Here is a 144,179-nt window from a genome sequence, read left to right on the forward strand (position 1 = left end):
TGAAGATAAATGAATCAACCATTTGCTGATTTGAATATTGGCAGAACCAGGACAAATGTATTTGTTTAAAATGTAAAGGGATAACTGATATATTTAAAACAACTGTTTTCTTTGAAGGTAATAAAACTGGCTTCAGTTTAGGAGATACATATCTCCATAGTACCCTACTTCCAAGTTTCCTCTTTATTGTACATTTGTTAAGCTCTTTCTGATATTCCAGCCATCAAAGACATATCTGGCTGCAGTGGTGCAATTCTGTAGCAGATGTTGTATGGAACTGTGAGAAATTCAAAATGGCACTGTACAGATTTGCAACTTCAATTGATCCCCAAATTTTGGTTGTAAGTAATTCTGTCTGTAAATTGAGTCACCACATGACCAGATTCAATGTTAGGACTGCTTTTACAAAGGTCGTTAAGCAGCTCACCGTTATTGTTAAGCAAATGACATGGTCATAAATCTGAATCCAGATTATCCAATGGGCATTTTTTGCAGTAAAACAACAAAATACTGCAATCAGTTGCAAATGTAAGCTGTTTGTCAAGAACTCAAAATGCAATTGTGTGACTGTGGGAGTGGTGCAGCAGTCATAACTTTGAGGACAGGTTGCATGTAACCTTTTCAAGGCCATCATAACTTCGAACAGTTGGTAAGTGATTGGTGGTAAGTCAAGGGCTACCTGTAGTAGCTACTACAGTAGCCTCTCACTGGCCAGTACACTCCCATAGAGAGGGGCTCCTCAGGGTGCCGTCGGTCAAACAGTGTCAACTGGCGGCCCCCAGGGGGAGAGCCTTCTCTGTGGGGGCACCTGCCATTTGGAATGAGCTCCCCCCGGAGATACGGAGGATCCCGGATTTACGTACTTTCCACCGTGCCCTCCAGACCTTTTTATTTCAACAGGCTGGCCTGGCCTAACTTCTTTTAATTGTTAATTTTAAATTTGTTTTAAAACAATAGGGGTGTTTTAATCTGTTTTAATCTGTATGGGCCAAATTATTTAATGTGCTTTTACATTGTTTTTTAAATTTTGTATTATGTGTGTTTTATCTTTTGGCTGTTCACCACCCTGAGTCCTTCGGGAGTAGGGCGGTATATAAATCCAAAATAAAGTAAAGTAAAGTAAAGTACTAGCAAGTGCCATCAAATGGCTTTGGCAAAGCACCTGGAGCTCCAGAAGTTGTCTAAAGTTATTGTAGTGTTGTAGTTGTTTCTGAAACTGGATTCCATTATGGTATGTGAAGATAAACGCATAAGTTAAGGCCAAAGTGGTCCCATTATTGTTAGGAGCACCTGGGACTCTGGTTCCTAAACTGGGAGAGTGATTCCAACAGATCCCAGGAAAAACATCAGAGCTCTCTCCCAAAGGTGCTTTTTCAAGAGGCAACTTCCTTCCAGCTGAGAAGAAACTTCTTGAATGAGAAGCGAAACATCTTTAAAGATAAACCAGAAAGTCCAGTTGCCTCTTGAAAAGCACCTTTGGGACACCCATGATGACTGAGAATCTCCATAGACAACAATCTCTGTCCATAAAAGTGCAGCGCTAGGAATAGCTAAGAACCTACGCAGAACCTCAAAATCCCAGGCCTCTGGTATAAGACCCGAGATTGAGATTGAGGAAGACACGTGCCATTCATAAGGGTGAGAAAGAATTTTTTTGGTACATCCTTCCATTCTTTTGGAAATTATAGAATATTTTCAAATATTTTTTCATATAGCACAATCACACTTTCTATTCTTACAGTTATCCACCTTCGCCTTGACTACTGCAACGCTCTCTACATGGGGCTCCCCTTGAGGAGCACCCGGAGGCTCCAGCTGGTCCAGAACGCAGCAGCGCGGGTAGTGACGGGAGCAGCATGGCGCTCCCATGTAACACCGCTCCTGCGCGAGCTGCACTGGCTCCCAGTTGTCTTCCGGGTGCGCTTCAAGGTGTTGGTTATCACCTTTAAAGCGCTCCATGGCATAGGGCCTAGCTATCTTCGAGACCGCCTGCTGCTACCGACGACCTCCCAGCGACCCGTGCGCTCCCACAGAGAGGGCCTCCTCGGGGTGCCATCAGCCAAACAATGCAGGCTGGTGACCCCCAGGGGGAGGGCCTTCTCTGTGGGGGCACCTACCCTCTGGAATCAGCTCCCCCCAGAGATAAGGAGAATCCAAGACCTCAGTGCCTTCCGTCGCGCCCTTAAAACCCATTTATTTAAACAAGCCGGGCTGGCTTAAGATGAAATTTTTAACTGTTTTTAAATGTTTTAAACGTTTTTAATTGGTAAATGAGTTTTAATTGGGCCAAATTTATATATCTTTTAATTGTTTTTAATATTTGTTCTGCATGTTTTTTTAATCTGGCTGTACACCGCCCTGAGTCCTTAGGGAGAAGGGCGGTATAGAAATCCAATATAAAATAAAATAAAATAAATTTTCCCTCTTCATTTATCCTTCATTTTCATATCTATTTTTCCCCAAGAATCACTGTTGGCATTATTAAAAAAATCACAACCTCATTCAGAAACTTTGAGTATCCCTCACTAATTCTTTTAATCTTTCATCGTAAGTAATCAAATCAATCAGGCTGTAAGGTTTATATTAATTATTTTGCCATGTGTATATATGAATAGGCTTCTGTTTAAACCAGAAACCAACAGTATTTCTTCTAACCAGATACTCATGAAATATTCATAACTCTCATTCATTATTGACTCTCTGAATGGCTCAATCAATTTGAGAAGGAAATCCTGTACCCTCTTGTTTCCACATATCCACCCATCCATTCATGTCATGTATCAGACTTATTTTTTCCTTTGACATTCATTCAAAATGTTGCACAATTTTCAGCAAACTAGTTGCTATTTTTTTTTCATTATTATCATTCATTGGTATGTAATGTCCTTTTATATAGTCCTTTTATTATTTTTTAATCACCACTTGATAAAATTAGTTTCATAATTTTACAAAATAGAGGATTAATATTAGAAACATGAAGGCCAAACCTGAAATTTAGTCAATATTGGATTAAAACAATTATCAATACTAGGGGCTCAAAGTCTTTTCAGAGATTGATGAGAACATGGGCACAACAATGTAATTTTTAGGGTTAGCAATTTATATGTGGAGCATATAAGAAAAACCTGCTTCCTTTTTAGAGAAATGGAGAGATTCACTGTGGGCTCAGTGCTGGGTTTCCTGTTCAAATCTGAGTATTTTCCAAAAATTTTGAAATTAACATAAAATGGCTATAAAGTCATAATGTAATATGGAATCAATCAACCAATAATGCTTTTTGAGTAATGAAACTTCATAGACGTTTTGTTTCAGCAGTAGCTTTAAATGCTAAATAGATTGAAAAGCTGTATAAACAGTACTAATCTATTTCCACTTTTAGCTCTTTCTTAAGCAGTTTTAGAGAAGCTGGAGAATTTTGGCAACTTGTTATAAAGTTGGATCCAGACTTTGGTGGTTTAAATTTCTGTGTGTGCTCTGTGTCTTGTAGGAACATATGTTGGCAGTTATTTTGCAAAATGGGGAAACTGTCACCAGAAAATGAAGACTTTACTTTAAAATAAACATGAGAAATATATTACTAAAAAATAAGTAATCAGAAAGAAGAGTTGGGCAGTAACTATCCATAGTCTTTATAGCAGTGCCATGGTCAGCAGGCTTTAAAACGGAAGTTTCTTCACCTTGATTTTGGATGACAGTTCTCTTAAATATATTCTGATCACGAGCCAGCTTTGACGGGCAGAAAATGTACTACAATAGTAGGTCTAGTAACAAGTCCTCATTAGCAGAATGGGTAGGTCAGACAAATATGCACTTAATGAATATGAAATAAAATGTCAAAGAAGATTGGTTTTCTTGCCAAAGAATTACTGCATTAGCCAGGAGGAGGAGGAGGAAGGTAAGTAAAATGATCCTAAGAGGTCACTAAGGGGCGTGCATAAGTGCACCAACGTGCCTACCGTCCCTATCCTACTGTCCCCATTTGTCCCCATTTCCTGTATTCATAATCATGTTTATACTTATATCTGTTATCTTATACATGCTTGACCAGTGGTGAAATGTAAAATTTGTTACTACCGTTTCTGTGGGCGTGGTTTGGTGGAAGGGGGGCTAATGTGACTGGATTCAGGCGAATAGGTTGTAAAAAAAATGCTTTTAAAAGTAAAAAAAAAAGGCTCTGACAATCACAGCTGTGGCGCATGATTGTCAGAGCCTTTTTTTAACCTTTTAAAAGCATTTTTTAACAACCTATTCACCCGAATAGGTTGTAAAAATGCTTTTAAAAGTAAAAAAAGAGGCTCTGATGATAACAGCTGTGGCACACGATTGTCAGAGCCTTTTTTTAACCTTTTAAAAGCATTTTTTAACAACCTATTCACCCGAATAGGTTGTAAAAATGCTTTTAAAAGTAAAAAAAGAGGCTCTGACGATAACAGCTGTGGCGCACGATTGTCAGAGCCCTTTTTTTAACCTTTTAAAAGCAGGAAGTAATGATACCCAGGCGGGTGAGTGGAGCCTCGTGCCGCCATCGCTACCGGTTCAATTGTGGTACCACGTGCCACAATTGCTACTGGATCATCATTTCACTCCTGTGCTTGACAAAATAAATCAATAAAATAAAATAAAACTACCTGCCAATGCCTTCTTTTGGGATTCTATCTCACCTCCTGGGTTTAACCCACAGCCCTGTAATTTTCAGGTAATGTCTCATCCAAGCACTAATCAGGGGCAACTGTGGGGTGTTTTTTTTAAAGGTTATTTAGGTTTAGATGTACATTATGACAGAGAACTTATTAATTGTCAGGCTGACCACTTGATGAAAAGACTCAAAAGATATAATGGTTCTAATGGAAGCAAGATGTCTCAAGTTTAGCAGTTGGTTAAATTGTACAGAGACATTTTCAATCTTTTGCGGTAGGTGGGCCAAAAAATGTATAGCCTCTGAGACTTGCAAAGGGACATGGCCAGTCATCACAGTGGTTAAGCCTGGTTTTTTTCCAGCTTTTTTTTTGTGTGTGCTTTGCTTTGTGGGAGATTGAAAGTGTGGTGAGGTTAAACGACAAAATAGATGGCATCTAGATGATGCCCAAACTTTTGATTTGGCCCATGTCAGTGTCTTGGAGAAATCCTATTTTGTAAATTATTGAATTAATCAGTCCTCTTTTCTATCTTCTACAAAAGGAAAACTAAACAGCATAGAGAAATCTAGGGTTTCGTGCAAGGCCACCCATTTAGCCTTGGCCTCAATATCGTATTTTTAAGCTACATGACTTGACCACATCAACTTCGGTTCAGCATTATAAAATATGATACAATATATTTTATAACTTCACTGCTGTTATTTTTCCATAGCAGGCAAATGAAATGATCTCGGTTTCAATAAAAAATTAAATGAGAAACTAGTACATGTTAAGATAAACCATCGCAGGGTCTGGAAGAAGCAGAAGGGCAAAAGAAATGCAGCTCTGTGTTGAAAACCATGGGACTTTTGCCACTAACTCCAATGGAGCCAGGATTTTATTCCAGGAATACATACGAAAAGTCTGTCTCCAAATCCTCATGAACCACAATAGACTTTAAAACTTGTCTCGTGGTTCAAGTCCACCAGGATGCAAAAATAGCAGAGGCTGAAAATCTCTGGAACAAATCTTTCCTTGATTTATTAATATCTATGACAATCTCTCTTGTCTAGTATGTAAGAAAGTTTGTATCTATAAAGTAATAAGAATTTGTTTGGATTGTACCAATGATCATATTGATCTTGCATTTTATTTCCAAGGCTGCCAAAATGAGATACCCATAGGACTGGATAAGCAGGGAAGGCTTAAATTTTCATGTAATTAAAAATATTAATATGTTAAAGGTAAAGCCTTTCTCTGTTCAGTCATGTCCAACTCTAGATGCTCAACTCGGTTTCTTAGGTAAGGGAACTAGTGGTGTCTGAAGATATTTCTGTGGTCATATGGCCAGTATGATTATAAGCTGAGATGCCTGGAACACTGTTACCTTCCCACTGAAGTGGTACCTATTTATCTACTCACATTTGCATGCTTTTGAACTGCTAGGTGGGCAGGAGCTGGGACAAGGAATGGGAGCTCACTCTGTTGTGCGGCACTCGGGTCTTGAACCTGGGCTGTCAGTTTTCCATCCAGCTCAGTGTCTTTAACTGCTAAACCATTTATTGACTTAAAACCATGACTTCTACTTTTAAACACATAATCTTGGGAAATTTCATTGCCGAAGTCATTACAATTATTACTATTATTCCCAATCAATTCACTAAGAGATGAAGACTCTTCACTGATATTTATGGGATGTAATCTACAATACTGGCTGAATGTAGCTTGTAGATATAAGTAGCCCTTGGTTATTGCCGTGGAAGCACAGTGGTTAGAATGCAGTATTATAGGCGAATTTAGCTCACTGCCAGAAGTTCATTCTTCATCGACTCAAGATTGACTCAGCCTTCCATCCTTCTGAAGTCCATATAATAAAGATCTAGATTGTTGGGGCAATATGCTGACTCTGTAATCCACTTAGAGAGTGCTGTACAGCTCTACAAAGTTGTATATAAGTCTAAGTGCTATTGCTATTGCTACTGACTGCCTTGTTTAGTGACTTAAGTTACTACAGTTGCAAAAAAACCCAAAAAAATTCCCAATCCCTGGTCACTAAGTGAATTCAGTCTACATCTGAGAGAGAGAGTGATTGACTCATAGTTACCTAACTAGTTCCATACCTAAAGGAACACTAGAACCTGGGTCTAACTACTACTAGTTTAGCACCTAGATTATACTATACCGGCTCTCTACAAAACACACAATAAAAGAAAAGCATCTGAAGGGATCTCTAATCTTGTGTGTGAAATTTTTGGGACCTCTGATGGTGCTGTTGGTGAGGATCAAATTGATGTTTGTTACATCAGCATTCAAAACAAGGTCAAAGTAAGATTAGGATATTTCAACATCTCAAGACCTTCTACTGCAAACTTTTCATTTTAGAAAAATGGAATTTTAACAGTATAATTGAGAGACAGATTGTTGTACATTAAAAGGTTTCAGGCAATCTCAGAAAGTCTCAACAAGCACAATAATTTTTAATACATTATAATTGTGAATAGAATAGAATAGAATAGAATTTTTTACTGGCCGTGTGATTGGACATACAAGGAATTTGTCGGTGCATATGCTCTCAGTGTGCATAAAAGAAAAGATACGTTCATCAAGAATCATAAGGTACAACCCTTAATGATAGTCATAGGGTACAAATAAGCAATCAGGAAACAATATCAATATAAATCGTAAGGATACAAGCAACAAAATTACAGTCATACAGTCATAAGTGGAAGGAGATGGGTGATGGGAATGATGAGAAGATTAATAGTAGTGCAGACTTAGTAAATAGTTTGACAGTGTTGAGGGAATTATTTGTTTAGCAGAATGATGACATTTGGGAAAAAACTGTTCTTGTGTCTAGTTGTTCTGGTGTGCAGTGCTCTATAGCGTCGTTTTGAGGGTAGGAGTTGAAACAGTTTATGTCCAGGATGCGAGGGGTCTGTAAATGTTTTCACAGCCCTCTTTTTGACTCGTGCAGTATACAGGTCCTCAATGGAAGGCAGGTTGGTAGCAATTGTTTTTCCTGCAGTTCTAATTATCCTCTGAAGTCTGTGTCTGTCTTGTTGGGTTGCAGAGCCAAACCAGACAGTTATAGAGGTGCAGATGACAGACTCAATAATTTCTCTGTATCCGCAGCTCCTTGGGCAGTTTGAGCTTTCTGAATTGGCGCAGAAAGAACATTCTTTGTTGTGCTTTTTTGATGACGTTTTTGATGTTAGCTGTCCATTTTAGATCTTCCGATATGATAGAACCTAGAAATTTGAAGGTCTCTACTGTTGATACTGTGTTGTGTAGTATTGTGAGAGGTGGAAGTATGGAAAGTATGGAAATTATACACAATATAACATCTATGAGTCTTCTTGCTGCGTCCCAGTTTAGCCACTCTGTGCCTCTGATGAACTGAGTTGATAAAAATTGAAATCTTTTAATAAAAATTGTTAGTCAGAAAAATCTGCTACTTGATATTTCCTCCTACATTCTATAATGCTTTCCTATCATTAAATGACAATTACCTTCAAAGCCGTACTTTAGGAGGAAAAGGCCACTAGATGGCAATGCTACATTGATATTCAGATCCACCTGGCCCTGACAGGAAAGGCCAAGTTAATTTGAAAGTTAAATATGTAACTGCATTTTGCAAAGCTGATTTTCTTTTCCCCAAGGGCAAAGCTAGGTAGCACATTAAATAAGCATCTGAATTGAATATTCACAGTTTTAAAAAACAGAAATAGTTGTTACAAGTGATTGGTGGTAAGGGGGAACCATTGACAAGGTTTCTATACCTGGCATAGCGAGGCAAAATGGGAGGCTCCTGTATGTTGGCAGGTTCACTAAAAATGACCTAACTGAATCCATTGGCTGAGCAAATGAATAAGTTTTTCTTTTAATTTCAGTATCTTTGAGTTTGTAATATTACGTGAATGCTTCCACATGTTATTGTACCACTTATCGTACCCAAAATAAATCTGCAAAGTAGATTTATTTTTCCTGTAAAAAATTAATAATTTGTGTGTAGCATTGTCTCAAACTGAAGACAAAAGGATCACAGAATTACATCAAATGTATCTATGCCGGTGCATGTAAACATAAATGCTAAGAAATGTCAGAAGAATTAGTACTATTTAAATGGAAACGTGTAGAGAAAAACCTTGAATTGGTGATCTGTTCAGCTCAGGTTGCTTGTCTATCACAGGTAATGGTCAACATCAGCCTTATTATGACTTGATATATTGAAGCTGAATTTGAAATGATGAGCTTGTGGGTGGAGGATGCTTACAAATACAGTACTATCATCTGATTATCACTCAGATAGAAGAATGTTCTCTGTAAATTGCAGATTAAGATTACCGTGTTTATATTAAATAATTCTAAGATTAGGAAGCTCAATATTGCATACACTACATTGTCTCCTATATTTAGTTATACGTAGCGATTTATTTAAAACCTCTTTACTCTTTATTTTCTCATACTGAATCTAAGATGCATGCATGTTATTGCACGCCTGCATCTGGAATACGCATGAATATTGAAATGGATATTCTGTCTTGAGGCCTTTCAGAGTCATAAAAAGGCCTGGTTATTCCTTTAAATAGTGTGTAATTAAAAGGTGGAATGTATTATATAAAAGATAATGAGATGATGCTGACTTGGACAGCTATAAAATGGAATTATATAAAGTCCTAGAAAATAAGAATATAAAAGGTCACTGTTCAGGATGGCTATACATTTAGGAGAATAGCCAGAGATGAGATACCTGTTGATAATTCTCAGAATTACCTATCGTCTGCCTGCCTGCCTGCCTGCCTGTCATCTAACTATCCATCCATCTATTGATACATTGTCCTCCAGATATTTAAATATCACTTTGGATGGGAGACAGAAAGCACATTTATCCTTGGGAGAAATTAATATGTTAAAGTAAATGTTATAGATTCTCTACTAGACATTACCTCAGCACAATAACATATGATTAAAATTGATGCTAACAGTTTAAAAAATGACAAATGGCCTGTAGTTGATCTTTGCTTCCCACAACTTGTTCAGCCATTTACCTTGTCGCCTGACCATTTCACTATGAAGTTCCTATCATTAGTTTCCAAGACAAGAGAAGAGGGAAATTTACTTCTTCTAATATAGTTAGACCACAGTTCCCTCTTATCAAAGACATTAGGCTATGCTAGAAATGGTTGATGGGAGCTAGACTCTATCAACATCTGGAAGCTCACAGGTTCCCACTGTTACTATATAACTTTGGCCTGACAGTCTGCCCATCACATAACAAGCACATGGCTGACAGCCATCCACCTTTTTCATATTATGATGGAAGCCTGAAATTGCCCATAAATCAGGAAGAAAGCCATTATTTAATCGATCAAAATTGTGTCAAATTGCTGAAATTTGTCTCCAGAATAAACAAATAAAATGTTCTTTTTTTTACTCTGAGAAAATTTGGTTAAATTACTCGTAGGTCAGGCTGTCTGAAATAACATAAGAAGTAAACCAGCAGTCCAACACATTAAAAATAATTGCTGAATTACATTGAATCACTTCTTTGTATAGTGTGCATGGCCCTTTATTTGTATAATGGGAGAAAATAGGTAGTTACTTCTTTTTAAATTCAACACTTGTTGAGTGAGCATGTCCACATGGACTAACAGTGTGTATTTATTATTATAAATACCCTCATATTAAATGTCAAATGGAACCAAATCTTTTGGATATGTAAAGTGGGAGGAGGCCCTATTAGCGTCTCCATCACTCAATCATTTCCTATATAAATAAGGATAGTTTAATGAGGGAATTCACTTTTGGTTTAATAAGGCAGCTGGTCTTAACATCTATTTTTATGTTCTAGAGGGTCTTGATGGCCATTGAAAAGAAACCTGGCAACAAATAGGAGCATACCATCATTCATCAGCCAAAAATCTAGGCAGTAATTTTTGAGATATCTCTTGGCTACTATCCTATTTAAATAAAAGCTCTTGTAAGCATTGGCTAACCATACACTGACAGATATTTGCATCAACCTCCAAGATATCAGAATACTTATTAAACCATAGTTAGAATAACAATGTGATATGCTTGCCCAGTTAAGTCTTAATCTTTATTGCTGAGATGGATTGTACTTTTGTTTCTGGTTGGGCAAGTAACAATTACTGCTAATACAAGTGAGGTAGAGTCTTCTGTGTTCTCACCAATTTCTATTGTTCTTCTTATACTAGCTTGGTTTCATTGATAAAATGGCACTTGAGCGGCAAAATTAAGGTATTATAATGCTACAAATAAGGAAATAGTCCTGATAATTCACCTATTTGCAGGTACATATTCTGAATATAGTGATTTATATGTCTCTAAATTTACATGTCTCTAAATGGAACTAAAAGCTATAATGCAGAAAATTTTTGAATAAGTATACACGTGGCTTCATTGGGCTTTCAGACTAATAGAGCCCTAACTTACTTTTATACTGTTTGCACCCTTTTCTGCTTGTGTTGCAACCATGTGCTTGATTCTAAGAGAACATTTTCTGACATGCTTTAATGCACAGAATTTAGCTTGCTCCAACTATACTGTCCAAACTATACTATCCAAACAAACTATACAATCCAACAGAGTTGGTTTACATTTGATTGATACCTAGATAATGATAAATTTCAATTCATGATTCAAAAAGGAATTCCTCATGATAACCGTCCTCAATCACAAGTATTTTTTCAAGGGAATTTTTTTGTTGCATTAAAGATCCGTCTTAGTGCTCAGATAGGCTTGAATTTCACCCTGGAGTGAAAAATGATCAGAAAAGATGTAGGAGGGAAACTCGGCAGAGAATATGATTAGGTTCAGCCAGTATAATGAATGAATCCCAGGGACAATATCTCTCATCAGTCACAGAAAAGCTATGATTATTTGTAGAAGCGCAGTTCCTAATACTTCCAGTGGCTTGGGAATTTTTCTCTGAGGGAGCTTGTTTGCTGGCAACCTTTAACAAATAAATATAGTTCAGTGTGGGAGAGAAAGAGCTATCTCTGTTTGTGTTACTACAGCCTTTCTCTCTCTCCCAAGGCTGCAATTCTGGGGGAAGGTAAGGAAAATGAAATAGTAGATTTGTCACTCAAGATCTGGAACAGAGTTGTTGACAAATTCCTCTCCCTTGTGGCACTATGTTCCTATGCCTCTGTCACACAGCATAAAGCTTCTCTCTATTTGACATCTGCCAATGATATGTAGTCAATATATTATAAGAGAAAGAGTCTTTAGCTCAGGATCAAGGAGCAACAACTTCAGTGTTGGTGCTGTAGCATATATTTTCAACTCATTCCCAATTTAAAAAACAGAACTGGGAACATCAGATTTCTGCTTTTCTATTATTTATCATGGGAAAACTATATGGTCTTACCAATAGAAGTTGATGTTGATAATGAAATGTCTGCAAGAAAACAACCAAGCTCAGAGAACACCAGGGACCACATAAAACATGGTAGTGTATTTTATTGTTCTCTAATATAAATTATTGTCATCTTCGTCCTCCTCCCCATCCTATCTTTCCTCCTAGAACATAAGATGGCTTAAATGAGGAGCGCCCTTCATTCACTGAGAAAGGATGACTACCCCAAAGTTGCCCAGTGGGTTAGGTTGAATTTGGATTTAATTAGGAAAGTTCTTATTATAGACTAACATTAAGCATTATAGCATACTGGTCTCAATAATTGCAAATCTTTTTTTTAAATAGAGGACTAGTACCAAAATAATTCTTCTGACATTCAAACTTTGCATAACTGAGTATATTTACATTTACATGGGTAGGCACTATCTCCTTTGAAGTCTTCATCTGCTCTCCAAAACAGCAAAGTGGATTCCAAGTGGATTGTCTCCATATGTAGACAATAACTTTAAAAAGTTCTTCATTCGTAGAACTCTGAAGGAAACACCACATAATAGTTCCTTCAACTAGCAATTCCTATTATCATGATGAGTATCTCAGAACAGATAGTAGAATGAATAGACAGAAAACAGTGAGATGGATTAATATTCATACTGACAACAAGGGGGAGACAACATAATTTCTGTTTTCACTTTTAGAAGAACACCTGCAAATTTAATGAATCTATTCTGTTTCCTTTCCCTTTTTTTCTTTAAAGATCTGGAAATGAGAAATGTGCAAATCTGCCTGGTGAAAAGTTCACAAGGGAGAGTGTTGTTGGCAGCTGTAGAGAATGTTAATGCATTCTTTCTTGTCCCCAGAGAAAATAAGGAGGAGGTCTGCCAAAACTATGATGAAGCCTTTAGATCTCTCCACACAATTAGGTTCCTCACTTTGAGCCCACCCACTTGAGGGCTCATGTCAAAGTCAACGTATTTCTGCATACAAAGGACTGGGCAGGACTCCCTTCCGAGCCTGTCAGCACCTCTCCTGCAGTTGCTCTAGAGGGAAATATTTGAGTGACAAGAAACACTCTGCTTGACCTAAGGGCTTGGTCACTTGTATCATTTATCATTTGCCCAAGCACTGCAAATGTGCATTAATGATTTGGACTCATATATTTTGAGAGGCTCTTCCAAAGGCATTCATTTTCTTTGTATCCTCCGGATTTTAACCTTAATCTGCTTTTGATATTATAAGAAGTTCCCTGTCAGATCAATGACCTAAAATATGTTAAGGGCTGCTTCATGCAAGATGATTCTAGATGCTTCCTTCAGCAATGGAAGGTCAGTCAGTGGATCAGTGTGATGGTGAGATGCAAGTCTGAGGTGAAATTTTTGAGCAATGTAATGATCTTTGTGCAGTAAGATAGCTCATTGGGGCTTGCCTTAGAACATATAGCACCTGAAAAAGATATGCTTTTCCTAATGTGGCTGAGATTATGTAATCAAAGCTCAGAATGCTTGCAAGAATGTAAGTGGCTACTATCCTCTCTACTATACATGGAGGCAAACCCCATTTCTTCCCTACCCATGTTTTTATATATTTAACAGGCACATATGGTTCATAAGTAAATGGATATAAAACCATCCATGACTAACCTTCCTTTTTTCTCAACTTTAATTTGTATTCACTTCTTTTTTAGAATCATTCCAATATGGTGAATGCATTAGTTGCTCTCTCTGTGCATGCATGTATATGTTTGAAGGAATCTAGTTCTCAGAAATTTTAAACATTAAATTATATTCTAATTTACTGCCACACGGCATGAATAAATTGATTAGGTAGCCATGCAGTGGCTTTTATAAATTCTTTATAAATTGCACATGTTTTGATATTGCTTGGATAATTTACTGGAAGTAGATTTCCAAGTAGATATTTGACAGTGTTTCCAAGTAGATGTCAACTGGATCAAATGAGATTTATCATTGAATAGCATTTTAGGGATTTAAATTGATAGGCTGCATATATCTTTTGTAGGTACATCCTGCGAGCAGTGAGAGGGAGGTTTGTGCTACGCCGGACAATTATTTTGTCTTCTTACCATCCTCACCATTTTTTCATACTTTCCAAAAATAGGACTGGTTCTTTTCTCACAATGCACTCTGTATTTTCTGTGGATTAGTCTGGCATCATTTCTTCAGACCCGGAACTGAAGATATTTTCACACAACTTCTTCACCACAAGAGTGAAGAAGATCATAAAATGCTAACTCAGTGGAAGAAATATCATCACCTGGGCAATTCCAAACATGAGATATACAGCTTCAAAAGTAACTGGACTCAAGAGAACTAAGAGGCCTGGATAAAAAGACCAGGAAAATGATAATGAATCATGCCCATCATCTTGGTAAGTAGAGTCAACAGACTCTACTTACCAAGGAAAATAGGCAGGCATGGAATGTTGAAAAAGAAAAAAGGATATTGGAAGAATATCTGCAAGACACTGAAGAAGATGCACCGAAACTAATATAACATGAAACTGAATACTGGAGAGACAAAACTGGCCTACAAAAGTCCAAATGAAGAATAGAAAAGAGTTATAGCAAGGCAAAGTATTACATGGCCAAATACATAAAATCCCTAGCAGGCAAAGCAGATAACCAGACCTGGCAATGGCTAAGAGCAGAAAAGTTGAAGAAAGAGACAGAAGGGTTAATTATGGCTGCAGAAGACCAAGTATTAAGAACAAATAAACACAAAACCAGAATTGAGGAGTTAGCCACTGATAGCAAATGCTGCCTCTTCAGAGAAGCTGAAGAAACAGTGGACCACCTACTTAAGGTGGCAAGGAGGTCACACCAGCTGACTACAAACAATGGCATGACAAATTAGCAACAATGGTGCATGGGATGTTCTGCCAAAAATATCATTTGCCTGCAAGTAAGAACTGGTGGGAATCACAAAATAGACAAAGTAGTAGAAAATGAAGAAACTAAAGTGTTCTAGGACTTTAAAATTCAAATGGACAAACACCTGCCACATAACATCGCAGATTTAACAATTGTTGATAAGAAAGACAAAAAAGTATGGATACTGGATGTTGTAGTACCTGGAGACAGAAGTATAGAAGAGAAAGAACTTGAGAAAATTACAAAATACAAAGTCCTGCAAATAAAAGTAGAATGATTATGGCAAAAGAAAGCAAGGATAGTACCAATAGTGATAGGTGGCTTTGGTGCAATCTCAAAACTTTGAATGCCATCTGCATTAACAAAATCATCATCAGTCAATTGCAAAAAGCAGCTTTATTGGAACAGCTTATTTCCAGCAACAATAACTTTATCATTATAAAACAACCAATGTCTATGGAGATTCTCAGCCATCCAGTCATGGTTATCCTAAAGATGCTTTTTCAAGAGGCAACTGGACTTTCTGGTTTTTCTTTGAAGATGTTTCACTTCTCACCCAAGAAGCTTCTTCAGCTGAAGAAACTTCTTGGGTGAGAAGTGAAACATCTTCAAAGAAAAACCAGAAAGTTCAGTTACCTCTTGAAAAAGCATCTTTGGGACTATCAAACAATGACAACTACCTATCCCAGGTCCTTGGGAAGGACTTGATAGGTGGAGAGAAATACAAAATCCAGTCTAAACATCTGGCTGACTGTGGGCAAGTATAATAATAATAGCTGCTCCAGACATTATAGCTTTGTTCAAGATTCGTCTGGGAGGTATTGCCATGAATGGCGTGAACGAGTTTTTAATGTTCTTAATGTTTTTAATTTTTAAATGTTTTTTATAATGATTTTTGAAAATGTATTGTGAGCCACCCTGAGTCTTCGGAGAGGGGCGGCATATAAATTGAATTAATTAAATTAAATTAAATTAATTAAATTAAATGATTATGTGCCAATTGCTTTATACTCCTCAGCAAATGGCAACCATAGTTGATGGCCACTGGTCCATCAGATATTGTCTTGTCTTTCAGTGCTATTATCTGTTTATGGATATGGGTATTATCATTAATTACCCATCAAAATCTACCTACAGCCTTTAATGAATAAAGAATGAAAAGTATATGTAGAAAGATGTTAAAGCAGCAATTCAGTAGAGAGTTGTCTGGTCATTTACATGGAAGTACTCAGAACTTATTTCTGAGCAGACATGAACGTGATGTCTACTGATTGTGCTGTCAGAATTTTGAATATTTTATTTATTTATATCTTGCTTTTTTACAAATAACTCAATGCGGAGAACATGAATCCTCCTTTCTCTTCTTATTTTCCTGACAACCACAAACGTGTGAAGTGAGTTGGGCTGAGAAAGAGTGATTGGCCCAAGGTCATCTAGCTAGCTTTCATGGCTAAGGCAGGATTTGAACTCATGGTCTCTTGTTTTCTAGCCTGGTACCTTGGAGATTGGTTACAGCTTTAGGCTTCAGAACCAAATGAATGAATTCATGACATTGAATGACAGTTTGCATAGGCCTTTTGTAAACTGGATTGAAGTTTATAGAATTTTGGGGAGTACCTAATTATTTTTGGAGTAAAACGGATGATGAAACATAAAAGTGATGCCTTCTATGTATGAAAAAGAAAGCATAAGATTGGGAGGTAGGGGAAGGGATGCTTAATAAACTTAGAAAGAAAAAGTCATTTGGAATAACTTTTGGTGACCTTCAAAAGAACATTCAAGTTTTGTTAAATTTAATTCCTGCAATGTCTGCTATATTGTCTCATGGGAACTGGATGTTTGACGTATCGGCGGCTTTCTCACATATAAAATGTTTCATCAGAGTATTGAGGACTGTAGGAAAATTAGTTCTGCCAGCCCTTCTGCTGCCTTTTGAGTTTCATGAAGATGCTAAAGTTCACCAGTTTCAATAATTTGAAAGAAAGTAAAATAAAAATAAACTTTTTATCCCCTTCTCTCTCTCAGCCTTGCCCCACAGAAGCCTCCCCTATCCTATCCCCTAGTTGCTGCTGTGAAAGTTAAACTGAAACTGAAACTCCTCTCCTCTGCTTGTGTTTTGCATTTGGAACAGATTTCTTTTCAGGTGGGGAGGGGAGTAGATCTCCTTAGCATCAGAGTATGGAACAGATTTCTTTTCAGGTGGGGAGGGGGAGTAAAACTCCTTAACATCAGAGGGCTGTTTGGAAAGTGAAACATTATTTGCTGTGTGAATAAAAAGGAGACAGGAAAGAGCCTGGCCGTGGCTTAACTAAAGTGTTCTGTATTAAAGCTGCTTCCTGCTGTGAAAGTAAAACTGAAAGTGAAACTCCTCTCCTCTGCATGTGTTTTTGCATTTGGAACAGATTTCTTTTCAGGTGGGGAGAAGGGAGAAGATCTCCTTAGCATCAGAGCCAGGGGTGGGTTCTACTTACCTTTACTACCGGTTCGTAATGGGGCCATGTGGGTGCTCTCGCTTTGCTCGCTCGCCCGCACGCTCTTCTGCGCAAGTGCAGAAGCATTTTGATGATGTTGGGGTCGGTGGACAACCCACCACTGATCAGAACATGTTAATAATAATATAGGAAATACTAATGCTCTGATGGTCATTTTGAAAAATCCTTTCTTAGTGAGCACCTAGAAGCCAAGAGGAACATAGGTGGCAAATTTCAAGTTCGTAGGCTTTACGGTTCTGGAGATTTTGTGATTACAGCGTGAGTGGTTTTTGCTTTTATATATATAGATTATAGTATTTGGCAAACAAAGTGGGAAAGAGAACCTAGTTCTACATCCTTATTGGTGATACAGTGAAGGCTATGCATAGTTAGGCTGTGCACAGATATTTGGTACTGAGATCCAAACCAAATTTTTGGAACATCTTTTATATAGTGCTTCACAAAGCTTTTGGGAAGAGCATGGAATTTCTTCCTTTGTTATTGTTATAATAATAACTTATTGTAGAATAAAATATTATCCCTATTCATCATTTTGGGGTAATTTCACTCTCTCTTATTGAAGAAATCTTCTTCACATATTTTCTAAAGGATTTCCAGTATATCAAGAGCTGCAATGGCACAGTGGTTAGAATGCAGTACTGCAGGCTATTTCTGCTGACTGCCGGCTGCCTTCAATTTGGCAGTTCAAATCTGACCAGACTCAAGGTTGACTCAGTCTTCCATCCTTCCGAGGTGGGTAAAATGAGGACCCAGATTGTTGGGGGCAATATGCTGACTCTGTAAACCACTTAGACAGGTCTGTAAAAGCACTGTGAAGCCATATATAAGCCTTAAGTGCTATTGCTATTGCTATTGCTATATCTTCACAATCATATCATTGACTGGATAAATCACTGGCTCTTTCCCTCTCTGCATCCAGAATAATTGGGATGCTACAAGACAGCAAAACAAGATTTGGTTTATTTGTATAAGTAGGTCTTTATTGTTTTAATTTAATAAATAAATAAATAATAAATAATAATTTTATTTCTATACCGCCCTTCTTCCGAAGGACTGAGGGCGGTGTACAGCCTATTTAAAAACACAGACAAAACAGCAATTAAAATTTAAAATAATTAAATAAATTTGGCTCAGATTTAAAACCCCAAAAAATTTAAATACCCCAATTTAAAACTATTATGTTGATAGTCTGGCCTGGCGGAACAACAGGGTCTTCAGTGCGCAGCGAAAGACCCAGAGGTCGGCGATCTTACATATTTCTGGGGGCAGTTCATTCCACAGGGCTGGGGCTCCCAAAGAGAAGGCCCTCCCCCTGGGTGTCGCCAGCTGACATAACTTGGCCGATGGCACCCGGAGGAGACCCTCTCTGTGGGAGCGAACTGGTCGGTGGGAGGCTATTGGTGGCAGAAGACGGTCTCGGAGGTACCTGGGTCCTATGCCATGGAGCGCTTTAAAGGTGGTAACCAACACCTTGAATCGCACCCGGAAGACCACTGGGAGCCAGTGCAGCTCGCGCAGGAGGGGTGTCACATGGGCGCAACGAGTTGCGCCCATAACCACCCGCGCGGCTGCATTCTGGACCAGTTGGAGCCTCCGAGTGCTCTTCAAGGGGAGCCCCATGTAGAGAGCATTACAATAGTCCAACCGGGATGTAACAAGGGCGTGAGTGACCGTGCGCAGGGTGTCCCGGTCCAGAAAGGGCTGCAACTGGCGAATCAGGCGAACCTGATAGAAGGCCCCCCTGGCCACGGCCGTCATATGCTCTTCTAAAGACAGCCGCGCATCCAGGAGGACATCCAGATTGTGATCCCTCTCCGTGGGGGGCAAAGATTCACCCCCAATAGTCAGCGATGGCACCTGCTGACTATATCGGGGCACCGGAAGCCACAGCCACTCGGTCTTGGAGGGTTTGAGTCTGAGCCTGTTCCTCCCCATCCAGACCCGCACGGCCTCCAGGCAGTGAGACATCAAATAAAGGGCATCGTTGGGGTGGTCTGGGGTGGAGATGTACAACTGAGTATCATCAGCGTACAGATGGCACTTCACCCCAAAACCACGGATGATCTCACCTAGCGGCTTCACATAAATGTTGAACAGGAGGGGCGAGAGGACCGACCCATGTGGCACTCCCCATGCGAGACGCCTCGAGGTCGACCTCTGTCCCCCTGCCAACACGAACTGCGAGCGGTCGGAGAGGAAGGAGGAGAACCACCGCAAAACGGTGCCCCCTATTCCTAACCCCCTCAATCGCTGCAGCATGATACCATGGTCGATGGTATCAAAAGCTGCTGAGAGATCTAATAGGAGTAGGACAGAGGAGCAACCCCTGTCCCGAGCCCTCCAGAGATCATCCACCACCGCGACCAATGCCGTTTCTGTGCTGTACCCCTGCCTGAAGCCCGACTGGTACGGGTCTAGATAGATAGCTTCATCCAGGTGCCGGGGAAGTTGTTGTGCCACCATGCTCTCAACAACCTTCGCCACAAAACAAAGGTTGGAGACTGGACAATAGTTGGCTAATTCAGCCGGGTCCAGGGAAGGCTTCTTGAGGAGGGGCCTCACTACCGCCTCTTTCAAGGCGGCAGGAATTTGGCCGAATTCCTTTTCTTTCCAGATATTGAAAGATGAGATAAGGATATCAGATCCAAATGAAAAACAACATTGTTTTGAATAGTGATAAAAGAATAACATATCTCTTTTACAAAGTTCTGATTTATTAAAACCTGATACTTTCCCACAATCGTTGGACCTGGAACATTTCAACATTTCAAGGAAATTATTGATCTCAGATTGACAACTTCTCAGGAGCTTTAACCAGCAAAGTAATGTAAGTTTGCCATTTTAATGGGACTATCCCATGAAACTATTTGCCCATATATACCACCCTTGTTCCTTTCCATTCAAAGTTGGTGAGTTCCTTTTTTTTTACTTACATGTCAGAAGTGATCTTATATCAACAGGAGATCATGGTGATCTGGTTTTGATATAACTTCAAATTTTAATGAAGACAAAAAAACAAAACAAAACATAAAAGCATGGTGTGAGCAAGGTGTGCAGTTTGAATGTTCAACGGACAAATCTTCATGTTTTATTAAGGCGCCCAATTTTTTCAGCTGATGTTTGGAAATGTTTACCAGGAGCTAAACTTCAACCAAAGGAATATTATATTTGTTTTTGTGCCATAAGGTCAGCATCAACTGTACTACCCACTCCTGTTTGTAATCTGCATGCCAATTTGGATATCCATATACCATATCTACTTCAGTTAATAAAGGAGGCCATTCAATGGAATTTGAATTGCTTTAGTGTTTGGCCATCTAAAGATTCCTCATTATTTTTGCTGGTGCAGATGTACAGTAGGCCAAAAATGGTTAGACATATGTCATCTCAATGAAATTCAATAAAGGCATAATGCATGGTTTAAAAATTACCACTGATGTAATATGGGATCATGGGGTGTTCTGGTTCAGTCAAAAGATTTATATTCCTCATTTGTACATTTCTTTCTGGATTCCACCAGAGATCAGTAGACTGAAGGCTATATATAAAATAGTTTTTTATATTTTGGGTTAGGGACTAGTAAAGATTCTGCACTTAATTTGAAGGCCTGGTGCACAGGGTATTTGGATAGATTCATACTGATCCATTGCCAATATGCTGTCATGAAATAAATACCTTTGCTGTAGGGGATACCCATATAACTTTTTCACATGTTCTGTATTGCCGGTCCATTGTTACCAGAGGGAACAATTAATTGTACTGGGAAAAGAAAAAAAAGAAAGAAAGATTAAACCCCCCTACAAAACTGAAGAAATACTTCATAGGTTTGAGCACAAAGTATACAATAGTGAGGAATTTTGTGGTATTACTGAGCATTCTTCAACAACATCTGGAGGGTGTCAGGTTATCAATCCTTGTTTTGCCAGAATGACTTCCCGATTGGGTGAACATGGGCCCTTTACCTGTAGTTTAACTTTGTTAGACTTCAATGTTTATTCTGTAATGTTTCAGTATTTTAAAAATAATACCCTCACTGCCAGTGCAGAAAGAAAACATGGCAAGTGGTTGGAATGGTGTGTGGTAACAACCTTGGGAGACAGGAAAAAGTCTTAGTTAGGAGAACAGTTGGACAAGAGATAGCTTAACCCAAAGTTATTTGCCACACCCACATTTCTTTTGTGGGCTAAGATGGTTCTTGTCTCCTGGTTGGCAATCTTTTCCCTGTCTCCCAAAATCATTCCCACATGCCAAAGATAGAGCATACCTTATGATACTAAAAGCTACCAAGAGGTTGAAACTACCAAGAGGATCAGGACAGGACTATCCCTATTCAGGTTCTGGCACAGGTCAACAATGAAAGCATTAGTACATCCAAATATTATTAACACGGGAAATATTAGATATAAAGATATTTTATCAGAAAAGGGGGAACTGAAAACGAAACAAAAATTAGAAGAACAAGGGATTGATATGGAGTGGTACACACAATTGCAAATACAATCGAGATATGAAAAAGATGCAAAGTTATACTGTTTTTATTTGGAAATGACAGAATTGGATGAGATACAGGAACAGATGAGAGAATGATTAAAAAATGGTATTGTTACTTACTTTCTATTAAATTAGAAGAACAAGTAAAAGAAACAATGATAGCATAGGCAAAAAACTTTGGATACACAATAGAGTTAGATAAATGGCAGCATTTTTATTATTATTTTATTTTGTTTTTATTATTGTGAGCCGCCCTGAGTCCATTGGGAGATAGGGCGGCATATAAGCCAAATAAAATAAATAAATAAATAAATAAATAAATAAATAAATAAATAAATAAATAAATAAATAAATAAATAAATAAATAAAACTATGGGAAAGAAACTATAAGTTAACAATGGCAACAGCATACAAAGAGAATTTGTATAAAATGTTTTATAGATGGCATATGTTTTATAGATGGCAAATGTTATATAGATGGCAGATTGAAAGATTGGCAAAAATGTTTAAAGATAAATCAACTAAATGTTGGAAATGTCACCAGACACCGGGATCGTATTACCATATGTGCTGGACATGTACAGAAGCGAGAAATTATTGGGCAAAAATTCAGATTTGGTTAGAGAAAATGACTCAGCAACATATTGATTTAAAACCAGAGCTATTTCTGTTGGGTATATTACGTGAGAAAATTACTAAAGAAAATGTATATTTGATTATTCATGTAATAACTGCAGCGAGAATTGTATTTGCACAAAATTGGAAAGCGGAAAAAATCCCTACAGAGGGAGAGGTAATTAAGAAAATATTAGAATGTGCAGAAATTAATAGATTAACATTAGCAATTAAAGGGAAGGAAGAATTGGAATATTACAACATGGGGATAATTTTCTTATTGGATAGAAAATGAATATGGACAAAAAGCGGTGCAAAATTAAATAAAACCGGAAGAAAAATGCTTTAACGGGAGATATATTAAATTGAAATGTAAAAGCAAAGAAATATAAATATTATGATGACACAAAATTTGTACCCAGATGACACACTGAATGATAAATTATGTAATGTTTGTTTTAAAAAAGTAGAAAACTTTTTATAAAAAAAAATAATCTCAAGAAGGTGACTCTTGCCAAAAAGGGTATTGGCCACCTGGAAAAGTATTGCTGATGCAATGAGGAAGGAAAAGTAAGAATATTTGCTTTTTCTTATTACTGCAGAGTAGAATTGAAAAGTATGCTTGTACCCATGCTTGGTCAAAATCAGTCTCACTTGCAGCATGTCCATGTGTCAATCCTACTATGCAGGGGTGGGTTCTACTTACCTTTACTACCGGTTTGCAGCGGGGCTGCATGCTCTCTCTTCTGCGCATGCGCAGAAGCGTTTTGATGACATTGGGGTCAGTGGGCGGAGCCTCCAGCCAGTTTTACTACCGGTTCTATAGAACCGGTGCGAACCGGGGGCAACCCACCACTGTTACCGTGTCATCTCTCAGAGACCTTCAGAGAACCAGGATTAGGATTGGCATAAAAATATTGCTCAGAGTGATTCTGTCAAGGCCTCAAGATACTACTTCTTCCTAGAGAAGTTCTCATCTGTTTTCTTCTCAAGATTGTTATGGGGATTCCTAAGTACACACTACAAACTATCTGGATCCATAACACATCTAGGGTGGACCATCTGTGATGTGCTATATAAGAAATGATTGGCAGTCAGGTACATCTTGATCAGGAACTGATCTGACCACAACAAAGAGCAGATTGTAATTTCCCATGCATCCAAATCAAGCAGCTAGTGGTTGTACACAAACATAAGACCTAATGTGTAGCTCATCCACCCACACTTGTAGCTGAAAAGGTCTATGATTATCATAGAGCTTTGAATGCCTGACCCATGTCCACTAGAGACTGAAATTGCCCAGTATTAACAGTCAAGGCGTTTGCGCTATCAGGCCATCATCAGATCCAAGCACTCAGAAAAAGATCCTAAGGAGCAATAGGAAAGCTGATACATCCAAGGACCTCTGTCTTGTTCCTTTGGTTTATCTGAACACAGCAGTACTCATATCTAACCACAACCAGAACAATGACTCTGGCTATTGATGAAGTGTCACAATAAATCGATTCCAACCTTCTTCCTTGGTCCTAGTGTTAGGGTTGGTGCAGGATTCAAAATGTGGCTAGGCAAATTTCAATAATACATGCCAGTTCTGCCCAGTCATCCACCATAAAATTGTAGATAGAGATATTGTCTTATTACAGATAGATCTAGCATTGACTTTCATCATCCTGTTCTCTTTCTCTCAGCTCACTTCAAGTTCCTATCTATCAATTAATGTTATATAGGTCTATGTCCCTACCATGGATGCACTGAGGAATTTTATGGCAAATTATGTTAGGAGTTAAATTTAATGTTTAGAACATATGTAATCTTACTAATGGAAAACTGGGATATAAAGTTGGATAAGTGGAAGCATCTTGAATCACAGGAAGCTTTGGATTGGGTAGAAACAATAATGTAGGTGATAAGTTAACAGAGTTTTGCAAAGATAATTCTTTGCTCATTGATAGTATTTATTTGAAGCATCATAAATACATACTTTGCACAGACATTTCTGGATGGACAACATCAGAATCAGATCAACTACATATTATGAAACAGATGATGGAGAAATGTAATCAATCAATCAATCAATCAATCAATCAAGATACTTCTAGTTAGATTGTGTAACAGACTATGAATTACTACTGTCAAATATACAGATTATGTTTAGATAATTAAAGAGAACTGCCCTGGTGAGCTCTGACATGGAGGCATATAATTAAAACAGAAAAGCATGTTCAATACACTTGATTTATGTAAAAGAGAACTGAGATGCTATGGGAGACAGTAAGACATTATGAAACAGATCAGGGGTGGGTTCTACTTACCTTTACTATTGGTTCGGAATGGGATCGTGCTCACGCGCTCGCTTCGAAGCTTCTGCACATGCGCAGATTGCTGATGATGACATGCAGAGCAGTGGGCGGGGCCTCCCGCCGGTTTTACTACCGGTTCTTGCGAACTGGTCCGAACTGGGGGCAACCCACCACTGAAAAGTTGCAGAAAAACACATTCTCAAGATTTCAAAGAAGAGATCCCAGTGACTTTCAGAACAATCTAATGATATCTAGAGAGATATCTGTCTGTCTCCTGTACTAACAGTATATTGAAGTAAGTGGCTATATGGAAGACTGAGTGTAATCCCCAATTATCACTTATGTAAGAAGTTGGGTATTTGTTAACATTTGTTAACACTTAATTTCAAAATCAACCATTTCTCTTTCACTGAAATGTATAATTCCTGTACATTGCTGTATGATGTATAAAGTATGATCATTAAAGTAACCTAGTGTAGATTTACACATACAGCTGAAGACTATAGTTACTTTGTTGTAACTTACTTTTGCAAGACACTTGGAATGCATCCTACTTCTGTCATTTTAGGATAGATGGGAGAAAGAGATAAATGGCGGGTAGAATGTTTTAAAAGAGAAAGTAGTAGGTGAAGAAATCTGATTAAAGAATGCATCTGTTTCTTATTCATTTTTTCACAAAAAATATATGCCCATGTGTTTTTATTTTAAATTTGTATGCATGTTTTTATCCTTGTGTCAACTATTAAGTAAATAGAAGCATTGCAAATCCATTTTCCAGTGAAGTTTGGTTAGGAATATTTGTATACATTGTGTGGGAGATAATTTGACAGCTAATTGGATCTTTGAAAAGAGTCAACTCCCTGCAGAACTTGTAATTTGAAATACCTGCTTCTTCTGTACTGCTCTTTGCCATATGCCAATAATTGTTTTGGATATGAAGTTACACTACCCTTCAAAGTGCATTTTTGACATGCTTTGCCACAGCTTTGTATAACGCAAAACAGTGTGACATAATGGGTTCCAGCGCAACAAACACAACTGGAACAAGGACTTAAATTTAAAGTAAAACCAAATGCGATTTCTCTTATTTTCTATATCCTATTTCTGAAGTTAGCACTACTTCCGAACTGTGTGTGGACATGATGTTAAGGCACTTACTGATGTTCACTAGATTTAGCTTGGGGCTTAGATGAAAGTTGTACTGAAGATGTGTTTGGGAAATGTGTGTTTTGCCAAAACTAGCCAGCTTTAATGTCTAAGAACTCTAAAGTCTGTCATTAATGGTAACATCCCCTTTCATTAATTGGATGTTTGTATTGGCCAACCACTTTAAGTTGCCGGAGATTGTAGAAAGAGAGACAGAGAAAAGTCATGTGTTTGCCAGAAAATGTTCAATGTTTGCATTCATAGTAAGGATTGTTTAAGCTAGCCAATAGTGTTCTATCCCAGAAGATGTTGCAATTCCCAAGAGCATCCTCTGCAGTTTGTACTGGTATCATCTTCTTCAAACATATATGCAGCATGATCATTTTACATTCTGCATAGTGACATGATGTGAAAACAAGTTTCCTTCTGGGCACAAAAGGTGCACATATGGATCTAGTTAAGTCCATATGGATATAATAGGTGCTTTGTTTGGTATCTGCCTCTCATCAAAGACCAATGTTAGTAGTACAGAACTGGAATGTCTAAGGCCACTTTTATAACACCAACAATACCCATATGACTCTAGTCCAGGGCAAAAATTCATGTCCTCTGAATCCAATAGCTTATTGGTGGTCAGTTAGTAAATGGGATTGGATGATTTTGTTTTAAAAGAATTACTTCCTTCTCTTTAGTGTTTCTCACATTTACTAGTCAAAACAAATAGTGATCTGTCCTTCACATGCGCACTACTAATTTAGCCCTTTGGGAAACCTGGTGCCATGCACAGGGTAGGTGATAATGCTGGTTGGAAATTCTGGAAGATGTCCTTCCAACAAATCTCCAGAGCATGAATTTGGAAGGTTGCTTGCAATTACAAAATGTATATAATGACTTTGATTCTGAAGAAGACACTGATTGTTTCATTCAATTATCAGTTTGTTTAGAGAGGGTTAGAAAATTGTTTCCTGACTACTAAAATGCTACTGCCACATCTATGACACTCTAACGGTGAATTTAGATGTAATATCTGAGAACTTGTATCATTTGTTGGTTTACAGGCTCTGGGGACAAACTGTTGTGGCCCGTCAGCGGCCTGTGCAGCTAGTAGCTGATTCCAACAGCAAGGAGGCTGGTGTGGTGCTGCACCAGCAGCCTTGCAGCTGGCACTCGAGTCAGACAATGAGGAGGCTGGAGAAGATGTGGTGCCAGAGGTGGGGATTCAGCCAGGGCCTTCAGAACCTCCAGAAGCTCCTATAAGTGAAGGAAGAAGAAGAGGAGAGCCTCTTCTCGATGCATGGGTGCGCAGAGTTGCCAAAAGGCAGGAGTGGCTCCTCAGGAGGATGTCTCCTCGAGAGTAAGGCTTGGGGCTAATTGGCCACTCCCTTAGCCTATTTAAGGAAGGACGACGACTGAGGCAATTTGCAGGGAACAACTTCATTCACTCTCCTTCATCTTGATCTTAGTTCTTTTATCAGTTTCCTGCAAATTGTTTCTGGGCTTTCTGCCAATCATAGTAAGATTACGATTATTTATTCTTTGGATTCTTGTAGGCTGTTAAGAAAGTTAATTAACAGCCTTTGTTTGAAAAAGACTGATTTAATTTAGTAAACTAAGGTTTGTACAGACTTTGTGTGTGCTGCATTCTTTGGGATCCGTAGCTGGGGCAGAACACAAACAGACACTTTTTCTTTCAGTTTCATCCTATTAAGTTTCCGATTGAATTCAATTTCAATTCAATTTGAATCAATTTTTTTAAAAGTGAAAATTTAGACTAAGAGACTAAAGAGAAAAGAGAGTGAAAACTCCAAGTTAGATCACCCCGGTCATACCACAGGAGATTTTTTTTCATACAAATAACTAGACTGGAAAGCAAGTTTCCAATTACTGTTTCACTTCATACTAATTAATTTTCTGAAGTTATAATTGAAGTTATAATTATGTCGAACAAAAATGCCATTGCAGTTACCGAACTGCGTGTTTAACTGATTAAAGACGGCTCAAGAGTCCTGAGTGAAGACAGAGAGTAGAGCTCAATTATCTTAGGTAGATCTTGAGCCAGAATGTTTCTAATATTATTTTCCACAGGCAAGCACACTGCTCCTGTATCTACTAACAACTGAAAAACCATTCTTAGACAATATATTCATGTTTTACTTGATTCTGTGAGAGTAAATTTCCCACAATGCCTTCCTGAGTTCTTCAGTGGCACATAAGAAGCTATTAGCGTCATGGGAAAAGTGGTCTAGGAAAGAAAGAAAAAGAATCGGTAGATAGATCATATAACATATTGCGGTGCTTCAGAATGTCCTCATTCTGCCACTGTCCTAGCAATTAAATAAAATAAAAATGACTGAACAAACCCAAATGTTTAACCTTGATTGAAGACAGTGAAAGAACGTTTTTGAGTAAAAACTTTTTGTTCCATGAAATGACTTTACTTGGAATTTCCTGTGGGATAGAAATGTTACATTTTTGAGTAGCTCTCTTATTTAGGGAAAAGAGAACAACCAGAATGGTAAAGCTATTACATTTTTGTGAGTGTACTTACTTTTGGACTCCACTGACTGGTAATATAGAAACCTTGGAAGCACTTGAAATCCAAGTCCTTCAGAAAATATCAAGATATTTCATCCATTATTTTATGTTAAGACCAGAAGTCATAATTTTTATGATTGGATCAAGCTTTAAATTAAATTTGTAAAACATAAATATTTTATTTATTTACTTATTAATCAAATTTATACTACTGCCCATCTCACTAAAGGTTTGTCTGGATGGCACACAAACAAAGAAACAAATTTGAGGCATTGATCTGATATATTTCTGATAATGTCGTAAATATACATGCTTTATTTTTATTACTATCTATCAGCACTATCATATTTTGTTTCTTTGAAACTCTATAAGCCAAATAGTATGGGAAATGCTTGTATTCGTTATTAGAGCTTCTGTTTAAGAGGTATTTCATTTTAGTCTTTTATAAAAATGCATTTGTGACCACTAGTTACTTTCATTGTTCATATGTACCTGAGTTTGCCCACATGACATATGCATAGATATGTTTCCAGTTAATTGTTAACATGTATGGTATAATGGTGACTCTAACACTTATCCTTATGCTGTGCCATGAATAGTCTCCTTTCATTTAAGTTTGGGTTTTACTGACATGATGGCTAAGTATGAAGAAGAATTTTGTTTGGCCCCATTTATGAGTGAACTGATTCACACTTCCTGACTCATGCATAGCCCCAGATCCAATTATTCTTTGGACTCTACACTTCTCCAAATCTCAGGGCCTGTTAGGGAGACACGTACCGTATGTTTCAGAGTATAAGATGCTTTCCCCCACCTAAAAGAGGATAAAAATTTGGATGCGTCTTATACACTGAATGTAGCCCCACCCACCCGCTGGCAGGGATTGGCTGCGGTGAATGGGCTGTGGCGAATGGGCCGTCCAGATGAATACCGGATGGATGCTGGAAGGCAAAGGCAGATTTTTTTTCTTGTTTTCCTCCCCACAAAAGGTAGGTGCGTTTTATAGTCCGGAGTGTCTTATACTCTGAAAAATACGGTAATCATAACATCTGGGATTTGGGTCCAAATCCCAGAGTGTCCAACTGTCAATTACATTTCATCCTGAAACCAGGGCTGGAATAGGAAGTAAATATAACTTTAGAGAAAGAAGCACTAAATAAAACTTTGAATCTGTGGTCGGAAGAGTACTGGGTACCATGCTGCCATACAGGGAAAACCTAAGTGCAGATCATCTGATTCTGTGCTTTTGCCACAGCTTGAGATTACAAAAGGAGAGCAGGTGATAAAGTTTGCCAAGTGTCTACCAAGCCACTACTTTACTTGATGAGTTGCATTTGGCACTGTGGCTCAGAGGTTATATAGGCTTCCTTCCTTTAAATTATGAAGAGCTATAGCCTTAATTCTGCTCAGATGGCAAAGCTGCTGTTGAAGGCCGCTTTCAACCTTCCTTGAAAAAATTTTTGGGCCTGGCAATGGGACTTTAATTTCCCATAAGGCTTCAAACCAATTCCATCAGGACCACTGCAGGAAACAAGTGGCAATTCTTATATCTGCCATTATGGTCTACTGCCATAAGGAAAACATATTAAGCCCTGTTAGATCTCATACCAACATTATACTGGCTGCCTGTTGTTTCTGGAGAAAATCGAAAAGATGGTTTAAGATTTAAGGTAGAACTATTTTAAGATCATTTGGATTGATGTCTAAAATTACCTAATTCCTCAATGTATTTGTTTATTTGCATTTTCCCCATCCTTTGCATAATGGCTTAGCCAAGGGAAACTTCACCTTCCTACCAACATTCTTGCATTAACATTCTCCAATTTTGCAAGATACATCCCCACATGATTTTATATTGGTTTTGATTCATTATAATCCATGCAAACTATCTCACAACAGAAGTTTTCTCTTGCTAGTGATGAAAAACTCCTGCAGAGGGCAGGGCAGATGGAGTGGTGAGGGCCAGCATGCTGCCTGACTTATAAAGCTCTCATTCTTTTTGGTCAGGGCCTGACCATCTGTGGGTGGAAAAGGACCGTTATTGCACAGCAGGAGTCTTGTTGAGCTTGGCCTGAGTCTCTTTGTCTTCGCCCCTCCTGATCTTGAATGAGGAGGGTATGTATACTGAGAAAGAGAGAGGAGAGAGAAGAAACCCTAGTGAGAATTTTGCAAGGAAATGGAGGTGGTGGAGTGGTGGCAGTAGAACGGTTGAAATTCTAAAAGTTTTTTTTTTTTTAAAAAATGACTGATGGTGGGAAGAGTACCGTAAAGTCAATGAATAATTCACTGTCCTGCTTGAGTATCTTGGGAATGTGCCATGTAAAACAATAATATCTTCCAAGTAAGCAGGAAGGAGACTGAGAGAGAGTGGCAGGGGGAGAGGGAGAGAAAGTACTTGGATCTTTGCATTGAGTTCCTGCCAGATTTGGATACGCCACTTTTTATAAATTTTGCACATTTCTTTTATTAAATATTTGATGGGGAGTTCTGCTTCAGACTATAAATTAGTATTGATTGTGTACAGGAGATTTGACAAATAGTATTTGTGACCAATCTCATTGGCTCCGAGTTTTCTTATGTTACATTGATTATTGCTCTTTTGGAATCATCAAAATCCTGACACTTTCACAACTTAAACCTTTCTTTACTGAGAAAATTCTTCTATCTGCTGCAAGACATTTAGCTAATATTGACTTTCCAATTCCCCTTTTGTGCATACGTACAGCTGTGCTCCAACTATCAGAATACCTGTTACCATTGTATGGATCAGGGACTGAAAATTGTAAGGTAGTTGAAGGCATCACTTTATTTATTTACTTACTTATTTTTTTTTAATGTACATTTCATTTTTCTTAATCACCCATCTCCCTCAGAGATGTTGGTGGTTGTTTTGAAAGCTGTGTTGTGAAACTGATGTAAAAAAAGGGGGACGAGCTTTGATCACATGGTCACACGCTCCATCTTGATTTTGTTTTAATCCTTCCCTCTAAAAGACTGGCTGTTTCCTTTGGATAAAATAAAGATGTAGAAATTGGTAACGTTGCTTTCAGTTGGCTTATTCAGAGACAGTTGGCAAATATTCATGTGGAAAAAACACCCATTTTTGTCAGGAAGGCATAAACACATCTGGGCTGAAAACTACTTTAGTCCTTTGAATAGCAAGCCATGGGTCAATTGAAGAAATGGTCTGTCCCAAGGCAAAGAATTACAATGAGATCAAAATGGTAAGATGGCTCTTGAGTATTCAACATTTTTCTTCTTCTATTACAAAATGTTTACAATTTAGTATCAACTTTTGAAAGGACTCAAGGGCAGCTGTTAAAGCCTGCATGCAGCTGAGGGGGACTCACTTATCAGAAACCCAGATTTGTCAATGACAGTGGGCTGCACCAGATCAAAGATGTTAGTTATTGGCAGCAAATCTAAATATACAGTCAGCAATGCTAATGAATGTAGGCCTTCAGTTATTTCAATATTTCTAATTCTCCATTTATTTTCTGTAAAAAGCCTAGATTGTCTAATGCATACTTTCCTGCTCTGCCAAGGACAATTATATTAATTACCCAGAATTCTCTGCATATTAAAAAGCTGCTTTTTACAATAACATAATTTAGGAGGCCCTATGGAGTTTGTCTTTAATTTTATGAGATATGTTTCAAAGGCTTACATATTCCTTAGTGCACTAGTCTCAAACTTAAATTACCTCACGTACAGCTTCTTTTTTAGATTTCACAACATGCTTTCATCTTATTGTGGGACAGAGGTATTTGGAAAATATTAAAACACAATAAAGGCAGGCTCTCAACTTCTGCATATTACATTCCATGCCTTTAACATAAAAAACAACATGAATTGTAAGTATGAACACTGCTTTAACACTTAGGGAATGATTACCTGTAGACAATCTATATATATAAAAGCCAAATACCACTTATTCATCACAAAATCTCCAGAACGATAAAGCCTACAAACTTGAAATTTGGCACATATGTTCCTCTTGGCTTCTAGGTGCTCATTAAGAAAGGATTTTTTGAAATGACCATCAGATCATTAGTATTTCATATATAGTGTTATATTCGCATGCTCTGATGCTAAGGAGCTAGATGTTCTACTCCCCCTCCCCACCGGAAAATAACTCTGTTCCAACTGCCAGTTGCCTTATATTAACACACTCTGATGCTACCCCTTTGCTAAACTGGGTGTGGGCGTGGCCGTGGCCAGCGTATGACTCATCTGGCCTGTGGGCTAGGACATTCTACTCCCCCTTCCCCTCTGTTCCAACTGCTAGTTGCCTTATATTAATATGCTCTGATGCTATGGAGTTACACATTCTACATTAAGTTTCAGGCTTTAAGTGTCAATTTATCACGCCTGATCACATAGTTTCATAGCGAAGCATGGGCGTCTGGCTAGTAAATCTATAAACCTGTGTGATCATTAGTGGAACTGACCACCATAAAAATCCACAATAAACATTTTCAGATTCTGCAAGACAATTTTCTGCCAAAATATCCTTTGGCTGTGAGAATATTTGAAATCACAATGGTAAAAGAATGCCCACTTTCTGAACTGTAAAGACATACAAATGTAAACCTTGGCCTTGGTCAGTCAGCAAGCATAACAGGCAGTCAAATTAAATCTAATTTAGGATGCAGAAGGAAATTTAAAGGAAAAACTTCCATTTTTTCTGGTGGCAGCAACCCTTATGCTTGTGGAAATAATTGTTGAACAGTATTTTGTGGGAGGGAGAAAGACCAGCCGCTGTCATACAATTTACTTGTTAGAAAGTATACTCCAGTTTTCCAGTTGTAGAGGGCGTTCAGTAGTGGAACGTGCAATTCCATTTCCCCTTATAAACTCTACCAGTTCAGCAACTTAGTCTAAAATGTTTGTGCATAATTATAAATAAAGTGAAAGGAAAATGTAAATCTAAATGTTCTAACTATAAACAAAGTCTATATTAGGAACCAAAGAAAGACAAATTCTCTATACTTATTTATTTGCTACGTGAATTAATTTTTCCCAAAACTTACTGCCATAAATCAGGGAGGATTTGTCTCCCTCTAATTTCTGGTTCCAGAATGTTTTTCAGCCTTGGCAACTTTAAGATGTGTGGACTACAACTCCCAGTTGCTAAGGTTGAGAAACAGTGATGTAGACTATGGTCATTTATGAGCACAGAACAGAACTTACGTACTGGAAAAATATTAGCATTGTGTTGGTTTGCAAATTAGAAAAACTGTAAGAAGAATGGCTGCTGCTTAACCTGTTTGTTAACACTTGTAGTTCTACCAGGCAATTTGCATCTATTTATATAATACTGGTCTTCTCAGGTAAAACCAGTTTATGTATTCTGGGATTCTACAACTACTGTCCCAATCGTTGTCAAGAATTTACCTGTGTAATTTGAAGAAGAGTTGGACCATTATCAGTAGAATGTCTTTCTTGTCAGTGAATGAGAGAGCAGTTATGTATTTTGAATTCTTTCCCTGGTCACAAGCAATCTGGAATGAATGAGAACGGGGAGGATGTCTGGATGAAACTATCCCATAGAGACATATTAAAGTCAGTAAGAGGTGAACTATGATCTTTCAGACCTCAATCCAAGTATTGTAGACTATACTTCTCCAGACAAATCATTTGAAATATGAATATGGTATGCCTGGCCTTTATTTAAGATGTCATGGGGAATAGCTACCAGAAGGATGGAAGCCTCTCATGAGACCTTTTTAGGTGTGAGTCAAAATGTAAGATTCCTCCTCCCCCCTCATTGAAAATCTCAGTATGCTGCAGAATGATTTGATTCTGAGCAAACCTAACTAAACCCACAACTTGGAGATTTCCCTACGCACTGCAGTCAGCCTACATTTTATTTTCCTGTTTCAGACTAAGACTATATATCATGAATAGAGATTTTTATACGGTTACGGTCAGACAAGTTTTAGTTGAAACATTGTCTAGAGCTAAAAGTACCCAAAGTGCTAGAATTACAGGAAAAACCCTTCCTTATGTATTTTATAATTTTCTTTGAGAGAAAGCAATATTATCAACCTAGAGCAAGACCTGGGAACTGGGGAGAGGAACAGATGGGAATTCAGAGATCTGGAGGTCTGCATTTCTTTTGTGGGACAAAGAATAATTATGCTTGCTTTAAAGATGTGCAACTTTCAGCTTCTGGATAGCCTGTTCTTTTAACCATTGCAACCAATTCTACGTGGGACAAACATCACATCGATTAAAAACCAGGATCCATGAACACCGACTGGCGGTCAAACACCACATTCCCAAATCCTTAATTTCTACTCACAACTGACACCAAACAGCACCAGTTCAATTGGAGCAACACAAAAATCATCAGCCACGCTAACACTTGCCACGCTCATGAATTCATCGAAGCCTGGCACTCCACAAGCAATCCATCAATAGACACACTGACCTACCAAAGCCTACGAACTCCTCAGAGTCCAAATCAACTGCACAGCCAGTCAGAGACAGCACTGACCCTCAACCAACCCACGCAACCCCCCCACCAGCAGTTCACCTGACTCTGACCTGATGTAATCTCCTTGTCACAAGACCCATCACAAAACCCTCACTTGACCCACCCACACCTGAAGCCCATATAAACAGAAGAACCTTGACACTGACATCCCCTAAACTCCGCTGAAGATGTTACCTAGCCTGGTAACAAAACATTTGGAAACCAACCCATAAGCTTGGAGAATGAACCTTCACGCTCATTAAGTGAGTTTCGAATATGTAACTTGGAAGTATTTTCTAAAGAATCTCTTGCAAATCTGGCCAAAAAGCTTTATATGCAAGATTTACGTAGGGTAATTCCTGAACCTTTCTGAATGGTTGTTATTTGATTGTTTTGTTTATTCCCCAACATATTACTGTATTCATTTCTGAATCATTTTATTATGCTTTTAACCTATTCTATCCTACCTTGACATGGTTTGATTAGGTAGCTTTATAAATTGAAATGATGATGATGATGATGAGTTCCTATATGACATTGACAGTAGATGTACTTACCTGTGGATCCAAAGAGCTTGTTGTTTAAAAGCTAGCTCCCCCATAACACACAACTTCTGGAAGTGAGGGAATTCATGCCCCTAAAGACATGTCCACATCTTTTGAACTTCTGTCTATCTATCATCTATCCACCCATCTACTTGAGCTCTTATCTACTGTGAGCTTTTCTGATGGCTAACTCTTCCCATTTCACCACTGATCACACCAATTGAGCTCTACATAATATTCCATTGGTGTAATATACTTTTTTTTTAAAAAAAAATCCCAGTTCTAGCTATAAAGTGTTAAAGTATGGTTAACTCTTTGTTCCTTCCGCACTTCCAATCCCTTCCTCCAAAATATAATGCAATTCAAAGAAACACTACAATTAAGCACTTTTAAAAAAGTTTCAGTTGGTAGAAATGATATATGTGATGTGGTGAGAGGTAGGGGAGAAGACCGTTTCCTGGATGGGAAGATCTTGTGGGCTCATTCAAATTCTAAACCTGTAATTTCCTGAATCCAGACATTGGTTACAATATTATAACTTTCATGGTACAAGTCTGTTCTCTCATTTACATAGTACTCATATTGCTGTCTTATAACATCAGTTTTACACAGCAGCTTCGTCATGTTTTTCCATTTGGGAAGTCAGAATATAGCATTATTTTGGCAATGAAGATATACTAAATATTTTAATTCTCCTATTATCCTGGTAGGATTCTTTAGTTATTGCAATTTGAAATCATTGTTTCTTATAAGATCTTCTCTCTTTGAAAGATATAATGATCTTTGTTTTGCTGATTGAATTGGTATTCTACTTTCTTTCTGTTTGTGTGTTGGATATTGTTTATGAAGATGTTACTTTATATCTTAATGCAAGACTCCAATGAGCAGAGTTTGTCTATCATTGACATGGTCTATTGACTATGTATCTAGTAACAATAACTGTCTTTCATTTTCATAATATTTCTATTTTATATGAATCTTGTTTAACGATACTTATTACTTAAATTAATTCATATGCTTTTAACATATTACCAATGGCCGAAATAAATTTCAAGATCAAATTCTATCTTAGAAACATATTTAAATCTAACAGGGGAGTTTTTAAATTAATTTTTATTGAAGAAGATTTGTACAAAGAGAAAACAATACAAATTAAAAGAAAAGAAAATTTAAAATAGAAAAATAGTGATAAGTAAATAAGGAAACAAAGAAAAAAGATATAAAGGAGTGGCTTCTGATCTTTACAACAGTTATAAATGCATTATATTTTATCCTCTCTCTTTAAGGCAACTTCATGGCTCCTTCTTTTCATATTCTATCTTTTGTAATCATTAATCTCATAAATCACAAATTCATTTTTCCTATTTTCAACAACAAAAAAAATCATAACAGATTTCCAGTCCCCAACAAATATAATTATTGTCTTTTCCCTAATCAAACAAACTGATATTGTCATCTGAGTACAATCAGGAGGATTTCTGATGAGTTATAGTTTAATAATGAGGTAAAAGGAGTTTTCCTCTTATCTGTCTATCTATTCTCTTTCCCTGTTCAAACAGGAGGGATAAATTATATAGACAAGATGGAATACTTCCAAGCATGCTTAAAGTAAGAGTAGGAGCCTGTCATGAACACATAAAATGATGGCATTCATTGTTTTAAATAAAACGTTGAGCAGCAACAACAACAACAATAATAATAATATATCTAATCTAATAATAACGATCACCACTTCTAATTGTCATTGCACTGTTTCCTCTGTCAACAATACTGAATAACTTAGGCCATGGCTATCAAACATCAAAAACATCTGCCAGACTATCCCACTTCTTTTACATAGATGATCTGAAGCTGTATGGAAAAACACCATCTGAAATAGAATAGCTGCTCAACACTGTTCATATATATAGCCAAGATATTGCAATGAAGTTTGGATTGGACAAATGTGCCACATTCACTATCAAACAAGGAAAAATAGTGAAAACTGAAGGAATCAAGATGCCCCAAGAAAATAACATTAAGAGTCTGGATGAAGATGATTACTACAAATACCTGGGTATCTTTCAAGCTGACAACATCAAGCACACTAAAGTCAAGAAAAAGATTAGAGGTGAATACATCAAGAGAGTGAAAAAGATCTTAAAGTCCAAACTCAATGGAGGAAATACTATCAAGGCAATAAACACCTGGGCAATACCAGTCATTAGATACACAGCTGGAATAGTGAACTGGTCTCAAACAGAATTAAAAGCAATGGATAGGAAGACCAGAAAAATAATGACGATGAATCATGGCCTTCATCCTCTCAGCGACATTGACAGACTCTACCTACCAAGGCAAATAGGTGGGCATGGAATGTTGCAAGTACATCAGATAGTTGAAGAAGAAAAAAAAGGCTTTGGAAGAATATCTGAAGGACAATGAAGAAGATGCACTGAAGTTAGTATGCCAGGAAGGAGAGACCAAATTGGCCTACAAGTGAGAGACCAAATAAAGAACAGAAATGGAAGACAAAGCATAGCTGAAGAAACAGTGGACCACTGTAAGCTGCTGCAAAAAGATTACACAAACTGATTACAAGCAGTGGCATGACAAAGTAGCAACAATGGTGCATTGGAAGATCTGCAAGAAAGATCATTTGCCTCTAAACAAGAACTGGTGGGACCATAAAATAGAAAAAGTCATAGAAAATGAAGAAGTTAAATTGTTCTGAGACTTCAGAATCCAGACAGACAGGCACCTGCCATATAACACTCCGGACTTAATAGTTGTTGATAAGAAAGACAAAAAAGTCTGGATAGTGGATGTGGCAGAGCCTGGAGACAGCAGAATAGAAGAGAAAGAATTGGAGAAGATAACAAAATACAAAGACCTACCCTGTTCCCCCCAAAATAAGACATCCCCTGATAATAAGCCCAATTGGGCTTTTGAGTGCATGGCAATAAGGCCAAGCACTTATTTCAGGATTCAAACAAATATAAGACAGGGTTTTATTTTCGGGGAAACACAGTACAAATAGAAATAGAATGACTATAGCAAAGGCAAGCAAGGGTAGTACCAATAGTAACAGGCACCTTGGATGCAGTCCCAAAACAACTGGAACACCACTTGAACACCATAGGCGTTGACAAATTTGCCATCAGTCACTTGCAGAACATGGCTTTACTTGAAACTGCTTCCATCCTGCGACAATATCTGTAACACCGTCAAACATCCAGATTTGCCTATGTCAGGTCCTTGGTAAGGACTCGATAGGTAGACAAAAATGCCAAACCCAGTTTGAACATCTGGCTGACTATGCAATGAACAACAACAACAACAACAATAACAACATGTAACAGTGATACCCATCGTCATTAGGGGACTTGGTACCATGTCCAAGAATTTTACAAAACACATCAAGAAATTGCAGCTTCCTGCAATAACACCAGCGGAACTGCAAAAAACTGTGCTAATCGGAACATCATATATTTTAAGAAGATACTTGGTTGATACCTAGGATGCTGGCCGCAACCAGTATCAACCATTAGCACCAGTCAATGGTATTTGTGACACATTTTTAAATGTTCAGTTGACTGAGTTTCATGTTTAATAATTAAAAGCATAAAATAGGTATTTTTGTCCATCCTCCTCCTATGGGTTTGCATCCATAAATCTTTTAAAAGTAACTTGCTGCATGGATTGTAATCAGCAACAAAATAAAATGGTGGGAAAGGGTGGTTCCTTCCCTCATTCTGCCAGTGTTAGCTAAAAGAGAAGTTTCTGACACCAGATTTGAAGTACGAAGACTTTCCTGAAGTTACATCTGAAATCTCATTGTAGTTTTGATCTTCCTGAAATGTCTTCCTAACGATGCTCTGAAAGAACCTCTCTGCAAAACAAAACAAAACAAAACAAAACAAAACAAAACAAAACAAAACAAAACAAAACAAAACAAAACAAAACAAAACAAAACTTTTAGGCATGATTTAGAGACCCATTGAAAATAGAGTTTATGAATGTGTATCAAATGAACAGGGAAATAGTCCATCAACAGTAGTAAGGGGGGCATTGTGAGGATGAAAACAAAGCTTCCTTGAAGTTCTTGGGAAATAAGGATTTTCACTTGGTGTTCAAAGCACCATGCATTATAGAGATGGCAGGCAGGACACTCAACATAAAGAATCAGATGCTGCTAAGAAAAATATATCCTTGTAATTACCTATTTGGTCTGCTTTTGTATATAATGCTATTTACATAGGAGATCTTTCATTAGGTGTTTCTCCTCAATGTCTGGCAAGGAATGGGAAAAGAGTGTAAGCCTGCCAACCTTCAGATTCACCTAATGCTACCATGTCACTGTCTTTTTTTGGGTAATTGGAATTATAACATGTGGGAGGTAGATAGGACTCATAACTTGGCCAACAGAGCACTGAGGTCAGGCTTATCCTCGAACCAGGAAATGAGTAAGTTTAGGGCAATTATTTTTTCTATTGATCTCTGTTATAGAAACCTTAGGCCAACCTCACTCCAGGGATGAGCCGGATTGAAATTGCCTCATTGTGTTTATGGCTGGGAAAAACCAGAGGAAAAGATTTATTTTCCTTTTTCATTTCAGGAGAAACATGAAGCTCTTGTGGACTCAGGAACACAAGAGGCCCCTAAGGAAACATTCACCTTGTGGATTTTGCTGTGTTGAGTGTTTATTTTGTCATAGACCTGAATCTGCTTAATCCACACCGTTAACTAGAATGAAATAAATCTGCAGATTGCATTTGCTTTTTGTAGCTCATTTCATGTGGAAATGAAAGACACTTGGCTCACACTCTTACTGTGTTTATTTGTTAGTTTATTGTACGTGGCCTTTGTTTCACCCTCCCTCTGGGCTTTTTTTTTCTTTTTAAATTAAAAAAAAGTTGATTAGCCTGATTGTGAACATTTGCTATATGAACTAGTTCCTCTGTTTGGTATGAATAAGGGTGGCAATTTGCCATCCTCTAGAAAACTGATTATTGTAAGAAATGAAGGATGTGGATGTGTGTGTGAGAGAGAATTTGGATATTAACTTATATGGAGAAATTCTACACAGCTCTATCCTGATAGTAAGAAAGGGTCCGGTACTAAGAAGACTGTGTCATTTCAGCTCTTCTATACTTCTTACAAGGGTCCTTGTGTGGTCTTTAAGAAATCACATGACTGGGGAACAGTCATCTGAGTGGTTTGAGTGGGTAGGATAAGGAAGAGTGTACTTTTTGTATTTTGAATGTTGTGCTTTAAATCCAAATAAATAAAAAAAAACCATAAACAGCCACACCCATAGACTAAAGTTGTGTTAACACAATAAAATCCTCTATTGCACTACTTTCTTTACCGTTGTTTGAGGGCACTATTTTCAAGGACCACACAGAGAGTGAGAACTTTGAAATTGAAAGTGACTATACTATTCCAGAGCTGAACCATCTTGGCTTTCTGTAAAGTGCGGTAAGACAATTTCTATAATCCATAAAGATTCATAGCTAAACATGTGTGAGACAATGAAACGGATAAATACAATATTTCTGATTGTTCAGTTCACAATCCTGCAGAATTCCCAACCACATCTGTTCACTTTCACATGAGTTTAGTTCTTCAGTTTTCTTTAATATTAATTTCTTTTTAAATGTATGCATTTTGCTTTTTTAAAAAAACCCAGAAAAAGAGACAAAGCATCTTTTTGGTAAATATGAATTCTGTTTGGAAAAATAATACATTATTTAATCCATGTTTTTTCCCCTCTTTTTCTTCTACATAAAATAGTAGATGGGCATCTAATCATCTGTGACCATAAATATTTCAGTTCATCTTTTACGTTATTTTTTCTTTTATTTTTAATCTTATTTTTATATGATGCATAAGCAATAATTCAATCTTGAATATATGTCTTACATGCTTCATATCCAAAAATTTGGAAACTTGCTGTTTCTAAATTAAAATTAAAGTATAAGTTCTATTGAATAAATTCTTTATCATTCAAATTTTTAGATACCTTAACAAATTTCTAAACCTTCTACAGATATGTATCACAATTGTCAAATGATGGCGCTTCTACAGAACATTGCTTCACCTTTTCTGTCTCATGTGGGCTTCCGCCATCCCAAAGCCAGTCCTTTCATTAAAAAAGAATGATCCAATGACCTGTGCTTGATGGGTGGGTGGGTGGGGGAACATGGAAGGGGAGAACTATTTCTTTATTTAAAAGATTCTGTTTATATTTTTACTATTGTGGAGAGTGAAGTGGTCACGGGGTTTTGTCTTCTTTTTATTTCAGGTGCCAAAATAATTGGTTGCTTTTGGGTATTAAGTATGTTGACTTTGGTGCAAGAGGCTTCATCAATTTCTTATCTGTCCAGAAATATAACATTTTTTGAAAAGTTGAAACTATAGAAAAATGGAATTTTTAGCAATAATACATCATTTTGTTAATATTAAAACGTAGTATGGTTGTTCATTAAAGTACATTTGGTATATAAATCTGAAAACTATAGTGGATAAAGAAATGTAAAGGAACTGAAGCAGTGGTGAAATCCTCCACTGGTCGCCACCGTTTCGCTGCCTGTGCATGCGTGGTGTGCGCCAGACATGTGCTGTGCATGCACATGCACAGCGCATGCCAGATGCATGCTGTGCGTGCATGCACAGTGCACACCAGACACATGCTGTGCACACATGTGCACTGTCCACAATAAATGCGCGCTTTTGGATTTCCTGCTTTTTTTTTTCCATTTTAAAGCATTTTTTAACTACCGGTTCAGGTGAACCGGCCTGAACCGGTAGCATTTCACCCCTGAATTGAATTTTTTGGTTATGCATGGAGCTTTAAAGCTTGACGTTTAAAACTTCAAGGTCCCTAGCTCTGGTATATCCCCATTTATGTCTAATTATGTCTAATTAAGAGAAGCTGGGTGGCAACAAATTAAAACAGAAAACCATCAACAGTCGCCAATTATGTTATATATTCTATACAGAAATAACTAATTTTCAGAAAAAAATGCAGAAAAATGTCAACAGTTTTTGTGTTATTGCTTTGGAATTTACCTGGCCATAAAGGCCCTTCTCCTGCCTTTTCCTGAAAGAACAATGATTATCTTGTACAATAGTCCATTGATTCTATAGACAGGTCTGATTCAGTGGTGGGTTACTCCCAGTTCGGTCAGGTTCATGTGAACCAGTAGTAAAAGTGGCGGGAGGCTCTGCCCACCTGCCTGGATGTCATCATGGGTGATCTGCGCATGTGCAGAAGCTTCTGCGCATGCGCAGAAGCGCGCATGTTCTCCCGTTGCAAACAGGAGGTAAGTGGAACCCACCCTGATCTGATTGCTTTCATAATTATATTATCTTCACAATATGAATTTGGAGTTCATTTAATTCTATCACAAGTACTAATAATTATGATAAATGATATTGACTAGCTTGCAATTGTCTATGAGAGCAGATCAACGCTCACTCACATCTCTTATCTGACATATCAGGTGTTGGATAACTTTGAGGTGCTCATAGTTCACTAGCTTCTATTGACCAGGAAGATGGAAATTGTTGCTCATGGGAACGAGGATGATCTAGTTCCACTAAGTTATATCACTAGCTTCTGGGGTTAATCAGATTTAATTCAAGTTGGCAGGCCCTTCATAACACTCTTCCTTAATACACAGCAACAGATAACAAACAGTTGAAGTAATAGAAGCTATTGCATTTAACCTTATTTAGATTCCCTAAAACAACTGAAAAGAAATTTAAGTAATTAAAATTATTAATCTGTTACTTTCAATGGAATTAAATGTAATATTCCTACACATTTTCCTTGTTGTCGTTTAACTATTCTGCTAGTAAAAATAATGCGTGCGTATGTTTTTCTACTAAGGATTTATGAAAATAATCAAAACCTGGTTATTTCGACAACCCAATGGGTCGAATGGAGTGAGAATCCTCCTATATAGAAATATAAGATTATGAGGATTTTCATGGGGTTTTTGGGCATGAGAATATTTTATTAAGTAATGTCTATTTTATCTGATTATTTCTTAATTGTTTTAATCCTTTTGTCTGTGATATGATTGTAAGGCCTCAGAATTGGTAAATAAATACTTAAAATCCCTTTTTACTTGATAAAATACTTTTAAATAAGATGAAGAACCTTTATAGTTAAGTTTATGGATTCAGTCAATCAGTGGTGTTGGGCGAACTGGTAGCGGCAGTGGCGGGAGGATCCGCCCACCCGCATGGACATCGTGTGTGCCTGCGCGCATGAGCGAACCATTAGCAAACTAAATTGAAACTCACTACTGCACTCAATGTATGGTAATGATGTAGTTCACAGCACTACAAAGGTACAGTGTATGCACATCCAGATGGTAAAGTCTTTGAAAAGTTTTAAAAAAGAAATTGAAAAAAGGTAAACATTATAATACTTTTCCTGAATAACTATTCATTTTAATGGCACCCCAAGAGTTCATCCAAAGGTCTCTAGCTCAAATGGGAGCAGGTTTCCATTGATTTTGGCTCTGCATTCTTTGATTTCCTACAAAGAACTAATTCTTCCAATTGTTGAAATAAGCTGATATATATGGATTGACAAATTATATTTAAAGGGTAATTATAGAAATTGATGGCAAAGCCTGCTGTGATTTTAAGAGTTGAAATATTTTTAATTTAAATAGATAAAGGGCCATCCTAGATTAGAAGATAGGAGAGGCTACTGAATGTGAATTTTGACTTAAGCAATGAATAATCCCTTTCATTCTTTTATTGTTCCTCTGTTTCTGCCATTTTATCTCTCATCTGACTCCCCCCCCAATCAGAATTAATATGCTCTCCAGAATTAGAATCTACCTTGTTTACTTTATCTTTAAATTTCCTTAGTTCATTTTGAATCTTTTACCCCATCAATATTGTAATAACAAAATGCTGTACATTAGATTTTGAAGTATGATCCTAACATCCACCACTTAGGCTAAGTTCAGATTTCAAACATTATGCAACCTTGCACATACCTTGCTCCAGATAATGCATTCATCATTGAATCTGGGTAGCATCCATTCCAGTTAGGTCTCCAAAGTGCACTGATTGCACTATTACTTATTGCAATATTACAGCTACCATCCTGTATGCATCTTCCTGCATAGAGATCCAGGAAGGCCCAGATCTAACAATGATAGGATTATTGCAGACTGTTATTTAAACCCAATGCTGTATGCTTTTGTCATATCAGTTAAGGGCACTTTACAGAGGCTTTTATGAAGTTCAAGCCTATAGTCACATACCGTATATATTATATTATAGATTATAGATAATAATAATAATAATAATAATAATTTTATTTCTATACCGCCCTTCTCCCGAAGGACTCAGGGCGGTGTACAGCCTATTTAAAAACACAAACAAAACAATGATATAAAATTTAAAATAATTAAATAAGTGGCTCAAATTTAAAACCCCAATAAATTTAAATACCCCAATTTAAAACTATTGTATTGATAGTCCGGCCTGGCGGAACAACAGGGTCTTCAATGCGCAGCGAAACACCCGGAGGTCGGAGATCTTACGAATTTCCGGGGGCAGTTCATTCCACAGGGCTGGGGCTCCCACAGAGAAGGCCCTCCCCCTGGGTGTCACCAGCCGACATAACTTGGCCGATGGCACCCTGAGGAGGCCCTCTCTGTGGGAACGAACTGGTCGGTGGGAGGCTATTGGTGGCAGAAGACGGTCTCGGAGGTACCCAGGTCCTATGCCATGGAGCGCTTTAAAGGTGGTAACCAACACCTTGAATCGCACTCGGAAGACCACCGGGAGCCAGTGCAGCTCGCGCAGGAGGGGTGTCACATGGGCATAACGGGTTGCGCCCATAACCACCCGCGCGGCCGCATTCTGGACCAGCTGGAGCCTCCGAGTGCTCTTCAAGGGGAGCCCCATGTAGAGAGCATTACAATAGTCCAACCGGGAGGTGACAAGGGCATGAGTGACCGTGCGCAAGGCGTCCCGGTCCAGAAAGGGCTGCAACTGGCGAATCAGGCGAACCTGATAAAAGGCCCCCCTGGCCACGGCCGTCATGTGCTCCTCTAAAGACAGCCGTGCGTCCAGGAGGACACCCAGATTGCGAGCCCTCTCTGTGGGGGGCAAAGATTCACCCCCAATAGTCAGCGATGGCACCTGCTGACTATATCGGGGCGCCGGAAGCCACAGCCACTCGGTCTTGGAGGGGTTGAGTCTGAGCCTGTTCCTCCCCATCCAGACCCGCATGGCCTCCAGGCAGCGGGACATCACATCAAGGGCATCGTTGGGGTGGTCTGGGGTGGAGATGTACAGCTGAGTATCGTCAGCGTACAGATGACACTTCACCCCAAAACCACGGATGATCTCACCCAGCGGCTTCACATAAATGTTGAACAGGAGGGGCGAGAGGACCGACCCTTGCGGCACTCCCCATGCGAGACGCCTCGAGGTCGACCTCTGCCCCCCTGCCAACACGAACTGCGAGCGGTCGGAGAGGAGGAGGAGAACCACCGCAAAACGGTGCCCCCTATTCCTAACCCCCTCAACCGCTGCAGCATGATACCATGGTCGATGGTATCAAAAGCCGCTGAGAGGTCTAATAGGACCAGGACAGAGGAACAACCCCTGTCCCGAGCCCTCCAGAGATCATCCACCAACGCGACCAATGCCGTTTCTGTGCTGTACCCCCGCCTGAAGCCCGACTGGTACGGGTCTAGATAGATAGCTTCATCCAGGTGCCGGGGAAGTTGTCGTATTATATTATATTATAGATTATAGATAATCATATCTATATGATTAAGAGCCCTGGTGGTGCAGTGGTTAAAGTGTAGTATTGCAAGCAAATTTTGCCCACAGTCTGGAGTTTGATCCTAATGAGGCTCAAAGTTGACTCAGCCTTCCATCCTTTCGAGGTTGGTAAATGAGGATCCAGATTGTTGGGGGCAATATCTGAAGAATTTTCTACATTGTAAACCTTGTGCTATAAAGAGAGTGCTGTAAAGAGAGTGATGTATATAAGCCCAGATGCTAGTGCTATTCCTATTATAATAGATACATATAAACAGAGTCACTGGGAGGTGACTGACATATAAATGAAATGAAAAATGAAATGAATGAATGAATCACTAAATTATCTTTCCATGAACACTTTGAAAATAAGATTTCTTTTCTTCCTTCTGAATTATATTTCCCTTTGCCTTTATTTCCTATTTACCACATCTCCTTGTTATACCCTTCAGATGGCTAATCCACTGTCACCAAAATTGTTCTAGAAGACTTCCTGCTTATGGTTCTATAACCACAACTTAGGTCTTAGTTTATCTTGCTTTATCAAATTATTAGGTCAAGTTTGTGTGGCCTCTTAGTGACTACATACATTTTCCCCAGGACAATCTGTTCCCAATGTGGACCTTCAGTTGTTGGGCCAACAGTTTGCCAACTGCTGCTCTCATTGAATCCATCCACCTTGCTGCTGCTCATCCTTTTTCTTTCCCCCCAACGTATTTATTGTTGGATATCACAGGAATAAATAGCCATACTCCAGGGCTAAGACTAGTTTCATAATCATTTCTTCCCTGCAAGTACTGAGGATAACACAAAATATATAGAACCAGAGAAGCTTAGAATGCATGGGCTGGAATATAGTTAGAGGATCATCTAGTCCAATTTCCTCTCTTTTACAGGAACTCATTGTTACAGCATCCCTGAAAAATGGCCACATTACCACTGATTAAATACCTCCAAGAACAAGAGACTCATTTCCTGAGGCAGTCTGTTCCATTATTAAATAGCTTGTATCATTGGGAATTGTTTCCTGATGTCCATTCAAAATTTCCTTCCTTGTCATTTTAATTAATTGTTTCTTCTCCCATGTTTTGAGTGATTTTTGCCCCTTATGTTTTATTTCTGAGTAAAGGGTTAAAATCAGTGGTGGGATTCAGCTGGTGTAACAACCGATTTGCTGGGCGCTCACTTCACTTGTCCATGTGCCAAATGCGCACTCCGTGCGCGGGCGGTTCATTTCCAAACTGGTCTAAAACTTACCTTCGATTGCAGCCCTGTGAGTAAAACAGATGAAGCGCTGCAATTCCCTCTGTCACGCCTATCAGCTGGGCTTCAAAAAAACAAAATAAAGGTCAGTATAGTGCAGGGGCGGGCAGGCGGGCCCACATGATCGTCGGAGTGAACCAGTTCGCTCTCAGCTAATCGTCAGAGCAACCGGTTCGCCCGAATCGGTCCAAATAGGCTGAATCCCACCACTGGTTAATGTATAGAAAGTATTCTTTATCATTTAGTTCCACTTCCTTAGAGTCTTGCGAAAAAATAGAGTGGAACAACAACTGATGATTACCTATTACCGGTCCACAATAGAAAGCATTCTCACTCATTGTGGTATGGTATGCCAGCTTGACAGCCGCGGATAGAAAGAATAGAATAGAATAGAATAGAATAGAATAGAATAGAATAGAATAGAATAGAATAGAATAGAATAGAATAGAATAGAATAGAATAGAATAGAATAGAATAACAGAGTTGGAAGGGACCTTGTAGGTCTTCTAGTCCAACCCACTGCTCAGGCAAGAAACCCTACACCCCTTCAGACAAATAGTTATCCAATATCTTCTTTCAAATTTCCAGTATTGGAGCATTCACAACTTCTGCAGGCAAGTTGTTCCACTTATTAATTGTTCTAACTGTCAGGAAATTTCTCTTTAGTTCTAAGTTGCTTCTCTCCTTGATTAGTTTCCACTCATTGCTTCTTGTTCTACCCTCAGGTGCTTTGGAGAATAGTTTGACTCCCTCTTGTTTGTGGCAACTCCTGAGATATTGGAACACTGCTATCATGTCTCCCCTAGTCCTTCTTTTTTTTTTTAATTGAAAAAGTTTTTCAAATACAAAATTGCCCCCCCTTTTTCCCCCCTCCTCCCTAACCCCCCTCCCCCTCCCCTCCCCCTGTGACTTCTTCATAATAAAACCCAAATTCATAACAGATTATATAATACTTTACCATCCCCTTACTCCATCCCCATATACTGACCCTTTATTTCTAATAAAATTATCATATCTCCCTTATACTATACATTTCAAAATGACATTCTACTATAACATTATATAATAACTCCTAATTTAGCATAATAATAAATCAAATCTTTTATGTATATTAATCTAACATTTCAAAACAACCTTCCGCTATAAAACTATATAATAAATCCTAATTTAACATTTATTCAGTTCATAGTCTACCCATTTCCTTCACCCTCATCGTTATATCTCTTAACTCAAATCTTTTACATATATTCATATCTAAACATAATATCCTTTTTCTAGTCCTTATCATTAAACTAGATATACCCAGTTCCTGCAACCCTTCTTCATATGTTTTAGCCTCCAGTCCCCTAATCATCTTTGTTGCTCTTCTCTGCACTCTTTCTAGAGTCTCAACATCTTTTTTACATCGTGGCAACCAAAACTGAATGCAATATTCCAAGTGTGGCCTTACCAAGGCATTATAAAGTGGTATTAACACTTCACATGATCTTGATTCTATCCCTCTGTTTATGCAACGCAGAACTGTGCTGGCTTTTTTGGCAGCTGCTGCACACTGCTAGCTCATATCTAAATGGTTGTCCACTAGGACTCCAAGATCCGTCTCACAGTTACTACTATTGAGCAAAGTACTACATATATGGTACCTGTGCATTTTGTTTTTCTTCCCTAAATGTAGAACTTTACTTTTTTCATTGTTGAATTTCATTTTGTTAGATAGTGCCCAATGTTCAAGTCTGTCAAGATCCTTCAAGATATTACAGAGGGTGGTGAGCACAGCACAAAACATCGTGGGTTGTCCCCTGATATCACTAGATGACATTGCTAGGGCTTGCTGCCTTAGAAGAGTGAGGAAAATCCTCAGGGACGACTCACATCCTGGTCAGTGCTTCTTTATTCTCCTTCCGTCGGGAAGGAGATATAGAAGCATAGGCAGCCACACAAATAGGCTGAAGAACAGTTTTTATCCGTGGGCTGTCAGGCTTCTGAATGGAAAATAACTTTACAACAACATAATACGATTGACTTGCCGGGTCAGCGCGAAGTGCAATAAGTTCACCTAGAATTGGTAGTTATGTTCTGGAGTTACATTCCTAATGGAACTGATTGCTCTAGATTGGGATGTCAGATCAGACATAACTAAGTTAAACTTCTGCACTTGCTTCACTTGTATGAATAGGAACTTCCATTAAGAAGCAATTGAACATGTTTATACTTTTTTACTTAACTACGAGTAGCCTCCAATACTTAGTTTAGGAAATTAGTCAGGAGAAAATATTAGGATGAAATGAGTAGAGCAAATATGTTCTCTCTCCATGTACATGTTGAAAAACTGCAACACCAAACTCTGATTTGGTCTAGGCCAGCCAGATAATGTTGTTTTCGTTGTCTAATAGATATATTGCTTGTATTTTATTTTATTTATTAAATTTATGTGCTGCCATCTTGCACTCAAAGAAAATATGTCTGTATTAATAGTAATTATATTCAGTTTCATATCCAACAATTGTCTAAACATGCAGATAGTTACTATCTGGAATCTATACAGCTCTTCAACATACATTCAGCAGAAATGTAGAATCATTTCCTAAATTCTTTGAGGAACAAACCTTAAAATATTACATTAATTGACAATAAGCTAGAGAATAAATGACTTCCTTTCCAACCTCCAACAGCCAGCTCTTTATTAATTATTCCATAATGAACAAAAGGCCTTTTACTATTTTCTGTAGAAGTAATTAAATGCTAAAAGATGGTTTGGAGGCTTCATACAGCCAACCATTCAAATCTACTGTCATTTTAGCAAAATATTTCCACCTATTAAATGAATCCCTTATTAAAGGCTCAGGAGCTTCATTACATCTTCATAATTTGTTGGAAGAACAATGGAATTAATGTAGCTTTCATGTAGCCATAATGATTGAAAAGCTTCTTCAAGAAAGGATGGACAGCTTGATTAAAAGAATTTTGTTTTAGGCAATTTTGGTGAATTACTGGGAATATCCAAGAAAATAGAATCCAAGATGCCTAGAAATAATTATATTTGATGTTCCTTTGCTCTCTGTAGTATTTTGTGCATTTGTTTATATGTGCAAGATAATGTAACAAATGCATGTGTAATTCTATCAGTATAAGATGGGAGGCAATCAAATATAACAGACACACAGATGGAAACTAATTTGCATAGAAATAACTATATAGGATCCTTTCTTGTGCAGAATATGTTAGTTTATGTTGGGTGAGAAAATTGCAGAAAGGCAAAATGAAGTACATAATACATATGTAAGCTATGGGATTCATGCAGTTGTAGCCATTATGCTAAGATGAGGGGTGGGCGGTCAGCAATAAGGATATGCCAGTCAATCTACAATCAGTCTAGATGGGTGCTGAATGTATTCATATAGCATTCTATTGGGTTTATCTTGATAGTGGACAATTGCCCTAGAATGCTTTCAAGTCAACTTTTTACTATTATGCAGTTTCTTAAAATGAAACTTTGCTGTAATATGTTTGGACAGCCTTCCAAAATGTAAGTTAATTTTTATGCAACTTTTTTGAACGCACACTAACTTTTATGAACTTTTCTAATTAAGAACTAAGGACTCCACTCCCTATTGCAATCCAAGTCACAACAGAATATCTGGATCTCAGCATGTTGAAATGCATAACATATTTCTTTTACATCTCTAGCTATCAACTTTAATGACTGTAAAACCAAAATATCAAAACAACTGCTAGAATTGATGACTATATTTGCCCTTCAAAATCAGAGGCAGGGAACCTTCAGAATATCAGTTGCTGAAAAATACTGGTGGCAGAAAGCTATTGGTGTCATATCTGATCCTCTGTTCTTATGATGCCATAATTGTTAACTTGCATCTTATGATGCCATAATTGTTAACTTGCATCTTATGATGCCATAATTGTTAATTTGCTTTTTCTTTGAAACAGGCTGTTGATACTCTTCAGATTTCCCTACACAAATTAGAAAGTTAGAAATCGGTACTTATTCATATAGTCAAGAACAGGGGTATCAAACTCAAAGCCTGCGGGCTGGATGCGGCCTGCAGGGTGCTTAGATCTGACCCGCGGACACATCCTGGAAACAGTGAAGGACTGGCCTGCGGTTCCTCTGCCAGCGAAAACAGAGCTTGGGAGGACTGCAGGCAGCCCTTGTAAGCTCCGTTTTCTCTGGCAGAGGGTTGCAGGAGGCCGCTGCAGCTGGAAATGGAGCTCGGGAGCCCATTTTCACTGGCAGAGCACTCAGGCCACCACGTGCGCCAGCAACACGAGTGACGTTGAGCTGGCCATACCCACCCTGGCCATGCCCCACATCCCCGAGGTCAAACACAACCCTGATGCGGCCTTCAATGAAATTGAGTTTGACAACCCTGGTCAAGAGTATCCAGATAATAACAATGTCTGAAGTTGGATGTTTGTTTCTTCAAAAGGTGAAGGTTTCATACTACCAGAAATCTTAAATTTGGTTAATTGTAATTCTAAGCCTGCTTTGATTAATAGTTTGGAATATGAAATTTTAAGATCTAACCTTGGAAATGAACCAGCTCATAACACAAGGCATTTTAACAAGGAACAAGCAGACAAACAAACAAACAAAAACATATCTAGGGAGAAATAGTGGGCAGCTCTGAGACCTTTCTGAAAAATGGCAGGGATGCATGAATATCTATATATCTGTATCTGTATCTGTATCTGTGTCTGTATCTATATATATTTATTTACTTATAAATTTGTCAATTTTAGATCAGCTCTGATCCCCCTTGTTTGGTTTGTATTACCCTACAGGGCCACTGACTTTAATTTCATTTTAAGTTTTAATTTGGCCATCGATTTTTTTAACTGAAATAGTATCAGATCCATATGTCAAATATTAAAGCCATAGTAGCTCTAGACCACTGATCTTTATTGGAATGCAATTACTTTTAAGTACTGGTTGTTACCATGAAAAATCTTGGCTGGAATGCAATTACAGTGTAAGCATGTGGTATTCTTTTTCATTGATTGGACTGTCCTTTTGGATTAAGTTTCAGAGTTTTTAATTTTCTAGGTCTAATTGTTGCCTTACATCTTTTGGGGGGATGCTTTTATTGGAATGCATCTGCTTTCAGGTTGACTTCCCCCCCCTCTTATAAAATGTATTTCTGTGATTATGTGCTTTAAGAACAGTTTTTATTAATAAAAGTTTTTCAGTAGAATCTTTCAATCTATATGAGCACAATTCACTTGCAGAAGAATGGCACTTGTTTACTGATAAGTTTATTATATTTATCCTCTGACTTTCCTGCCTACTTTCCTCTTCCCTGCTTTATTCCCACTTTTCAGTGAAAGATGATAATTTATCCACAAAAGGACTCTGTGAGCTTTAGATCTGAGAAACAATTCAGCATGATAAACTCTATACATACCGTACCTATAATATATTTGCAAGTAATAGCTTTGGACAGGTTTATTTAGTCCCTGATCTTACAGTTTTTCTAGTTGTCATCTTTCACAAAATATTTGCTATGGGCTGTGGTGGGGGAAGATTTACTTTCAGAAATTCTACTAAACTTGCTTTTTGAGTTCCAGCAAGATGATCTTTTTCTGTTCTAGAATCTGAATTTGGCAACCAATGTCATGGACAAGGGTGCATTTCCTTGCAGACTTATCAGCAGAGGAGGAGATCTCACACTGATGGTCAGATTCTGCAGGCAATTATATCAGAGACCAAAGTAGGGAAAGCTCACTATATTGCATGGTACCATATTCTTCACTCATTTTTATTATGACTCTTCATAATCTTGCTGTGTTCATAGATATGCATGAGGATATGCCATGCCACTTCTCTCTTTCCCACTCTTTCTTTTACCACCCCATTATTTGGGGCATATAAAATTATATTGTGGATTTCATGGTCCAAATAGGGAGTCAATCTATTCTCCAAAGCACCTGAAAGCAGGACAAGAAACAATGGGTGGAAACTAATCAAGGAGAGAAGCAACCTAGAACTAAGGAGAAATTTCCTGACAGTGAGAACAATTAACCAGTGGAACGGCTTGTCTCCAGAAGTTGTGGGTGCTCCATCACTGGAGGTCTTTAAGAAGAGACTGGACAACCATTTGTCTGAAATTGTATAGGGTTTCCTGCCTGAGCAGGCAGTTGGACTAGAAGACCTCCAAGGTCCCTTCCAGCTCTGTTATTCTGTTAATTTATTTATAGATTTATTTATTTGTCTGTCATATTTATACGGCAATCATTTCACAATAAGTGACTTTGGTAGCACAGAACAAAATAATATGTATACAAACAAGTATTACTCTTATTAAAGCTTCAAAATTATAAAAGTCACAAATTTGAAAACTAAAAAAAAAAAAGGTGACAAGTACGTGTTAATTACATTAGAGCCATCTCAATATTTCACTAGTCCCTGGGGTCCCTAGGCCTGATGACACAAATAGGTTTTGTGAAAAGGATGAACTCAGGGAGAGGAATGTTCCATAAAGCAAGGACCACAGCAGAAAAGGCTCACTGTCGAGGACCTGCCAAGTGAAAATCTCTAGCTCAGGGGTCTCCAACCTTGACAATTTTAAGACTTGTGGACTTCAACTCCTAGGGTTCCTCAGCCAGCAAAGCTGCCTGAAGAACTCTGGGAGTTCAAGACCACAAGTCTTAAAGTTGCCAAGGTTGGAGATCTTTGCTCTAGTTGTCGGGAGCTAAAGCATGCCCTCTATGTTGGATGTGGTAGGACAGGCAGATATAATCGGGGAGAGGCAATCTCTCAAACAACCAAATCTCATGCCATGTAGGGCTTTAAAGGTCAACACCTTTAAATCATTTGAATAATTTATCTCAGCCATATGGCCCCTTCAAGCACTTAAAACAATAATTGTCAAGATATCATGACAGTTATTAGTTATCTAATTTATTACTGTTTATTCTAATTCATTACTCTTTTTATTTCCAAACAAGGATAGAGGTACTTGTTGGGAATTTCTCTTCAGAGATCTTACAACATGATCTTCCTTGAGTATTATGATTTTTCTACCTGAGACACACACTATGACTGCATTAGAACATCTTTGGGTCTTTTGACTGGATTATAGCACCTCTCCTCATTGAAATCCTGAAAAGCAGTCCTTCTTGAGTCAATTTTAGCTGTCTTCTTCCATTTAGTGTCTTCCTGTTGCACTGTACTTCAGCTCTTATAATCCGTCTGGAGGTGAAGGTATTATCCAAAACATCTGGAGGAAACTAGGTAAGGAAAGGCTGCTATAAAATATAAAGTGTGTGATTTCTGGAAAGAGGGCAGAATATCATGTCTTCACATATGCTTCAGTGTTTCAAACAACTTAACCATGAGTCAGAAGAGAATAGTTACCACATTGTCTGCTCTATTATTGTCTTCAAAACAGACCTCCCTTTGAAATGCTATCAGTTAATATCTCTGTCTCTGTATGTGTGTATATGGGTTTGGGTGTGAGAGAATGTTAAGCTAGACAAGCTAGCAGGAAGCTTGTCATCTGCCTCTGAAGGAGATCATCTTGTTGAGTGACAGCCCAAGTTTCCTTCTTACTACAGAGTGATTTCTGCCTGTTTATTTACAATGAAATGAAGACTCTCAAACTTTTGCACAGTGGGGGAGATGCTGGACCACATCTGGAGGCCACTGAACTTAATTAATTTCAAAGGGAGCATCCCTTGGTGTGGGGCAAGGCCAGTTGGCTGAAAACCTGCAACAAGCTGCTTTTATCACAATTCAGCCCATAGAAGTTCTTTAAAATGGTTTTTGATGTCTAGGAATTGTTTAAGCCCAACTGGGTGCTGTTTTCACAGGGTTCCTCTGTTATCACGGACTGAATGGTCTACTTGTAAGAATTCCATTGGATGTCTTTACAGATCACATTTTAAAGTACCCATTTAAGAAGCAAATTCGATGAGAATCTACCTTTAAATCCTATCACATTACAATTGGTGGAATGGGATTATGGGCATCCTAACTTCAGGATTGCAGTACAGAGTGATGATGTCTAAACTTGTCTGTAGTAGAGCAAATGGTAACACTAGAAGGATTTATATTAAAAAAAACTTGAGAAGTTAATAATTCCTATGACTCCAAAGTTTTTGCATATACCTCTTTAGTTTTTAAATGAAATACCTAGTTTTGCCCAGAGTATTTACAAGCTGAATTCAATATGACCCTAAGAATCTCCAAAAGATTGTCTCCAAAAATAAGATGAATGAATGATAAGCCAGTAATTTAAAATACAGCTACAGTATGAAGGAGTCAAATGCAGCTGAAATTTCTACATTGATGATATCTTTGTGGGGGTGGGAATTTACCAATTTCTTTTATATGATATAATACATTTAAAACCAGGAAGCACTGTTTCCATTGTCTAGATCTAGATAGCCTCATTGATGAGATAGAGTTGTGGTACATGTTGGCACTGAAGGTATGGAAAAATATAATGATTAATAGATCCTGGAAGGCAGATTTATGTTAGAAATTTAGGTTAAATAGAAAGTGGAGAGGGACACGTTTGCTTCCCCTCTCATAAAATATTAAAACCTACATCCATCCAGCATGTGTCAGAGCCAGGAGAGATAAAAGAAAGTGTGCTTTTATGCAATAGATAATTAAATTATGGAATATGCTACAATCAGAAGTGAAATAAAATGGTAAATTTTTTAGAACTGTCAGTAAACCTGTAATTTAAAGATTTATAATGTGATCAGAGCTCTCCCTTTAATAAATAGTCTGCATAAATAAATAATACTCATTACAATGTTTGGTCATCTTTTTATTGAACTCATTGAACCAACATTTGTTCAGACCGCCTTCTGCCACCGATAGCCTCCCACCGACCAGTATGCTCCCACAGAGAGGGGCTCCTCAGGGTGCCGTCGGTAAAACAATGCCGACTGGCAGCCCCCAGGGGGAGAACCTTCTCTGTGGGGGCACCTACCCTCTGGAATGAGCTGCCCCCGGAGATATGGCGGATCCCGGATCTTCGCACCTTTCGCTGTGCCCTAAAGACGTTTTTATTTCAACAAGCTGGGCTGGCCTAATTCTTTTAAATTCTTTTAATTTTTAAATTGTTTAATTATGGGTTTTAATTCAGGGGTGCTTTCAATTGTGGGCCAAATTAATTTAATTGGATTTTAATACTGTTTTTAAATTTTGTATTTCTTGTGTTTTATCTGTTGGCTGTTCACTGCCCCGAGTCCTTCGGGAGAAGGCCAGTATATAAATATAAACAACAACAACAACAACAACAACAACAACAACAACAACAACAATTTATTGTATTGTATTGTATTGTTGGAAAAATAATGAAGCTCTAGGATACTGAGGAGTCTTAACAGGGTATGTTGAATCAGATATGTCTGTCAATGAATTGATGACAAGGTGTGTTCTCTGAGCTTGGTTTTTTTGCAGTACCACTCTAGGTAATATAATCAGTGCTATGACATGAGAAAGTACTGTGTGTTGACTGTTTATATAGAACATTTTGTCCTACTAATTGGTTTGGGCAGACGTGTTGATTAGTGGTATTGTTTTTTGTTTTGTTTGCATGCTACAATCCAGGCCTTTCTGAGATCATTTTGTGCTTATTTTCATGTTGACTGAGACAAAAAAGGATGTGTTCTGGGAGGTTTGCCCCTTCATTTGACTTTTAATTATTCCCTTTGAATAGTTCATAAATGGGATTTATTACTACATACCTTCTGAATGTTAATTTGTCACAGTGCCAGATTTTTAGAATTCTCTTGCATTCCTAAATCAGGCTTGATCTAAAATGTCTATAGCTTTTCACTTGAAATTATGATTGAATTTATCTATGTGATATGAAATTAATGTTCAGCATGTCATCTTCTGCCAACTAAAATGCTCTACAATTGTCTTAGAGTAACAGAGTTGGAAGGGACATTGGAGGTCTTCTAGTCCAATCCCCTGCTTAGGCAGGAAACCCTATACCATTTCAGACAAATGTTGTTCAATCTCTTCTTAAAAACTTCCAGTGTTGGAGCATTCACAACTTCTGGAGGCAAATTCTTCCATTGATTAATTGTTCTAACTGTCAGAAAATTTCTTCTTAGTTCTAGATTACTTCTCTCCTTGATTAGTTTCTATCCATTGTCATCTGATGTGAGTTTGAGGAGTCTTTCCCTATAAAACTACAGTCAAGAAATATGCTTCCAGCACTTGGAAGACAGTAATGAAAGTCTCAGAAATATATTCAGATACCATGAGGTGTCTATGCATATGCCATGATGTATCTGTACCCACAAAGATTAAAATTGTGCAAGCATGGTTTTCTTTGTGACAGGATAGAAAAGATAAAATGATAGAAAGATTTTGAACTTTGGTTTGGAGAAGACTTCTGAGAATACTGTGGACAGCCAAGAAAGCAAGTAAATAAGTAAATAATTGAAGAAACCAACCCAGACTCCTCACTTGAGGTGCACAAACAACCAGGCTCAAATTATAATATTTTGGTCATGATATGCAGAGATCTAGATCTTTGGGAAAGTCTACAGAGGGTCCTTAGTTGCGACCATTCATTTCATTTAGCAATTGTTCAAATTTGCAATGATGCTGAGCAAGAGGAACTTATGATGCATCCTCAGAGTTCTGGTCATTGCAATATCCATACAATTAGTGATTGCAAATTCCAACTTTCCCTGCTGCATTCCCATAAGCAAAATCAATGGGGAAGCTGATAGGAAGTTGGAAGTTGCTATCATGTGAGGTACTTGCTTAATGATCCATGAGGTCCTTGCTTAATGACAGCAACCATGACTGCCAAAACTGCCATTGGTTAGTGATGTGGTAATGTGACATTGCACTTTATGACCACGTCAGTTAGTGATAGCAGTTATAATGCTTGGAAAGAGACGAGGACAATCAGCTGCAAGGTGAATTGACTCAATTAAAGCAGCAATGATACATTTGGAATACCTGAGGGACTAGGTTGGAGGTAGATCATCCTGGAGAAGATATATCCATATGGTTGTTAAAAGTTTATTCCAACTTGATAGCCCATCCATCACTCTATCCATCCATCCATCCATCCATCCATCCATCCATCCATCCATCCCAAGATTATGTAGGTTTACTTAAGTTTTAGTCAATCTTATGCCACAATTGCATATGTGCAATTGAGATTCCATTGAGACATCTAAAAACAGCAAATCTATAACAGTTTGTAATAGGTTTTAATAAAAATCATCAGTTTTCTTTAAAAAAATATTCCACCTGTGTTTATTAAGTCTGATCTCTATTCTGGGAGCAAAGGCAAAAGTAGAAAGTGAAAGCTGATTTGGTATTAGTCCACCATTCACACTGAAAAAAATAAATGCCTCTAGTGGTTTTCCCTACAGAGGTGTCTTTATTCATTTGACAGCTCTTTAATAACTAATTCTAGTTGTCTGGTTGCCAAGATGGATTTCCTACAGGCAGACTTAAAAGTGATTTTATCCTTTTTGCATGCATGGCTTCAAATTCTCCCAGAACAGCAAACATTAGACTTCCCTTCCAAGCCTGAGATTTTTAAAAGTGTGTTGTAATAACATAAATGAATAAGAATGCTGCTAGACAGGCAGTGAGGAGAGAGAGAGATGGCATGAATTAAACATGCCTATCTAAGAATCACCATTAAGAAATTCAAAAGCAAAAGTGGGATTCCCTACATATATTACTGGATTTGTGGTTGGCTTTGAAATATTGCACCCTCCTCACAAAGTCAGTGTTTGACCTGTCTGATAATCTCTTTTTAGGAAACTTTGTTGAAAAATAATGGGATTGTAGTTGCAGACAGCCCCGAATGAAGCGGATTATTTGGACCCTTTTCACTTGGGATTAGGTCTGGAATAGAAACTGCATTGGTTGCTCTTGCAAACTGACCTAGTGTAGGACTGTATCTCTGTTGATCTTACTAGATCTTTTAACTGCTTTCAATACCAGTTATCATGTTGTGGGACAACTAGAAGGATTTACTGTGTTGGAGTAAAACCTTTCCTGAGATGGTGGAAGAACAAACTGAGTCCTTAAGTACTTCCCCCCCCCTCCTACCATTTAACATCTATCTAAAGGCAGGGCAAAGAATATCTCAGTTATATATTGATAGATTGGGCCAGTGGTGAAATGTAAAATTTGTTACTACCGGTTCTGTGGGCGTGGCTTGGTGGTGGGGGTAATGTGACTGGGTGGGTGTGGCCAACTTTTTTTTTTTTACTTTTAAAAGCATTTTTTCTACAACCTTAAGAGGTTGCAGAAAAAAATGCTTTTAAAAGCCTCTGATGATCAGGCAACTCAGCTGGGATCGTCAGAGGCTTTTAAAAGCATTTTTTTTCCTACAACCTCTTCGGCTGAAGAAGTTGCAGAAAAATGATTTTAAAAGCCTCTGACAATCCCAGCTGAGCCGCGCGATCATCAGAGGCTTTTTTTTTAACTTTTAAAAGCATTTTTTCGGCCGAAGAGGTTGTAAAAAAAATGCTTTTAAAAGTAAAAAAAAAGCCTCTGATGATTGCGCGGCTCAGCTGGGCATGTGGGGGGGGGGCAGGGATTTTTGCTACCAGTTCTCCAAACCACCTGTCGCAATCGCTACCGGATCGGGCGATCCGGTCCGAACCGGGAGCATTTCACCCCTGGATTGGGCTCAGCAGGAGAAGTGGGGGAGCTTCTGTCTTTGTGCTTGGAGATTGTTCATCTCTCGATAGAGAAAGCTGGTTTAGGCTTAATTTCAGCAAGACAGTGTGGCTGTGGATTGGGAAGCTGACTGACCTGAAATCCAAGTTCCTCTATTATGGAAATGTGTTGGCTGTCAGTTCTATAGGGCTACATGGCTTAAGACTGCGAATGTCTGAGACTACTTAGTGTAATTTGAATCTGCCCATCTGGAGAGATTAGGGAGAGAAGGTCTACTAAGGCTTGCCCTACTAAGAGATCACGCTAGGGAGAGTGTGGTTGAGCCTTCTTGGTGATAGTTTCTCTCCTATGGAAAACTACCTTGGGAAGGGTTTCCTTTTCTCCAATAAGTTTTCAAAGTGAAGTCCTGGCCCTTTCAGAAGTGCTTTAAGGTCAGAACAGAAAGTTGAAATACTACTGAATTGAAGATGATATGATGTTGGTCCTTCCATTTTTTTGTGGCTTATTTTGAATTCCATCTATTGTTTTTAACTCTATTATCATACCAAGATTATGAGTTTCTAAGAGACTTGTTGGCATGACAGAGAAACCTGAGTAAACAAACAAGAAGAGATATAAGATGTAGATTCATTTAATAGATTCTGATCATTGGGTCATTCTATAAACTTTCTAGATTCTGTTGAAGCTAATTCTCACTGAGATGGCAAGCCTATGACTAACTTGCTTCATTTCAAAAGGTGGATGGGAGTTCAAATGACTGTATTTTCTTACTACAGACATATAAACCCCAAATTAGTAAAGCTATGAATAGAAATCTAGCATCATAGGAAAAGAAAGTGAAACACTGTCACCTGGACCTCTAGTATATTTTTATTATGTGAGCAAGAAGGGATTTTCTTAGATATTCCTACTGTGAATTAGTTGCAATTTAATATGTTGTAAATTACACCCACTAAAATTATGCTATGGTAAGTTGTACTGCTATTAATAGGTAAATAGCAGGCACGGTCATCATTATCTATATTTCCAAAATTTAGCAATGCATCCCTTTTATTTTTTCATATTTTTTTTTCAATTTTTCCATTTATGTTTTTGTAGTTTTTTAATCTTATGTAAAATTTTCTTTTAATAAAAATTATATTAAAAGAACACTATTCAGCAGTCCTTCCTTAAAATGTATTTTTGATTTCATGTTTCTTTCTTTTTTGGGGGGGGGGTTATTCTTGGATTTCATTTTTTTGTTAGATTTGTTAAAATCTGTTTTTATTCTCCCCTTGCTAGAGTTGCTTCAGTGACAAAGTAATTACATTGAATGAACTGAATAAATAATAAATATATTTATATTGGGCAAACCATAACTGTTTTTTTTAAAAAGATCAGTCTTGAAGTTTCAACATCTCACAACAGAACAGCTGGTAAAAATATTGAGTGAGCATCTGTCATAATTAATTCTGTATCCTTTCATTTTCTCTGGCCCAGAGGTTCCCCCCCTACCTTTGGGTCAAATAAACATCAACTCCATCAGGTTATAAGGAACTTTTCTGAGATCCCTTTTAATTCCCAGTGTCAAGCTACTTCTGATCATTCTATGCTACCCAATCATGAGTTGAGTCCCAAAGCTATTGACTTCTTGTTCTGAGTTCCTTGAGTGTAAATGCTAAATGTTAACTCTTTCTTTTACCACCATTAGAATCAGCCAGGAGACCCATGTTGCAACTTCTCTAAAAATTGGCCAGTACACATCTCCAACGGTATGTGGAAATGACCTTGGGAGACAGGAGGAAGAACCAAAGCCTAGACAATGGTCTGATAAACGAAATTTGAGTCCAATGGAGAAAGAGTGGTGAAAGAAGACACCCTCCCTAGTTTTCAGGAGAGTAAAAGTGAAGGAAGATAGGGGTTCTTTCAACTTGTCAGATTCTGTTAATGCAACCTTATAATAAAAATAGAGCTAGTACTGTGATCATACTCTGCTTGTCTGGACTACCTTGAAGGGCTAACAATGTCTTCTATGTAGGAGCATCCATGTGTGCGTGTGTGTGCATGTGCATGTATCAGTGGTGGGTTTCAAGAATTTTCGCTACTGTTTCAGTGGGCGTAGCTAGGTGGGGGGCATGTGACTGAGTGGGCAAGGCCAATTTGACATCACTAACACTCATGCCCACTCAGTCACATGACCCCCCCACCTAGCCACGCCCACAGGAAAAGGTAGGATTTTTTTTGGGAATTTTCATTTTTTACCCCCACACTCTCTTCACAAGTCACCCGTTTCCCCTCCTTTAGCGGTCCTGGCCCTAGCCCTGCTTCCTCCCCCACTACCATCTCTTTGTTCAGGCTGCTTACCTTCTGCAGCGGCTGGTCCAGAGTCCAGAAGGCAAGCTGACCACAGTTTTTGGTGGCCCCCAGCAGCAGGCTGCCGAAAAGTACCGGAGGTCACGAAAAAAGCTGTTGCTGTTGCCACCATGTTCTTTGCAAATGCGCATGCCTTTGGACTTGCAAGGGAATGGGATGTGCGTGTGCAAAGAACATGGCAGGGACGAACATGATTGGTGAGGTGAGCGAGCGGCGACTGCGTGGCCAGCCAGCTATCGCTACTGGTTCGGCGACCTTGGCCAAATTTCCACCAACGGTTCATGCGAATCAGCTGAATACCACCTCTGGCATGTATGTGTGAGTGAGACAGTTAAGTCAAGATGTTGGCTATGTAATTAAAGCCTGGCACATTTCTTTTTCTACATCCATCAGTCTTGAGGTTATTTCTGCTTTCAGGGCTATTTCATTTGATCTCTCTGTGGATAATGAGACATAGCCCCAACTTCTAGGCTCAGAGCCCTCTCTCTCTTTGACTGTCAAAATGAAACGCAAGAAATCATACACATTTCTCTCTTTCTTTTCAGAATAACATTGGGGAAAAAAATTAGCTTAAAAATCTCTATATCTATTTCTAACATTTGGCAAGCGTCTCCCTTTTCAAAGTATTTACTGTTCCTGCAGATGTAACCTTATTCTTCTGAAATCAAAATTGCAACCATTTGTATATCTCTCTTGCAATTCTGTAGGACTGCAAACTTTGACTTCCAAATCACTGAACTAAGGTCTGAATTTGAATCTTGTGGTTATAGCAAGACTACCACTAACTAAAACCATTTTTATGGACATAAAATGGGGCGGGGCTTTAATCATTTGATTGCCAGCCCCAACTTCACTTTTTTTTAAAAAACTTCCTCTCTCCCCAAATATAGCAGTTAGTACAGCTTCCAATCCATACATACTGTAATTTTGCAGAGAGGGGGAGGGAAAGTAGCAAAAATATGGGTAATAGATTGGAAAACAGCTTTAAAATATAAATATTTTTTTGTGGGATTGTGTTCTTTTTAAACAAACAAAATCTTACTTCATTTTGACCTGATTCACATGCTATGAAATTTATACCCAGTTAATGTTCAACTTCAGACTTTGCCAAAGAACAGTGCTGAAACAGATTAGGTTGTTAGGGAGCCATCAACATTACCTCATTTATTCACAGCATCATATGCCGGGCATATGTCTCTGCTTAACCTTTAAAGCTGGGATATTTGAACACAGCTCCAATCAAATGTTGAATTATAAAATAGCGTGTTGCTTTAAAAACCTTCTTATACCGGAAACAGACCTGACTTTTCTTGTATCAACTGCTGGAAATTACTATCCTGTTTAACCAAGGCTTAATTAAATCAGGTGACATATGCTAGAGGCCACATTTTAAATGTGGTTGTCACAACATCTCAGACCCACTTGGCTTTTGCTGTGTATCTTACACACAGAACATTATAAATGATCATTATATATATATATATATATATTTTGGCAAAAAGCAATTTGCCTATTGCCACAAGAAATACAGGGCAGAGAGTCCTCTGCATAGATGGAAACGGAAAAACACCAATCCATATCCACTAGTAAACTATCTTAGAGTCCTATTACTATATTAATCTTTGTGAATTAGAAATAAAATTAAATGCAAAACAGCTGCACAACTGTTTGATTCTTCAGTTAACCCTAGGATTGGGAGGTTTATAGTAATTAGAACTTGCTGAGGCAACCTTCACAAAAAGTTTAATCCAGTTTTAGCTATACTTGGGTCGATCCACAGAAACAAATAGGATTTAGATAGGTTCATTAAAATCATGATTTTAAAGGACATTTCAATAAACCCTACTTAGATGACTTCACACATATGCTAAGCCATGAGCCACGGTTTACATATTATATAATGACTGATGTTTCACATAATACTACGCAAAGCGAAACAAATCATAGTGTGACAAAGTTATGTGTTGACCTAGCTTTTGTTATGATTAACTTAAATCCCTTTAATGTCAGTGGATTTAACTGTTAGCAGGCATATATGTGCATCTAACCTAATCTAGAAATCTACATTGTTAAACACTGTTCACACCAATTTGAGAAAAGGCTTGGTATCTAGCATCATTCTCAATAACAGTTAGATTTTACTTAACATGTTGTATTAGAAACAGGCAAGCTCCTAAGAATCTAAGAACTTCAGATAAATTGGCTGTATTGAGGAAAAATGAAGAAGCCATAAGAAAATAATTCAAATGACTGCTGTGTATCAAAAGCAAGTCCTGTATATAGAAACAATATTCAAACTATTTTTGTATGGGAGATCTGGTTTCCATCTGTCCCCTGCCTTTGCAGTGCCTAAAACTGCTTTTCCTCCCTCACTGAATGTATAAGAATTAATTCTAATAGCAGTACCAACTTTTTCTTGTACTACATTAATGCAGAGAAATACGCACAGGCATGATGTATACTGTACTTCTTATAATGTTCAGCCTTTGAATAATGAGAATTAGATAGACATTTTGCATACAACTTTCTATAGATATCTTCTTTTTAGGATTCTATATCACTCTTCTTTCAAAATATCAAGATAACAAATTTGCTATCCCCTTTATCCTTGCAGTAGTCCTATGAAAAGCTGGACTGAGAAATGGATTTAACCCAAGATTACATGGTAAACTTTATGTTTTATACATATTCATATATAAATCCTTGATCTAACAAACTGGATTGTTACTTGTGTCTTCCAATAGCCATCCAGCAGCCCCATTTAAAGTGACCTATTGTAGGGTTGGGATAATTTCCTGAGCCGTGGTGAGAAATATTCATGCTCTCTTGCAATGTTGCTCAGATTCACTTGGAACTGGATTCTGGGTAAGTCATAACGAGTTGCCTAAGGTTATCTGACCTGAGTTTCATTCTTTTACACCCAAGGTAATGGACAAGGTCTTTTGTCTTTTAGTTTAGCCACTTACTTGTTAGATCATGGTCCTTCCTGGATTAATAAAGAGGCCTGGGAGGTGACCACAGGATGGGTTCAGCCTCATTGAAAGAGGGGGTGGTAATCCCCCCCTCCAAGAGGTCATTGTTGGATCCCTTCCTGAGAATTATCAGCCAGTTTCCAATCTTTCCTGTGGAAAAGGTGGTTGGAGGACAGTTACAAAGGATGTTGGAAGGAAGGAATTATTTGGCCCTGTTTGGCTTCAGACCAGGGTCTGGCACACAGTCAGCATTGGTCATGCTTGCTGATGAAACCTTTGGCAGAGCCAAAATTGGGTGGTGCATCCACCCTAGTGTTCACTGATTTTTCAGCAGCTTTCAATATGTCAACCACAGTATCATTCTAAACTGACAGTAGGGGTTAGGAGCGAGAGGTACTATGCTCTAGTGCTCTCCCTCATTTCCAGGAAGAGAGAGATCACATCTGTGGCTCCTCTTTAAGAAGTACTCCAGGGCTTGACAATCTTCCTTTCCTTTCCTCCTCAACATCTGCCTGAAACCCCTGGGCAAGGACAACCATCAGTTTAGGATGTGGAATCATCTGATCATATGCAACTCTACCTCTCAATTCCAAGTGGTACAGATGAAGCTGTTAATGTATTGACCCAGAGTTTGGAAGCTATTTGGCTCCACATGGGGCAGACCAATCCTAACAAGGCTGAATTGTTGTAGCTGTTTGGATCCCCTGGGTTGGAGATGTTGTCATCCTTGGTCTTGGAGGGGGCTGCACTTCCCCATTCAAGATTGGTGCACAATTTGGGAGTTCTTCTAGTATTGTAGCTATTGCTTGAAGTGCAGGTAATATAGAAGATGACCAGGCTGAACTCAAGGGAGGGGTCAAATGCACCATCAGTCTCAAGTCCCTTTGCACCCACAAGAGATCTAAGTCCAGCCCAACTTGATTCCGTTGACTCTTATTGACCACCAATTTGCCTTGAACATTAGTAGTACAGATTCTTGTAGAGTGCTTTAGCCTGCAATAAACCTGTATTGATTTGAACTATCTTGACTCCTGATCTCCTGCACTTGAGAGATGGCAGCTGTGATCAGGAGGGCTTTGCACAGTTCATCTTGTGTTCCTTTTCTTCATTGGATGGCTCTTCAGACAAAAGCAGCCCCACAGCAGTAGTGTGAAGCCAGCCCCAGCCAGGCCCAACAGCCAGGCCAAGCACACCTCATCAGTACTGGGAGCAATAAGATGATGAAGGTCAGTTGGAGTGGTGGAGTGCAGGACAGCAGGGATCTTGGAATGTAGAGTGGTGAGGTCGATTTGACTGTGAGTGGGCTGGGCTAGGATAGCTGCAGTTTCTGAGAGTATAGTAAACAGCCCCAAATTCATATGGTTCTGGGGCTAGTTGTCACCTTGCAAGGCAGGTACAAGGAGGCCAAAGGGCTAAGAAGGGTGGGGGAGATAGGCATGTGGGGGGAGCTGGAGGCAATTCCTTACCTTACTGAGGCTAGGTCGAGGTGGGACAAAGCCTGAAATGGCTTGACTAAGATATTCACTTAATGATCCATGACTCTCAATTAACAATACAAGGGGAGTGCCAAGGTTGCCATCATTGAGCAGTACGGTCACACAATGTCTCACTTTATGACTGCATTACTTAGTGATGGAAATTCCTGTCCAAATTGTAAGTCAAGGACAACTAGTTGACTAATGCAACTTCTTGCAGAATTAATTTTATTTGTCATTTTATGTTTATTTAGGCAAAAGAAATTGTCTATGCTTCTGCAGAGTTGATTTCATATACACAGTAGATGCAAACCTCAAATAATGTAAAAAAGTTGCTTTACATTGTTAAAGATGAACATCCTCCTGAAACATTTTTATTTATTTCCTCTTTGGCTTTAAGGTTTCCTTGATGAAGTTGTAGGCACTTTTCTTAACAAATGAAACAATCTGAGAGGCATCAACTCCCAACTGTTGTTTTTCTGTTGTCCACAGATTGGATTGATCTGTGATTGAATTTATCAGAAACTAATGGATAGCCATAGTCCCTAGTTTATTGATGCGTTTCTTGGTTTATTGCTGAGCTAATTGTTAGGTTTAATTTCCATTCATTGTACTTCTGATGGCAAAACCAGAAACTGTTCTCCAGTTTTACAAATAATCTCTTTAGTAGGGTTTTTCTGCTGCACATTGCAAGAAAGCACAAGTGATGCCATGTCAGGAGAAAATATATACAATGGTAATACATTTTTAAAGCATTTGACCTTTAATCAATTGTAATATTTTCAACCCACAGAATCATTTAAATGACTGCAGCCGTGGCCCTCTCCCTCCCATTCATCACAATTACTGCTAGGTCTGTCCAATGCAGTCTGTAAAGTGCTGCACATTGACATCCAATATTTTATCATTAATTTAAAAAAAGAAACATTCTGAGTAGGTTTTTTTTTTTACCTTGTTCCCTTTTCAGCTCTGATATTTTCCAGCACAGGACCCAAGAGAAAACTTGGGGCTATTTTGATTTATGCTAGCATTGGCAGATACCGTTAATTAGTGTTCATAGTCAGTAGAAAAGAGGAATGGTTATTTTTTTCTCAGAAATACTCTTGGTTAGCCAAGTAAGCAGTAGCAACACTTAATTATTTTTACCTTTAGGAGGAAATTATAGAGGTGAGACTCTTGTAGCAAGGATTTAGGATTAGTGGCAGTGATATTTTTTAATTGGAGTGATTGGTGTGTGTAATGCCATGCCCAGGACTTCCTACCTTGTAATGTACAAATGTGTTTTGACTAAGAGAGAACAGCATATGACACCACTCTTGTGTGCATGCCTTCTGTTATGTCCTTATAAGGACATCCGCCCGGATTGGCTGCTAGCCATCGGGCGGGAAATTTGAATCCCTGTCAGGGGGCGGTGCGCCTGCCGGGAGCGAATATAAGGAGAGCTCCGGCAGCGCGCCAGCAGTCTTGACTCGTTACTTTGCACCTAATAAAGTTATTAATGTATCGAGCTGGTCCAGTCTTCCTTTTCCTGCGCCTGATCTAACACTGGCGACGAAGGACTAGAGAGAAGAACCTGAACAAGACTCTTGGCACGATCGCCCACCGAGCTGAAGTCACTACACCACAGCGACTTCCAGAATGGCTACCCCGCAAGCCCCGATGACCGCGCTGAACCCATTCAACCCATCCCGGGAGAAGTGGAGGTCATACATGGTCCGATTCCGGCAGTTCCTGCGAGGCAATGGATACCAGAACCTCGACGATGAGAGGAAAAGAGCCCTCTTCCTGGCTCATTGCGGATCGGACGTCCTAGAGATGGCGATTGACCTCGTGGCACCCAGGGACATTGAGGAGATGTCCTGGAACGACCTGCAGGAAGTCCTACAGGAGCATTACGCACCTACAGGCACCCCCATCGCGAACAGGTTCACCTTCCAGCAAAGAAACCAGCGGGAAGGTGAATCCATCAAGGAATTCGTGGCAGCGCTTCGCCAAATCGCTGCCAACTGCGAGTTCGATAACGTGGACAATGCCATCCGAGACCGCGTTGTTTTTGGCATGAGAGATGTGGGGCTGCAGAAAAAGTTCCTCAGCCGGAAGAGGATCCCGCTCAAAGACGTCCTCGACGAAGCAACAGCGGCTGAAACATCTGAGCAAGCAGCCGCCGCAATGGTAAAAGCAAGAGGGATCCATAAGATCCACAAGTCGGGCCTGACCTCATCAGACGAGGCAACCACGCAATCCGAGTCTGATGAGGAAATGGCCGTCCACAAGGTTTCCCGCCCCCCCAGGCGGGAAAACCCACAGCATGGCGACCGGGGAGAACGATGCGGCAGCTGCAGAGGCGACCACCCCAGGGCAAACTGCAGATGGAGGGACGCGACCTGCCGCCGATGCCTGAAGAGGGGGCACATCGCCGAGGCCTGCAGAGCCACAGATCCAGCCCCGGAACCGCCCAGACCATGATTCCGGGAGAATCGCAAAGACAATCAGAGGACATCCAAACAGTCCTCAACCCAGTCCCGGCGCGGGGAGGAGGAATATCCCCGCAACAGAACGGTGCACCAGACCACCATCATTGCTCACACAAGCGACGAGGGGACCACCAAATTCCACGTGACGCTGCTGGCAGAGGGGTCACCGTGCAAGATGGAGGTAGACTCCGGATCCGCATACTCCATCATGGACTGGCAGCACCTAAAGCAGCTGAAGCCATCCTACAAAAAGGCCCAGCTGAAAACCCCAAAGTCGAGGCTTGTGGACTTCAACGGAAACCCCATTGGAATCCTGGGCAGAGCCACCATCCACATCAAGTACAACGAGTTCAACGGAGAGCTGCCCATCACTATCGTGGAGCACAGTCGACCGAACCTGTTAGGTGTGGAGTGGTTTAAGCCGCTGGGGCTTTCCATCGAGGGCATCCATGGAATCCACAGGGACGAACTCGACACCATCATCGAAGAGTTCAAGGAAGTCTTCGATGGTAAGGTGGGGAGATTTGTGGGGAGGCCAATCTCGTTTAATCTGGATAAGGGAATCACCCCAATTAGGCTTAAGCCCCGCCGAGTTCCGTTTGCCCTGCGGCCTAAAGTAGACAAACAGCTGGATAAGCTGATCGCCCAGGGCGTCCTGGAACCGATCGATCATGCCTCATGGGAGACTCCCATTGTGACCCCACTGAAGCATGATGGGTCTGTGCGCATCTGCGCCGACTACCGTTGTACCATCAACAAGGCGTTGGCACAGAGCGCATACCCAGTCCCAGTTGTGCAACACCTACTGCATTCCCTGGGATCCGGCTCAATTTTCGCGAAACTGGACCTGGCCCAGGCTTACCAGCAACTGCCAGTGGATGAAAAAACGGCGGAGGCACAAACAATTGTCACGCACAGGGGGGCATTCAAATGTAACCGCCTCCAATTTGGAGTCAGCGCTGCCCCCGGCATCTTCCAATCTATGATGGAACGCCTTCTCCAAGGCGTTCCAGGGGTGGTGCCTTACTTCGACGATGTGCTCATCTCCGGTGACTCAAGAGCTCAACTCCTTGAAAGGCTCAGGCTTGTCCTGCAGCGATTCAAGGCCAAGGGCTTGAGGGTCAGACGGGACAAGTGCATCATAGGAGTACAGGAAGTCGAGTTCCTGGGCTATCTCATTGATAGCACTGGCATCCACCCCACCAAATCAAAAGTGGAAGCAATCCATGAAGCTCCAAGCCCAAAAAACAAAATGGAGCTTCAGGCTTTCCTTGGGTTGCTCAACTTCTACGCCATTTTCTTAAAACAGAAAGCCACAGTTGCTGAGCCACTCCACCGCCTGCTGGGGAAATCGGCTTCCTGGAAGTGGGGCCAGGAAGAGGAAGCAGCGTTCCGGGCCATCAAGGGACTATTGACGTCCAAAAGCGTCCTCATTCAATACAGTGAGACGCTGCCCATCAAGCTGACCTGTGATGCGTCACCATATGGGGTGGGGGCAGTCCTCAGCCACGAACTGCCCAACGGCACGGAAGCCCCCATTGCCTACTTCTCAAAGACCATGTCCCGCGCAGAACGGAACTACAGTCAGCTGGACAAAGAAGCCCTGGCCATCGTGGCTGGAGTGAAGCGCTTCCACGAATACCTCTACGGAAGACGCTTCACTATAATCACCGACCACAAGCCACTCCTGGGACTCCTTGCAGGCGACCAACCCACCCCGACCTTCATGTCTCCACGGATGACGAGATGGGCCATCTTCCTAGCCGGCTACTCCTACCGGCTCGTGCACCAGCCAGGCACAGCCATAGGAAACGCCGACGCGCTCAGCAGATGTCCGTCGAAAAATCCAGTCGAAGACCCAGCCCCCACGCTCCACCTATTCCATATTGACGACGACGCCAGCTGTCCGGTGTCATCCGCAGATGTGGCCGTTCACACCCAAAAGGACCCCACACTCCGCCAAGTGAAGTCCTGGATCCTCAGAGGGTGGCCATCGGAAAAGCCAGAGGAAAAGTTCAGCCCGTTTGCCAGGAAACAGAAGGAGCTGTCCACCATAAAGGGCTGTCTGCTATGGGGAGACAGGGTGCTGATCCCAAGCACTCTGCAACGGCGGACGTTAGAGACTCTGCACAAAGGGCATCCGGGCATCGTCCGCATGAAGGCCCTGGCACGGAGTTACGTCTGGTGGCCCTCCATGGACAAAGACATTGAGCAATGGGTCTCCAGATGTGACCCGTGCCAAGAAGTTCGCCCAGCACCGCCGCAATCCGAAGTCGCAAAGTGGGAGACCCCCAGCAGCCCCTGGTCGAGGATCCACATCGACTTCGAGGGTCCGATGCAGGGGCGACACCTCCTCATCGTGGTAGATGCCTTCTCCAAGTGGCTCGAGGTGGTACCCATGGCATCTACCACAACAGAAGCGACGATCCGAGCCTTGCGCCGCCTGTTTGCCACACATGGACTACCGGACGTGCTGGTCTCGGACAATGGCCCCCAGTTCACATCCCTGGCCATGGAGTCCTTCCTGGCAGGACTGGGCATCCGCCACGCCCTGTCCGCCCCTTACAGGCCGGCCGGAAACGGACAAGCTGAACGCATGGTCAGACTGACCAAAGAAGCCCTCACCAAGATGGGCCCGGGAGACTGGCAAGAACGCATAGACAACTTCCTCCTCACCCAGCACATCACGCCACATGCCACCACCCACAAGAGCCCGGCCGAAATGCTGATGGGCAGAAGGTTGAGGTCACCCTTGGACCGGCTGCACCCCCAATACAGCCCGGAAGTGACCGCAACCGCCAGCCGCCCGCTTCGCGCCTTCAGCAACGGAGATTCAGTTTTCGCGCTGAATTTCAACGGCTCTCCTAAGTGGCTGAAGGGGAAGATTGCCAGCACAACCGGCCCCAAATCCTACACCGTCGAGTTGGAAGATGGACAGGTCTGTAGACGTCACATCGACCAACTCCGGAAAAGGTGGGGGGGAGCACACGAAAACCAGCCTGACGAGGGAGGCCTACAACACCCAGACGAGGTAGGCCTCCAACACCCCGGCGAGGTAGACCTACCACACCCAGACGAGGTAGGCCTACAACACCCCGGCGAGGTAGGCCTACAACACCCAGTCGAGGTAGGCCTACCACACCCCTGCGAGGCAGAGCAACGCCATCCCAACAAGGTCGGCCCGGCACACTACCAGGTACTGTCACGTCGGCAGTCCAGCGAGGTAGACCGGGGCCAACCGCACAGGGGATGGCAACACCAACCCAGCCAGGTGGGCACTCGGCACAACAGGGCCAGGGACTACCAACCCAGCCCGCAAGTAGACCGGGACCTGCCCAGAGAAGGAGCAGCGCACCCCACCAGTGACGGCAGCCGACGCCAGCCCAGCCAGGGAGACCGCAGTTCCAGGCGAGTAGACCGGGACCCAGCCAAGACGGGCAACCCACTACCCATGGGCGAGGGTGGCACACGACTCCCCGGCGAGGGGGACCCCCGCCCATCACAGAAGACAGCCAGGAAACAACAACCCGACCCGGATGACCCCAGGCACCACCCGACGGTAGACCAGGGAGTAGGGGGAAGGGAAAGCCAACAACAACCCGGCCAGGGAGACCTACACCACCCCGGCAGGGGAGACCTCCGCCGCTCCGCAGAGGTAGCCCCGCAACAACGTCCCGACCAGGTCGACCACCACCAACCAGACGGGGTAGACCAACACCAGTCCAACCGAGGGGACCAACGCCACCCCTGCGAGGTCAGACAGCACAACGACAACCAGCACCACCCACAGCCGGCGGACCGGACCCGAGGGCACCGAGTGGAACCACCACCCAACCGGCAGCAGGCCGGACCGCGACCGAACCGCAGCGCCCGGGAGACCAGGGAGGAGCAAGCGACAGACCTACCGAGACTCAGACGCTCTTCCCGGGTCGGAACCGAGCAACCGAGACGAGGCGATAGATCCACAGGCCAGGAGGAAGACCAACAGAACCAGCCATCCAAGGTCTGCGGTCCGGCCGGAGGCGCTGGGGGTGACCCCGCTCACTCGACAGCCGAACCGAGCCCGGTTCCGGAGAGGGAACCAGGAGACGAAGGAGCCCCGTCCATCCAGGCCAGAGACGGAGAAGAAGTGAGACTGCGCAGGTCAGCTAGGGTGCCGAGGCGTCCCACGTACCTGCGCGATTACATGACTTTTGTGGACGAGATTGACAGTTCGGACTAAGGGGGGAGGAGTGTTATGTCCTTATAAGGACATCCGCCCGGATTGGCTGCTAGCCATCGGGCGGGAAATTTGAATCCCTGTCAGGGGGCGGTGCGCCTGCCGGGAGCGAATATAAGGAGAGCTCCGGCAGCGCGCCAGCAGTCTTGACTCATTACTTTGCACCTAATAAAGTTATTAATGTATCGAGCTGGTCCAATCTTCCTTTTCCTGCGCCTGATCTAACACCTTCAAGTCAGTTTTGGACTCCTGGCAACTGTTTAGACTAGTCCCTGCAGTTTTCTTGGCAGTGTTTTCAGAAGTAGTTTGCCATTGCCTGCTTCCTTGAGAGAGAATGACTAGCTCACCCAGCTAGCTTTTTTGCCTAATGCGGGACTAGAATTCAGTCTCCTTGTTTCAAGCCTGATGCCTAAACTACTATACCAAGTTGGTCCTTAACACCATTCGTACCTCAAATATATTAGTTGCCATTTTGCTTCCAGATACAACTCAAACTTGATACAGTAATGACCGTTAGAGTGGAAGATTTTATTTATTTTTATTTTTAACCCGCCCATCTCCTTTACAGAGGGACTGATGGTTTGGGATCAGAATAGCTACCTCCCTTTCCAATTTCTTCATTAATCTGCTGACTCGGTGTGTATGTCACTCCCTTCTAGCACTGATGATGTTACCTAGTTTGGTAATGAAGCATCTGCAAGAAAATCACCAAGTTCTGAGAGCACCAAGGACCCCTTCAGCAAATCACTCTAGGAATTTCATGGAAGTGAGCCTTTAAGTGGTGCTTCCTATTTGGTGCCATTTTCTACCAACTGAGATCATCTAGTTATAACATTCTCTGTTTCAGATCAAATTTTTTCCTCCTATAATTTTTCTTACTTTTCTTTAAACGTTTCTCTGATTGGTTCTTCTTATCCTTTTGGACTGGTGTTTTCAGGGTTTTTTTTATTGTATACCATATGTTTTAAAATATTGAATTAAAATGAACGCTTACCCTTGATTTTGATTTTTTTTTAATTTTATTATTCTCTTGACAAGTTTTAAGGAGAACATTGGTAGAGGATTTTTTCCCCCTAAAAATCATGAGAGGCTAGGCTGAAATTTTTTCCAGCTTAGTATTTTGTTTCACGGTGGCACAGTTGTCCATTTCTACACTTGAGGCACACAACACTTAGTAATTACTCCTCCAAGACTAAAATCCGGCTACCACGCGGGCAGTGGCAAAATTCTGTGTCGCTGCAATGTCCACAAGAAAAAAAAATTCTGGTTACAGAATTATAGATGTCAACTGGTGCCAATTTTTTGGAGATCTCTATAACAATTATTGGAAAAATACATTTACTCACATACTTATCGGCTCTTCACTCATGTAAATTAGGGAATGACCCTAACGATTTGAGATTATGTATTTTCATAACAGGGATGTTACTATTCATGATTAATGTCAATATTATTTTTAATTTATTGTATGTCTATTGCTGGTCGGGGACCGTAATAAAGTTTTATTCATTCATATTCATTCACTTAGTAGTTATAGGGGCAAAAAGTAGCTATAGGAACAGTACTACCTCTTCAACCTCACATAGAGAATGGTGAGATAGCTGGACATATGAAAGCATACAAACTGTTTTATCTTAGTACAGCAATTTTTATATACTCTGCTTAATTTATTTTTATTCCAGTTCTCCCAGATTTCATATCTTCTTGGACATCATGATTCATTGGCTAATGATGGTTAATAATGACTTCATGTTAATCTAGCTGCTAAATTAATCCACGAGTTATTTACTGCATAAGAATTCTACCTCATTCTACCTCATTGTCCAGATGGAACAGGGAGTGCAGTCAAACCTGGGATTCAGATATTTTAATAAGCATAACATTATGGCAGCCGAGTTGCATTGCACAAGATAATGGGAAAAGGAGATCAAGGTCAGGAGAGTTCATTAAGTGATACATATTAAAAATACAGCTGCAAATGACTTAAGAGTCACTGGTTGGGGAATTCTGAAATTTGAAGTCCATGCATCTTAAAGTTGTCAGGCTTGAGAAACACTGATCCAGACCTAGCTAATTCAATCACTGGGTCTGATAAGACTTGTTATTAAATGTAGCTTTTAAATGAATCTGTGTTTTAATTTGGGGGTGGAGCTGGAATGCAAGGTTTTGCCCTTCTTAAAATTGGTAACTTTTGCTGTGTTTTCTTTATGTCCCTGAAGGTAAATGAGGCTAGGAATGGCCTGGGAAATTGCTGTTCTGGCAGGTTAAATACACAACCAGCTTTTCTCCCCAATTCTCTTCAGCAACTGTACCTCTTTCATTAATTCAGAATGCATTATTTTAAATCTATAACTGAATGGAAGGGCTCATGTCTGTTACTTTTGATAATTGCTTCCCATATGGAAAGCAAATGCACGAGAAGTGAAACATACAGATGTGTCAGGATGGGAGCAAAGAAGTACTTGTGCCTTTGAGTGTGAGAAATATAATATATGAAGGGGACTGTTGTTCTTTGTTGCCCTGCTTTGTTACTTTTATATGGACATTAAAGTCAGTAGCTGAAATCTTGCTTTCTTTCCCCCTGGCTATGTCAAACAGAAGATAGGAATGGATTAGTAGCATAAAATGAAGGATATGGCTGACAATTAAAAAAAGTGCAATACTCCAGGCTCCTTGATAGAGAAGATGGTGGGGAAAAAGTAAATAAAATAGAAAGTCAGAGTGATCGATTATGAGGATGGCTCATTTGATCCCGGGTAAACAGTTTTATAAATTACAGTATAAGAAAGGTACAAATAAGTATATGGGCAAATCATTCCTTAGCCAAATAGCTTGGAGCAGAGGTGGGATTCAAATAATTTATTTATTTATTTATTTATTTATTTGTTTGTTTAAATTTCTATACCGCCCTTCTCCAAATAGGACTCAGGGCGGTGTTAAATAATTTAACAACCAATTCTCTGCCCTAATGACCGGCTGGATGGGTGTGGCCATGATGAGCATGGTTAGGGGGTGTGACAGGCAGCACTTGGCCTCCTGCACCCCCCTGGGAGCAAAAACGGCCGTGGGAGGGTGTGCTGCCCCCCCTGCACACCATTTTGGGCCTAGTAGGCTTCCCTGCAACCTCCTAGGAGCAAAAATGGACTGGGGGGGGCATGCCACACTGCCAGCGCCCCATTTTGGGCCTAGTAGGCCTTCCTGCACTTACCTTGGGTCAAAACGGGGCACATGGGGACTTCTGGAAGGGGTGGGGTGGGGAGGGGTGGGACCAGCCAGCAATTTAACAACCAGTTCAGCCAAAGTGGTGCAAACCAGTTGAATCCCACCACTGGCTTGGAGGTTGCCATAATGGGAAGCATGGCTGGCTGAGGAATTCTGGGAGTTAAAGTCCACATGACTTAAAATCAAGATTGAGGAACACCGTATTGGAGAAACAAAATAGGAATTGGCTGTTGGAATTAAAATGTTAAGCTGCTTTACATTATAAGTCTACCTTTGAAAAGATTCTTTCCCCACATCCTATTCTGTACCTTCCTTTTGAACTTTCTCCTGCTGTTTTCCTTCTGCTTCATCATTCCACAAAGACAGAAAAATGACCCCCAAAGTTGACCTGGAACAATTCAAAGATAATTGTACAGAGAATTTTCCACCCATGAATCTTTAAGGAGGATACTATCACTATTTTATTTTCTTCATGAAAGCTTTGTTTCATTCTATGCTTTTAATATTGAATTTGTAAGGTTAATGTTTTAATTATTTGGGTAATGTAAAGTGCTTCAAGATGTATTAATAGGAAATAGTATACAAATGTTTTGTATGAATACATGCCTTTGTTGTACCATTGCAGTTATACATACATACCAGATCCTGGAATTTTCCTTATAAGAAACAGTTGGTGTGCTTATGTTAGTCCACAAGAAGCATGTTCATCTAGATGCAGATGTATTTCTAATCTTATCTTTCCATTGATGTTAATAGGGGAGGTGCTCCTACATCTGTTAATATATGTTATATTGAAGTTGTATTTTGAGCATATATTGCTGATATGTGTGAGGTGAAAATATAACCTCCTGAATAATTGCTGAATACAAAGGGTCTGTCCTGAAAGCTACTAGTATGTGACTTCACCCAAAGTGTGTGACTCACTGACTGACTGCTTCTGCTCTCTACTGGATAAGCAGAAATTTTTGCACAGAGTGTATGAAAGATATAAGACAGGAATTTTATGAACTGACAGAGAAAAGTTGATCACAAGGGCCTGATGTGAAGAGTATCTGAACAATTAATCCCCCCCCTCTAAGAAAATAAAATAGGAATAAAACATTCCTTCTGTTTAGGACCAGGGGAGATATGATAGCAGTGTTCCGTTATTTGAGGGGCTGCCAGAGAGTGGAGGGAGTCAAGGTATTTTACAAAGCACCTGAAGGCCAGACAAGGAATAATGGATGGAAACTGAACAAGGAGAGATTCAACCTAGAAATAAGGAGCAAATAATTTTCTGACAGTGAGAACAATCAACCAATGGAACAGCTTGCCTTCAGAAGTTGTGGGAGCTTCATCATTGGAAGGTTTCAAGAAGAGACTGGATTGACATCTGTCAGAAATGGTGTAGGGTCTCCTGCTTGGGCGGGGAGTTGGACTAGATGACCTACAAGGTCCCTTCCAACTCAGTTAATCTGAGAAATTTTGTGATTCTGCAGTTGTGACCTGCAATGCTCATGACATGTTTTTATTCCTTTCTTTAAAAAAAAAAAAAACCTGCCGGAATACATTTACAGGAAATTTAAGTTTAAAAAGATGCTTGAGGATAAAATGTGAAAATTGCAGCAGCTAGTGGTTGTTTTTCAGTTTATAAGGACAGATGGTTATTTATTAGATCAAATAAAGTAGGTACAACAAGAGCTGTCAGAAAAAATACTTCTCCATAAGACAGAGAATCAAAAAAAAAAAAAAAAAAAAAACAATGCTAGTGAATGAGAGTGTCAGTCAAAAGCGATTCCCTATTGAAATTATCTGCCCTGCTAGAGTTTAGAAACATCTGCTGTATTTTGTGAGAATTTTTGAGGTTCTCCCAAAACACTCTCTGAGTATTTAGAGGAGGTTGGTGGTATCAGGTTGGACACCAGGCACAAAAAACAAAGCTTCACTTTCCAGAAACTCAACCCTACACTGAAAAATGCAGCTAACAGTGGAAGTTTCACCAACTCAACATGTGCAGATAAGATGTCATATTGCTAACAAGAAAGAGGAAAATCTACCTATCACAGAACATATATGTATACACCACCATCACCCTGGTTTAAATCCTAGGCCTTTTCTTCTCGTCTGGATCAGTGGTCTTTTGCTGTTCTTTCAAAGCCTTGGGAGATGGACACATCTGTTGCATATTTTATAAAACAAATCTGTCTGGCCTGAAAATTGATTCCTGCTTCATCAGCTTCAGCCTTCAAATAAAAAAAGACATAGTGAATGCAGCTCTGTTTTAAAAGAGAAAAATCTTGGAAGTTGGTGACTTATTATGAGGAATGGAAGCCAACATAAGGCCCATCAGATTGTGAAATGTACTGTATGCCATAGCATGGATAAGGATATAAGAATTTCCAAGATTTATCAAAACTACCAGCATGTATCTTTTTCTGGTACTACACGTAAAAAGAAAGCATATTGCCAAAAGCAGCTTCAACTGCATCACCACAAACTTTGATGTTTCTGGGAAGAAAGCTTAGGACTTGGGGGCTTGAGCAGTGTTCTCTTCCATCTTTTAAGTCCATGGATGAGGACTGCAAATAGGATTTTATAGAAATTATGGAAGTGGACTTACACATTTAGACTTAATTTTATCCAAAAGGAATAAACAGAAGACAAACTATGGTGCAATGATTCAGTTATTAAACATGGAACAGGGATGAACAAGTTCCAGCCAGAATTAGGAAGGATGTATTTTCAGACAGAGGTATACTGTAGATGATTAGGACTTCATAGTCCTACTCACTAGACTGGGCACGTGCTGGATCTGGCTTCCAGCACTGTGGATGTTCCTCTTTGAGTGAAGAAACCAGAGTTGAGTCCTTTGCATAGATGGATCATTTTGGGGGTAGTGTTCATCTGATAGCCTCTTTCTTCCTTTGCAAGGGTGTGAATAACCAGGATGATTAGGGGACTGGAGACTAAAACATATGAAGAACGGTTACATGAACTGGGCATGGCTAGTCTAGTGAAGAGAAGGACCAGGGGAGACATGATAGCCGTCTTCTAATACTTGAGAGGCTGCCACAGAGAGGAGAGGGTCAAGCTGTTTTCCAAAGCACCTGAAGGCCAGACAAGGAATAATGGATGGCAACTGACTAAGGAGAGATTCAACCTAGAAATGAGGAGGAACTTTCTGACAGTGAGAACAATCAACCAATGGAACAGCTTGCCTTTGGAAGTTGTGGGAGCTTCATCACTTGAGACTTTCAAGAAAAGATTGGACTGCCATTTGTCAGAAATGGTGTAGGGTCTTCTGCTTGACTTATAAGGTCCCTTCCAACTCTGTTAATCTGTTATCTGAAGCATGCTGGAAGTGGCTTCTAAAGCCTATGAAATTCCAGAATCCACTGATGAAACAATGTATGTGAGCCTGAGTTTTTTGGTTGCATTTTAGTCATATGCTGTTTGGCTACCACTTGATTTCTGCCTTTATACCAAACCCTTAAAACTCCTTGGTCTGTTCTGGTGTTGTGGATTATAAAGTGGTCTGGCAGATGTTTAGAACATAGGTAGCACAGATCCCAAATTGAATACGTTCAGTCATCAATCAGTTTTGCCATTTCTTTCAGAACCTAACAAGCCTTGGCAAATATAGCAGAAAGAGTAATGGGGCTGAAGCAGACCACTTAGGTAATGAAAAACAGAAGCCAATGGGTGTCTTGATGGAGCTGAACAGGGGGACAAGTGCTCTGTGAGAGAATGGAACTTAAAAAAAACCCAGGGAAGACTGTAGAAGAGGTGAAGAATAAGAACAGGGAAAAAGGGATTTGTATAAGCATCTTTTTTTGTAGGAACAAGTGATTGTTCCTGAAAAAAGCTGGGTCTTTTGTTCAATGAATGTATCAAGCCAAACTAAAACGTAAAATGTCTCTGTGATTTTTACCTTCTTAAAAATGCCTCTGGTGTTCTAGGGGGGAAAAAAAACAGCAATAAATGTTATTTATTTGTTTAACGATTATTTAACTGTTATTCAAAGATTCATAAAGGATGTGATTTTTAATGATAGTCATTAAACTCTTCCTCTTGCTGAAATCCAGTTACATTTTTGAGCAATATGAGGTCTCTTTCAATACTTGTAGAAATTATGTGTTATGGCTCGCACAAGGAAACCAATGAATGATTGAATGCTTTTCTGAAAGACAACACTTTTCTCATACTTGCTGTACTGTGTAGTTAAGATAATTGTTAAAGCCATTTATGTTTTAAAATCACATGGCAAAGTATTACTGTGATTACAGGATTTTTAGAGAAAATGATATTTCTTTAAGAGAAGCAGATCTTGCAAACCCTCCCTGCGGCAAGAGAAAGGCGCCTGTTAGTTATTTCCTCAATCACAGGGAAAACTGATTTGTATTTCTTTGAAAATCCCCTTTCTGAGATTTGGGAAATGCGATTACTTTGAATCTGGAAACGGTGACTAGCTGTTTCAAATCAGAACCCCCTTTTGGCAAAAGCTTATGTACATATCATGACCCGTATATATGGATCAAAACTGCTAAAGGCTCATGTGTACTTTTGCCTGTATTCAGCCACACTTGCCTATGATTCAGTAATCAGATTACTGGTTCATTTTTTCCAATAATGCCTATTCTGATTGGCGTAGATCCCCATTGTGTCAGACAATCTGAACTGGGCTCATTTGGAAAGAATAGTGATAGAATATGAAGTAAATAATAATAACCACCTGTTGTTTGATTCTTTGAATATGAGATGTAATATCTACATTTTTTAAAAAATGCAATAAATATCTGGTGATTGACTATACATTCTTTTTCAAAAGAACCTCTACTAGAGTCAGAACAGTTTTATTGCTGTCATCAGATCTGGTTTTAGATGGTTTTAGAGATTGAACAAATTTATTGAAGATGGAGCTGCCAAAACAGGTAATCCTCAATTTATAGCCATTCATTCAGTAACCATTCAAAAATATGATGGTGCTGAAAAAAAAAATGGATTTATAACCTCTACCCAAAACCATGGCCATTACAGTGCCATATGATTAATGGCAGCCTGCCTGTATTTCTGAATACAGGGGCACTTCAATTCTTCCCATTGGCCTAACTACACCCCATATGTCCCAGCCCATCCTAGCATTCATTCACCCAGTTGGCTCCTCTTCCGAATGCCACATCATTGGATGTAAAAAGTAAAAGATTAGTGTGGAGACCTGGAATAACAGGGTGGCCAAAAAGGGAGAGACGGAGTTGAGATAGGAGAGTATGAGGAGTTGGAGGCAGTCCCTCATCTTACTAATGTGCTTAGGGCTGGGAGGACCAAGACTGAAATGGTTAGACTCCTCAACAACTGCAGTTCTTGGTTAATTAGCACAGTGAGGAGTTCTGGGATTGCCACTGTAAGTCATATGGAGTGGTTACATGATATCTCACTTTACAATTGCACAAACTTTCTGTGGAAATTCTGGTCCCAACTATGGTTGTAAGTCAAGGATTACCTGTAGCTATTTATTCTTATGGCTGTTTATTACTCCTTGAAACTCGAATATCATACCTTGAATCCCTAGGTACTGGGGAGCAGCTACAAAAACCCCAAAACCTCTTGTTCTCCTGTTCATGTTTTGGCACTGTGTTACATATCCTTCTGGATGAAAGAAATCAAGATCTGATCAGCATTCTTGTGTCCAATTCCCAAGCAACATAAACAGCATAGCTTAATAATATTATTAGCTGTCTGTCATACCGGTATTACTGAGTGATGACACAGATATCTGATCCTCATGCAATATTTATGAAGGTAACTTTCTTGAAAATGCATTTTAAAAATTCTGTATCATCTACAAGAAGTGTTAGTAACAGAATTTTTAAAAAGTCTTACAAAGAAAAATATAAAGTCAAAACTCCAATAATGATTTCATAAGGGAAACTGAAGCAGTTTTTGTAAGAAAGACATATATTAATACATTTTTCTATAAATGGATTTATCACTAGATATCTATGAAAGTCATGTGGATGACTTTTGGGGCACCAGAAATAAAATCTAGTGTATAATATATATATATATATATTCCTTAGGTCTGAATCTATATAAAGTGGCATTCAGAAGATACTTCTGGAAACTGTTCACAAAGTTCAGTGAAAGGTAAGCAAAGCTACACCAAGATATAATGCACACAGATGGGTGAATGCACCTGCATTTGTTATATAAGAAACAGATGTGAACGCACTGATTTAGTAGGGGCCTTGCTGAGGATCTGTCAACTTGGTGCAAATAACTTTGATAACTGGGAAAATGGCAAAAGTCTGTCTTTTAGAAAGACACTCAAAGAGCTGGGCTTGTTGAAAAGGGCTGTTATTTATTTTTATAGAGAGGATGTATGGCAATCTGCTTAAATTTTGCTGTGATTTAGGAGTAGAATGATAGTCAGTGCAAAGTCACGGGTGAAAAAAGCATTCTGTGGGGAGGTGACAAGGAGGAATTATGTCGTATCTTGATATGCATCATAATTATTCATGGGAGGTTATTGTGACTTTTTATGAATTTCTATGCTTTGGGCATCTCTGGGCTGCAAAACTCCCTACATTGCATCAAATGTAGCCATTTCCAGGGAAAAGTTCCAGTCTTTTCCCTGGAACTAATTGATTTCAATTCTAGGTGTGATTTAACCAGCTGCAAAATCTTTTGTGATGCTCATCCTCCTCTTTGAACCACTGATGTGTCGATTGTTTTGCAGAATAGAAAATTAAAAATTCCTGCAGCAAGGAGCTTTTGAGAAATCATTTTAAATTGTAATTTCAAATTAAAACTCTTTGCATCTAAAAGGAATTAGATATCCTGAGTAATTGCATTGAAATATTGCAATATTCATGTATCTGTGCATTTTAAGAATATATGACTTCTCTTTCAATTCTGTATTCAAAATCAACAACTTAAGAAAATAAATGGTTTATTAGTTTATTTGTATTTTTCTCCAAGATGCTTTTAATGTTCACATAAAGGCCTGCTAATATGCAAAAATAAATACGCTTATTTTATTTATTTATTTTTTAAAAAGCTTGTATTACATATATTTAAATTAAATTTGAATAATTGTAATTATACATATTAAAATGTATACCTTACAGTTGGGCTCTATTTCCATCTCTCATACGTATGAAGAATTAAGACCAACTATATATTAAGATATTTGAATACCCTTCAATTTCAAAGGACCTTATGAGGAAGTAGAAGAAATTTGCTACATACTTTAGTTTACTTTATTGTCATTGCACCTCATACAACAAAACTAAATGCCATCTTCAGTGTACATTATAACTATAAAAATAAACCACAACACACATCCTTCACATTCTATACAATTGAATTGAAAACCCCTGATATTGCATTAATATTGCACTATACAGTAGAATTCAATATGGTTATTGCCCTGGGATAGAAGCTGTTTTTCAGCCTATATGTCCTTGTTTTTATTATCCTGTACTGTCTGCCAGATGGTAATAGTTCAAAAAAAAAAAAAAAAGGGTGCCCAGGATGTGTAATGGTCTGAAACATGGACAGTGGTAACACATGGGAATCCCTAAGAATCTGATCTACTGTGTTCTAATTTTGTATAAAAGAACTAAATGTGCACAAGGCCTTGAATGTTCCAAGAATCCATGTATGAATTTTAAACTTAATTAAAAACATATCCTGTCACCTAGTATATTTAATGTAGCATATTCATATTAAAGTAAATAAATACTGTTTAAGTAAATCTGCCCATATTTACTTAAACAACTATTGCTGGACATTTTTTGGCTTAGCAAGAACCATTGTAATTAATTCAAGCTGGCTTAGGTCCCTTCAAGTCTACATTGCTTTATATATCCAATTAATCAGACCTAATTTTTTTCAAAGAAATGTTTTTGATCAGAGCCAACTGTGTATATACTGAAACAACAGCACAATCATAAAATTGCCTATCAAAGAAGAAAAAGAAGTAGCTGAGAGGAGATGGCTTGTTGCAGAAATGCCAGTAGTAGAAACTGAATGTCCAAATCCTGGCTGAAGTTCCTGGGCATGACAAAGCCTACAAAGGATTCCATTATATGGGAATTCACTTGAGTTCATCCACATTAGACCAATATAAAATTAATCGCTGAACATATATTTTGAAGTTTTGGAGCCAGAAAAAGCACATTGCTGCCAAATAATATTTAATAATTTTATTCAAAATGTAGCAAAAAAGCCCTGGAGGCTGCCTAAGATGACTGAAGCCAACTGCTTTTTTAAAGTAAAGAATATGGTCTTTTAGACTGAATCACAACTGCTGGGTCTTCCCAATGGACTTGCAAACTTTGATTATTTTAGTGGATGTTAAATAAAAGGCAAGAGAATTCATGAATTCTAGAAACCTCTGCTTTGTGAAAAAAAGTAAGAAATGGAATATGGATGGAAGGCTTGAAGACAGCAGGCTGATATTTTCCAGTGAGATGTCCACAAGAAATACTGTATGTTAACTTTTATAATTCCATGTGCTGGTTGAGAATTGATAATGAAGTTACTCATTCATTTGTGTGACAATTATGGGGCTTTGAAGTCAGCACATATAATGGACCCCAGCTTGTGGAAGATTGCAGAACCTTACTTAGGATGAGACATTACTATAGACATTCCTCTATACCAGTGATGGCTAATCTTTTCTGGACCGAGTGCCCAAAGCATGTGGACGAACCCACAAAATGCAATGAATGTGCGCCTCCTGTGCATGTGCCCTGCCCATGCGCATGCACCTCCCACATGTCCTGCCCCCGCACATGTGCACACCCCCATGTGTGCCCTGCCCTCTGCATGCGCCCGCGCCCTCCACCCCCCACACATGCACGGCAGAGACCCAAAGACCAGCTGGATGGCTGGAGGCATGTGCGCAGGCATGGCACAGCTGAACTGGGGTGACGGCTCGTGTGCCATCAGAGAGGGCGCTGAGTGCCACCTCTGGCACGCGTGCCATAGGTTCGCCATCACAGCTCTAAAGTGATGTCCCGGTGCCTGGAGGCTGTACGGATCTGGATGGGAGGAACAGACTCAGGCTCAACCCATCCAAGACCGAGTGGCTGTGGTTTCTGACATTCCGATATAGTCAGTTGGTGCCATCACTGACTATTGGGGGTGAGTCGTTGGCCCCCACGGAGAGGGCTCGCAACCTGGGGGTCCTCCTGGACTCACAGCTGTCTTTAGAAGAGCACTTGACGGCTGTGGCCGGGAGGGCGTTTTATCAGGTTTGCCTGATTCGCCAGTTGCGTCCCTTTCTGGATCGGGACTCGTTAAGTATGGTCATTCATGCCCTCGTCACTTCCCACCTGGACTACTGCAATGCTCTCTACATGGGGCTCCCTTTGAGGAGCACCCGGAGGCTCCAGCTGGTCTAGAATGTGGCCGCGCGGGTGGTTATGGGAGCGACAGGGCACTCCCATGTGACCCCTCTCCTGCGCGAGCTGCACTGGCTCCCGGTGGTCTTCCGGGTATGCTTCAAGGTTTTGGTTACCACCTTTAGAGCACTCCATGGCTTAGGACCGGGGTATCTACGAGACCGCCTTCTGCCACCAGTAGCCTCTCACCGACCAGTATGCTCCCATAGAGAGGGGCTCCTCAGGGTGCCGTCAGCCAAACAATGTCGACTGGCGGCCCCCAGGGGGAAAGCCTTCTCTGTGGGGCACCCGCCATCTGGAATGAGCTACGTTCCAGGAGATATGGAGGATCCCGGACCTGTGCGCTTTCCGCCGTGCCATCAAAACATTTCTTTTCCAGCAGGCCGGCCTGGCCTAATGTCTCCTTTAAACTGTTTTTTAAAACTTTAAAAAATTTTAAAATTTAAATTTGTCTTATGAATTTGGGATGTTTTAAATTTTGTTTTCCGGGCCAATTATTTAATTGTATTTTAATGGTTTTTTAACATTTGTATTATATGTATTTTATTTGGCTGTTCACCGCCCTGAGTCCTTCGGGAGTAGGGCGGTATATAAATTCAAATAATAATAATAATAATAATAATAATAATAATAATAATAATAATAATAATAATAATAATAATAATAATACCTTACTCGGAACAGCTTACATCCTCCGACGATACCTTAACAGTTCCTAGGTCCTTGGTTAGGACTCGAGCTGCTGAGCTATTAACCAGCCTCAAAGGCTGTGAATCTCACTAAAGATTAACCAATAAATAATAATAATAATAATAATAATAATAATAATAATAATAATAATAATAATAATAATAATGAATAATCTCAGTATTGAATGCATCAGCATACTTTGTATGGGTGGGAAAGTCTATTAATAAATGCCAATCCTGGAAAGACAGTACATGTGATTTTGCAGAAATAAATGTTAAGTGAGACACATCACTTCCTGGTCATCGTGATATGCAACCATAATGGTCAGGCTCCATTATGATCATATCTTGATTATCTGTACATATTCATCACTCTGTTCCCTTGTGGGGTAAGCAACAGAATACAAACTAGAGAAAAGAAGTATAAGAGAGCAAGCCAGATAAATTCCTGGCCTGAGATAAGAAAAAGAAAAGGAGCCATAGCTGAATAAAGTTTACACAAGAACACTGTATCTTTCCTTACCTTTCTATTCAAATCATCCTTGCTTCCACAAAATTTGTATGCTAATTCATAGACAGTATTGTCGTTTGCTCTTTAAACTTCTCATCTCTCTCTTTTTGGGTCTCTCATCACCTCCATTGAACTATGATTTATTCTGTCTTGCCCTTCTTCTGAATTCATTCACTACTCCTTTATATATTTGCTTTGCAATTCAGTCTTCATTCATTCTAAGGTCTCATTAAGGAGACCAATACTCCTTAAGATATTTCTGTTGTATGGTCACTTTTTTAAAAAAAAATTAATCTACATTCACCAGTACCCTTTCTGTTTTTATTCTCCCTTTTCATATTTTGCCATGCATGCTTCTTAAGGGCACATTTCCCTTGAATTCAGATTAAAGATTTTTCTGAAATTAGTGTTTGTCTTGTCACTTCCATATAACAAAGTAAAAGGAAATATCCTCATGCTGAAAAGTATTTCTTCCTTACAACAGATTAATTATGATTCACTACCTTCTATCTGCATTTCTGTATCTTAAAATGTAGACATTAATATATGGACTTTGCTTCCCTGAATGTATTCATCATCTCCACTCTGCAATAGAAGACCACCTTCAGTTAGACCTACTTCAACCTTCCTCTTTTTGTTTCACAGACATTCAAGATCAACTTTTTTTTGGCTTTCATTTCTTTTTTTTTGGTTCATGTTCTTTACCATTTATTTCTCTTGCATTCTTCCATATACTATGGCTGTCACCAAATGCTCCCAGAGATATTGATTTCCATTGCCTGTCATGAATTTGGTCAAGCAAGACTTCCGTGTAATTAATTCTATCTATCTATCTATCTATCTATCTATCTATCTATCTATCTATCTATCTATCTATCATCTATCTATCTATCATCTATCTATCAAGTACCATAAGCAGATCAGCTTCTCATCTTTTACAACATGATTGAAATTAAAACATATACAATAACACCTAAACTTAAAAGCAAATAATCAGAAAAAAAAAGGATCCAACCAACTTTTAATATAAATATTGCCTGGGTTAGAATCCTTAGTTAAATCTGTTCCTGCTACTGGTCAGGACACTAATTATTGGTTTAAGTTCATTTTGGCCAGGGTGTCAGAAATGTGATCAAAATGGAGTTTGTCCCAGGCATGTTTATGCTATTTTACACCAGTTAGGAAATATCTTGCAAGCCAGTTATTGTTACCCACATCCCATCAACCAGGAGGTATATTACAGCATATGGCCAAATACAAAAGGTGTGTGCAAAAACACAATATCAACATGCAGCCTTTTAGATACATGTGATAACATGTATTTAATCTCGACAGGCAGAAAACATCAGTTTAAAAAGAAATTGTGCTTTGAACAAACTCCCAAAAGATATGCATATGAACTTCTACTGGAGAAAGCCTGAAGCCTGAGTAATAGCTACATAATACATTGGTTTTTAAAATATCATCTCGCTGCCTGGAGGCCGTGTGGGTCTGGATGGGGAGGAACAGGCTCAGACTCAACTTCCAAGACCGAGTGGCTGTGGCTTCCGGCGTCCCGATATAGTCAGCAGGTGCCATCGCTGACTATTGGGGGTGAATCTTTGCCCCCGACAGAGAGGGCTTGCAATCTGGGTGTCCTCCTGGATGCATGGCTGTCTTTAGAAGAGCATATGATGGCCGTGGCCAGAGGGGCCTTTTATCAGATTTGCCTGATTCGCCAGTTACAGCCTTTCTGGACCGGGACACCTTGCGCATGGTCACTCACGCCCTTGTCACCTCCCAGCTGGACTATTGTAATGCTCTCTACATGGGGCTCCCCTTGAAGAGCACTCGGAGGCTTCAACTGGTCCAGAATGCGGCAGCGCGGGTGGTTATGGGTGCAACTCGTTGTGCCCATGTGACACCCCTCCTGCGCAAGCTGCACTGGCTCCCAGTGGTCTTCCGGGTGCGATTCAAGGTGTTGGTCACCACCTATGCCACGCTCCATGGCATAGGACCCGGGTACCTTCGAGACCGACTTCTGCCACCAATAGCCTCCCACCGGCCAGGGTCTCCTCAGGATGCCATCGGCCAAGTTATGTCGGCTGGTGACACCCAGGGGAAGGGCCTTCTCTGTGGGAGCCCCAGCCCTGTGGAATGAACTGCCCCCGGAAATACGTAAGATCTCCGACCTCCGGGTATTTCGTTGTGCACTGAAGACCCTGTTGTTCCTCCAGGCCAGGCTATCAACATAATAATTTTAAATTGGGGTATTTTAAATTTCTGGGGTTTTAAATTGAGCCGAATTTATTTAATAATTTTAAATTTTTAATTGATGTTTGTCTTGTGCTTTTAAATAGGCTGTACACCGCCCTGAGTTCTTCGGGAGAAGGGTGGTATAGAAATAAAATTATACTATACTACTATTATACTATTAGTTATTTACAACTCTCCATCCATCAAGCACTTTGATTTAATTACTAAATATCAATCAGTGCAAACTGAAATGTAATTTTTATTTTTTAAAAAATCATGTCAATACAATAGCAATCAAGAGAAAATAACACTGCCTCATCGGAATTCTGTCTTTGAACAGGATTAAGAATATAATTAAGAACACTCAAGTACATATTTCAAAGTCATAAGTGATGGCTCTGGCAGTGTGCCTACTGCAAGAAGGCTAATTACACTATAAATTAAGCAGGGTTTTTGTTTGTTAAAAAGCTCCAAACATGGTGACCTTTAATAACATTGTTTTTACAACCAGCTGTCAATAAATCACCCAAGAAATGAGTGAGAAGAATGTAATTTACTTCAGTGAATTTCATTAGCTCAAGATTATTGTTATTTGGGGTGCTATGATGTTTCAAAATCTCAAATTTAAAGCTAAAGTCTATACAAATAAATTCCTTAATGTTAGCTTTTCAGGCTCTGAAAATGAGCCTCTTAATTGCAAGAATTATTCAAGATGGTATAGCAGTCTCAGTCCATAGGAAGGGTCAGACTACACAATAGCCTGTGTGTCCCAAAGGTGCTTTTTCAGGAGGCAACTGGACTTTCTTGTTTTTTCTATTGAAGACATTTAGCTTCTCATCCAAGAAGCTTCTTCAGCTCTGGCAGCTGAAGAAGGCCAGCATGACATCACTTGTGTCAGGGTGCCTGTGATGACTCGAGTGCTCTGCCAGCGAAAATGGGCTCCCAAGATCCGTTTTCAGCTGGGATGGCCTCCTGCAACTCTCTGCCAGCGAAAACAGGGGCCAGCCTGTTGCTGTTTCCAGGGTGGCCCTATGGGCCATATCTAAACAACCCGCAGGCTGGATCTGGCCCCTGGACCTTGAGTTTGACACCCCTGTGGTAGAAGTTTCCTATCTGAATTATACATTTCCATCAGTATCTGGAAATCCTTTGTACAATTGAGCCAATTTATCTATGGATAAGTACCATCAATATATAATCATTTTGTAAAAGTTCCCTTTGAAGTTATAACATAACATAAATTCCAGGCCCTTCACCCACGTTTTCCCATTTATCAATTGGTATATTATATTGAAAATTGTTTGCTAAACCTTTCATACAATTTTTAACTAATTCATCTTTCATTTTCAATTTTTCAAAAGTTTGAGCAGTAAGACATTCATCGTTTGTACCCAGTTCCATTTCAAAAGTAGTTTGATCATGTACAAAATCATATTGTTTCTTATCAACTTTAAATCTCCCCATAAATTGTAAATATGAAAACCATTGACAGTTGAAATTTTCTAGTGCCAGTTACTCTCTAGATTTTAATTAGATGTCATCATACAACACTCCAGTAAATCTGCAACCCTTAACCCTTTGTCTGATCTTCATTTTGTTTCTATAATATACTTCATGAGTGGAAAGCCATAAAGATATTTTGGGCATAATCTCATTTTATATTTCTTCCAACTTCTCAGACTAGCTCACCATAGTATTAAAGTCACACGTGTGTGTGAATGTGTGTGTGCATGTGCGTGTGTGTGTGTGCATACAAACAAACAAACACAGGATCCATAAAGTTGATGAATGAGCTGAAGATATAAATAGCCAAGAAAAGAGAAACATGAAATTTTTGCAAACGAGCCTTGACTAACTGGGCCAAATGATTCTTCTTCTCTGGGCCATCTTCATAATGTCATGGTTGTGACTTACAAATAGGATGCCAAGGAAAACAATCCCTGGCAAGTGGCAACCATTTCAATTCTGTAACATAAAACATCAGGCTTTATGTAGCTGACTGTGTTATGGCTAAGGCGGCTCAGCAGGTGAAGGCCTCCTTCTCTGTCCTGGTTGGGCCCCACAGTTTAGTTGCATTGTGGTAATTTAACAGATTAAATTGTACTTTAAAAATATTATGGAAGACTGATGGAAAACAAGAATCAAGAGTTCTTATATTTAGAACTCTCTGCCTCCCCACACTGCTTTTTCTCAACAGGGAACATTTTGCTCTTTTTAGAGGTACTTTTTAGAAACACGGATGCTGGAGACATTTTTATATGTTTTCCTTTATTTTCTTTCAAGAAGGTTTTTTTTGGTTGTTATTGCTTTGGCCTTAGTATCAGACAGACTCCTATATGAGCCGTACTCATATGTCATAATGACATAATGCACAGTAAAAGGCCAATATTAAAACAAAATCTCTTAACATTTATATGAGGATAAAATAAATCAACCTTAAGTTGTTTCTAAATGCTGAGAAGGGGCAATGCAGCATTGAATATAACTATTGATAGAAAGAGGGTTAGAGAGTAAAGAAAAAGAGAAAACTAAAATAAATTCATTTAGGTTATTGTGTCCCAATGAAGAACTATATATCAATCCTGATCTGAGTTTTTCCTTCCCAGATTCATCACTTAGTGAGTACTGACCAATTAATTTGAAATTATTCAAATAATAGTTCCCCAGAATTTTTGTATAAAAATAAAGGATGTGCTGCAGAATGTTATGAGAAGGCAAACATTTTCCCTTTTGTCACTGCACACATGATCAGGATCTAAAAACAATTCAAATGACTATCGAGAGTGTGCATTTAAGATGCCCAAAATTCTGCTCATTTCCTTCACATCTAACCAGTAACATATAAAAACCTTGCCATGCAGACAGATAGCTTTTGTAATCATCTTATTCTAAAATGGTACATATGCAAGCTGAGATCAGGCAGGGTTTCTTTCTGCCCTTATTAGTACAATTATTACTGAAGCCATTTTAGTTGCATTGACAAAGGTTCTTTATATTTTCCTCTCTTTTTAGTGTTGATGGAAATTGCAGAAATTAGAATGTTTTGGAGAGAAAGAGAGAGGGAGGGAGGGAGGGAGGGAAGGAGGGAGAGGTTGATTTCAATACTGGAAAGAACACCCAATGATTTAAAATATACAGATACAGTTTTACACTGTCTCCAATCATATACCTGCCAGTTTAGAAATAAGTCACACTGAACTCATGATAGTTGCAATAATCATGCAGGGGTGTTAAACTGGCGGCCCGCAGGCTAGATGCATCACACGGAGGCCCTGACCTTCAGCTCCGTGAAGGGAAAAAAACATTGCAATACGTCACGTGACGGCAATGTGATGTGGCGAGTTTGACACCCTTGCGAATAAGGAGTACCCTTTTTTGGTGGTAGCCCCCTCATGAATGCCATTCCTAGTGAGGCAGTTCTAGATATTTTATAATCATTTCAATGCCAGGCAGAGTGTACCAAAAGTTAAATCTCATAAACCAATGACATATGTTTCGTTAATTAATATTTTTCCAGAAGAAATGTTACTGAACTTAGGAAGGTTCAGAGGTCATGCATCAAATGAATATGGAAGTGTTTAGAAGAAAATTTGAATATTAAATGTAGTTTATATAATAAATAATCTATCGGGGCTTAACTTTTATTATGCTCTGCATATTGATTCACATATCTTTCATATTTTCTTTTTATATTTTATGCTGCATGGAAGTTTTTAAACTACTTCTTAACAATAAAAGTTATTGCTTTTTCTGTACTTTTTCATGTATAAGATTTTTATTATTATTAAAAACTGAAAATGAGATTTTAAGTTACCTGGGAAAATTTTGTTTTTCAAAGCTGCCACACACCTATTTAAAATAAATAAAAATAAAATGTGCAGAAATGTGCATGGGAGATGTTTATGAATCAGTGACTTTTTAAATGATTGAAACAATCTTATAAATTTTGGAATAAAGTGCTGGCTGAGTTCTCTAGAGCAAAACATGAAAGGTTCTATTTAGAACTTCAAGAATAACTTACGTAGCTATGCAGTTCTTCTTCTGGTTGTTTTCTACACTATTCTTCCTTTTTTATAATGTTGATGGTTTTCTATTCTGGGGTCTATTTAGATTATGCTTATACTTATTTATTTTAAGATATCCAGTGGAATTTACTTTATTGGATCACGTACAATCACCATCCACAAAATAAACAAATATTTGATTAAAAACACGCACAAGAACATTTGCATTTGATTTACGTCACAGTTAAAATATATTTTCTCCACCAACACAACACTTGTCTCTTTCTTTAGCTAAGAATCATATCTACATATTTAAGAATTAGGAGGATCAGTAAATAACTAAGTTTCATTTCTACATTGGCCTGTGATATTTGTCTCAGGGCAGTTTGTACTGTGATTCATAAAGAGTAAATTCTTCATTTCTCTGTTTTATGGAAATGAACTGCTGCTCATCATGAATGTGGTGTACATTATCAGAGGTAGTATGCTTCTATTTCTGCACTTGTGACTTATAGTATTTTTACAACACCATTTAGCTATTTTTGTAATGATATAAAACTTGTCCATTGGACTGATATTTTGCCATAATGATAGTTGGATGACTCTAGGAAATACTATAAATTGCTAATGTGTAAGAATACTTTGAATAGCCATGACTTGGTTATTGAATTAGGAGGATATCATTGAATTGATTCTACTGTGAGTGGTTATTTAGGAACAAAATACTGAAATAGAGCACCCTTGGTCCTCTTTAGCATAGGGCTCTTCTTATTTTCTTAGCTATGGGCAACTGTTTAGTTTACATTCAGATCTAGCAATACAGAAAATGCTTTTCACTAAAGTTAAGATCATGTGGTGGGGGTATTTTGAAAACTGAGAATGGTAAAGTTTTGTTGGAAACTATTGCATGCATTACAAAGCTTTTCTTATTGTTTTTTAAACAGGTCAATTAAAAATATAGCTGGGGAAAGAGAGAGGGAGAGAGAGAGAGAGAACATGTTCAGTTTGGATAGCTTAATCTTGGGGGATATTTCTTCAGCTATATTCAGACTTTATTTTTTAAAGGAGATTTTAAGAGGCAGTTTGGTATAGTTGTGGTTAAGCCATCAGGAGATGATAGATAGATAGATAGATAGATAGATAGATAGATAGATAGATAGATAGATAGATAGAACTGATTCCCCAAGTTATTGCTTGACCCAAGGATGGGACACATAAATGACAATAATGGAATTTCATAACCACTAGTTTAGGTTTAGATCAACACGTGTAAAGAAATTCAACACAGTTACCTTGCAAAGATGTTTGAGAGAAAAAAGGTATGCAAAAGCCCTGGCATTAACTGTTAAATGAGAATGGCCCAATGTCTCAGGAGATGGCAGCACCTAGCAACCTTTTCTGAGCTCAGAGATTAAGTAAGTAGGCCTAATTAGTATTTGGTTCAGAGACCTCCTGGGAATACAGAGCTAGATAGGGAAAAAACATGCCTGAAGAAGGAAATGACAAATCACTTCTTTAGAGTTGTCAAGGAAACTACAAGGATATCTGGGCCAAGGTGTCTCCAGGAGTCAAGTATGACATGAAGGAGACTTAATGCTCTTCAGTTGGATCAAATGAGCATGATGGGAATTGAAGTCCCATAGATTGGAAAGACTTTATGTCTTAAATAAGAAGCTCCCATTTAGCAAAAACCAGAGATATGCCAAGTCTCATTATAACACCAAACTCAATGGCTCAATGGCTATGTCCTCTCGGAATTTCTATTACTTGTGACCATGATGCATTTTCCTTTCCATGATCTCTGAGGATAATGAGGTTGCAAGATGAAGCCACATGTTTTCATGTCTTCATTCCCTAGAGAAACTTCAGTTAGAGATGAAAGCAACTTTTAGAATCTGTCAATTAGAAGTACAGTAGTGGATCTGAGCAGACTTAAAAGCAATATAATATGCACCATATATACCCAATACATTACATTACATGCACAAGGAGTCCTGAATTATTTTGCAAGCCAACATAAATGTAGATCTTCAGATTTAGACCAGCACACTCAGTATATTTTAAGGCAGCCAGGCGAATTTTTTCCTATTTATTTCTAGGTGTGATCCCTGCTGTTGCTATCCTAAAAGCTTAAACCTTCTTACTTCATAAAATAATGGTTGCCAAGAAGTTTAGTACAGTGTTTCTCAAACTTGGTAACTTTAAGAAGAATGAATTTCAACTCCCATGGCTGATGAGGAATTCTGGGAGTTGAAACACACACTTCATTTAAAATTGCCAAGTTTGAGAAACACTGGTCTAACACATCACTAGCTCATAATTGATCCTGAATTATCTAATTGCTACTAATTGCTGTTGGAAAAATGTAATGAGAAGAATAGATGTCTATGCTCTGCAATAAATAAACACAATGATTAGTTAATGAGGTAGCTTCCTTTGAAGGGAATTACTAAAAGAACCTTTTTGATTGATCAATCAGAATACTTCCATTGACATTCAGTCTTCATTTTCACATTTTAGGAAGGATATTAACAAACTAGAATGTCTCTAGCAAAGAACACCCAACTAGATAAGGGACAGTTTCGGGGGTGAGGGGGGAGAGGGAAGAAATTGTGACAAAATGTTGGAGGCATTGAGTATGTTTAGCTTTGAAACAAGAAGATTGTCTTCAGTTAGAGGAAGATTGTCTTTAGGGATCTGAAGTACTTCCACGTAGAAGATGGGGCAGAACTGTTCGGAGACCTTCCAGAAGATAGCACAAGATGCAATGCATTTAAATTACAAGGAAATAGATTTAGGTTGGATATCAGGAAAAAATCCTAATGATAAAAATTGTTCTATAGTTGAATAGATAACCTCAGGAGGTGGTGGACTCTCTTTTATTGGAGTTGTTTAAAGAGAATCTGGCTATGCCAGGGAGGCTATAATGATGGATTTCTTCACCAGGCTGTGGGTTGGAGAAGATCTTGAAGGTCCCTTCAACCCTTTCATTCTATAATTCTGTCTAGAGAAATATATTGTAATCACTGACAGTCTTCAAAGCATTTCCTCCAGAGTATTCAGATTTGTTCAGAAACTTGGTTGGATCATTAGTGTGCATTTTCAAGTTGTTGTACATCTTTATTTAATGTTTCAGGTGAAAAAACATCTGAGATAATTGCAAGAATAATGAGGTGAGCATTCTTTGTAATCGTACAATGAAAGAAACTGCAGTAATGTTTCTTTGAGGAGCAAGAGTTACTACATTTTTCCATACATCAAATACAATATTATTATATTTTTGATAATATTAGTGATTTATTGACAGTGATATTTGTGACAGATAATATTGTGATTTTGCAAGGTGTCCAAAACTAGATACAGCAATTTAATGCAATAAGTGTATGTTCATTATTGTAACATAATAAATGTATGTTATTCTTCATTTGATAAATGAAGAGCCTTGATAGTACAGTGGTTTAGTGCACCCTGTCATTAACACAGCTGCCTGCAATTTCTGCTGGTTCGAATCTCTCCAAGGCTCAAGGCTGACTCAGCCTTCCATCCTTTCTAAGGTAGGTAAAATAAGGACCCAGTTTGTGGGGGCAATAAGCTGACTTTGTATAAAATATACAAAGTATGAAGGCTTAACGCATTGTAAGCCGCCCTGAGTCTCCGGAGAAGGGCGGCATATAAATCAAATTTAAAAAATGAATGAATAAATAAATAAATATTACCCTCACACACTATACAATACATATTGATAAATAGATAAATAAATATTCTGCAGAAATTTTGGACTGTGATCACCTAATCGTTGACCATTATCCATACTGACTGGTCTTAAAAAACTGTAGTTCAAAACACCTGGATGCCAACAGGATATCTATCCTGAATTATTATGGAAGCTCTTAATGATTAAAACAGCCTGTGAAAGCATCATTATAAATAGGCTAAAATATGCAAGTAACAGGAAATTATTGTCAGGTTTTGGTAGCATAAGATTTTGGTTAGCATAAGGAGATGCTTTCTGCACCTACAAAAATATCTGAAGGTACTTGAGATTGGCAAGATTTAAATAACAATTTATTGCTCTGTTGATGTTGATATCAGCTTCTCTCAACATAACTTGGTTTTCTCTTTTTGAGAAAATGAAAGACCCTTACTCTTTTAAAATAATGGTAAATGCATTATATTTGTTGGTTCCCCCCCCCCCCGAAATTAGTTTTGAGCCGTTTCATCCTATTCAATTTCCTGCTCAGATCCATAAATTATTTCCTTAGCACTTTATCCACAGGAGAGGTTTGGAATAAGATAGATATTTATTACTGAGAAGAAAAAAAGATAAATATTAGCATTTTAAGGTCTTTGTTAATGAAGTTTGGTTTACGATTCTTTTAAATAGTAGTTTTAAAACTTTCTACAATCTCTCAAAGACAAATTAAGTGAGCATTTGATTTAGTATGTGAAGGAAGTCCTTGGCTCTTTACAAAATGAAAATCTCAATTTTTTTCTTTATCCATTATAAAACACTTCTTTGGCTTCTAAGAGTTTCTGCTGTCATCAACTTCCAAGTTTCTATGGCAACACTGCCCATAATTCCTTTGGTAGTTTTTACTATTATGCACAAATCACAAGAGATTAATTTTATACATAATTATTATGTATAAATCACAAGAAATTAATCTTAAAATAAGTGTCAGGGTGATATTCCTTCACTTAATCAAAACACTGTTATAGAGAAATGCTTAAAATTAAAGCCAAAACAATACTATCAAGGGAAGAAATTGTAATCTTTTTCAAATAAATGGTGTTTCCTAGAGGTTTTTTTAAATGAAAAGTGGAAAATAAGCAAAAAAACATGTTATTAAAATTTTCTGTTTGTATAAATATTAATCTAACTAATTCAGAATTCAGCATCCTGACTGATCAAAGTACTCATTTAAAGAGTAATGCATAGCTATTGCTTTCCTTCAAAAGCTGCTTGTTCCTTTTTTCTTTTCTATCAATGAACTGGAATGGACTATAATGTGCATCTCGTTTATTTTCTGCCTTTGCCTGGCTAAAGCACGTCTCTTGCAATTGCCTCAAGTTAAAAGTACACAAGAATGTTTGAATTATGTATATAATGAGACAGATGACTATTTCATTTCAGCAATTTAAATCAATTATGCCCTATTAGAATAGGAAAAGACAAATAGATTAGAAGGCCAAGCTTTGCTATCTGTTTGTATTTAACTGTGGTTAGTTTTTTTTCCTCAAACAGCTTTTTTTAATATTGCTCTTTTGTGATGTTTAATGGATGCCAATTCTCTGCTGAGATGGAAATATACCACAACAGTCTGTTCATTACATTAAAATCTTGGATATACTGTTTTCTTCTCTGCATCACCGCTGCATGATTTTATGTGGAAACACTATAACTAATTAGATTTGTCTGGAAACGATCACAGCATCTTGTACAAATGTTTACAATAAATATATAAAAGTTTACTGATGCTATCTTCCTATCAATCTCCATAGACTTGTGAAATGATTTTGACTGAACCTCTGAGGTTAAAAAAAGGGAACTTTTAAAAATGCAGTTTGTATGTATTTCTAAAGCAATATATTTATTTATAAGGATAAAATCTTTGCTACTTAGTTACATGCTCAGTTAATAAAGAAAGTCAGAGGCAGAACCTGGGTCTGATGTAAACTTGAAGGATTGCTTTAAAAAAAAACTGAGTGAAATGAAGTGTGGGAGCTATTTTTCAGAGAAGAGGAACTCAGGTCCTAATATAGTCATGAATTGTATTTGTTGCTGTATCTTTGTGAAATAATGAATAAGGTTTCAGAACCAGATATTGTTTGAAGGCATAGAGCTGGCATTTGCTGGATTTGCTCTCTACTGGGTCACCTATCTTCCCTGGACCGGTCACACCAAGCAGTTGTTTCTGTAGGCCCCTAATTTAATTTCTCACAGCACACTTGATATGTTACTTTGGAGCATTGTGAATTTCTATAAGGCAAAGGGCATGGTAGAGGATGTACTCCATATAGCCTGAATAATGTCACTATCTCATTTCTGGCAGTGAAGACCAGAAGGATCTATTTCAAACAATGGATCCTAGAGAAAATTAGATACATAGTGATGGATTAAACATAAGTCCATTTTCATATCCTATCAGTGGTGAGTTGCTCCCAGTTTGGACCGGTTCGCAAGAACTGGTAGTAAAACCAGTGGAAAACTCTGCCCACCGACCAGGACGTCATCATAGGGAGTGCGTCATCATAGCGCACGCTCCCGATGCGGACTGGTAGTAAAGGTAAGTAGAACCCACCCCTGTATCCTAAGTATATATTTTCCTCAGTCTGGTTCAAATACCAGAAGTACTAATAGAATCTTAGAAGTCTGAAAATTCTGCTCTCCACCCTAGCTATCTTGTCCAGGAAACTAGGGAGGGCATCTTCTGAAATGTTTACCATGCCCTCATGTCTTCTGGGGACTATGCTGCCTTTTATCAGAGCTGCGGTTCTTCTTCCTGTCTCCCAAGGTCATACTAACATACCATGACATTTGAAAAGAAAAGAAATGTCTGAATGTGCTTAAAAACTATGAAATGAAGGCAATATGCTTTTTTTTAACTCACTTTTTTTTTAGCTCACTTTTTTTTTTAGCTCACGGCTAAGCCCTAGAGTTCGCTGTAACAGCATTGCCAAAAAGTCATTAAGAGTTGTTACCTAATTTTGCAAAGCTTCTTCTCCAGTAACATTGTACTGCTAACTAAGGCATACAAAACCTTTGCTAGACCAATTCTCGAATACAGCTCGTCTGCCTGGAATCCGCATTGTATATCGGATATTAGTACAATTGAGAGAGTCCAGAGGTATTTCAGGAGAAGAGTCCTCCACTCCTCTACTCGCAACAGAATACTTTATGCCACCAGGCTTGAAAGTTTGGACTTGGACACCTAGAACTACGTCGCTTACGGTCTGACCTAAGCATAGTACACAAAATTATCTGCTACAATGTCCTACCTGTCAATGACTACTTCAGCTTCAACCACAATAATACACGAGCACACAATAGATACAAACTCAAGGTAAACCGCTCCAAACTAGATTGCAGAAAATACAACTTCAGTAACAGAGTGGTCAATGCCTGGAATGCACTACCTGACTCTATTGTTACATCCCCAAACCCCCTTAACTTTAACCTTAGACTATCTACCGTAGACCTCACCCCATTCCTAAGAGGTCTGTAAGGGGCATGCAAAAGCGCACCAGAGTGCCTACCATCCCTGTTCTACTGTCTCCATGTATTCATACCCATTTACTATGTTCATATATCTATGTTTATACTTATACCTGTTATCTTTTACATGTTTGACAAACTAAATAAAATAAATAAATAAATGTGTTATCTCTATTAGGTAATCTTAATGGATGATTAGCACTCAAACCATGACTGACAAGGTAGTTTTCTTACATGTGATTTTTATCAAAGGAGCTCTCATAAATCCTTGCACTGATCCAGCAATTAGCTACTGTGATAGTTTTTACTCTTTGTCCTTAAATTATTCTAGATGGAATGTGTAAGGAAAAGACCCATGTTGCAGGACAGACAGTGACATTTGGGCCTGGAAACTCCTTATTTTGAGGGTGAAGGTTTGTTCTCTGAGCTTGTGGGTTGGTTTCTGAACATTTCGTTACCAGGCTAGATAACATCTTTAGGGGAAACTCCACTGAAACTCCGCTGAAGATTTTACCTAGCCTGGTTGCAAAATATTCAGAAACCAACCTACAAGCTCAGAGAACAAACCTTCACCCTCATCCTACACCCAAGCTACAGATATTCACCACCATTGAACTCCTTATTTTATCTTGGCCAATTGCTGGATCCAGATGATGGGTTTTAATCCAAATAATTGAAGAGATGTAATGTATGTGTCTGTATAGAGGAAGTGTAATGTATATGTACCTGATTTCTTGCATATCATTTTTATCATAATCAGATGCATGAGTTAATACTGCAATACATGGCATATAAACTCCTTTCTTTCCCTTTGAATTATAAGTTGTTTCTTAATTCCCTATGAGAGTGACTTACACATGTCTGCAGCTGAGTAGGAGAACAGGAGATAGCCCTGCCTCATACACTGTTCATCATGAGTTTGGAATTTTTGCAGCTGCTGGAGTCATATATTGTGGGGGACACATTTTGGCTTTTTATTTATCTGAATTTCTCCCCAGACTTCTGACTCCTTATTTGCTTGATATTTTTCCAATGATGAATTTGCCAGAACACTATTTGGTATATTATGGCCAAATTCCATTATTCATTCCCAAATACTCATTATTTCCAAAATCCAGTACATGCTGTTGAATTTGTTGATGAAACACCCCATCCTCAAAAGAATCTTTGATTCGATTATATTAAATTAAATTACCTTACTATGATGTGCATGATATTGGCACCAATAAAACAGTACACAAAGCTTAATGGATTCATATATCTGATGAATAGGATTATTTTTAACTCTGTATTTAATTAGTACACAGACAAACATAGATAGTTAGAGGAGGAAATGAATGGTGAATTCAACAAAAATTCAATTAGATTATTAGATAGCTCTTCTAAAACAATGTAGGAGCAGAGCTGGGTTGGCAAAAAAATCAGGTGACAGCAATGGAAACTCCTAGGGTTGCTATTGGTAAGCAAAGCAGTCATGTGACATTGCACTTCTGGTCCCTATTACTATCATAATTTTAGAACTACCCATATAGTTCCTGTTTCCATTACTAACTGAATCCCACTGGTTAGCCAAGGATTCCATAATCCAAGTCATTCCCAGCTTGGTCCCTCCCAGTAAGGTAAGGGACTGTTTCCTCCGCTTCCTCTTGAACTTCCTGTACCTGCCTATTCCTCTCCTTCCCCCATCTATTTCCTCTTGACTACCCACTTACCTGCTGCCATCAGTTGCCCCTGCTGCTGCTGCACCCACCACATCATCATCATTACTGTACTGTCCATGGCTGTATTCATACCACTTTTTTTTCACACCAATCCAATTTTTTTGAACTACCGGTTCTATGGGCGTGGCTTGGTGGGTGTGACAGGGAAAGGATACTGCAAAATCTCCATTCCCATCCCACTCCAGGGGAAGGATTTCCCCTGGAAATCAAGAGCCTTGATAGTACAGTAAATCAAGAGCCTTGACTATCAAGAGCCTTGATAGTACAGTGGTCTACGCACCCTGTTATTAACACAGCTGCCTGCAATTTACTGCTGGTTCGAATCTCTCCAAGGCTCAAGGTTGACTCAGCCTTCCATCCTTTCTAAGGTAGGTTAAATGAGGACCCAGTTTGTGGGGGCAATAAGCTGACTTTGTATAAATATACAAAAGTATGAAGGCTATTGCTTAACGCATTGTAAGCCGCCCTGAGTCTCTGGAGAAGGGCGGCATATAAATCAAATTTAAAAAAAAAAAGGATACTGAAAAGTCTCCATTCCCACACCACTCTGGGCCAGCCAGAGGTGGTATTTGCCGGTTCTCCAAACTACTCAAAATTTCCTCTACCTGTCAGAACCTGCTGGATTTCACCCCTGCTACAGGAGCTTATCTTGTGCTCCACCTAGGACCTCTGTTCATACTCTGCCCAGGTCCTCCATTTGTGTATTTTTTAAAATAAGGGCACAGGTGGAGTGGCCCTTCTTTTGCACCAGCAGAGCTGGGGTCTTCTTTCAAGTGCTTGCCTTGAAAATGATTTGCAAGATTCTATTAATGTAACATTATAATAAAATAAAATTAGATCATGTGGTCGTGTTTCCTGCCAGGTCTACTTCACAAGGCTGACATCTCGCATCTTTTAAGCCTCTTGCCCATCCATATTCCTGATGCAAGCTAAGCTGCCTTTTATCTGACTATTTCCTTGGCTGTGTTTCTTTGCCCTGTCTTCCAAGATCATTCCCACATATCATTGCAGGTCAAAAAGGGCAACAGAAATAATTAAGAACCCACCTTTTAATTCTAGCAGGCATTTATTTGTGATTTGGACCTCAGAAAGTTCAATACATGAATCTATATATAGTGGAAATAATTGGCTCTATGAGTGTATTTTTAAGTTTAGGGGACTGATATACTTTGGAAACAGTAAACAGCTGCATACTTTGATTTGCTTGTGAAAATATGATCATGAGTTATAAATGAAATAAATAAATCCAGGATAAATAAAAAAGATATATTATTCAGGAAAGGAAAAGGCAACTACAAAGGCAGGAAGAAACAGCTGTGTATACTGTTTTTGAGATCATATTCAACGAAATGCAATATATTTTAATGAATATACATATTTTATAAACCTCTGCAAAGCAAGAATATAGCAATAAATGTCTTAAAACAGATCTCCCACATCCTTTGATTTATTATCTACTGAATTTTTAATGGTGTAAGTTTAAAACTTGTTTGAATGTAAAAGCTTAAAGGATTTTACTACTGAAATACTTTATTTTTTAAGAATTTCAAATAAAGATATAAAATCAGCAGTGACCTGGAAATGCCTTTCTTTCCTGACTCTTTTCATAATTTAGGATCATCAGAAATACTTGATGTTTTAGGACCTGACAGGTTTGGAAGAGTTTAGATACATATTAGCTCTATTTACTTTGGCATATAATCAACCCTGACTGCTCTTTAGAAGGCTAGATCCTGAAGATGAAACTCAAATACTTTGGCCACCTAATGAGGAGGGGACGGCAGAGAATGAGGTGGCTGGATGGAGTCACTGACGCAGTAGGCATGAGCTTAAATGGACTCCAGAGGATGGTAGAGGACCAGAAGGCCTGGAGGAACGTTGTCCATGGGGTCACGATGGGTCGGACATGACTTCGCAACTAACAACAAATAACATCTTTCCCATTAGTGTAAAAAAGGTTTTAAATTTTAATAGGCAAGTAAATCAAGAGAATTTTTTTAAAAAATTTATAAGAATAGTATTTGAGAAACAAATTACATGGAGTTTTATTTAGGTTTGTTTTTAATTTGTTAAGGTGAAGATACTTGAGTTGAACTTGACCTCTTTTAATTAGAAGTTGATATCCTTCCAGTTTTCTCATAATTAGTGCTCTTGCCTCCTTCCAGGTTCTCAGTGTAGCCTAGAGCCTACAATTCCTTGACGAATTCCCATCTGGGCCAACCCTGTTTATTTTCTAAGCCTAGAGATGATCAGCCAAGGCCTGACAACCATAGTCATTCTACATATTGGGCAGTTCAGCATTTCCTTACTGAGAAACAAAGGAGCTCTTTTACTTCACTGCTCCTTTTTTTCTGATTTAGCAATATTTAAATATATGAAAATCTTTTAAAACCTCTAAAACAGTAATTATTGGCTTCTTTGCACAAATTAGGGCTAGGCAATAGTACATAGACTGCATATGTTGATAGAAAAGAAATCAAGAAACAGACATGAATGCATAGACTCATTGATGGAATAGAAGCTGCACAATATAAACAGTTAGGGAAACTTTATGCAGTTCCTGCTTATGACAAATTTGTGAATATTAACATATGAAGCCTTTTACTGCTTGGGACCATGATATCTGAAGGAACACCTCTTCACACATCTGTTGATACCTTAAGTTCACTTTCCTATGATGTACTTAGAGTGTCCTTCCAAATTGATCCCCAGTGGGTGAGTTCCTGAGAGTAAACTTTTTGAGGGGTTGCTTGTCAATTCTTAATTGCTCAGAGAAGTATATGGCATGATCTTTGTTTTCTTCTAAGTGCCAGATAAAGACATTAGGTTTCAGCTTTCTCTTTATTTTTCTTGTTGCTTTGTCATTTTCTTCCTTATCCATTTGTATATTTCATATACAGGTAGTCTTTGACTTATGTCCCCAATGCAGTCCAAAGTTTCAATTGCTAAGCCAAACAGAGTTAAGTGGATTTTGCCCCACAAATCACTACAGTCATTAAGTTAGTGACATGGTTGTTAAGTGAATCTGCCTTCCCCATAGACTTTGCTTGTCAGGGGTTTGCAAAAGGAGATCACATGACCGTGGGACACTGGAAACATCATAAATACATGCCAGTTGCCAAGTGCCCGAATTTTGGTCACATGACAAAGGAGATGCTACAATGATCATCAGTGTGAAAAACAGTCATAAGTTATTTTTTTCAGTGCCATTGTAACTTTGAACTAAACTAATAGTCATAAATTAAGAAGTAGTAGTGCTTCCAGTGTTTGTTTTCATTGTGTAAGTTACTGTTTTAATTTTTTTAAAAAAATTTCAACTGGTCTGAGATCCTTAAAAAGAAGCAAATTATATAGAGCAAATATAGAGTCAATATTATAGAAACCAGTATATTAATAAATGCATAGAGTTTTGATTTGGAGAACCCTTGCTATGATATGTTTAAAATTTTAATGTTTTTTTTATTTGTGAAGAAACAATAAATAACTATGAATAAAGGATTAATCAAAGCTGCTGCTGTGGAGACCTTCAAAACATACTTAATCAAAGACTTAGCAGAGGGCCAAGCAGTGAAGAATTCCATAATGTATCTGTTTTATGTTTGATGAGCTTTTACTGCCACAACTAATAGAGACTATATATTCTATACATAAAACAGAAGGCTAAGTCTCCTTAGATCCAAACATCTGCAATCACCTATAATTAGAGTGTTTTTATTTTAACCAATGGGATTACTTTGGAGTAGCACATGGTCAGTTGTAGCCTTGGTAAACCAGATTACTTTAAAGCCATCTGTATTATCTTCCCCAGATACTTGTGCGTAAATAGCTGTTTCTGAATCTTCCCAGACTTCCATTTGGTTTGCTATCGTATTGTTTCAGAGACTAATTCAGTAAAAAAGAGAGATATGAGTTAAGATAGGTCATCTTTGAGGTGATAATGATGGAGAAATGCAATCAGTGACAGATGTTAAGAGGACATGTTCAACTCTGTCCCTGTAGCCTATAAGGTCTTTGAAAGATATATTTGCAGTGGCTAAAAAGACTTCTAGCTGGTGAATTTAAATTTAAATTATTTATTTAACTCACAGGAATTCTCTGGGAGACATACAAGTATAATAAAAACATTTTAATATCACCAGAGTTCCACAGATGCTTTTTTTCTGAAGCAGAAAAAAAAAATAACCAGCAAAAAATTAAATGCCCAACTAAGTTCTTCAGCATTAAAACAATTCTTTCCCATTAAGTGGGTTCAAGACCATAATATCCCAGATTCAACCGGAAGCGTTGCGGCGAGATATATAGTAACAAGATGACATCTGTGACAATATATCATCATAAAGGTCATAAATAAAAATTGTGCTGAGATATTAAATACTACTGCATATTTAAAGCCTATCTTATATTTTACCTATTATGATGAAGAATGTCCTCAAAGTGTTGATGATCATGACAGTTGAAAGAAGCAGAAGCTGAAGTTAACCTAAAACAACAGCTAGGGCAGGGCTGAGCAAAACTGCACTTCTAAATTACAAGACTTCAGGTGGTGGCAGAGTCATAATGATGTCATTGAAAGGGTTCAGCTGAAATTTACATTTCACATTTGTAGTGTTTGGGAGGGATTTCATAGATAAATTCAATTATCAAGAGCCTAGCATAACCCTTTGATAACCCTTAAAGGCTTCCATTGTTTTTGGCATCTTCATACTGGGGGGGAGGGGGGGCATGACCTGGGGATCAGAACCTCCCAAGGAATTAAGGTTTGTTTAAAGTGATAACATATTATCACTAGGTCACTGAAGACACAAGTAGTATATTTTTAATGATTAGCAAGGGTATGTGTGAGTTGTTTCTGTTTTAGGAAATGGGCTTTGAAAAGATATTGAGACCAATACTCTATTTCTTTTATACTTGGGCTGGTTCACCCAGGTTAATTCAGCATATAAATTTTCACTAACGTGTTTATAAACCAATTGGAAGACAATGCTAAAGAATGAGATTGCATTGAATTATTTTTGAGAATCTATTCAAGCTAAAAGTTGCCTGTCATTTAATGAGCAGAAGTAATGGAATAACTAGCAGTTAGTTAGTTAGTTAACTAACTAACTTAAAACATGGGAAGCAACATGTCCTTTTTATACAGTATTTTGTGGGTTAAAAATGCCAGTTTCTTGGAAAAAGGGATATATTGCTTTCCTTCTGGTATGGGAAGACTATTTAGGTATGTTTTAAAGAAATACTTAAAGATGCAGATGTTCCCACAAACTGCACGTTAAATTTTTTTTTAATGATGATTGCTGGTGATATTGCTGTGATATTTTTAAAATGTTTATTTATTTATTAAATTTCTTTTTTTTTAAAAAAAAATAATTTTATTGAGTATTTTACATTTTAAAACCAAACACACAATAGCAAAAGAAGTCAAGAGACAAAAAACCCCAAAACACACACACTTACATCAGACGTTAAAATACAATACTAACAAAGATATATATATAATTTTACAACTTTCTGCATTGACTTTTGTCTTTACTTTTAGCTTTTATAAAAGTTATTTATTAAATTTCTATGCTACCCATCTCACTTATGCTGACTGTGGGCAGCATACAATATAGTAAAAATTGAGCAATGCAAAAAACAGAGAATAAGAAGTTAAAAATTAAAATGAAAAACCAAGGTAAACCCAAGGGCAGCTTGGGAGTGAGAATCTTTTCTCTGCTGTCAGCCAATTCCAATAGCACTAGCAATGGCAATAGCACTTCGCCTTATATACTGCTTCAAAGTGCTTTACAGCCCTCTCTAAGCAATTTACAGAGTCAGCAAATTGCCCCAAACAATCTGGGTCCTCATTTTACCAACCTTGGACGGATGGAAGACTCAGCAAACCTTGAGATGGTGAGAAATGAACTGCTGGCAGTTGGCAGAATTAACCTGCAATATTGCATTCTAACCTCTTTGCCACCATGGCTTATTTCCAATGTATGGACCTTTGTATTTAAACAGAAACTACTGAGCAGTAGTAGAATACTTGTATGTTTCTGATCTTCAGTACTGACAAATTTCTTTTGTAAAAAATGAGTCTCAGTTAATTGCAATGGAGAATAATATCTTTATTTCAATGGAAAATGTTGGCCGTTTATAACCTCCACTACTGTCATCACGTTATGGTACGAAATTAATTCCTGATTGCCTGTTTTTCTCAGTAAATGGCTATTAAATTATATCAGACGGAGCTGCTTTGGAAAATGTTCCTGCACTATAGCCATTTATCAGTGAAGGAAGCTTTCGCCTTTCCCTCTTGCAAAAACAAAACAAAAACCCAGAGCTGTTCCTCTTCTCCAGACAGGAAAAGCTGCTAGAATAATTTCTCTAAAATCTGAACTTCTTCCCCTTTGGACTTCTCTGCTAACTGTGAATCACATAAGAATGATACTGCTTTGGCATCCTTGGGTGCTAGGTAGGGGAGAGAGACTCTTAGTTTCCCATATCAATGAACTGTAAAACAGGTTTAGTCAAAAGTCTGCGCAAAACAAGCAGTGGTGTCAGTTGTCTCTCTGGATGGGGCCTCACTTCCTTGCCTCAATACAAGTGGGGCCCCTCTGATGCTTTAGATTACTTTTGAAACAGAGGACATCCTTAACAGATGAAGCCCCTCTTTGTCATGCATGAAGTGGAGCAGGGCTGCTTTTGCCAGGGGAGCCTTGGGCTCCAAAAACAGCCATCTCTAGCTCCCTCCAATTGTTTGTTCTAAGAAGGGACTTTCTTTTGCCAGTTAAATTCAACTTTATTAGACAATTTTATTGCTGGCTGTTAAAATCAAACATGTTCTACTGAACAGTAAACACCTAGATAGCACTAGGGAAGTATAAACAAAAGGCATGCATGTACCCTTTCCCTCTTTTGCACACTCATTCAAATACATGTGTCTGTAGAGCTCCCAAAACTAATGTGATTGTTTTATGGGGGAGACTGAGTTTGAACTGAAATGATGTGCTCAAATATGGAATTTTTCCAAAATAAATATCTGTCCAGCTATAGAATTACAAACCTATATGCCGTAAAGTCCTAAACCAATTATTGCCAACATTGGTACAATCTCAAATGACTTTTGCAGCTTCCTAAAATAGATATTTCCAGCTGTAGGGAAGCTATACCACTGACTACTGGTAGTTACTTATTTGTCTTACTTATGAAGAAACTTCAATGCTTGCTCAGATGTTTCCCTGAGCTTTTTGTACTCCACAAAAATCTGCACAAACGCAAGAACTTCTCCCACAGATTTCTGCACAATTAAAAGAAAATAAGAGATCGCTAAGAAGTCCCAAGAGGGCATTACAGTGAGGAAGTGAGCGGTAAATTTATGAACCTGCATTGCACAATTGAGTTAGGAGCCAATATGGACATTAAGACAGATAGAGGAGGAATGCCTGTGTGTGAGAGCGGAGGGAGGGAATGGGAGAATGGAATAACACTAATAATTAAGATGGTTTTCTGGCCACTGAAGCAGAATGTTGTGCGCATGCAAGAAAAATGTGATGTGCTGAAGTGCAAGAGGCCAGAGGTGACTGTGCGACAATACTTTATAAGTAGGAAGTGAGGCAAAGGAGAACTAGAAGACTTAAGAAGGAAATAGTTTCTGTTTATTCTGGCAAGGATATAGGGAGGACTGTTGGGGGAGGGGAGATTCTGAAGCTTCCATCTTGTTGAGGGCAATATCTGTAAACTGCTTAGAGAGGGCTGTAAAGCACTGTGAAGTGGTATATAAGTCTAAGTGCCATTGCTATCTTTGTTCATGCTTATTGCAAATAACAGAGAAACAGTTCCTGAGAGATTTGTTCTGTAGGTTACTAGTTATAAAATGGTAAAATAGTTTTCTAAAGTATGCTGATCTGATATTATTTGTACTGCACATCTATATAAGGTGTTTTATTTATTTATTTTATTTTATTTATTTATTTTATTTTATTTTATTTTTGAATTTGTATACCGCCCTTCTCCCTAAGGACTCAGGGCGGTGTACAGCCACGTAAAAACATAGACTACAAATATTAAAATACCATTAAAAGATATATATAAATTTGGCCCCATAATTAAAAACAGTAACAAACCAATTAAAACATTTAAAAAGTGTTAGGCCAGCCTGGCTTGCTGGAAAAAGAAAGTTTTAAGGGCACGGTGGAAGGCACCGAGGTCTTGGATTCTCCTTATCTCTGGGGGCAGCTGATTCCAGAGGGTAGGTGCCCCCATAGAGAAGGCCCTCCCCCGGGGGTCACCAGCCTACATTGTTTGGCTGATGGCACCCCGAGGAGGCCCTCTCTATGGAGCGCACAGGTCGATGGGAGGCCGTCGGTAGCAGCAGGCGGTCTCGAAAATAACTAGGTCCTATGCCATGGAGCGCTTTAAAGGTGATAACCAACACCTTGAAGCGCACCTGGAAGACCACTGGGAGCCAGTGCAGCTCACGCAGGAGAGGTGTTATATGGGAGCGCCAGGTAGCTCCCATGACTACCTGTGAGGCCGCATTCTGGACCAGTTGGAGCCTCCAGGTGCCCTTCAAGGGGAGCCCATGTAGAGAGCGTTGCAGTAGTCCAGGCGAGAGGTGACGAGGGCATGAGTGACTGTGCACAGGGAATCCCGATCAAGAAAGGGCCGCAACTGGTGGATCAGGCGAACCTGACAAAAAGTCCCCCTGGCAACAGCCGTCAGATGTTCCTCCAAGGACAGCTGCATATCCAGGAGGACTCCCAGATTGCGAGCCCTCTCCGAAGGGGCCAAAGACTTGCCCCCAATAGTCAGTGATGGAGTCAACTGACTATATCGGGATGCTGGGAACCACAGCCACTCAGTCTATTTAGTGGTTTGATTTATATGCCGCCCTTCTCCGGAGACTCAGGGCGGCTTACAATGTGTTAAACAATAGCCTTCATACTTTTGTATATACCTGCTTAGTAGGGCTTTCAGCCCCCCCTAACTGGTGTTCTTTTTTATACAAAGTCATCTTATTGCCCCCACAATCCGGGTCCTCATTTTACCTACCTCGAAAGGATGGAAGGCTGAGTCAACCTTGAGCCTGGTGAGATTTGAACTTGCAGTAATTGCAGGCAGCTGGTGTTACTTAACAACACTTTAGTCTGCTGTGCCACGAAGGCTCATTTTTGGCACACATTTTTCAATTGCCTAGTTTGCTTATGTATAATGATAGGCTTTAAATAGTATATTAATTATATTTTAAACTTAGCTTTACATTAAATTATGTTCTTTTTGAAAACAAATGATGTAAAGATTGGGTCTATATCAGTCTCACAGTTGGATAATTCTCTAAAAAAAAATATAAAATTAGACCAAATCTGGTATGTGGGGAAAAGCTGGCAAGGATTCAAAGAGAGCAAGTTTGAAAATACATTACATATGGCTGGAGGTTGTTGAGAAAAAGAAATCGGAAGAAAAAATTTCAGTGCACTGTTATCTACGGTACATCCTTATCTCTCCTTTCTGCTCATGTGACCCAAGGAATTGTTTTTTTTTTTTATTGGAAAAGTTTTTCAAATACAGATTTCCCCCCCCTTTTCCCCCCTCCTCCCTAACCCTCCCTCCCCCTCCCCTCCCCCTGTGGCTTCTCCAGAATAAAACCCAAATTAATAACAGATTATATAATACTTTACCATCCTTTTTGCTCCACCCCCCATATGCTGACCCTTTCTTTCTAACAATATTATTATATCCCCCTTATACTATACATTCCAAAGCAACATTCAGCTGTAAAATTATATAACAAATCCTAATTTGGCAATTTCAGCTCATAATCTATCCATTTCCTCCTCCCCCATGCATATATCTCTTAATTCAAATCTTTTACGTATATTAGTATAACATAAAATCCCTTTACCTAAACTAAACAATCAGTAAGCTAACCTATCTCCACCCACTTTCCTACAGGTCTACCATACATAATATTTTCAATATCTTTGTTCTTCTGCCCACACCACTAAAAAAATATTTCCATATATAAATAAAATTCTCAAATGACTTTAAGCTTGTAATCCATATAATATCTTCTGTGATGTCTTTCAACTGGATTGTTAATTTCACCCATGTTAGGGTAACATCTAATTCTAGTTCCAACAGTATGTTCAGTATCAATTACCATCTGCCCCCATCAATAGTAAGTACCACCCGAGTGACTTTATATTTGTATTCCATATAGTGTCTTTTGTAATGTCTTTCATCTAGATTATTCATTCCAACCGCCGTGTTAGGGTAACAACCAGATCTTCTGCATGCCCCAATCCCATAATTCTCTTGCCTTGTAGCTCAGCATAAACGTAATCCATTTGTCAAAAAGTCCAAAATAGAAAGTTCCAATCCACTCAATTTAAGGCCATCTTCCACATCCCAAGAGTACAGCACTGCAGAGATCTGTTACTCTCCTCAAGATAACATAAACCAATACTTTGCCTCAACTATATTTTCATATATTCAATCGTCTCTTAAGTAACTGGCATTACACTGTTGTTTAGTCTAAAAATTTTTATTTTTGTAGGACCTGCTTCTTCTTTTCTTAACTTTTTGTGGCTTAGATCTCCATCCTGGTTTCCTTTCTATGAGTTGTATATCAACTGTTTGATTTCCATGCTGGTCTGTAGCTTGATAAGTCGTCACATTAGAATCCAAAGCCACCTCTCTTGTATTTATAGGTAATCCAACTATAACCTCTGAAGGAGAATCCAGAAGCGGCTCGTCCACAAAGGCCTCTGTAGCTTGTTGTTTTTCCGTTACTTCCACTACCATCTGCTTAACCTGAATTTCAATCTCTTGTTGATTTTGCTTTTCTTTATTCCCCTCGTGTGTTATACATGGAGATGTTGAACCCATTTTAAAAACCTTATAGTAAAATTCTTCCGCTTTTTCAACAGTATTAATTGATATCTTTCTCCTTGATATCTCAATATTATACCAACTGGAACATCCCACCTAAATGGGATGTTTTGTTTCTTTAGCTCAGTCACCAAAAATCCAAAATCCTTTCTATCTTTTAACATCTTGGGCAGTAGCTCTTTAAATATCCAAATCTTCCTTCCATGCATTTCAAGGGTGGAGTTAAAAGACTTTTGCACAATATCATTTCTTATTTCTTTATCAGTAAAGTAGATCACCACATCTCTAGGCAGCTGCCTTTGCTTTGTCACCCAAGAATTAACTCTGTAGGCCTTATCAATCTTGCAGGATACCTCTTCAGGACTAACCTTTAAAATCCCAGCCAGAACTTCAGCAGACATCTTTCTCAAATCTTCTCTTTTATCTTCCTGTATTCCCCTAATTCTGACCGCAAATTCCATAAATCTGAATTGCATCATTATGACTTCATTTTCAATCCTTTGTTTTATATTATCTGCATTGTAAGTCTTGTAGTCAGCTTCCTTTATTTTTGGCTCTACTTCTGAGCTATTTTCTTGAATCATTATTAAATCATTTTCAATTCTTTGTATTTTATTATCCAAATTATGAATTTGTAATTAACTTCCTTCATATTAGACTCTATTTCTGAATTAAACTTTTCATCCATCTTTATCATTGCGTCTAAAAAACTTATCATATGTTGCTTGAATTTATCATACTTTTGTTGAACCAACTCTTTAATTTCCTGTCTAAATTTTTCAAGGTTCTGGTTCACAATCTCATCATGTCTTGCTATCTCCTCCAATACAAATTGCGTTAGATCTTTAAAGCCATTCCTCTGCATTTGCAAACTCAAAACTTGTTCTTGTGGTTTATGAATGGGGGAGCCCCCCCCCACAGCTTGGTTGCCTGGCTTTGTGAGTTTTAACGCCATCCTGCCACACAAGCAGATTTTATTTTTTTCCCTTTTTTCCCCCTTTAAAGAAGAAGACTTCTCTCCAAACAATATCAATATCAAGTCTCTAAGAAGGAAGAAGCATGAAATAAGAATTTTTCTCTTCACTTCTAGCCAGCGCTGTTATCTCAGTTACTTTGTAACATATTAAACTAGTCAAACGGAAGGACTTTCGCTTTCAGCTCTTCTCAAGCCTCAGCCAGTCGCCATTTTAAACTTTCTTTTTTCCCCCCTTCCACTCTTCTTTGCTTTTAAAATCAATCTTAGGGTTGTTAGAAGTGCTTGCAGGGTCCCAAGTCCAGATTTCATCCTTCTTATTCAAAAAATCTGTTAGTTTTCGTTGGTTGGTCTGGTCCCATCGCCTGGCTCTGCAAAGCGCAGAGTTCGCCCGAAGCCCGGAGCAGCGGCGAGGAGAATAGGGAGCCTCATCCTGCTTCCGCCCCAGAGGTAAAAAAGAACTCTGGGGACTTCACAGAGGGCTCTACCTGCCCTCACCGGCTCTGTCTCACGTTTCCTTACAGAAACGGAGTTTTTCGAGCCACCTTTCAGATGTAAAGGTGGCTCTTTACGGGCGACGGGGCTGGCGGTCTCAAAGGACTGTCTGGCGGCGACGGAAGCCAGACCGGAAGCCCTGACCCAAGGAATTGGTTATTGGTTATTACTACGCATATACTATGTACCGTATATCTAATGCTCTATTGTGGAGATTCTGAGAAGCTAATAGTATTAATATAGGAAGATTAAAAACAAAAATCAGTTAATTAACAGCCTAGAGGTATCTGGGCATTTTACAGTTGTATAACTTAAGGATGGATAAGTTAAAAATGTGATTAGTAAAGATTATATCCACAGAGCGAGAAATATGGTAAAGACAAAACTAAACAGTGGAAACACTTTCAAAGCAGGGGTAGTATTCACTTACCTTTGCTACTGGTTCGCAAATGTAAGCACGTGTGCAGGGCCTTCTGCGCATGTGCAGATAGTCAAAAACGGAATGTGATTACATCCGGGCGGGTGGGCGGAGCCTCCTGCCATCGCCGCCACCGATTCATCCGAACTGGATAGAACCAGCTGAATACCACCACTGTTTCAAAGCCATCAATACCTGTGCTATACCTGTGATAAGATACACTGCTGGAATTACTAACCAAACACAAACTAAATTGGACAGTTTGGACCAAAAAACATAACATAGTTGCCAAAATGACTTGGGGAAACATCTGTAAAAACGATCATGTACCAGTAATGAAAAATTGGTGGGAACATAGAGTTGAAAAACTAGTAAAAAATAAGCAGGTTAAAATATTATGGGATTTCTGAATGCAGGTTGATAAAGTCTTAGCTCATAGCACACCAGGTTTAACTTACGTGAAAAGAACAAAAAGTGGATAATTAATGTGGTAACAACAGAGGATGTAGAATAGAAGACAAAGAGTTAGAGATGATTATAAAGTATCAGGATCTGAAATTTGAAATTGAAAGATTATGGCAAAAACTGGCTGTGGTTATTGAAACACTGGGTGTCATATAAAAAAAAAATCTTGGATGGCACTTAGAAAATCTGTACATTGACAAAATTTCCATTTGTCAATTGCAAAAGGCCACATTGCTTGGATCCATACCTATAGTATGCTGATTCACTGCAAACATCCTAGGTTTTTGATGAGTATGAAAGCCAACATTAGATAAAGAACTCGCAGCTGTGACTTCACATTGTTGGAACGAATAATAATACCCAGATTTACAAATCATCTACCATAGCTTTCAGCCTATAAAAAAGTTTTTCAAGATGTTAAAAAAAAGAAATGTATTACAGGTTGGCCTTGTATATTCCATAGACTGTAAAATTTGCTGCAGGAATAGTTGTAATCCAATCTCTCTGAGATGCATCAAGTTGGAAAGGCTATTAATGGCCAGTGTTTTCCTATTTGATAATAAGGAAGAGATTCTAATAGAGGAGGAAGAAGAAGAGGAGGAAATTAATTCTTGGCACATAAAAAGCTCTTTTGTTCAGTATGAAGAGAAATAGGACAGATGATTTAGTTTCATGTCCTGACATTTGTTTTGAATATGTAAGTATCATAAACTTGTATGTTTCACTATATTTATGAGAAACTTATTAAACCTTGAAAACTGAGTAGCTAGGTTTAGCATATTTTAAAATGTTGATATCTCTAATTTCTTCTTCCTGCTTATATTCAAAATATAAGATGTACATTGTAATGCCCTTGAGTATTGTATTTAAAAAGTATTCAATAAATTTCGGACAAGTATCTTTCTTCTGGATGAGTGTCAAAAATAAATTGGAAATGATAGATGGTGGGACTAATTCAAAGCTAGCTGAAGGTAATGGAAAGTTTAGCAGTGAAGTTGGGTGCTTTGGATAATCATATTATTCTTTTTTGTCTTATTTTCACTATAAGATTTCTTTGAAACAGAAGTGCAATCTAGCAGAAAGGACATAGAAAGCACATGCAATAAAAAGAAATGCAAACAATATGAAAATTTGCACCTGTTATTAAAAAGGTAATAGTTACAATTTTATTCTAATAAAAAAGTTACTTTTCAGTTAATAAGCGTAATATAATTCACTTTAAATTAATGCACACCTTCAGGACACTAAACAATAGAGGATGATAAAATACATGATAGGAAATTGCAGCAATGAACAACTGAATTCCAAAATACTGGAGTGCTTCATTACAACAATAGAACCATACTGTTAGTAAGACCATCTTAAACTTCTCTCTCTGGCAAAACTTCTTATTATGTGCCTGAAATGAAGGGACTTCACTGATGTGACAAATGTTGGAAAAAACTATTGAGAACACTTCTGGGACCAGGCAGAAGTACTCAGAACCCAAATTCTTAGAATCAAGATGTCCTCTTGTAGGATATTATGAAGAAGGTTAATAAAAGGCAAAAAACATAGCTACCTGCAAGTATAAATACGCAACAAGGCCAACAGCCACAATGTGTAAAAATTCTCAGGTCAAGCTATCTTCCTTACCATGATTTAAAAAGAGCCATTCCCTAAGTGGAATTGATTGGCATTGATTGTTTCTACATTATGACTTTAAAATCCTGGTCAGAACATATTTACAAGGCATAGTTGGTACACTATCAGGTTTAAATGAAACCCCTTGGATGTGTTTGCTAGAAGCTGCCCAGACATGGGGGGAAGGGGGAGGAAAGAAACAAAGCAAGCTACACAGTGGGAGGAGAGAAGGACAACACTTTATTAAAAAGTTGTGTGACATTAACTTTGGGGGCTTTCTTGACCATTGACTATATCTCTTACCTGATAAACTTGCAAGTTAGGAATTATTTTAAAGTGGGACAGAGTGGCCCATAGTGGGACATTAAAGCCCAACAGCTGCTGACACCAGTCCTGCTGGTGTCAGTCCAAAAGGCACACTTGAGATTCAAAACATATTTTTCCAATTAAGCTAATAAAACAAATCAGCAACATTGACATTTTAAAATAAAAGAGATATCAGAAAATCAAACAATATTTCAGGATGAAACCAATTCCAATTCCAAATATCATGATATGTTTGCATTGCCTGTGTCTGCATTGGTGAAGAAACACCTTCCCCCCCAAAACCCCAAGGAAAAGATTCCTTGCCAGCTGCTTATGCAAGAAGCAAAAAGTTATTAAGACTTGTTCCATCTGGCTTTGTTCTCAGGCTCACGGAAGGAAAAAGAGAAAGCCCTACTCATGAGTTTTATAGCATCTTAGGGATCTTTCCACAAAGAGATTGATAATAGACTGAACCTGAAATATCAACAAAAGGTAATGATGATATTACCTGTCAGGGGAATGTATTTTAAGTCTTATTTTATTCCCACTATCTTTGGATAGGTTAAATAGGCAAGAATCATATCAAGATCTTACATAAGGACTCGTGTTCACAGTCTGAGTTATCCTGGGTTCATAAAAACTCTGTTTTAGGTATTATTTCAAGGTCTTGAGCTTTTTCTTTCCCCCTTTTCTGAATCATAAATTGAGCATGTGGTAAAATGTACAGTAAAGGTTGTTAGGATACACAGAGGTAAGGTAATTCATGTTCTTTTCTGCAGTGCAGACAAACTGTCCTGGCTTCTCAAATGGCTGAAACAGGAAGCATCCTGGTGTGCTGTGGAGCTGATTATGCAGGCTGAGGCCTACAGTCTTCATGACATCATAACATGTGACTGGGATCTGATGTGTATATTTGTGTATGTGTGTACTGGGAGGAAGGGTAGAAGGAATGGAGGAGTAAACCTTATGGAATAACCACAATCCATAAGGAGGCAACTGGAGTTGCACTGTGAGAATGAAGCACTGAAGAAAGAAGAGACAGTGATATATCTAATGTAAAGATCAGGTGATTTATTTTTCTCCCATAACTTGGAAAATCTGGAATTCTTTGTTTCACTTGTACTAGCTCTTTATTTCTCCATTGAAAGTAGACACAGAATTTCTTGAAAGCCACAAAGTTTCCAGGGTGGAAATATACAATCGTTAATGAAATAGTCTCTTCTGCTCCTGCTTCCAACAAGGCTGGTTAAAAAATATCAGAACGGCAAAAGAAAAACATGTACTTATGTTTTTAGTATGATTTTTAAGCATAATTTTTAATTGCCTGGCAATTTGCTTTAGAATCCAAACTGCATTTTTTTCCCCTAACCACATCGAACATTCCATAGAAGAACATTTGGATTAACCTTAAGAAAATATTCAATTATTTCCCTGGGTAACTTGCCCAACAATTAAAATTCAAGCCAGGGGCTGGGTCCAAGACATTTAATGCAAAACCATTCCTACACGGTTTTTACAGCGAGGCAAACTATTTATATTTAACTTTTTCCAATTAAAATTAATTTGGTCATATTGAAAAAAAAAGACTTGCTTACCTTAAATCTGCCTATTCCCATGCAGTAAAGTTGCTCTGGGATACATATTGTTGACAAGTAGGATAAAAACAGCCCAGGTTCATTATATGTACTTCTTTAAAAAGCATTGTAGATATAATTTAAAAAGTGTATTTATTTACATATGACACTAAATATGTAACTAGTCATGTTATTTGGTAAATAAGCAAAACAACACCAGTCAGCCACAATAGTTGGGAATTTTAATTTTAAACCAGATGTAATCTGTTAAAATAACGATGATTCTAGCTATTAAATGAGGCCAATTCAGTTTAAATACACGTTCTTAAAGATGCCAAACATGGCCAGTTCGTAACAGGAATGCAGTTATTTATTTGTTTTTATGTTTGTTTGCTACCCATCTACTCTTGGGGCAGCTGTTTAAGTAATTTTAAATATATTATCTGTGTTCAGGGGCATCTGAAGAGTGGTCCACAATGTCACACTAGCAGGTGTGACTGGGTGATCAATTGCTGACCCTTTTTAGCATCATTGCAAACACAGCATGTAACAAGAAGGATTTTGATCATGTGGTTATGGCTACCATGTAGATGTGTTTAACCTCCTCTCCATACATAATGGTACCCTCATTCATTCCCCATTTATTCTGTGTTCTAAGCTTCTGCTTGCCCAAAATGCTCTGGCATTATCACTGGTAAATTTCTTTTAAAACAAATACCATATTGAATTTGAGTAATCGGAACATAGAGTTTAAATTATTAGGAGTTGTAGAAAAATAAAATGGAAAACCTGCTGGCTCATAATCTAAAGGCTTATATTACTTGTAAATTAAAAACAAACAACATACACACAAACCCCTCTAATATGTCCTGATTATTTTTCTGTAAGTTAATTGATTTACAGTGAGGAAATGAATATTGCCATCATTTCAAACAATAACAAAAATTGCTGTTTGATTCAAGCTGGAACTCCAGAGCACTTTATGGATTTGTACAAAGAAATAATGTCAGTCTCAGATTGCTAATAGAGTTCATCCCAGCAGTCCCATCTAGACGTTTGTAAAAAAATAGACTTTTAAAAAGAATAAAATGCACGTGATTGAGGGAAGATGAGAGGAAACAGCTTGTTGGAATGTTGTTAGAATTTGTTTTTGCCCTGACAGTTGTTATTTGTGTGCTGACTTAGAGTTTGCTTTGTGTCCTAATTTACAGAGAGACAACCTTGTGCTTAAAGATGTTCTCTCTTTGAAGTGCTGTCCAGTCCAGCTGCGCTCCTTCAAAGAGAAGAAGGAGCTTTAAGAAGGGAGAATCCCAGAATCTGGAAGTTGCTCATCAAATCACAGTATCTCTAGCATGTAAGTTGCAAGTGTAAGCATTTTCAAAGAGTTGAAAATAGGGTTCAGAGAGTAGCCAGCTGGAAATAACAAATTCTATAATAGAAGAAGTATCCATGCTGTTTTCTGTAGCTCTTTATATGGTAGTATGTATATGCCAATACAGGCCTTTCTGCTGTGGGCTACATAAAATGAAGTGCCATTTTTGTGACTATATAAAATGCTTCATATGAACTTACATTCAGTTTCCTCAAAAAAATGAAACTTTGGCAACTTTAAGATATGTGGACTTCAGTTTCAGAATTCTTCAGTCAGTAAGCAGCCAACGCAGGCGTGTCAAACTCATGGTCTGTGGGCTGGATGCATCATGTGTTGGCCAAACCCACTTCCAATTTAACGAAGGGGGAAAAAGTCCCAATATATCACGTGACACCATGGTGACAACGTGAGTTTGACACACCTGCATTAGAGAATGGGTGTCTAATCTTTTGACTTGCCTGGGCCTCACTGAGTGAAGATGTAGGCCAGATGTAGAAGATATAATATAGTTAATGTATATAAAGAAACTTCCTTCATTTTAAAAATATTTTTATAACATTAAAACAAAATAGGAAACATATTACTAGCTGTCTAGAGCAGGGGTGAAATCTAATTTTTTTTGCTACCGGTTCTGTGGGTGTGGCTTAATTACTGGGCAGGGCTTGGTGGTAAGGTGACTGGGTGGGCGTGGCCAAGTCAATGTCACTTCTTTGCCCTTTTTTAACCTACAAAACACAACACAACACAACTGGCTCACCCAGTTGAGGGTGTAAAATGTAAAAGCAGCTGTGCTAGACTCAAAATGGTCCCCCAACAAGCAGGAACCTCACACAGCCACAAAAAGCCCAAAAAAACAACTTTCACACTTTACACACACACAACACAACTGGCTCACCCACAATGTAAAAGCAGCTGTGCTAGACCCAAATGGCCCCTGCAACAAGCAGGAACCTCACACAGCCACAAAAAACCCAAAAAACCAACTTTCACACTTTACACACACAAAATTCCACATACAGCTTTGTGAGATTTTGTGTGTTTGTGTAGTTAGAGTGAAACACTACAGAAACACAGTAAATCTCAGAAAGCTGCACAAATATTATTTTATTTTAATTTATTTTTATATTTATATAAAAGCAGCTAAATTTAAAACTTCCTAAACTTTAAATGGCTAGGTCTAAAAAAAGAACAACTAAAAAATACCCGAATTAACTATTGTTTTTAAAGCTCCCAAAGGGGAAAAAACTTATCCAATAGAACAGGGGTCTCCAACTTGGCAACTTTAAGACTTGTGGACTTCAACTCCCAGAATTCCTCAGCCAGCTTTGCTGGGAGTTGAAATCCACAAGTCTAGGCAGGAAGGCAGGCTGGCAGAAAGAGCTGCTCACTGATGAGCTTGATTGCAGGTAGGGAGATTCAGTTGCTTGCTGATACCTTAGCTGCTGATCGCCATGCGATCAGCAGCTAAGGTAAGCAAGCTGGAGGCTGTGGGGGGCAGGGGGGAGAAAAAAAAGAAATTTTTTTTCTTTTACATGGCTCTGGCGATCCAAGCTGAGTTGCCTGATTAGCAGGCAACTCAGCTGGGATGTCAGAGCTTGGCTGGTCAGAGCCATTTAAAAGGAAAAAAAGGCTCTGATGATCGCGGGGCTCAGCTGGGCATGGTGGGCGGGGGCAGGGATTTTTGCTACCGGTTCTCCGAACTGCCCACTGCCATCGCTACCTACTCACCCGAGCCGGTCCGAAGCGGGAGCATTTCACCTCTGGTCTAGAGCCATATGTGGCCATGGGCCACAGACTGGACAATCTGCGTTTGAGGATTTGGCTAGGGAAGGGAAGGAAAGGGTCAAGTTCTGAAGAGAGGGTTGTGGACTGATCAATTACTAATAATCTGCTGCTACAGATAATCTTCAATAAAATAAATGAGGAGTTGGTTATGTAAGCAAAGGGGAGCAAGTGGGGGAATTATGAAAGTTGCAATGAGTCCAGTATCACCCAGGATTTTTTTTTTAATGATGATTTTGTAGTTATTTTTGTACCTTCTTTGATTAATTTTTTGTATCTTTCTGTTTTTATATCATTTTATTGTGAACTACTGAGAGTCATTTGGATTCAGGTGGAGTTCAAGTGGAATAAAATAATAAATAGTTTGAACCAGACGTTTAAATGGCAGGCATGAAGAAGAGAGCAGTCGGGTTCTAATTACATGTTACATATAATGTTGAGCTCCTTTAAACCCCCCAGTTGTTATTCCTCTGTGCTGACAATTTATTGCTACTTTGAAGTTTCATTTATTCAATCGTCCACTTTACCCCTTTCCCGCCATATTTTTGTTTTTTTCTGAAAAGGTCCAATATGACAATCCAATACAGAGTTAAGTATTCCATATGTATATTTGAATTAACTTTTTACGGTATGTATCCTGTCTTATTTCCAGAAGGTAGTTTATCTTAAAATAAAATACATTTTATGTGTAGTTGGCTTTCTTTTTCTAAGCTGCAAATTGTATCACTAAGGTTTTCAAAGTCTGGTGGTTGCTTATGGTTTCTATGTGCACATCTTGCTACGAGATGGGGATTAGATAGGATCATATTGGAATCAAGTTTTATAATCCTCAGAAACTTCCAAGTAGCAGAAAGGGATTCGTGGAGAGATCAATTGCTGATATCAAGGATATATCATCCCTCAAACAGCTATAGATCATGGCCCAGTTTAGTTGCTTTTTATCAAATAATCAGTCTTTTTCTTTTAATAGAAATGATTAATGTAATAATGGTAATAATTAGGGTATGCTCCTCTTCTCACAATCTGATTAACTCCATTTAATCTTTGAATGGAGATATCACATATAGAATGGAATAAGGGGATGGCTAAGTGAACCTCGGGGTGGGGAGACGTAATTTGTGCACATCTGTCTTTCAAGAAATTTTCAGATTGATGAGAAGGATGCTAAACAGCTATAAATGTATCTTAGAGGAGATTCATAATGCAAAAACATCTGTGGCTAGTCCGTTATAAGATCCTCAAGATGAAATGTTCCCCATTTTCCTGACTGTAGTGGCCTCTAGCTATTTTTAGAGTTGTGGGCATAGGAGGCACATTTGAAAATCAGCCACGTGTTTTTTTTTACAGCGCTAAGAAATCCTGTTACCAATTTAAGAGATTTATTTAAATATATAGAAATGAATTAGCTCTCCGTATTTTACATCTGGATCATCATACATAATTCAGTTTTTAATTTTTTTTAAAAAACAATGAGCTGCTAGAAGTTATTTTTAATAATAATTTGTATTCCATCTTCCTTTATACTAAGGATGATGCAATCCACATTTGGTTTTCTCTAAGCAAAGCTGTTGAAGAATTGTATGGCAAGCTTGATAACTGCTTTCTTTAAGTAAGTTGCTTACAGGATATATAATAGGTCTGTTAAGAGCCAAAAGAGCATGTACAGGTGGTTCTTGTTTAATAACTACTCATTCAGTGACTGTTCAAATTTGCAACAGTACTGAATGAATTAGTGTTGTGACCGGTCCTCAAAATTCTGCTCATCATAGAATTTCAGGGGTCATGTGAACATGATCCTAGTGTTCAGCAACTGTCTTGGATTTCTAACCATTGCAGTCTCTTGCTGTTCGGTGATCATAATATGTGACCTTCCCTACTAGCTTCCAGGAACTATAGAAAATAGGGAAGCCAGTTAGAAGTTGCACTCTCCTTGGTAAGTGAAATGGTCACATGACAGTGAGTTTTATGCCTGAATTGCTTAGCGACAGAAATTCTGGTTTCATTTACTGTTGTTAAGTGAGGATTACCTGTAGTTAGAATCAAAAGCTGATATGATTTTATGAATACATTTGCACCCAAGTATTCTCTTCCTTCTTGTATCAGAGTTTGTGAGTCTCTACGTGAAGTCTCTAATTGGCACAAGGTAATAAAGAGTTAAATAATGATTTTGACTTCACATATGTCATCTTAGTAATGGACAACAAAATTTTCAGCTAGGTTATCAACAGTATTATTTCCCTTATTGAGAAATGAATGTTAAGATTAAACTAGATATAACTAAGTTTATAGAACAATTCCACCAAAAAAAAAAAGCGCCCTCACTGGACTTCACAGAGGAGTGAATGCTGACATCAATCTCTGCTGAAATTTGTCTTTCTTAGATTATTTTTTTGAAAAATTCAATGCTAAAAGTTCCTTGCAGACAACAATGATTAATGTTACAAAAGAGAACTTACGTTTGAAAAAACTGTACTCATAAATGTACCTATCAAAGAATGAAAGCGGAACACTGGTTTTTCCTTGGTCCAATGCCTGAGGGAAAAATATAGATCTTCAATATTTTATGAAACCCCAGAAGAGTTGGGGCCACTCTAAGACCACAAGGGACATGTTGTTTCACAGGGTAGGCCCAATGAGAGAGCAGGGATGTCTCCTGAATCCAATCAGGTGACACTGTTTGATAGAAAGGACCTGGAACAAGCCCACTCTTTCAGAACTTGTGAAACAGGCAGAAATAATTGAGAGAGTCAAATAACACAGCGCTATGTCATGAAGGACTTTATAGATGACAACCAGCACCTTGAATTGCACCAAGAAGCTTACTCATAGTGAGTAGTGTTACTTGGATGTTCTACAGTGTGGCTATATTCTGCATCAGTTGCAACTTATCTGTGGGCTTCCAAGTGAGGAAATTGCTAAAATTCAGAAAGAAAATCAAGGCATGAGTGGCTATGAGCAGGACCCCTAATCCGTGAGCCACAGTGGCACAGTGGTTAGAGTGCAGTACTGCAGGCTACTTCTGCTGACTGCTAGCTGGCTGCAATTTGGCAGTTCAAATCTCACCAGAGTCAAGGTTGACTCAACTTCCCATCCTTCTGAGGTGGGTAAAATGAGCACCCAAATTGTTGGGGGCAATATGCTGACTCTGTAAACTGCTTAGAGAGGGCTGTAAAGCACTGTAAAGCGGTATACAAGTCTAAGTGCTATTGCTATTGCTATAAACACAATCAGCACACAAGAAGGATTTCTGCAGAGGCCATCCTGGTCATGGCAGCTATCCACTTTTAGAGTAGAAACGGAGTGTTCAGGAGGGTCATCATATTGTAACCTAGTTCTTTCTGGGACAGTGATATCCCATTGAAAACTAATGATGGAAAGTCACTATATTGGGAAGCCCTAAAACCCACAGCCACTCAGGGTTTTTTTGGTTAAACCTAAGCCTATTCTTCCCTATCTAGGTTCGCAAAGTCTGCAGACTCTGAGACAGAACCTTGATAACATGACTTGGTCAGATGCATAACTGAATATCACCAACATTCTCATAAAACCTAACTTCTTGGACGACCTCACCCAGTGGCTTCAAATAGATGTTAAGCAGGAAATGGGGGAGAATGGAGCCCTGAAGGAACCAACCAAAATAGGGGCTTCGGACTTGACCTTCCCCTGGAATCTGCCCTGGAGAAAAGAAGAGAACCACCACAACACTGTCCTTCCCACTGCTAACTCCTTGAGCCAATCTAGAAGGATACCATAATTGATAGTACTGAAAATACTGGAGAATAAGAAGACTGAGGATGAATATATGAGCACTATCCCGATTTTGTCAGCGATAATCCAGAAGTGCAATCAATTCTGTCTTAATATTATATACATATAATATTATATACATATAAAATTAATATTAATTATATATATATATAATTAATTATATATTAATATTATATACAGAGAATATAATATTATATTAAGAGTTCTGAACAGTGATTGAAAAGGATCCATATTATTTGCTTCCTCTTGGACTCTCTGAAGCTGTAGTCTGAGAAGAGATTTTGAAATGTCTGCCTGTAGGAAACAAATCCATTGGCCATTTCCCTAGCTGTTCTTTCTCTATTACAGTGATGGCTAACCTTTTTGCCATCCCGTGCTAGGAAGGGGGGGCAGGGGAGGTTCCCGCGTGTGCCCACACCCATAATTCTATGCGTCCCGCACATACGTGCGCAACCCCCCTCCCCCCCTTCCTGGCACGTGATGGCCTGGTAGGCCCGTTTTTCTTTCTCACCTGGCTCCAGATCAGGCGTGAAATGCCCCCTGTTTGGACCGGATTGCCCAACCTGGTAGCGATGGAGGCGGGTGGTTCAGAGAACCGGTAGCAAAAATCCCTGCCCCCCCCATGCCCAACTGAGCCGCACAATCATCAGAGGCTTTTTTTTACTTTTAAAAGCATTTTTTCTACAATCTCTTCGGCCGAAAAAATGCTTTTAAAAGTAAAAAAAAAGCCTCTGATGATCGCGCGGCTCAGCTGGGATCATCAAAGGCTTTTAAAAGAAAAAAGCCTCTGATGATCCAAGCTGAGTTGCCTGATCGGCAGAGGCTTTTTAAAAAACTCAGCTGGGATCGTCAGAGCCTTTTGAAAGCATTTTTTTACAACCTCTTCAACAAAGAGGTTATAGAAAAAATGGTTTTAAAAGTAAAAAAAAAAAATTGGCCACACCCACCCAGTCACATTACCCTCCCCACCAAGCCACACCCACAGAACCGGTAGTAACGAATTTTAGATTTCACCACTGCTCTAGATCCTCTCTATGCATCTGGGGAGGGTGAAAACAGCCTTTCCCCACCCCCTCAGAGGCCTGAAACGGCCCGTTTCCCAACTTCCAGTTGGACAGGAAATGACTTTTTTGATGTCCCCAGCCTCCAGAAACTCCTAGAGAGGCTCTGGAGGCTGAGGACAACAAAAAAGTCACTTCTTGTACAACTGGAAGTTGGGAAATGGGTCGTTTTGGGGGTCTGGAAGGCTGTTTTCGCCCTCCCCAGATGCATAGAGAGGATCTGGAGCCAGGTGAGAAAGAAAAATGGGCCTTCCCCACGCCTCCAGGCCCTCCAGAGGCAGGAAACGGCCTGTTTCCCTACTTCTGGTAAGCCCAGAATATATGTGCTAGTAATTCCCGACCCTAGGGGGCCGTTACCTTTACCTTAGAACTAACTGGATGCTAAGGCATTAAAGCACTCAATTCTACGTGCTATGAAACAACAGACTCGACAAAATCCTTTCAGTGGATATGGATTTCAGGTCATAATTTTGCCTGTCCAAGACCAGAAGTCCACAAATGCAGCTCTTTTACACCCTGATCAACAGCTTGTGCAACTAAGTCTTGTTTCTTTCAATAACAATAAATAGTTTAAAGTTCATAATTCAAAGCAAGCATTTTTTATAATAAGTTTTCTCTCTCCTGAATATCTGATCTTCTTACTGTGATTAATGACAGTTTATAACACTTTAACATACCAGAAACTAAAGATGGTAAAGCCACTTTTGCTTAGTGCTGAACTATATCACTGCCTGGAAAACAAATTATTTGCTGACATACCATTGGTTACAATCAGAGCTGGCCCAGAGTGCTGGCTGCAGAATCTCTGGAAGTTTTTTTGGCAAATCTTTGCTAATGGGTCTCCTTAACCCCTGAAGAAATGAATCTTTCAGGTTAAGAATTCACTCCAGCTAAGATATTTTTGGGGCCAAGTGACTGAACTGAATTGCACACTCTGAAAAGAAATGAAGAGGTCACCTCTTGAACTACATACTGCTTTACTGCAGCAACCAGTATTGTGCATAATCAAGCTGGCCTTGATTCTATATCAACAAGATAGATAAGTAATTAACTAAGCAGTTTCCAGCCTGAAAAAATAAATATTTGGGAAAGGCTTAGTGATAGAAAATGCATTTAGTGATTGATGGTGGCGCAGTGGTTAGAATGCAGTATTGCAGTAGTTCATTTCTCACCAGTTCAAGTTTGACTCAGCCTTCCATCCTTCCAAGGTCACTAAAATGAGGAGCCAGATTGTTGGGGGAAATATGCTGACATTGTAAACCACTTCGAGAGGGCTGTGAACTGAAGCAGTATATAAGTCTAAGTGCTATTGCTATTGTGCAAAATAGTCCTGGTGCAATCTTAGACACTGTTAGGAAGCATCTCAAATTTTCCTCTGTAGGGAAAATAATATCCTTTTAAATGCCTGCTTTACTGATAGAATAGTTGCATGCCTGTGTATTAAAAAGTTTGAATGGATTAACCCAACATCTACACAACCTGGGTTTAAAATCTCGGTAGAACATGGAAGCGTTACCCTGTAATTAGAGGGACAGTTTATAAAGTCTAAAAATGGGTATTACAGTTAGTCCAGATATAAACAGCACCAAAAGAAGTTTAAAAGCATCATGGAAAGAATAGTAGAAAGAATGCTTTTGAACTCTCTAGTCCCATTTCCCACTTGGTTTCTTTTTCACTGATCAAAATTTCAGTATATAAAATCATAAGAATACAAAGATTGTGAACCAAGGATAAGATTTTATGTAGTTCTTGCTGTTTTTTTCTGAGAATAAACAGAATCTGGATAGTCACTGATGAAAAGAAAATGTTAAACTAGGGAGTCTCCGCTGATCAAATCAAATAATCTTTGATTTATCTGTTACGGTTTTCTTTGGCTGAATGTCTTTCAGATGTGTAGAACTTCACCTTTCATAATATCTAACCAACTTGGTCAAAAAACCTGGGTGGTCAGGATTTGGGATGGACTGATCTATTTCATGCAAACCTCAAGAGGATTTTATAAATTTCAGAAGGCAGAGAGTCTGTGACACCGCTGAGTCCCCTTTGCTTACATGATTCTACACATTCTCTTAATTATATGGTAGATTTGCTTATCTCTGACTCATGCTTCTCCCTTTCCCATTTGAAGGGTGGGGTGGGGGAAGGGGTTATTGATAGGGATTTTCATGTGCTGCTTGATCCCTTGCCTAGTCTTTTCTTTGCCTACATTCTATCTTCCATCTGTTGGGTAATATCACACCAACTATATACTTTTTTAATGACAGCTATGTCAAAAGAACCATTCCTCATTCTCCACCCCTTAAAGCAGAGTAAAGCCTGCTGAAGATCCTTAGAGGCAGAAAGCGAAGGACTTTTTGAACTCTACCGATAATGTACCATGCTAATCAACAGTTTTGCATGCAGACAAATTTACCCTGTTCTAACAGGATCATTAGCATGTTCAAATTAAAGCTGTGATTTATAAAAGGACCAGTTTGATGCTTTCATAGGGCTTGTCTGCTTAGCATATTGAGGGAAGTGAATAGGTTGTATGAAATCTTAGTATTTTGAAAATGATAAATTTACTCCACTAGTTTCCTTTTTAATAAACTACTCTATGGATGATTTTTTTTTTATTTGACTAAATAGATGTTTTTGTTTATTTGTTGTATTGAATAGCATATGAGCTTTACTGTACTTAGTAGCCGCACTTTTCTGCTAGGCAACGCTATCAGTTAGAAATTGGTTTTGACAATAACACAATTATACAAATAGTCCCCTTTTGAGTCCACAATTGGTACTGGCATCTCAGTTGTTAAGGGAAGCAGACACTAAAGAAACTGTGACTGTGTTTATGAGCCTACCTAAGCCTTCCTTTGCTTTATAGATCTGTGAAGATTGTAAATGCAAGGATTGATCATAAACTTACTTTTTCATCAGCATCATAATTGCAAATGGTTGCTAAACAAATCAGTCACTAAACAAGTACTATCTGTATTTGTCATTTTAAAGTGGCCATATTTAGAAGCTTCTGATTTTGAGGTTAGAGTGGCAGGGAATATGTGAACATGTAATGGGAATTTGAAAAGATTGAAAGTAATGAATGACATTGTGGAAAATATGAATTTGTTAATGATTTCCAGTCATTTGCTTGGCTCTTTAAGGCTGGCAAACACTGCAAACAGTGAGGACAATGTGCAGAAGACAGTTTAACTATTATTCTCAATATACCTTGGTGTAGAACACATGCTTTACAAACCAAAACTCTCATTTTTATAGCATCACTAGGCAGAAACTAAGATCAAGCATGTTATTTTAGCATCTGAGATCGAAAAACCCACAAGAAGTGTGCTGTCTTTGGAAACTAATACTAATAACTTTGAACTTGTCCTTTCATTAAACCCCAAATCAGTTGCCTCCTCTGCCTAGCATTTGTGCCAACACTTCAGGATTTGGCAGCTTCTTTAATCTGCCATATGCTAATGCTAGAAAAGCCCGGCAACTTCTTCCATTTGCTGTCTCCTGCTTGCCAAGAAGCATGTGGGAACACCAGTGGCAGGGGATTGCACCACGAGTTAATTGACCCACCTTTTATAATCTTGGACGATTGGGCCTGGCTAATGGGAGAGCAGAGGGGAATAAATCTGGCTTCTCCCGTTTCCTTATGCCTCCCTCTGAATCTGGCATCAGTATGATGAATTAAATTGCTTACGACAGATTGTTCCATGGCAGTTTTCCAGATTTGGAAATATAATAATATGCTGTACATTTTTACACTGCTAAATTTTGAAAGATAACAAGGTATTAAAAGATGTCTGGTAAGATTTATGTTGCTAGAGGCCCCATTTATAAAACAAAGTTTGTCCCTCTGTTTTGTTTTGAAGATGTTAACCTTTCCTTTCTTTAGTAAGGCATATCTAAAAATACAAAAACTTAATTGGGGTGTTCCTGGTAAGTAGAAGTAATGAGATTAGATTAAAGAAAAATACATTTTCATGAGGCTATCAGGAGGCATACCACAGCAGTGAGATGTGACAGATTGCATAGTGCTAACACATGGAATGCAGTGGAAGATTTTGCTATTTAAGTTTCTAAAAAGAACCTGAGGGAGTATTTGACTCAAAAGACTTTCAGTGAGGAAAAGGTCATCGCACTCCCAGAGGTTCTCTCAGGGTCAATTCACACATTATGTTTTGTAGACATATATACCCTAAAATGGGAGGGGGGGAGAGATGTGGGGAGAATGGGTATACCTCAAAAAGTGATGAATGAGAAAACACATCTACCTTAAGTACCCATGTTTCTTCAAATATATGTTTGTCTTGCCTCAAAGGGAGCTTAACTATCAATAATTAATTTTTCCTTTTCTCTCCTAATTTTATCTTGGGAACCAATTCAATCGTGAATCTGAAATGTGACAAATTCTTGGGAGTCTTGAATGTAATAGTGAGAATTGGTTTGTGTATTGAGACTCTTTTCAATTCTAGCATCTAATATAGAGAAATTCTCATACCCTAAATGTGTATCAAAATACTGAGGTCAATAACTCCTAACTGCTAAAAAGTGGGCAATAATATGTTGCCTTTGTCAGTAGTCTCTAGATTAAAGATCCTAACTTGCATAGAATAGATAGCAAGTTTTAATAAAACCGGAGTTTGGTTGCACTCATGGCACACTGGCCAAAGCATGGACTGGTAGAGTCCATATTTGAATATCACATATGTGATTATGGCTCATAGCTTGTACTACACCTTTTCTGTTTTGCTAAAAACAGAAGAGACTTTATGAAAGTCTTAGTTGACCAAAGCCATGATGGGTGGTAAAAATCAAACATTGTGGGTCCATCTGGTGATGATTATGGCATATAAAAAACTGTAATTTGGAACATAAAAGGGGCAAATGGTAAAGTAGATACATTAATAAATGAAAGAAAGAAATAAAGACTTTGCATGACAGTCAAACTAAGAGAAAATGAAGCATTTAATAGGTCTGAAAAATGTAGCCTGATTTTTGTGCAGGAGAACAAATGAACAGATGAATACTAGCAGGAAAGTGAAAGTATAGTTTAAGACTGATGAATGTAACAAAATTTGAACCAGAAAACTGAAAATGAATTGATGCCATTTAAGTTGTTTTGGGTGTGCATGAAAGTAGGACTCTATAGATTTGTGACAGTTGCATTTTAGATTATGGTGAAAGATGATGATAGAAGAATTAGACTAGAAACAAAAATGGGTTTTGTGGAAAAAATGTTTTAAATGTTATCTGGCAGAAAATATTTTGCAAGGTGGTATAAACGGATTGGTGGGAACAAGATGAGATGATACAGAAAAGGTAATTGGGTCATTCAGAAACCCAAGAATGAATGAAAATGCAGAGAATCTGTTGAGCATCTGCTTTAAAAATGTATGTTTTGAATACAGAATTTAAGCATAAAGTACACATAGAAAAGGAATGAATGAAAAGACATAAATGTTTTGATTGATTATTATGAAAGATGGAGAGGTTTAATAAAAGATATAACAGTGATGTGCTGCTCTCTGACAATTTTTTTTTTGGGGGGGGATGGCAAGAGTAGATCACAGGGAAAAAGTGAACATGGAAGAAAAGGAAATTTATGAAAAAAAGTAGAATACAAATAGAATAACTGCCTGAAGATGAAGTACAAATCTTGTTTTAAAATCTACTTATGTCTATGAGAAAGTATTACTGTCCCAAAAGAATAGGTGGAAAATAAATGTAAGTAAAAGAAGAATTTGCTTATAAAAGAATATAAAAAGAAGTACAAAGAGTAAACAAAAATATGCAGTTCAGCTAAGGGGAATTATGAAAAACACTTGTGGAATGATGAAGTGAAAGAGGCTGTGGATGACAAAAATACTTTTAAGAGAATAAATGCTGAAAAAAATGAGTATAGGATAAATATTATAAGATAATAGTACAGAATAAAAGCAATAGCAGCAAAGAATGTAGACAAAGAGAACAAGAAACAGGATTAAAATCATAGAAAATTAGACTTAGTCTCCCAATGGGCAGCAGAGTGTTTGCTGGCTGCCAGAAGAAAAAAAAAAAGCCTAGAAACTAGTGGATTGTGATTTCACTGAACTAGTACTGCATAAAAATCTTGGTTTACGTAGGAAGAACCTGGCTAAAAAGAAATACATATATACTGTATATAGTTGCTGCAGAAGACCCCTTGCATAAGCCTGATGATGGCAGATGAGATTCTGCCGAAACGTTGCCAAAGTGCTCTCAATCTTATACGGGAGAAGACCCGAATACAAGGTTCTTCCTACGTAAACCAAGATTTTTCTGCAGTCCTAGTTCAGTGAAATCCCAATCCACTAGTTTCTAGGCTTTTTTTCCCAGCAGCCAGCAAGCTCCCTGCTGCCTATTGGGAGACTAAGAGCTTGCTGGCTGCTGGAAAAAAAGCCTAGAACTAGGGCTGCAGAAAAATCTTGGTTTACGTAGGAAGAACCTGGCTAAAGAGAAATACACATAAAGACCTACGAAAAGAAAAGAAAACATATACATATATATATGTGAGCACAATCAAGCCCTCACCCAAACAGAACACCCCCCCATCCAATCAGAGCATAGCCAACCCCCATCCAATCAGAGCACAGCCAAGCCCCCAACCAATCAGAACACACCTCCACCCAATCAGAGCACAGCCAAGCTCCCACCCAATCAGTTTACACCCCCACTGGCAGTTAAAAGGAAGAAACAGCTGCGATCACACATTGCTCCTAGAAGCACGAAGCCGAAAACACCAGCCTGAAGATGACGAATGAGACTTCGTCGAAACGTCACCAAGACACTTCCAATTTCACGCAGGAGAAAACCCGAATAACCAAAGACCTACACACACACACACACACACACACACACACACACACACACACACAATCATACTTACTTACGAATAAAAAATATTTTTATTTATCTAATCTAAGCCAGTATTTATTTAATGCTGGAAATCCAGATCAGAAATATCTCAAACAACAAGCTACCTAGTTTTGAAGACTTCTAGAAAGAATGAATCCATGCTTTTATCATTAAACCATTTTTTTTAAAAAAAACACCCTCTAACATACAAGGTACTTTAAGAATGACACAAAAAGATTGACTAACCAGTTTCGAGCTAGAAACCAGGAGAATAATCCTTAGTTTAGACAACAGACAGAGCCATCGTAATGCCAAAACCTTGATAATGTTACTATTGTGGTCCATATGCCAGTTAGGGGTGTGATTATTTTGGCGTTCTTTTCAAAAAAAGTGGTTGTAAATAGTTTGACTTGTTTTGGGGAAACTCCTGCCAAGTACAAGTTTGTGTGGGAGATTGGCTGCTGGGTAATTTATTATTTTTTCCAATATTTATTGACCTAAGGTGACTTTTCCATATGTATCCATTCAGAGGATTACTTCAAGATTTTACAGCCTGAGAAAGAAATGGCACATTGCATCTGACCTCTTTTCTCTCCCCCCCCCTTTTTGTTATGAAACAAATGGAACAAAACTGACCAGAAAAACAAGTATACAAGGCAACCCTTCTTGCTTGATTCAGCGTACACAAACATAGCTTCCTGCCTGTGATATTTGCCAGAAGAAGAGATATTAGGGAACAACTACAGCAATTTAAGTCAATGACTTCCATTCAGTGTCAAAGAGCATGCATGAGGTCAACATTCATGTTAGGCTAGTGTTACTTTACAGATTTTCTAACCATTTTTTTTTTCATTTTGAAGGAAAATAAATTACTTGGTTCTGTTTTCCAAAAGAAAACAGGGAGAATGCCAGTGAGAGAAAGCATAAGCCATAAGTCCATGCTCAAAAGGGAGATTTCTCATATTGAAAGGTTTGATGAGAGGGTCACCAGCTTTCCCATCTCCCATTGCAAACACACACTGGAAATGTTCCTTCTTGGCTGTGACTTTGACAGTTGTGTGAATGCCCTGTGAATCGCTCCATGAGGTTCCTGGGCCAATTAGGATTTCCTTCTCTGTGTGGAGGTGTTTTGTACATGGATCATCTGTAAGCTCACAGTGATTGTTCAGATAGCTGCCAAATCCACAACTGTTTGGAGGCCCATTACAAGACTATCCACTCATACATTCCTTCAAAATGTGACTGGGTTTGAATGAACCCTGTAAACAGGAGGCCATACAGAGAATGATAAACTATCTGGCAACTTTATGAAACAAGATGTTCACAGAGAGAATGGTTGTGAGCAACTGGCTAATGGCCAGGGTTAAACTGAGTGCTAAACTGAATTTTAAACTGAGACAATTTCTGATATAGTATGCTAGGGAAGCTAATATTCATAATTCCAATAAATCAGAAGTGGGGATTATTTCACAGGAAGCATGCACAGGATCAATCTACATTTAGAAGTAATTCTCTCCAGGGAACATTTATTTGAATTGCGGGTGAACTCTTATTTTGTAATATGATATCAATGCTTTTCTTGATCTATGATATTGAATAGAGCCCAGAAATTGCACCAGCATTGATTAACCTTTTAGCCTGTTTTTTAAGAATTGGAGATCCCAAAACTATAAGTAATATAAGCAGACAATCAAATAGTGCACAACACATGGCTGTTATTTATTTATTTTCCACCTGTATTCCACCTTTATTATTTTTACAAATCACTCAAGGTGGTGAACACATCCAACACAGTGACTGGCCCAAAGTCTCCTGACTAGTTTTCATAGCTAAGACCGGACTCAAATTTACCATCTCCTGCTTTCTAGCCTGGTGCCAAACTGGGTCTTAGGATGAATCCAGATTAGTACTCACAAGGTATATTAATATTTTTATTCCAGCTAAAATGGACCCATGATTTGAAGAACCTGTAAGAGGGTGGAAAATTTTTCCAACTCATGCTTTTCAGGTAATGCCATCTTAAACATTTCAGCAGCAGGCTCTTAATATGTTGTTGGTTCCCCAACACCATGTTTTGGCTATAACCCAGATGTGATTCTTTGGTGTTCTTTGGTTCAACTCAATACAACCTACATATTCTTCCTTAGTCCATTTGGCCTCACTTTCCTTTCCAAGAATCAGACAATTTATAGCAAGGGTTACTGGCTAAAAACAGGGACTTGCAGTCCTCTAATTAAGCTTGGCAGTGGGTGGAATTCTCACAATGGAACCTAGAAATGAGCATAAAACAACTACACTCCTACTTTTTCTCCTACTATTCAACTGCAATAGTCCAAAAGGTAGGGTTATTAGATCTGGGTCACAAAAACTTGGACAAGTTTTTATTGCTACTATCTGATGGTCTCCTGGATTTTTGCAGCCCAAATCTGGCAACCCAAATTTCCCCAAATTATTTTGAAAAAGTTCTTAGGAAGAGACAGAAGCAAACTAATTTTGACTATAACTTTGAATTCTATCTGAACAATTCATGAATGGTCACATTTTAGAACATCTAAGTAAAGTTTATAGGGAACATGTAGCTAGTGTTTACTTAGATCTCCTTTTCTGAATCTCCCCAGTGATGCCTAATAAGTGAAGTGTGCTGCAAAGTCTTTCAAGGGTGTCCTTAGCAAATTGTGCAAAAGTAGTCAAGGTTCTTGAAAGTAGGCATGTATGTGCCTTGATGTGTTTCATTTAGACTTTTTTTTTAAAAAAATGCAGGTGAACAGATATGGTTCCATTATTATACCACATTTGCAATATATTCTATTTTGGCTATAGAATTTACCATCCTGAAAACTTTTGGCAGAATGTTTAAAAAGAAACAAATAAATTTTCCAGTTTAAAAGAAGAAGCAATGTTCTAGCCCTTAGGCTGCTAAGAACAGTTTGAAAGTGTTTCAGGAAAATGTGGGAAGGAAGATGGCCAACCCCATCAGCAGTACCAGCGTTTCCTGCTGGAGCAAATCTTTTCTCTGGAGCAGTCAGGCCTTGAAATAAAAAATTCTCATGAGGAAAAGAAGCTTAGAAAAAAAATTAGGTGTTTTCAAGAAACTTATACTTGAAACAGATGTGTAGAATAAAATCATAAAAAAGTGTAACTGCACATGCTATCAGTTATTTAACGTTAAATAAGCTCTACGGTTTTATAAGAATTATTCCGAACGACAATATGTGAGTTTAGGCATATTTTAACCGTGAACTCACAATTTCTTGAAGCTGAGTTTGAGTCCAGTATCAGCAGTTAGCGGACTGATTTTAAAGAGAGAAACAATACAGTAAGAATATACTCTGTGGTTCAGGGGTGAAATGCTCCCAGATCAGACCAGATCGCCTGATCCGTTAGCGATTTTTCCCTGTGGTTCAGTGATCCGGTAGCGATCACCACCTGGGTGTCATTACTTCCTGGTTTTAACCTGGAAGTAATGTTTTTTTACCTTCTGCGCATGTGCAGAAGATGTGTGCGTGCATGTGATGCGAACACGCTTCCGAACTGGTAAGGAAGGTAAGTAGATTTCACCCCTGCTGGGGTTCCATTCCTACAACATGGTCTTGTTTTGCATACTCATCACTCAAAAACTGCTTTATTTAATTAAAAGAAGCAAGAGACTTAGGAAGTTGAGCCAAGTCAGAGGTAAGATAGTGGCCATTGATTTTAATTCTTTGAAAAGCTGTTAGATAATGTTCCCCAACTGTGAGACAGCTTGTATTTGGAGATCTGTTCAAGTCTGGTGTGAAAAAGTGTTTGTGATGAAGTTGCCCATTAGCAGCATTATTTGGACAGCAGGCTTAGTAGGTACATAAAGCATCTGGTAATAATCGTTCCCACCAAGGCAAGATCTTTCTCCTTATATAAATTAGAGTAATTATTTTTGAATATTCAGCTCTCTCTTTACATTACAATGCAGAATTATTATGCAGATCAGTTACCTCTTTGTCTTTTTTGATGTTGTATTTTCTTCTCTTTGTAGTGGTGCATATGTGATATGGATAACTTGGTTCAAGAACTTGGCTTTGAGCTTTGGCAGTAATCTTAGCCAATCCATGATTTTCTGGAGATAGTCCCGAATGATTTCATACTTACGTCTGGAACAGGATTGGGAGCATCGAAATTCTGTTCTCCCTTCATTGAACATCGGAAAACCATAAATGCCTACACCTTTAACATTCAGCTAACTGAAATATGACATTTCTAAGCAAGATATATCCATATGAGGTAATCAAGCATGACTAAATGTACCAGGAAAGGAAATTTAGCATGGGGCTTAGTAAAATCTTGGAATAAGAACTAAGTTGGTTCAGACTTGTCGGTTCCACCCTAGGTAAATAAAAATATATTCCAAATTCTGCCTTTGATCTGGGCTTCAGCTTTATCTGATGCACATCCTGAACAGGCTGCTATCCTGTTCCGATGGCTGGCTCATATTGTGTCTCACTGCCTCTTCAATATTTCTATACTTTCATGGTTAATATTTTTCTGTGCTGAGTTTCATTAGCTTGATCTGGTGTTTATTTCACACATAAAATATTCCAAGTGAATCAAGGGAAAATTTTATTCCCCATTTATTGCTAATGGTCTTAAGCTTAATGGCAAATTCCATTTCCATACTCTAATTCCTGTTTTCCATATCTTTTAAATGTTTCATGTCATCTAGGTGTTTTGATTCCCAAGGAGAATTGTATATGAATTTCTTTTCATTTCCCTAGAGCCCTGGAAATACATTAGAAATGCTGTAAGTATAAGTGCTTGATTGGTGATGAATGAGATAGGACAGATTCAGAGGTTCATATGCTATCCTAACTGCCCATGTCACAACTAACATAAGACCACCTGTTTTCGGTCAAAAAACAATGTTTGGTGGATAAGCTTCCCAGGGAGAGATTGTCATTGGCTCAGCATGTAACTGCTTCTAGTAATGAGACAAGGTGTGCCAAGAGGCACTAATGGATCATCTGTCAAAAGATTAACACTTTTCCTAAAGCAGCTTTCTTTCAGTTTCTATGAAAGACTTTAAAGTACAACAATTTATGACTTTATAACATATATACAATTCATTAAGAGAGAATAAAGAGCTTTTCAGAGACATCATTGGCAAAACAAGCTTAACTTTCATCTCAATATTTGTATGTTAATAACAACAATAATAATACATTATTGGGATATATTGTATTGTTTTGCAATAGGATTATTTTTTGTTACTAAAACAGTTTTTGTGGTAAAGTGTACAAAGTTATTATTTAGGAAAGTTATCTTGTATTTTAAGGTTTTTTATGATATCTTTCTGATTGTTGTGATTTTTAAAATTCTGTTTTCGATTTTTATTATTACAGCCACAGGCCAGCTTTGCCTAGAGCAATGATTATAAACTCAATAAATAAATACATTTCAGTTTTATTAATACTGATTTGGGATTGTTGAACTCACGCACTCACTTTTAAGAAGAATGTGGCAGATTTCACTAATTTTTTTTGCAGTCGTAATAATTATTAATTATTACTGCTACCTTTTCATTCCAGTTTTTTTGGGGGGTCTTGTCTATAAACCAATAAACATAAGTAAAAGTTATCTGTTGCTTTGGAAGCAAATAAAAAATAAAGCATTACAACAGATTCAAACAATGAGTGAGTAATCTAATACAGAAGCTTTGATGTTTTCTTCCAAAGTGTATCTATAATGAGAACTTGTACTATGTGGTTAATTGGATAACATTACTTGTTGATTATTGTTCTCTTGTTTTTTAGCATTTTGGAAAAAACATGCTATAGAATATTTTAAGTTAGGAGCAGTAGTGAAATCCAATTTTTTTTACTACCGGTTCTGTGGGCGTGGCTTGGTGGGCATGGCAGGGGAAGGATGCTGCAAAAACTCCATTCCCTACCCACTCCTGGGGGAAGAATATTGCAAAATCTCCATTCGCACCCCACTCTGGGGCCAGCCAGAGATAGTATTTGCCGGTTCTCCGAACTACTCAAAATTTCCGCTACTGGTTCTCCAAACTGCTCAAAATTTCCACTACCGGTTCTCCAGAACCTGTCAGAACCTGCTGGATTTCACCCCTGGCTAGGAGAATAATAAAAATAGGATTAAATTATATATCTGTTGCTGAGCCTTGATCACTTTAAGTTCTTACTTAGCCCTAAAAAATTTACTTCATGAAATAGAAAGTCCATTCTTCCAATAGGTATTTTTTAAATCTTTTATTTCCTATGGGTCTTCTTTGATTCCCATTAACAAACTGGCAATATTTGAAGGTGGGTTTGAAGCAGCTCCTATATCCTGCACCTCCAACAATATTTCTCCTCCTTGTAAAACTTGTGCTGCACAGCTGTTGCATTGTCTGGTGCCATCTGTTTACTATTTGGAACCAGAAAAGCCTGAAACCATGTTAGTATTGCATTTTAACACACTATAAGCTATTGTCATAAAATTAATTTCCAGTTAATTTCTTTTCTGGCTTTATCTAGCAAAAGTATTTCATTTTAGATTTAGCCTAGTGATGGCAACATCGTGTTAGTTGGTATTTCAAATAATTGCATTCTAGCACAGACGGTTTTCTTTGATTAGTTCACTAGATCATCATTGTAAGATTTTGGTAGCCATTGCATAAATCTGACAATATCATGCCCGCGAGTACCACAAAATAGCCAATTTTTCAAACAGCTTTCACTTGGCACTGAAATTAATATTAAAATCTTAATGGTGAAAAACTTTTGAAATCGCTAATCTCAAAACCTGAACCTTTGCAAGATTTTGAGCAAGATCACAACAGAAGGCTAACATTTGGTAGTTTCCCAGGATTGTGGTTGGTAGGCAGGTAGGTAGGCAGGTAGGTAGGTAGGTGACAGATAGATGGAAGTGGCCTGCAGTAACCTCTTAGAAAACCAATACTTGAGCTTCAGAATTAGAATGATTGTTTTAATGTCTACAATCAAGGGAACATAAGGTCATATGGTTTTATTCATCTTATATCCATCTTTAACTAAAAATGTTCTGTTTTGTGCTGATATTTTTTGTATTTTTTTTATAAACCGTTGGCTTACTGGGCCTTCCCTTTCCCCATTTTAAATTTAGATTCAAGTAGATTGCTAGGCAAAAATAACAGGCTGCCTTTAAATCTTCAAATAGTATTATGAATTTTAATTTTCTCCAACCAAAGTGCACCCAGGAAAACACAATTCAGGAAGTTATTTCAGGCACATGAAAGGTAATATATATGCTCATTCTAACTTTGCTCTTCATAGAAAAATAATTTTTCATGGGGTATGACATGTTTGTTTCCTACCAGAACATCACTGTCCACAACAATCTATGAAGACAGAAAAAAGATGACGTGTTCTGTCCCCTCCCACGAGTGGCCTTGCAGAAGCTCAAATAGCCTGGCAGTAACAAACACAGGCTAGAGAGATTGAAGCTGGCCCTTTAATAAACAGTTCTCTTTCAAAAGTATATCAGTTCAGTAGTTACAGGGCAATGTTCCAGAGGTCTTGGCAGACGGCCAGCAGGCTAATGCAGGAATGCAGACTCATTTTCAAAACTCAAAACTAGCAGTTCTAAACTCCACTGCATCCAAAATGCCAACAAATTGTTTACCACGCCTTTCCAGCCCAGCCACACCCCTTTTATACTTTGTAGTGTGTGGCCCTACGTTTCCTGACCTACACCTCTTGGGACGTGGCAATAGCTGTTCTCTACGACGTCTCCTATGTCTCTCTCTTGCATCCAATAGGGGCTCCCTCTCCTCATTACCGGCCTCTGTTTCCTCCTCAATTTGGCTGGGGTCCAGAGGCACGTCAGCAACTGTCAGTTCTTGCTGACTCACCAGTGAAGACGGCCCGTCCGGCACATAGCTCGTGCCAGCTTCCTCCATATCATCCTTCGACTCAGCATGCAAAGATAAATCAGCCTCCGGGGCCGGAGTCACAACAACATGTCACAAAAGTACCTCCGTATATTTTTGTCTCAACATCTGACATAATTACATAAGTCATATTATTGTGTAACAATACAAATTTTGTCAGTTCCTTCCACTTCTATGACCATAAGGCAAGTCAATTAGAAACATAATAGCTCTGTTGCTGCTATCAATTTCTAGCTAAGGCAACTTTCCTGATAATATTCAGGTAGTCTTCAATTTATGACTACAATTAGGATGGAAATTTCCATCATAACTTGGTGTGGTCATAAGGTAAGACATCATGTAACCACACTGATTTACAAAAGCAATCTTGGAACTCCTCATTGCAGTCAATAACTAAGAATCATGGGTTATAAATAAGTACCCATCCCAAACCAAGCCATTTCAGCCCTAAGCCTCATTAAGGTAAGGGACTATGTACAACTTTCCCAATCTGCCTCTCCCCAATCTCTGCCCTTTGGATTACCTTTGAATCTGGGACTCAAGGCAGGATGCAGAGTGGCCAAAAGGGCAGAGATACGTGTGTGTGTGGAGGGGGCGGGAAGAATTGGTAGTGGAGGGAGTTGAGTCCCTGAGATCGTAAATATGGGCAGCTGCCAAGAGCCCAAATTCTGATTCTGTAATTGTGGGGGCACTGGTTCCTAAGTCCATTTTTTAACATATTCATAATTTCGACAATTGCTGAACAAATAGTTAAGTTGAGGACTGTCTGTACAATCAAATTAAAAGGGTCAGAAATCACCCCAACTAGACATTGACTATTGCCCCATGAGCTTTTGCAGCAGGAGTATCACGAGTGTCTTTCCCAGATAACAGCAATAGATGTACCTTGATCATTGCAAGTAATCCATGGTGTGTTCCATGTTGTTAGGCCTTTGCAGTAAATTCTGTGGCTTCCTTATCCAGCAATTTTTTTTCTCCCTTTTTCTTAGAGGACTAGGTATGGAAAACAGGTCAGTTGAATATATATGGGTATTCCTCTGACATGACTGTTGGTTTGAGTTAGTTCAGCAATTCTCAGAGTGTGGTCTGTGGACTGAGATCCTTTCAGGAGGTTTGTGAAGTCAAATATTTTAAATTTTTTCAAATAAATATTTTAAAAAGTTATTTCTGTAATAAATACTGATAGATATAACTCACACAAATCAAAGCTCTTTGAGGCCCTGAATAATTTTTAAGAGTGTAAAGGGGTCCCGAGCAGGGGTGAAATCTACTTACCTTCCTTACCGGTTCAGAAGTGCGCACGTGCACGTCACATGTGCATGCAGACCCTCTGCGCATGTGCAAAACCTGCACATGCACAGAGGGTAAAACAAGGGTGAAATGCTCCTGGTTCAGACCGGCTCAGGCGAATAGGTAGCTGAGATTGAGACTAGTTCGCCGAACCAGAAGCAATGGCTGGCTGGCCACACCCCCGAACCGATCCACGGCCTGCAGTCCTGACATGCTTGCCTGCCTTCCATGCTGCCTTCCTGGCGTCCTGGTGACCAGCTTGCGAAGGCAAGCAAACAGAAGTGGAAGGCAGGCAAGCATGGCAGGGCTGCGGGGAAGGAGCTAGCAGCTTACTGCCCCCCCCAAGTAGCGGCTTCCCTACTCAGCCCCGACAAGCTATGCATCCATAGCAATGGGGTTGTTTTATTTGCCGCAGTGGTGCTTCAGGAGGGCAGGTGGACATATTCATTATAGTTGTCAGCAGCAGATGTCCGCCTGCCCACCTGAAGTACCACCTCGGTGAACAAAACAATCCCTCCTTCTGCAGCCAAACATGCCCAGCCGGCCGTGCCCTTTCCTCAAATGGGCTGTGCATGGGGCACTTGGAGAGCGAGCGAGCAAGAGAGCTCTCCAACCTCTGTTTTGTGTGTGTGTGTGTGTGAGGGAGGAAGCCGAGGCACCCAAACTTCTGGCAGCGGCGGGGCAGCTTCTGAGCAGCCAGCTCCACCTGACCTACTCCCTGAGTCTTGCCATTCTCCTGCCCCCC

At 38.8% G+C, this 144,179-nt stretch overlaps 3 long non-coding RNA genes across 5 annotated transcripts; 2 read left to right on the plus strand and 1 right to left on the minus strand.

Annotated features, from left to right (window-relative positions):
* Positions 1–30,182: 30,182 nt before the first annotated feature.
* Positions 30,183–34,984, minus strand: LOC117671416 (uncharacterized). Of its 3 annotated transcripts, XR_004592847.3 has the most exons (4): positions 34,904–34,984; positions 33,861–33,967; positions 32,167–32,291; positions 31,251–31,468 (listed from the first exon to the last, which is right to left on the minus strand). It is a non-coding gene; the product is annotated as an uncharacterized LOC117671416 (long non-coding RNA). The 3 variants fall into 3 exon arrangements; XR_015733943.1 differs by lacking the exons at positions 31,251–31,468; positions 32,167–32,291 and adding an exon at positions 30,183–30,587; XR_009622690.2 differs by lacking the exon at positions 32,167–32,291.
* Positions 34,985–35,097: 113 nt separating this feature from the next.
* LOC117671415 (uncharacterized) lies at positions 35,098–62,155 on the plus strand. Its single transcript, XR_004592846.3, has 2 exons — positions 35,098–35,207; positions 61,883–62,155. It is a non-coding gene; the product is annotated as an uncharacterized LOC117671415 (long non-coding RNA).
* Positions 62,156–118,725: 56,570 nt separating this feature from the next.
* Positions 118,726–139,684, plus strand: LOC117671654 (uncharacterized). The gene is made up of 3 exons (XR_004592962.3): positions 118,726–118,889; positions 120,609–120,751; positions 138,257–139,684. It is a non-coding gene; the product is annotated as an uncharacterized LOC117671654 (long non-coding RNA).
* The last annotated feature ends 4,495 nt before the right edge of the window (positions 139,685–144,179 follow it).

Source organism: Pantherophis guttatus, chromosome 1 (genome assembly GCF_059756535.1).
Source record: "Pantherophis guttatus breed Tessera chromosome 1, ASM5975653v1, whole genome shotgun sequence".
Lineage (NCBI taxonomy): Eukaryota > Metazoa > Chordata > Lepidosauria > Squamata > Colubridae > Pantherophis > Pantherophis guttatus.